We start from the raw sequence: 138,498 nt of genomic DNA, 5'->3' as shown, positions 1-138,498 counted from the left end.
ACATTGTGAAAATAATTTTTGAAGTTTTCTATTTGAATACTGCAATGTAACAGAGGTGACAATGGAGTTAGATCCGAATGTAAGCGTTTAATAAAGAGCATAGACAGACAGGTGTGGTAAAACAACAGCAAAAAGAGTAATTCAACAACAGGCAAAGGTCAGGGCAGGCAGCAAACAATTAAAAACCAGAAGGATAATCCAAGACAAAAACACAAGTTGAGGCAAGGAAACATATAAGAGACAATGAAACATAAAGGTTAGTTTGAAAGAGAGTGCATTCTTTAAATATCAATCTAATTTCAGACAGCTGTAAACTGATGATTGGATCTGATGAGTCCATGCAAAGGATTATGGGAAATAGGGTCAATTGGGTGAAATGCAATTGTCTTCTAGCTGAGCTAGCGATTGTAACAAATATGTGTTAAAACATCATTTATTTCTGAAATGCATCATTACTCCAGTTTTCAGTGTCACATGACCCTTTTGAAATCATGCTGCTTTGCTGCTCCAGGAACATACATTTTTTTAAGGACTCTTGGATGAATAGGATCAAAATAACAGCATTTATTTGAAACAGAAGTTTTTTGTAACCATTTGTCACAATTGCTTTTGTTATTTGTTATTTTTGTATTGAAAAAACAACAATTCAACAATTCTCAAAAAAAAAAAAATAATTCTAAGAGCTGTGAGAAAAATAGTATAAATTGTGAGATTATAAAAGGAATTGGTAAAATGGGCTTCATGGTCACTTTTGATCAATCAATTTAATGCAACTTTGTTAAATAAATGTTTTCTAATATATATATATATATATTATTGACCCCAATCTTTTGAATAATACTATATAAAATGAATGAATAGCACAAAAATGCTAATTATAAGGAATAATAAACTACCACTACTAATCATTACAACACACACACTTACACAGTGATCTGACCAGACACACACTCACACTCACACACAGAGGAATGTGCAATAACATGCCAATGATTCGGGCCACGGGAGTTCATTGGAAATGAGCGGCGCTCCAGAGAGATCCTTGTGGCCGCCCACTTCTTACATCACCATGCCACTCTCATCACACTCACTCATGCTCTCAGCTGCCCCTCTGTGACATCATTTCCTGCCCCAGCTGGGTATGTGTGGTGACATCAACCTACACCAGAACTCACTGAGAGCTTTGGATCAGGCTTTTATGGAATAAACAGAGGACATGCACAAAGGTTGTGGGAAATGCAACATGAACCCAGGGAAGGAGACTGAACGATCCAGCTGTAAGATTAAAAACGTCTCTCTGCTTCTCGTGTCAATGTCATTTTACAGACTCCCAACATAAAGTCTACAATACATTTCAGATTCATATCATCAGTTCCTGTCTCTTGAGTATAGTTGTGACTGGTTAGTCTCATCTGCTGGCAGATGCTGGAACTACAACATCTGGACACAAAAAGCCAGCTTCTCCATTCACATCTATTCAATAAAATATCAAATAAACTGCGTGAATTACTCACTAGCAAAAAAACAAATCACTAAAAATACTGAGCTATGATGTCAAAAGCAACACACTGAAAATTATAAGATCATTTCATACTCAGGGTTTTGGGGATTTATATGCATATATGTACAATATCTTTCAAAGGTTTGGTGTTTGTAAGGTTTTATACAATTTAAAACAAAGTGTTTTCTATTTGAAAATATGTTAAAATGTAATGATGCAAAACTGATTTCATGATGCATTTAATGTCTCAGTATTCCTTAATGAATAGAAAGTTGAAAAGAGCAGCATTTCAGTGAAACCTAAGTGCTTTACTGCACTTTTGATCAATTTAATGCATCCTTCAATAATTTCTAAAAAAATAAATAAATAACACAATCCACTGACTGTATAAGAGAAAGTTTGAATAAGGGACTTAAGAGGCTGAAGTCTCCATCTTTCCTTTCAAAACAGATATTTATCTTTCATATTTAGACTCACTATACTTTGAGACGTCTTCTATAACACATTCTCATCTCAAGCGTGTTATGCAGCTCAGATAAACTAGCTGCCTCTTGATAGAACACAATTACCATCCAAGGCAGACAAGTCGGCCACTTCTCCCGAAGTTAGTAAACTTCACAATTTCCCTATTGTTCCACGGCATGAAAATAACTCCCTAACAGCCATACGTTTTCATTCTCCTGCCTCTGCGGAGGACTCGAAAATGAGACTTTATGTTTCATACACACCGCATCTCAGTGGCTTCAATAATCCTGCAAATGAAATCGATTCTCTCTCTCCCTCTCACCAATTCAGATCCCAGCTGGGTTTCCCATATGTGGCCGTAATGAGGAACGGCAAAGTCAATCCCTTATATCGGCATCCCTGCTAAAGCTCGGCCTCAGCAGAACATCCAATCCTTCTGTAATTACCCATAATGCAAACAGACGCACTGTGTCAGCCCCGTTTTTTTTTTTTTTTTTTTTTTTAATAACGCTGTCTGTATTTCCATAAATATTGACGCATGGATTTAATGCAGTTCATTATATGCTTCTCAGAGGTGTGCTGTGCTATTCAGAAAAGAAAAGAAGTAGTGGATCCAAACAGTGCAGAAAGTAAACACGTTTGTTGCTCGTATGCGTAAATTATTTGTTTCATCTCAAATCTTAAGTGTAAATCTCAAGATATAGTCAATAATGATTTTCCCAGAATACCAACAACAATTTAAATTGTTCATGCTGCTCTTTTGCTTTCTGAATTGGAAAAGAAACTGATTTTCACCACAATTATCTGCGAGGGCTGCCTCACTTTTCCCAGAAATGGCTCGTTTCATGTGTATTCTGCCAGTTGTGATCAACTTTTATGCCGGCCGACCCTTAGTAAAGCTTCTCTATAGGTTTGCATGGAAAGCATTTCCTACTGGTTCATGATCTCATTTCCTGTGTTTTCAGCAAGTGCATGTGGTCAAGCACTCGGAAACATGTTTTTTAAAAATATATATATACATATATTGGTGTGAATTAGCTTCTGATCTTTAGTATTAAGTGTTTTAATGCAAATATAAATTGAAATATAGTTTCTGTTTTCCTGGTGGTTAAAATATAATCTTAAAAACAACAAATTACCTCTTTTTGCTTTCATTTACAATGCAGACATTTGCATACAATACATAGGATTAGTGGAGGTGTTACTATATTTGATTAAAATAAAAATTTTAAATATAGAAATCCAGTTTGTTGAATGGTTAGTTAAACTAAAGTTTTTTCATGATGTCAAATGTTCCATAACATTACTTTTTTCAGACTAGAGGAAAGAATACATCCAAAACACACTTAGGGTTAGGGTTAGGGGTTATAATAAGTGATTATTTGTTACACTATATCTTTTATGTCTTTAGATTTTAATTATAATTCGAATTTTAAAGGTCATTTTCTCAAAATGAAGCATTACTTACACAGAACTAGTTTTAGTCATATATTCTATAAATATTTATGTTTTTCATCATATCAAATGTCAGATTGAAATGTCATTTTATTCCTAAAAAACACATTGAAAATGTATTTTCTCTGTCAGTTGGCAGTCTTTTCTGTTTGATGGAGTGATAAAAAGACCTTTAGCTAACAAAATGAAACAAGAATCAGTTGCACTTTATTTTAATTTGTCCTTACAGTGTAATTATAAATTTACTGTAAGTATTGGGTAAATATTAATCAACTTCATGTTCAAGGTTAGGGTTAGGTTTAGGATTAGGGTTACTTGAATGTAATTATGCATAATTAATTGTTATTGTAATAGTAATTGCATGTAACATGTGTAACAAGGATAAAGTGTTGACCAAGAATTTTGATTCTGGCTTTATCCAATGTTCAAATTTCTGTTCTGGAAATGTATGCAAATGAGAAAAAAAATTATATTAAAACTAATAACTCATCTAATGCTGGCATCATTATTTGTTGTAAATAAAAGCTAAATAAACTATTTTGAAAACGGCACATAAAAAGTAAATAAGGTGAGGTGTGGGTCAGCAGGGGTCTCAGATTTTTGTTATCTCTATGATCATCCTCACCAGTCATCTCGAGACGTTCTGTCCTTGCAAAATGCCTAAATGGCCTGGACCTGGATTGTGTACAGAGAGGAAAAATCAATTATTCGACCCCCTGTACATTTCACAGTGCATTTTTAACATGATGGGGTGAATTAAAGACCACTCTATATGCATTTCCCATGATGACCGGCACACTAACTGCCCCCTTTTCCCTTTCTAGTGCTTAGGATGCTGCTAAAGTGCTTCTCGGTGACAGGGTGAACATTCCCTGTCCACTGCAGCCGGCCTCCTGACAGCCAGCATGTGACAGCCCTAATGGAAGCTGATTACTGAGAGGCATCTATTAATTTAGCCCTAATCACAACAAAGAGAGGCAGCACTTAACAGCTGTGAAATGGCAGCCGCTGTTCGGAAATGAAGCCTGGGGAAAAGGCAGAGGACATTGGTGCCATTATTACCTGCCGCTATTGTGCTGATCGTCAACCCGGCTTAGCCATCTGTAACTCTATAGGCTACATTTGCCATCCACTTTACTTGGGAGCTCTCAGTAAGCGGTGGGAAGGAAAGAACATAAAGGCGATTGGTTTGCACGCAGAGTGCTGGAGAGATTGTGATCCAGGTGAGAAGCTGACAGTAACAGGTTTAATCTCTCCAGCTTTATTTGTAGAAGAGGAGGGATTGCCGCTCTGACCCAATTGCGAGTGGTTGACTTACTATCCATTTGTTTGAGAACAAAGTGTCTGGATGACCTTTGCCTAGTGAGGATGAGGAGAAGAAAATACTGTTAACAAGCATATGCCAAGCCTTCTCTGCACATGCTCTATATATGAGTTTGTACAGAGAGGACAGCAACAGATTAAACCATCTTAAAGAGACACACTGACAAAAAAAAAAAATTATTGAATTTACAATTTTTTTTAAGTAAGTGGTTGATATCGATTGATTTTAGCTACATTTAAATAAATTTAGTTGACTAACTTTCAATTTTTTTTTTAAAATGTAGCTAAAAATAAATTGTTTGCAACCACTTACCTTAAAGTGTAAGTGTTTACACTTGTTTAATTGTTTAATTCATGATGTTGATAACAAAGAATGGAAAATATTTTAATTCAAAAGTATTCATAAAAGTAGCCCGAATAAATTGCCAAATGTGTAATTCAATAAATTATGTCTATGTAATTTGGAATCAGTAATGTACCACAATTTGTTAGGTTTGTAACATATTAAATGTGAATATTATCCTGAACGTCTTTTGTGTGTTGCTGAGGAAAACAAATTTATCTTAAAAATTAATTTTCTTTCAACTGCCAAGTGATAAAAACACTAAACCGTGAACCTCCGCATGCAGGACCTGCAAGAAAGCACCGAAGAACATCAAGCCAAGTTTGAGGTTATTAGCATGGTGCGATGTTTGTTGTGCCAACTTCGCCTGTACTCCAGCCTTTCCCTAAAGGATTCTTACACAATTACAGATCACAGGACATCTCTGCCGCTGTGTTCGTCGCTGTTAGAGTGGCTAATAGGTTTTACGGGGCCTTGGGGAGCCCACTTGTGCCAGCTATTGTGGAAGTCATGAGTTATATGATCTTACAATTATAAATATACACAAGGCGGATTTCCCTTTCTCCTAATTATCTTCCTATTGTGTGCGGCTTGGCCAAGGAGGGGCACTGATGCCATAAGCTGGAGAAAGAGACAGACAGAGAGAGAGAGAGAGAGAGAGAGAGAGAGAGAGAGAGAAAGAGAGAAAGAGAGAGAGAGACATCCATAGCCAGATTTGGCTTGTTGACAGCGGTTTCCAGCCAGAGCACAGTTACCTTTTATTACAGTCATAATTAGAAACTCGCGCTGCCAGCATCATGAAAAAAGGCTTTTGAAGTCATACGCTCACAGGGTGTCGGGTGGAACCAACCGGAGGCCCAGAAAGTGCTCACTTAACGGAGGGAGGCAGAGCTCTGGGCTGCCGTAATATGACAAACAAGCCAGAACATTCCGTTTGGCGTCATATGAATTAATCAGTCAAACAGCGGTGGACATGTTGGGCTTACAGACATTTGATTCATTCCTGGGGACTGATGAGGCCCGTGATTAAATTAGGGAGCTTCTTAAGCAGCACGTCTGAAGGGGGCAACAGAGAGGTTTTTGAAAGAGTTCAATGCAGGCTGACGGGCAGATCGTCTGGAGGGGCTCAGACCCTCATTAACTACCTAATTACTGACACACACACAACAGCTGCATCTGCTTGACCAGCACACATATGTGTGCATGAAGGAAAATGCAGAGGTGTTGCCTGTCTATATTTGAATGTCGTCTGGTCATGCGTTTAAAGGGATAGTTCACACATAAATGAAAAATCTGTCATCATTTACTCATCCGCAAGTTGTTCCAAACCTGTATGAATTTTGTTTCTTCTGTTGAAGAGAAAAGAAGATATGTTTGCCTTGTTGTCAGAGGCTTTTTACACCAACTCTTCCCACCGTAGTGCATGTGGTTTGGCTTGTCAGCATAAAAAAGATGATTGTCAAGCATAAGCTCTAGTGGTGTAGATGGCAAAGTGCATGCCTTAATCATTTTTGATGCGATCGACCCGTCATGTCACATTGAAAAGGCGTTTATTTTCAATAAAAATGAAGGAAATAATAGAAAAGTTGAAAAGAAAATATCAGGATGGTCAGGGTAGGTGTAAGGAGGGATTTATTGTCCCAATGAGGTGGAACCCATTAATGAGGGTGAGTGATTGATGAAAGAATTTTCATTTTTGGGTGAACTATCCCTTTAATGCACACTAAATCCACACTCAAAATTGCCTTGTCCAAATATCCACATTCCCGGTCTTGGCCACTTGAGACACGTGCGTGCACAAATAATTGCAAAAGACTGTCCAGATCTTAAAAACGCCAAAGCAAAGTGCCCTTAACGCACACTACATCCACACTATCTCGAATGTTGCTCTGGAGCAGTATTCAAGGCCTAGTCTATCCCATCATGCATCATGTTATGGAAATAAATCCCAAGACTTTTTGCCAAGATCGCGGGATGTCACGGAAACCTTTCTAGTGTAAGTTAAATATTAATAATAATTAGATATTATCTTATCATTTGGTAGTAAAACAAAGTGCTACACATTTTATTGGTGCAAAGGTGAGTGTCCTATATTTATTTTGTACATCATTTGCAACTGCTTTTTATCACTTTTTTATCAAGTGTGTCCCATCTGGTAACCAAAAGTTAAACACACATTTGAAGTCTTCATCCTCACTTGAACACTTCATCCAAATACAGGAAATACATCATAGAAGTCAAGTGATCAAGTGTAAAGACCGCAAGTGTTGGTTTTTGGACAAGGCAAATGCTTTGTAGCAGTATTTGAGGCTAAGCGTATCCCATCATGCATCATGTTCTGGAAATAAAATGTGAGATTTTTACAAAGGCCTCACACGATTTTTCTCGAAAGAAAAACCTTTCCATCATCAAATAGTAATAATAATTAGATATCACATAATTTGGTAGTAAAACAAACAAATTTGCAGGCTTTATTGGTGCATTTATTTTATGATGTATGGATTTTTTTTTTTGCACCTGTTTTTTAGAAGCAGTTACAGTTGCTGCTTATGGTCAGTGAAAGTGACGTGACAATCAGCCAAGTATGGTGACCCATACTCAGAATATGTGCTCTGCATTTAACCCATCCAAAGTGCACACACACAGCAGTGAACACACACACACACACACACTGTGAACAAACACACGGAGCAATGGGCAACCATTTATGCTGCTCAGTAAGTTAAACCAAACTCTAAACCTATTTGGAAATTAATTGACATGAACAATTCCTTAGATCACATGAGCTGTTTAGAAAGGTATGCTGTACTTTACTTTAATTGATCAAACTGTTAATTAAATAATAATAATAATAATAATAATAATAATAAAAGATTAAGTATCAGTTAATGAAGTAACCTGAAATCCCCATGGATGTTATAATATTTTTGTGCACAGTAAGAGAATTCCCCTTGTGTTCTTAAAAAGTCTTAAATGTAGTTGTATCAAATTTAAGGCCGTAAGACAAAACTGTTAATTATGATTTCAAGAGTTCTTAAATTTGGGGATGGAAAGACCAGAATTGCGATATAGCTTAATGTGACTATTAAACACTATGGTTTCATTTTTGCATGTATTAAAGGTGCTTTTTTGAAGCTTTGATTGTGTTTACAGTGTGCAATATAACGTGTTCATGTTTCGCGTGTGAAAAAACACAGTATTTTTCTCACAATTCACCTATCTGTATACCGCTGTTTTCACTGTCATAAAAATGGGCTGATGACTTCCTTGTTGTATAAAGTCCTTCCTTCAGAAATACAAAACGAGTTGTGATTGTGCCAGCCAGTCCTGTGTTGTGATTCGACAGCAGCTGAGCACACACTGCCCTCCTGGAAACGCGATTGGGCTAGTTTTGAGAAGCAAGTGGGCAGGATTTGTTTTGACCTGCCAATCCTGATCTGAATCATAGACAGTAAAAGAATGCACGTGCTGGAGATGTACTTATAATCACAGGAGCGTTTTTACTAACGAGATGCGCATGAAAATCGCATTCGTTTTTTTTGGACAGCCCTAACATCTAGTTAACAAAGCTAAACAGCATTGCCCTTTGTTTAATAAGTTACCCTTTTGTTTAAACTGTTAAACGCACCAACTTAAATAATAAAATACACTTACCGGTTGTGGTCCATAGACAACGCCTTCTCCAGACAAAGAGGGAACTGCTCCATCTTTCAAGAATAATCTTTGTTCGAATCCGGCATTAAACTGATTGAGATTGAGGAAGTTGTTCTCAGCAAAATGTGCTGCACATAGTTTTACATGTGGTTTATAATTTTCAGGAACCGAGTTAAACATAAATTGTAACCAGTAATCTCCAAGTACAGCGTCCCTGGGAAGCCCAAACAAAGATGATTGGACTCCGAGATGAAAATAACAATAACAGCGTTTTGACGACATGGTGACAAACACAAACACAGCTCTTCCATTTCTCTGTCGGAGGGCAACAAGACCACGCCCCCTTTTTGTGTATTCATGTGGGCGGAGGCTAGTCAAAAAACTGTTTTAGTGATGTCATTACTGCAGGAACTAGAAGGATGTAGTCCAAACGGGTCGTTTTTTTGTAGGCGAATTCTGTTAAATAAAATATCTCACTTGGCATTGAACTTTGAGCTTTAGAATTTTACAGATATTATTTATACTCTAACAACAACATTACACACTAACTAAAGTTTAAAACATGGGATCACGGAGAACGGGACCTTTAAATGATTAATGCATTTTACATTTAGCAGACACTTTTATTCAAAGCAGCTTATAGTGCATTCAGGCTATTCTTTTTTTTTTTTTTTTTTTTTTTACCAATATGCATGTTCAGTGGGAATTGAACCCACAACCTTTTGCACTCATAACACAATGCTCTACCAATGAACCACAGGAACATGAGGGAACAAGATCGATGCTTTGTATTCTGCCATTGCAGGGGAAAAAAGTTGTATTTCTGCCATTCCAAAAGCATTGCTTGCTGTCAGAGAATAAATATCTATTTTCAATAAGCCTGCTGTTTTTGTTCAGACCAATGTGAAAATTGACCCATATTTTTACTCTGCAAATACGCACAGCTGTAAATGTGAACTGGTGGATCGATAAGAAAATAATGCATTATAAAAATCTAAACAGTAAAATGTATTTATGTTATTTAATCAATATAATAATTTACTGATAATAATTGTTTAAATTAGTATAATAATTAACAAATTTTACTCATGCATTTTCTTAAAATTGACTTAAAGGTTGAAATGTGAAATGTATTATTTTGTAAAACTTTTTGTTTTTGTTTTTTTGATGTTGCTATAGACATTGCCCTACTCTGGTATTAATTTTATTTGTGCAGGATTTTAAAAATATTGAACACTAAAATCCTGCAGAAACCCTGAGTAAACCAATTTGAACTTTTACATCTTGATTAACCAGGATTACTATTTTTAGCTAAAACTATTAAAAGCTTTTTGTTGTTGTTAATTAAATAAAGCTGAAATAAAATATTAACATTACATGAAAACTACAGCAAAATGAGAAATGTTGCCTTTGCAACTAACTAAAATAAGATTCATTTAAAATACTAAAATTACTAAATGAAAATAATTAAAATCTAAAACTGGGAGAAAAACAAAACAAAATGAAAATAAAAATAGAAAATAGTACTATAAATCACTCTAACACTGACTCTGAGTAACACAGTAATAATATCCTGAATTATCTGAAGAGATCCCTTGGGAAACACTTCCCCTACTAATCACTGACCCTGATGTAAACACAAGTAATATGTTTCGTTACCCAACATAAATCAATGAATGAGAAAAGTGATCTTGGTTTAAATATTAGATGCTCTCAGTCCAAAGGGCAAGTTCATTATTCAGCTCATTTACATTAATTATGCCTTCTTCATTCAGCACTGGGCTAAATTATGATTCTAAACATCATTGCTGTCATTTTTGAATATTTTTACCTGACCGTATCTAATTTTGTAACATCAGGGATCAATATTGACCAAAAATAAAATTACAACCCTTAACAATGTCAATAGTTTTATTATATATTTAATGAAGCAAAGGATGATTTGTGAATATGTCATAATAAGAGCATATATGATAACAATAAATATCAATAATAACCAATAATGCTATTATAATCCTTAAATATTAAATAAATAATGAGAATAAATTCACAATATAAATATTAATAGTTAAATATGACATAATAATTGACTTAAATGTTTGGGGTGATAAAGCTTGTGTACACACTATCTATTTACAATGCCACTCTTGCAGATCTGCATACAAACACACTTTTGCCATCTATAATTGAACTCCAATTTAAATAATAATTAATGTGATGATTTTTGCAGTTCGAGGGCCTTTAGCAGCCATCACACACACTTATGCTCACAAACACACACACCTCCATGTGACACTTCAAGCTCACTTGAGCGACCAATAAGCCACTTAAGCCTGGTTTCCATGGCAACCTCACACAGGCTTTTAACAGGCTGTTGCTTTGCCATCCGTGTCTACTGTATTAATGAGATAATTACACGAGAATACATCCCTACTGCTGTTTAGAAACACTGGATAACAATTCCTATTTACATAAGTTAATTACAACAAACTGAGAAGTCAATGCCTCAGTTTGTTTGTGCCTTTGTAAAGCGTTCAACCTGAGTGAAGCCAAGAATCCTGAATATCGAATAGCTGTTACATTTAATGCATGCTCTGATAAAGAAGTGTTAAGCATCTAAATGGTATATTTGCTCTTTAGAATTGTCATTGAAATGTTGCTTTTTTTATAATTATAAAATTAAGAGTTTACCGACAACAGATTAATGGCCGCTGCGATAAAATTTTACCTCAGACAAACTTCTGGTAGTGTCAGAAGATTTGGCGCACAGTCCTGCAGTGTAAATTCTCCTACGACGAATGTCAAACTGTTTTTGTTTTTGAATTTCTTCTAAGCGCATAACCTCCGGCACTCTCATTCTCTCCTCAATGAATTAATATGATACGTTGCCTTTGTTATCATAGACACGAATTGTGCCGCTGTTTTCATGTGGGTGTGTAGTGCTACTTGCACTATTCTTCTTAAATATGCCGGTATTTCAGCCATTCATAGACTTTTAATGACAGCCAACTTCTTATGTTTTCTTAGTTGTGTATTTATAGATGTCTGCTGTATGTTTCGTTGTCAGGTATTGAATGTCAACCTCCTGTGCTACGTGTGCTCCTTACTTCCTGTGTTTAAAGATTGTGAAAACTCCACATTTCCTCACTCCTCATTCCTTCATAGTAGGCATGCGTTACAGAATACCGGACAAAATACAGTTAGTTGTGTGTTTCCCAACGTTTTTTTTGTTTTCCATGTTTTTTACAGTGTTTGTTTTCTGTTTTCCCCATGTTTCTATGGATCCATTAACCTGGAAGTTCCCTTGCCTGAAAGGACCTTTTCCTACTGTCAGGAACCTGCCCTGACAGTCTTGTACTGTCTTTGTTCAATGTGTCTTTGTTTATTTAGTGCCTGAGCACATGAGGTGTTTCTCAATGTCAAGGAAGGATCCTCGGAAGCCAGTATTTCAAGGATGCTACGTCATCGACATCCGTCGAAGGACTGTTCCAATGCTGAGGATCCTCGAATTTCAACCAAGGACTGAGTCCTTCGTTCGAAGAATATCCCATACACAGGAAAGGATGCATATGTGTATCCTTCGCTCTCTAACGATCTAACGTTAGTTCAAAAATGTCAAACGTTAACGTACTCAGATTGTTATCACCTGTTAATGTCGCTGTATGCTTCTTATTGTGCTCTCTTTCCTCTTGTAGCTGCTGGTTCGTTTTGGCTGTATGTTTGCCTATCGTATGTTTTGCAGTTTCGAGATTTTCTAGTCAAATCTAGTTTTTGTTTTTTTGGACTTTCCTGTTGAGCCCAGCTGCTTGTTTCTCCAAGAGCTATTTTTTTCCCTAGGTCTTCTCTTTTAGTTCCTTTTTAGTTTAAGCTTATTTTCACCTATTATCCAAGAGTTATCCTTCTAGTCTTTTGCTAAATTCAAGTTTCTAGTCTAGTTTAGTTTTTTTCCCCTCAGCATTTACCTGTAGGGCCTGACCTTTTATTTATTAGTTTTTCGGTATTTATTTATTTACTTGTTTAATATTTCCTGTTTTTTTGGGAAGGAGTTTCTTGTTCCCTGTATTGTTTGTGTTGTATAGTGTGCTAGTTGTTTTGTCCGGTCTTGTGGTGTCTTTGTCTGTTGTGTTCTCCCCCTCCAGCCCTGCCTGGCCATCTGTGGTTCCCTGACTGCTGGTTCCCTCACCCTTGCAGCTGTATCGGTTCTGGGCAAGTGATCTTCAAGCTGCAATTCTCTGCTCCTTTGTGTCCTGCCTGGTCATCTACATTCTGTCTGGTCTGGCCAACTCCTCAGTAGTGGTCCTAGCTGCTGCCTCCCTATGCTGGTTCCAGTGGTCACCCTCAGCTATCCAGTCATTGCCCCAAGTATCCCCTCCTGTTGGACTTTCACTGCACGTGCCCTTCTGTGCCTTGTTTTTGTCAATAAACCCTTGTACTTTGTCATTCTGCAATTGGGTCTTTCCTTCCAGCTCTTGACACCTACTAGAGTATGTGGTAATGGTGTTTGATGACACTACGCTGAACTCACTGTTCTGGATCGGGGCAAATTACTATCGACCATCCAGACACCACTGGACCGAGCTGTAGGGAAGCAATCATGCAGTGTCTGGAGAGTGTCTAGCCCTGATCCTTAATGGCCTTAGAGCCCAGCTAACCATCTCCACACTACCTGGGGCTTAAGTCTGAGCTCACTGCTGATGGAGAGCCATAGCACGTTGCGACTGTTGTGACCATTGCAAGACAGAGCTGAGGATCACCACAGAGCTGAGGATCACCACAGAGCCTGACCCTCACAGATTGTCAGACCACATGCGAGAGCCGGCTACAATGCCCGCCATGAGGGTGAAAGCCGTGGACCAAGAGAGTGGAGAGGAGCTCTGTCCCCTATACCATGGCTGAGGGTGAGCTGAAAAGGGATTTGGGAGAATGCAAAGTGGAGGAAGACTTAATTGACTGCCACCCTTTCCTTCTTCATCCATTGGTGTACTCTGTCCCTCCGGTTCCTGATTTTAGCTCAGAGAAAGTTCCTGTTCCCATGTCTAGCCCAGAGAAAGTTCCTCTTCCCACGTCCTTCCTAGTCCCAAGTTGACCATCCGTCGCTTGGGAGTCCACTCCTCCATCTGTACCTTGTCCCTCCATCCGACAGGCTCTGTCAGGCTCCTACATCCGTTTGACTCCTCCTCGGTCCTCTGTCACTCTGGCTCCACTGAGGCCTTTTGGATCCCTGCCTCGGTCGCCGGAGCCATTTGCTCCACCTTGTCCCTCCGGATCCTCCTCATTGCCGTGACTCATCGGCTCTCAGTCTCCACCTCTGGTTCCTCTGCCACCTGCTCCGCCGCCATTGGTCGCCCCCCTGGAGTCGTTAGCCTTTTCTTTTCCATCTTCTAATTGTATTTATTGTATTCCTCCCTCATTAGTTGTGTATTTATAGATGTCTACAAAAATGTTTCCCTGACCGGTACTGAATGTCAACCCCCTGTGTTACACGTACTCCTTCCTTCCTGTGATTAAAGATTGTTTCGTGTGAAAACTCCTATGTCTCCTTACTCCTTCACTCCTTGTTTATTCACAGTAGGCAAGTGTGACTTATTATTATCAGTGTTCAAACTATCCTTCTTGATATTTGTGCGGAAACTGTAATACATTAGGTTAATAAACATTAACTAACATTTACACTACAAACATTAATACTTTTAGTCAACAATGATGCATTACATTGAACAAAAGTAAAGACATTTATGATGTTATGAAAGATGTCAAATAAATGCTCATGATACTTTTTGAAATGAAAAAAATCCTGAATTTTTTTTTTTGTCATCACAAAAATAAATAGCATTTTAATATATAGATACTTACTGTGATAATTATGACTCATAGTAATTTTTATATCATATGTAACAATTGTAAATGATCAAATAAATGCAGCCCTGGCAAAAACAAAAATATAAAAGTATAAAAATAAAAACTCTACTATAGAATCCAGAATATCACATAGAATTTAAACCACATAGCAAAGAGCTAAAATCACGCTTTTGGATCACTGAAATTCATAAATGGATTTATGAAACACTGGTGTTTATCATATGAAGTAATTTTTGCATGATCTCATGTGCCTTATTGCTTTGTTAGAATAAGTGTTTTTTTTTTAATTGCATTATTATTCATTATTTTCCTTAAATATACCTTCTCTACTATATGTTCTATAACTTTTTCAATCAGATAAACAGAAACAGACCCCTTCTACAGAGCAGGTCTTGGCCAGGGGGTTGAGGAACCTTCCCATGATGCCCCCATGCTGTGCACCCAAGCACTGCATCCACGGTGGTGAGAGACGCTCCCCTGCTAAGTTTGAAAAGACCAATTTTCAGCTAATATGGAGGTCGTGACAGTGGCATAAAGGGCCTGGTAGGACATTATAGTGGCGGAATTGTAAATATTGGTTAGAGACAGACACAAATGGAGGGACAGGCTGTGGGAAATTTCCATACAGCGTACTGCGGCACCACTGGTGGCCCACTGTGGCGGAATAGATTTTCCATTCTACTGTGTCACATTAGATTTTCAGAGGTGCTGGGTGGCAGGTACATATCATTAGTAACACTTTAGCGTGGTAATGAACCTTTTTATTTATCCTCTTCTTTCCTCATGAATGCATAAGGAGTCTCTCTGCGGCTCTACCCTGGAGAGAGAGCGACAGAGAGAGACAAACAGCACTCATGGACTTCTGAAAGACTGCGTATAGTGACCAGGAGACACTGAATACTGCAGGAAAACAACTGAAGAGCTGCTAAAACATACAAATAAATAAAATATATACACACTACATGTCATAACACACATCTTGGCCTTAGCACAAACACTGCAAAAAGTATTGTTTCATCAACCGAAGATATCAGGAGAAATGTAGCATTACATCACTTGTTCATCAGTGGATCCTCTGCAGTGAAAAAGTGGAAAAAGTCTCATTGCCTGAACACGGAGAGAAATATATATATATATATATATATATATATATATATATATATATATATATATATATATATATATATATATATATATATAAATCCACAAAAATCCACACATAGAGATGTGAAAAAAAAAAAAAAAACGGGATGGACTCTGAACCAGATGAACATGGAAAGTTATATGAACGTTATTCTACATGGAACCATCTATGTCAATAAAAAATCCTTAATTTTTAAGAGTGTAGGGTCCTTTTTGATTTCTGCTTGGTAATCTATAATTTTAAAGTTAACAACCACTGCAGCAATTTCACGAGCTTCAGATCCAGTAGAAATACCCTCAAAACAACCCAGCCACAAGCAATCAACTGACCTCATTGTTGTGGGCAGATCACGAGCTAAATGCCCCCTGACAGAACTCAGTTGGGCTCCATGTGGCTTTAAACGTGTGAATAGATCTCCTGCCTCAGCATATCTGGAGAAACAGGCATATCACAGCCGTTACATGAGTCAGTCTGCCAACAACTCACCATTTACACACACACACACACACACACTTGTTTGTTTTTGTGAAAAGTGAGGACATCCCATAGGCATAATGGTTTTTATAATGTAGAAACTGTATATTCTATCGCCCTTCACCAACCATACCCCTAACCCTAACCCTCAGGAAACTTTGTGCATTTTTACTTTCTCAAAAAAACCTCATTCTGTATGATTTATAAGCGTTTTGAAAAATGGGGTTATGTCCTCATAAGTCACCCTCTCTTTGTAAAACCTGTGTCATACCCATGTCATTATACAGAGTTGTGTCCTGATGTGTCACAAAAACATGCCCACACACACTCACTCAACACTCATATTTTACAAATTAAAATTAAAATTAAAATAACAATGTATATAATAATAAACATGAAAGAAATGTATATACTAGTCTTAGTCAGAGGATCATATCATTTGCACAAGGTTTTAGTCAGAATGCATAGACTTTTTTTATTTTTTATTTTTTTGTCATACTGAGGTTTGTTCCTCTGCTGTGGCTCTCAAGGGCCCATCAGTTGCTCTCTCCTGTCCTGATGTTAGCCTCATGGAGATCAGCACCCCTCACCCTCCATCCTCAGCTGTGAGGGCACTGGAGCGGCTCCGACTGCTCTTCTTCGTCCGGTCAGGGCCTCCCGGTCACCCCGACGTCCTGCCTGTTCATTTCCCTTTCATCTTCAGTGTGAAATTGTTGCCAGTGCAGCGCTGACCCCAGGCATTAAGAGGTCAGCTATTGAAATCTGATGTGCACCTCTGGATGACAGAATCTCCTTCATGAGAAAAGAGAAAAGAGGAGAGACGAGGGAGGGAGCAGACCGGGATTTAATGAGCCCGCTGTCCACATCACTGTCGGAGCTTTAGTCAATTTTGTCCAAGCATGTGATAAGGAAGAGGGGGAGAGAAGATAGAAACAGCTCCTGGAGATTCACCAACTGAGCAGTGAATGAACAAGCAATCTTGTGTATATGTATATTTATATGGCAAATAAAAATACATACTCGAAAAATACAAAAGCTCTAAAGATAAATTCAATAATATATATATATATATATATATATATATATATATATATATATATATATATATATATATATATTTTTTTTTTATACTGGCCAGAATATTAGGCTACAGCTATGAAATCAAATTTTTATTTCTGTATTGTGAAACTTGATGTGATTAGTTACAGGACATGAAAATTAAAGGGTCATTATATTTTAGCCAATGTCAGTGGGTTATTTCATTATTTATTGTGTTTTCTTTTTATTCCATGCAAGGAGTTTTGTTGGAATTTAGGTAGGATTTAAGAGATTCTGCATTGATTATCAACTTAAAGGGTTAGTTCACCCAATAATCAAAATTAACTCGCCTTAAATGTTGTTCCAAACCCGTAAGACCTCCATTTATCTTGGGAACACAGTTTAAGATATTTTAGATTTAGTCAGAGAGCTCTCAGTCCCTCCATTGAAACTGTGTGTACGGTCTACTGTCCATGTCCAGAAACAGTTCAAAACAAAGCAGTTATATCCGGTTCGCGAACGAATCTGGCTCGGCTCGGTGTTCATCTTCAGTTCTCTCTTCACAGCAGTTCAGTCAATGTACTGTTTGAGTAAATGAATTACTCCGGGATATTGGTTTGTTTAAACTCAGAGGGAGTGTCAGTCACATTAAAAAAAGTTAACAGTTTAAGTCATTTGTGGATTAATGCGTATTGGAGACGCGAACAGTTTAAAACGATTCCGTTCGATTTGGTGGACTGTTTCAAAAAGATCCGGTTACATCGAATGATTCGTTCGCGAACCGGATTATCACAAACTGCTTTGTTTTGAACCGTCTCACAACAGACACAGAAGAGAAGACAATACTGAATAAAGTCGTAGTTTTTGCTATTTTTGGACCAAACTGTATTTTCGATGCTTTCGACGTCAGACCCTCTGATGTCACATGGACTACTTTGATGATGTTCATTACTACTTTTGTTTACCATGAAATACATTAAGTCATTTAAGTTTGAAACCACTGGAGTGTGTGGTGACAGACATTTTCCAGGTGAACTATTCCTATAAACCATGAAGATGATGTTCTCCATCCACCCTATTTCCTGTGAATGTGCTAGACTTCTCATTCATTAGCTGCTAGCAGAAGCCTAGCACATTCAACTGGCCATGCCCAATTTTACTATGTTAAAGATAAGGTGGATACAACTTCATAAAGCACATTATGTTTTATGTATAACATATTGTGTTCATTCTGAAAACAAAAAAACGAACCTAAGATAAACAAATCATACATGCTAACAAATAAAAGAAAAAATAAGAGAAAGAAAACGAGGCAGCAAGAATGACTAAAGTTATTGTGATTTTGGCCCCAACCTCGAGCGTACAGAAACTTATCTGCTGTCATCTGAAAGAACCTCTAAAGTTCCAAATCCAGAGAAAAGTCTGGCTCTCCTCCACAATTATTTATTTTCAAAAGGCTGTCCCTAATCACAAATAAATAAGTGTTCATACAGAAACGTTGAGAGAGAATGAGATATCGGGAGGAGAGAGCGTCTATCATAGCAGCAGATAACTGCTAGATATGATTGCCTTGATAAGAAATCATAATTTGGCTTTTAGAGATAGCCACAGGGGTTGCAGAGACTGTTTCAGTGTGTGTGCGTTTGCCTTCCTTCACTTCTACACATTTTATCTTCCCCGTTGAAGAGCTTTTTATCTCTGATGATTTTCTCCTCTTTTTTTATGTGTTTTTTTCTCCGCCTGAAGGTAAGATCAAATACCCACAGAAGCCAAGAGTGGCATGTTTTAAAGCGATGGACAAAATACAAATATTTGAAAATGTATTTCATGGCAATTATGTCAAGTTTCATGGCCCTGGCGCTGCACTGAGCCACAGCCTGGATGCCTTAATTTGTATAGAAATTGTAATCATTTGTTCATTTCAAGGTGAAAATTGCATTTTTTGTATTTAAATTCTATCCTGCGTGATAGGCTATTATCTAGAAAAATTGTCTCTGTGTATTGCGCTCTATGCCCAGGCGTTATGGCTGTTAGCAGGCCTCTTACGTTCAGAAGAGGCTTATGTTTGAATCCCAAACAAAACCCTGGTTTGTTCTACCATACGGGCCTCCTCTGTCTAAGCTCATTTGCATTTTAGTTATTAATATTAATTAGTCTGGGAGCCAAGCAAGCGCTGATTTTTATATGTAAATCGAACCTGGCTTCACAGTAGCCTTATCGCGGCGAACCATCTCTCAGATTCCCAACTTCAGTGGCTCTTTATTCTGGTGCTAACCGCTTATCTACAGAGGAGAGAGGTGTGTGAGTGAAGAACAGAATGGGAAGAATAAACAATTCTGACGTGAATACACCAACACGTGAAGTGGAGAACTTCTTAAGGCTCTGTTTTAGAAGTTGAAGATGCACTCGACTTCACCGAGGGGAAGACGTAAGACCACGGCTGGTCTCCCGAAGACTTATCCTGCGATGACAATGACACATTGAAAACGAATCGACTTGAAATATCTTAATTCGACTTGCTTTTGCAAATTTAAGGCCTTACATAAAAATGCAATATTGGAAGATGTTCTTTAGGAGATCTCCCGCTGCCAAAGATGAGACTGAAATCCCAGCTTACAGAGGCCTCTGTCTGTGCAAAGCCGGAGTCAAAGTAGGCCATCAGACGGGCCGCGGCGCAGGTACATTATGTATCGCAGAATAATTACAGGATTTAGAGAATTACGGGTCTCCGTAAGTGCTTTCACTGTGACAGCCATGACAGTCGGAAACAGCGCGGCTCTCTTAAGACACATAAGCCTCAGAGAAGAACACCTCCAGTGTAATCTGCCAGGATCAGGTCCTCTGTGCCTCTTTAAACCCTCATTTTCTTACATATATATGTAGATATAAAGAGACACGCACGGCCAAGATGGTGTTCACATGAAATCATGCTGATTTGTTGTTTTGTTTTTATCCTATAGGGAACGATCACAAATTAGATCTCTTTGGTATCGCATAATTGCTTCACATAAAGAGTGATGGTATAAATGCAGAGCATACGGAGAGTTTCAGAAAAGATCTCAAGCTGTGCTTAGATTTGTCAAGATGAAGGATAAAAATATTGCCCTGATTTAATCAAAAATAACTGAAACAACTATTTGCATTACATTGTACTCAACTAATTTGTCACCAATTCAAAGCAGTGCAGATAATCTGTTGCACAAAGAGAACGTTGATCAAGCTCCAATTAATGTTAATGTTAAAAGCAACTCAAATACGTTGAAAGAATTAGCTATAATAGCTATACATGTTATTCTAAATAAACAAATTATGACAAATCACTAACACCAGCACAATTACCCTCCCAGCAAACTCTTGACCTAAGATCAAGCTTCACTATTCACCATAGTAGTAACCGCAACTAACTTTTCAAAATCCCAATTTGACTTTTGAACATATTAAAAAGTCTCAGTCTCCATCAAGCTTACTTGAAAACATAAAAAAGCACATAATTTCCAATCCAGTTCCATGCAAAGCATGCTGGGACCTAGAAATACCAATTTATCAACATCTGTTTTGCATTCACTCATTAGATAGACACCAAAAGGGTCCATATTTGTACATTAAATGTACAAATTAATATATAAAGTGTATATATTAGTGCCTAAAATGTAGTGTTGAAAAAGGTACCACCCAAGTGACAGCTTTTCTTCCTTTTTCTTTTTTTTTTTTTTGAGTGTAACCAACAGTAAAATACTTCTTTGCATTGCCTTTAGTTTTTTTTTTTAATCAAGGTTATTATATTCTAATAGACAAGAACTCAAACAAGTTTCTGTTTAAAGACAACTGAGGAATGGAATTTAGTAAAGTCTGAAATCAAGTGTGTGAAAGAGAATTTATTACTATCTAAGAAAATACGTGAAGTCTATGAGCCAAGAGTAAACTTTGAAATATTTTACAGCTTCTTTTTTTTCTGTGGAGTGTCTTGAAGTCTCAAAGTGGGGCAATGATGGCTATCATTAAACTATCCTTTACTCTGTTTGTTGGCTCTCGCAGGACCAGGTCCATCAACCTCCTCATTCTCCATGCCTGTCCGGTCCTGCTTCCTCACCGCTAGCTCTCTTAAATGAGATCTGAATCTATCAGCCCTCCTCTCGCGCGGCCAGCTCAGTCTATGCAGATGCCCCTCGCCGTGAGGCCTGCCTCCTGGGAGATAGGAGTCCACCGGCATCCTCCTCTCCGCAGCTCAAGAGTTTCATTTCCATCCCTCTGATCTAAACAAGCCCATTACCGGCAGGACACAAGCCCGGGCCCCTGGAGAAAGCTTGCGGCTAAGCCACCGTGGCTCATAGCCACCTTCAATGGCCATACGTCTGGTGTAGGGACCACATATACGGCCCTGCACTTTATCAGAAGCTCTCCAGAGAAGCGAGGGGAATTGGCTCTTGTGGGTCTCGTCGAATCCTCCTCCTGTAGTCAATCAATTACGGGATCAAAAGGCGAGAGAGAAGAGGGTAACAAAGACGAGGACACACGGTTGACTGGGCGGTGCCTTGTGGAGGCAGAGAGCTGGAAAGAGCAGTGACGGAGGTGGAGGCCGAGGATCGGACAGCCAGAACATGTGCTTTAGCTTAATCCAGAAGAGACTTGAAACATCTCGCACATGCTTCGGAGAGAGGTTGACGATAAAAACACAAAGCATGTAGGATAAAGAGCACATTGTGAAATATAAAGACCTTAGCGCAATCATATAAGGCTGTCAAGAGGATAAAATACCGGCTCACCCTATAGGTTTATGCTCTGCAAAGCCAAATGAATCACAGAGGATTGATGTTCTAGAAGGTGCTTCAGAGATATGGTAATCCATATGATTTCTGCCACTACAAATACTAGGAATATGGTTTTACAACAAGGATAATAAATGATTAAAATGATTGGTTGCTAAGAGTATGAAACTATCAAAAGTTGCCTCATGTCTCACGGCAAGTCATCATTTCTGCAATCTTTGTTTTATTTTCTTCATGTTTTATTTTATGGACGTTTTGGTTTGCACCCACATGCAGGAGTGAGAGTAAAGTATTATAGAATCAAGAATCTGTACTTGCTGACTTAGTAAATGGCCACAAAGAAAAACTGGGCATCACACACTTTTCAAGTCGTTCTGAACACAAGAATCAAAAGGAGACACACAACACATGACTTAAATTGTGATTCTAAATTTGAAAAACTGCTTAATATGCACAACGTGATTTTCTGTAAAATCTGTAAAAACTCTGATTGTCCCAATTTTTTTTCAGTGTTTTTGGCTCATTGACAACTAGTTGGCTGACAACTAGTGTCAACGTATTCACTTTGCAATTTGGGGCAAAAATCTGTGCGAAAGCTGTGTAGTATTCTTGCTTCAGGTTAATGGTTAGAGATAAATAGTAGCAAAAAATGTACAAATATATCTGAAACCCTACTATTATATGCAACAATATTTGAATGTACAATGTTTTTTATGCTTTTTTTTGTCAACGTGTTAACAGCAAACTTTATTGGACTTAACTATGATCTCTTGAGTCTTGTGCAGATCACAAAATGAACGAGAGAGTACATCCAGCCAGTTCATAAAGCCCTTTAGTGCGCTTCACGACGGGCTGCCAATAAGATTGTCAGACTTTATTCTGTGACAACAAATGGTATAGCAAGTCCAAATAACAAGTCCTAGTTATTTAACAAACATAAAACTTGCCAGCAATAGAGCCCACTGCAGTTACCGGATGAGCCTGTATCATGAGTTTTTACTGGTTATTATTGGGGAATAAAATACCTCAGAATGTAGAGACTGACCAATCAGAATCTAGTATTCCACAGAGCTATGTAATAAATTGATTGTAGAATTTGGATATGCACAAATATATGTGCTTTATAAGTACTAATAAATGGCCAATATGCTTGTAATATGCATGCTAATATCTGACCCTGGACCACAAAACCAGTCACAAGGGTATATTTTTTGAAATTGGGTTTTATACATAATCTGCAATAAGCTTTCCAAAACGTGTAATTTTGACCGATACAATGTACACTGTTAGACTTTACAAGGGTTTTTTACAGTAACTTACTGGCAACACTGTTGCCAGTAAGTTACTGTATTTGAGATTTACAGTACAGGTACCGCATTTTAGTTTTACAGTAACTACATGTTACTGTAATCATGTTTTACAGTAACTATATGTTACTGTAATCATATAATACAGTATTATTACCATTACTGTAAAAACACCTTGGTTAACAGTACATTAATCCTAATCAATCATTAATTCTTACTAAATTAAAATTACACTTTTATAATTTTTATCCTACACAAGTCCTGACATTTAGTCCAAAAAGACACAATTATTATGAAACATGAAATCTTTATTTAAAGCATTGCAAATACTTTAACTTGAAAAATGTAAATGTGTGAAAGTTCATTTTAAAACTTTCTCAATTCATATCTTATTTAAAAAAAAAAAAAAAAAAAATAGAGCATGAATTTATATGTATAAAAGCAATTAGAGTACATTCAATGGCAAAAACACTGCAGAAAATCACATTTACAAAACAAAGTATCTGGACTATGCATAAAGAACTGTCGTTAAAGATACAATGCTGGGACAGTGCAACATTTTTTTGTCCTTTGTCTGTATACTGGATTTAACATTTACATCCATTAACAAGGAATAAATTAAAGAATTGACAAAATAACATATTATTGAATGTGCATTAAAGTATTAAATTCATAGGAAAATACATGAGAAATATGTCACTTAAAAATACTGTAAATTTGGTGTAAAATACTCATATACTTGACTAAAACCTAAATGTCCAAAGCCAATAAATTGTGAAAGTAGATAAGTACTCAAGTTTTTCATCTTCTTTGGAAGTCAATAAACCTGGCACATTTGATGACTTGAAACAACCAGGAATATTCTTCATTATGTCAAGGAATCTGTCAGAAGTCCCTCTAGGTAAGAATGACAAAGTTAGTCATAAAATGTGCACATTTACACAGATAGAATTTAATTTTAAAAATCCTAAAAATGAATCCTATTACATTTCATCATATGGTTAAACAGTATTTTATACACTTGGTTAACACTTTGAGGTAAACCAACAAAACAAATGCTGTTTAATCCAGTCCTGCAATGCCATCATGAAGATTGTTGAAACTATTTTAGGGAGGTGGTGATTCAATGCTATGAATATTTTGAAGAATGTTCTTTGTAGTGATGCTGAACCTGATTCCATATTACAGAGAGGTGTTTTGGTTATTTAGCTTAACAGAATAGATAATTAAATAGAAAACTGTCAGTACATAATAGAAGCAGCACAAACTACATCCTCCAAAATCATCATATTACTGAATCACCTCAATTCAATTTAATCAAAAACAACATTGTAACCATTATTGCAGGATGAATTAAAAGTAAACTGCATTAGTATCCTCAAATTGAAAAGTGTCTGTATACAGTAGATGTCCTGTTAAGAAGCATCTCACCTAGTCTGAGTTTCTCCACTCAAACTCCATTAGGTGGCGAAGAAAGGATGACACTGTTGTTGATTACTGTTGTCTTTCTCTTCACAACTTCCCCTGTCTTCCGACTCACTCCGGTTTTGGCGGTGCATTTTGTTCCCTCCTCTGGGTTTATCCTCAAGAAAAACCTTTAAGTAAGACACAATGAATGTAAGAAAAAAAAAACATCAAATTCTTAATATAAATAAAATTTAAAGGAAAATTAATTTTACTATACAATTGAAGTACAAAAGAATCTTAAAAACAGGCTTAAATATTTTTTGAGTCTGTGTGCTGTATTTCTTAAGCCATGAGCAAAAAAAGGCATTTTAGATTTCTTATCCCTCAGTGCCTTTGCTTTAAATGTTTTTGGTAACACTTTGGAATAATGGTTCTTCATTAAAGAGATAGTTCACCCAAAAAATTAACTCTGTCATCATTTATTTCATTTTGGGGCACCATTTACTTCCATTGTTTTTTCCCTACTATGGAAGTGAATTGTGCATCAAAACTGTTTGGTTAAAAACATTATTCAAAATATAATATTTTGCGTTCAGCGGAACAAATACATTTGGTTTAGAACAACTTGAGGGCTACTAAATGATGACTGAATTTTTATTTTTATTGAGTGCACTGCCTTTTCTAGGTAAATGCAGGAAGTAAAGCAGGACAAATGAGTAGTTCTACAGTATCACTACAGCTACTACCAATAACTTACATGGAAAAAAGAATAACTAATCAGTACATAATTTTAAATGTAGGACTGGGATATTTTTATTAGGTAATCAATAATTACTGAATGAGATTGGCCTCATTAAATACTAATAATTATGAAATACCTTTCTACTAAGTTAATTACTAATCACAACATTAACCTTTGTCTGAGACAAAACCACTGGTCCATATTCAGTGTAAAAAAAAGAAAAGTGATAACGTCTAAGACACAGTAAGGTTGTGATTAGTAATTAACTTAGTAAAAAGGTATTTCATAATTATTAGTATTTAATGAGGCCCATCTCATTCAGTAATTATTGATTACCTAATAAAAAATATCCCAGTCCTACTTTACTATTACTTACTGGTTAGTAAATCTTGTTTCCATATTAGTTATTAATCCTGCATAGTTACGTAAAATGACAGGCCATCATTCTAAAGTGTTTTCATAAATTATATTTATCTGCCAAAACAATCCAAAAATGTTGTTTGTCCAGGACTTAAATTCCTCAAGATAATTTTATCTTCTGGAATTTTTTATTTTGTAGTTTATTTTGGCAGATGAAATATAATGGTAACTTACCTGGCTAGTTACAGCTACAAGAAAGTAAAAACCTATATAATTTGGGGATTTAGTTAAACAGACAACTAAACATGTTAAACTTTGATTTAACAGAACAAAACAAAGTGTGGAGAAATGAAGATGTACTTACTGTTTTATGAGTTCCAGTGTTGCACAGGCAGTCTCCCCTTGTATTCAATGTTGAAAACGTAGAAGATGAAGAATACAGAAAGGCATCTGCTCATCCCAGGTGCTCATCCAAAACATAGGCCACCTTTCCCTCAATACTTACCGTCCACTTTGTGGAAGAGAAAAATTGTGACCTAAAAAAAAAAAAAAAATTACAAATGCTTAAAAGGCAAATACTCATTGAAGTACACTAACATTGCACAAAACCTTCTCTTACCAAGCATTATGAGTCTTGGTGTGGCTGGAAGGCTCATGTCTTTCTCGATGGATGCCTTTATTGTAGCTGTTTTTAAAACACAAAAAGACCTATTATTACTACATGTTTAAAATGCAGCTTAAAAATAACATTTCATAGACTAGGCTTAATTCGCCTTAAATGAAAGATTTACTTTGCTCGAAAAAAAAAACATCTGGTTTTTAATCCTAATTCAATACACTCGTCTTTTCTTTTCTTTTTTTTAACGTTAACTTTACCTCAGTTTTTAGCCCCAATGCTGAAAAGAAACCGTTAAGGGAATCCAGAACCGGGAGCTCTGGCCTCTGCACTGCGCTGCTAGTTCCTAATCAAATTCTTAAAGCACACTGTCGACCCAAATGTCAAAAATGAGGAAAAATATAAAAACACCGTTTAAATGGAAAAAAAAAACACGATGCTATTACTCAACTAAGTTAGAGGGCAACGTTATTTACTAACTAACTTCGTCTTAATGTAACGTTAAGCTTAACTGTGCTCGATAAAAAAATGCTTTTAATCGGTAATTCAATAAACCCACAAAGTCTTTTTTTTAAATAAAACGTTTGGTTTACCTCAGTTTTTAGCCCCGATGCTGACAAGAAACCGTTAAAGTCTCCAGGTCTTGGACTTGCGACTGCACTCACTGCTAGTTCCTAATCTAGTTCGTAAAGCACCCAGTCGACCCAGATGTCAAAAATGACAAAAAACGACAGTTTAAATAAAATAAAATATATATAAAAAAACTATGCTATTTCGCAACTGTGTTAGGCAAACGTCAATTTACTAACTCCGTTTTAATAAGCTGCTATTCTCGATGAAAAAAATCATGATTTTAATCAACTTCCCTGCTAAAACATGACGTAACTGTTCCGTGTTGTTAGCGGGGTTAATTCAATAAATTCAACTCACAACGTTTTTTTTTATATATATAAAACGTTAGGTTTACCTCATTTTTAGTGCCAATGCTGACAAATGTTAACCTATAAAATTGGGGTGCGGACAACCGCGGGCACACGCAGCATAGACAGTAAAAGAACACACATATTTACCTTGCTTGTTTGCTGTTCTTCCTCTTCCTTACTCACGGGGATGAAAAAATCTTCACAAGGTGTCTGTCCTTGGACGCAGCTCTTATTATGTTCTCCGGCATCGTCAGCTGATCACTCATCTCGGGCAAAACTTCAACCCTGCAATTTATGGTTCCTAATCTAAATCGTAAAGCAAATCCTGACGATCCAAATAGCGCCAAATAGTCCGTTGTGGTAAATACAGTATTATACTTTATTTTTTAAAAATACAGCAAATCACTGTATTTGGTGTTTAATGTCACAGAAAATTCCCATGATGCAAAGGGAATTACAGTTATAAACTGTAAAGAGAATTTACAGTATTATACTGGTTGATAAATGGTAAATAACTGTAGAAATTACAGAAAAGTCTAACAGTGTACTGTTGGCTGTTGCAACAAATATACCCATGCTACTTATGACTGGTTTTGTGGTCCATGGTTACATATGCAACTAGTTAATAGTAAGAATTGGTCTCTATACTGAACTGTTATCAATATTTCCAAAAAATTTACATATGATACTCCTCTACAAATAAGACTATGAAAGCTGCTTACTAGGTTTTAGAGAGGATCTATAGCTATGATACGAAACTCTGACTGTGTGGTGATGAATAAAGATTCATAGTTAATCAAAAAGTGACAATGGTTGCATTGAGTTATCATCAGCATGATCAGCTGAAATCAGCTACAGCATGTGTAGAATGTCCAGGCTGTCATGTTGGGACAACAACAGCTGGATTTGGTATCATGTGGTTTGGAATTTCCGGCCATGCCACCAGCATACCAGCAGTTCCTGTGTGACAGCGTCTGCCACATGAGTCCAGACCAAAGAAGACAGACAGTGAGGAGGAATGGCAGAATGTGAATGACTTGCCACAACTGTACATACTGCACTGTGTGTTAAACTAACTCACATTCTGCAGTGTATTCACATGCAACTCTTTTCACCAATTCAACAGTACACCCTCAAAAATTAAGGTTCTATATTGACATTAACATTATTAACATTATTAATTTTTTTTAAAGAACTGTTCACTGAAAGGTTCTTTGTGAAACCAACATGTTTTTTTTTTTCTTTTAGCCCTTTTGGCATCTTTATTTTCAAGAATGTAGATACAGACTGATTAAAATAGATGATTTATAGAATAAAATTTATAAAAAATATTATACTGATAAAAAAAATGCCAGTTGTTGTGAGCCTATACAAGGAGCTAAAGCGGATGAGCATAAGTAAAAATAAATAAATAATAATAAATAAATAATGAAAGAAAAAATTTGCAATAATTTTATTCTTCTTGAAAAAAAGAAGAAAGAAATATGTTACAATTTATACAAATTATTTGGATGGTACAGGTCATTGGGGCCAAGGTTTTATGATCTACTAAGGTTTTTGGGAAACACATGCCAGGAAGTTTCAGTGTTAACATTTCTTCGAGTTATTCATTTTGAGTTTCATGAGTAATATTCATAGCCACACTTGGATCAATTTCTCTCTATTAACAAACCATTAATTATGTGCCTCAGCAAACTCCTTATTTGATGCTTATTAATAGTTAGTAGGTAGTTATTAAATTTAGTTATTGGGCAGGATTAGGGATGTAGAATATGGTCATCCAAAATATGTGCTTTACAAGTACTAATAAAGAACATGTTTACAATAGGCATGCTAATAAGCAATACTTATAGTGAGAATTGGTCCCTATACTAAAATTTTTGCAGACTCATACCGGGACAAGACTAAAAACCTAGTATATAAATGTTTTTAGGAATGTTTTACATCTTGTCTCATTTCGAAGTTCTCATCAGGCCTCACCAACCTTTTCCATACTCTACCATAATGCATATAATAAGGCACTAAAAATGGCCACAAATATAATCTAGAACCGCTTTCGTAGTCAAGCCTATCATAATTTTGTCAAACCAAATTCAGTACGTAAAAGACAAACTCTGGAAAGGGTTTTAGTTTTAGATCTTTAATTGATAACATTTACGCCAGTGTTACAGTAAAGACACCAACAGGCTGAAGGTAGTAAATACCAAATACAAGGTTCCCACTAAAGCTACTACTTCATACAGCAGAATAAATTATACCATGATAACGTACACACATGCTGAAAGGAAATGGGAGAAAAGTATAAACACAAATCTAATGAAAGCAGTTGCCCAGTTTGACGTCCCAGAGGGGCATGGTAATATTAATATTTTTTATATCCAAATGTTGATTAACAAAGATGTTAGCCGTGGATGTTCTATGCTAGAAGTCTTTTCATTGCTCATTTGATAAAGATATCGACAGTTGAAAGGGAAGTGGGCGGAGTTTGTGTCACGTGGTTTCTTGAAGAGTTATTTTTCCCCTTAAATGCACCCAATAAAACGTTCATGAGGAATACATTGAGTCAGAAGCAGCCAGTCAGCACCAAACACTGCTGTGTTTCCCACAGTCCGTTACATGAGCCATCGGTCACCTCCAAATATTATTAATGTCAATATTTCATCTTCGTTATGGATCCACAGATTTGAAGCTGGGAATCATAAGCAAACGATTCACCTTCCAGTCAGTTTTAAGTGCGACTGTCTTTTACCAAGAGCTTCTCACGTTGAATCCTAAGAAAATGATATATAATAACTATCGAAAACAAAGAAACAAAAGCAGTGAATATTAACACAAAATTACAATATAAGACTTACACATATCCCCTGCTTCATCTACCACACAACACCTTTTCTGTTTTAGTATAAAACATATTCTTTATAAACAAACAATAAACGATCTGCTTCATCTACTGTACAGTTCCATTTATGTGTCAAAATGTCACCTGTGAGTGCTACACAAATATCGTCGAAATATCACATCTTTTTTGTACAAACTTGTGAATGCATGGGATTTTAATTACAGGAGACCTGGTGTGTGTATTTGTATTAGTTTATAACATAACAAAAGAGAAAACGAAATGGGAACGTAAGAAAGCAGTTGAGATGGATTGGTCACTGTAATCTGGAATGTGGAATGTTGTCAAAATTATCATAAAGTGTCAAAAGTATAGGGTCAGTTAGATTTTTTTTTTTTTTAAATAAATGTATTACTTTATTCAGCAAAGATTCAACAAATTGATTAAAATGTACAGTCAAGACATTTATAACATTATGAAAATGCTATGTTTTGAACTTTCTGTTCATCAAAGAAACTAAAATGATCATGGTTTCCACGAAATAATAATTAGAAATGTTTGAAATGAGCAGAAATCAGTATTATTATAATTATTTCTAATGGATCACGTGACAATGAAGACTGGTGAAATGATGCTGAAAATTCAGCTTTGCATCACAAGAATAAATTACATTTTTAAATATATTCAAATTGAAAATGCTTTTTTAAATTGTAATAATATTTCCTGTTTTTACTTTATTTTTGATCAAAGGTACCGTTTTCAAAAAATATTTATTATACTGATCCCAAACTTTTAAACACTGTAGTACTTGGTCTAAAATTAACTTGTGCATTTGAAACGTTACTTAACAAATTGTACAATCTAAATAGAATGTTAAATGTTTGCATTGCTTAACTCAAAATCATAATATACATGTGTCAAACTATTCATTTTTGTCTAGTTTGAGGGGAAAGTGTTGCTTCACTCTAGAAAATTAACGAATACAATTTAGAAAAAAACGTTATAAATCCAGTTTCCTGACATGTCGTTTTCTTTCTCCCAGATGATTGCTTAAAACAAAACTGGCATTTGAGCGAGGGGAAAAATCACTGGTCCTTTAAAAGCACAGCTAATTCCCAGCAGAAATCCAGACTTCCCACAGAGTAGTCAAGTTTGCATGGAATGTCAAGTGAAATATGAAGTCAGAGAAGGTCAAATCGCTCAGGAACATTACAGCTGTAAGGAGAAAAACACTCGATCCCCTGTTCTTTTTTAGCCCACTGCTAGCAATTCACATAAAAAACTCCGGGGTTTGAATTAGTAAAAAATGCTACGTGTGGATCTTGAAACAGCGAAACTAAACAATAGATACGATAATCATAATTACAACAACTGTAAGGGCAAATGTAATAACAATATCAATAGAAAACAAGCAAGATTATCCATAGTAATGACACTGAGATTCATACACGACTATGCACAGTGAGGTGAAAGTACGTTTTGGAAATGGCTCGGAATGCGTTCTTGCGTCCGTTGACGTGCCTGCAGCCGTTGCATGGTCCTCTTGTCTGAATTAGAGGTACAAGACAAGCCCAGAATTACGAGAAGGTCACGTCAAACGGAATGGCAAGAGTTTCTTGTCTTGAGAATCAGAGTGAAAGCCTCTCACACCAGTGCTGGCGGATGCACTGAAGAGCTCCAGCTGGTCGGAGGAGGTGTTTGTGCATCTGTGAGCGTGTGAAGGTGTGTTTGTAGTGATCGGACTCAGTAAGCCTGTCCCGTCTCCACCTGCAGGAGTCCCAGCACCGCCGAATGGTCGGCCAGCTTCATCCTTCTCTGAGTCGACAGACCCACGTTCTTGGCCAGATAGTCCACAGCGGCTGTAGGGAACGACACACAAACACGTTTCATGAGTAGGCATTCCCCGTAAGAGCAACCTCACACCAGTTTATGCATTAATAAAACACCACTAGCAAACAGAAGGCCTTCAGTTTGATTAGTTCAAATGGTTTCAATGAACCCGTTCAAAAATAGATTCAAATGTACATACATTGGACTTTTACTGATGCTGGACCACTCCAGGCCAAGACAGTGTGTGGTCTTTTTAGATACAGATGTATTTACTGTATATAAAATAGAGACACAATTATGATCTATCTATCTATCTATCTATCTATCTATCTATCTATCTATCTATCTATCTATCTATCTATCTATCTATCTATCTATCTATCTATATTATGTATCTGTATTCAACAAATGGCACATATAAAGATTAATAAAATATATTACAAACTAAAATGGGCATTTAGTCAATCAAGGGCCAGAGAGATGGGAACGCCTGGGGTCATTCATTCAGCTCTCTGTGTGTGTGTGCCAGTCTTTATTACTCTGAGCGTTTGAGATTTCATGCTTCATACTCGGCTCAATTTCAGCAGCTCTCTCGTCTGACTCATTAAACAGATCAGTCCTCTCAATCTCACTCATAATTAACCCGACATTCGCTCGTCAGATCTCTTCAATCAACCCTCCTGCACCTTCTGATGGACCCGACACAACTTCACACACACACACACACACACACACACACACACACACACACGTTTACCTACACATCTCACCGCAGACATACCGCAGACCTCTAAAGAGCTCGTTATAATGTCTACAGACTAACCCAAACCTCAAAACGTGCATTTTTGCATAAAAAAGAAAAGATTTTGAATCATTTTAGTAAATATTTGAAGACATCCTCAAAGGGAGTTTTGATTTAGATAACCTATGGGGAACAATTTTATCCCCAAACTAAAGTTTGGACAAAATATCTCAAGGTGTTTAAGACATATATATCACAAAACACGTGTGTAGATAGAAACCACTGACTTCTGTGACAACATCAGCCTCTGATTATGTTAATTCAATCAGGCAAACAATCAGTCAATTCTTTCCTGCCCTGAAGCTTGTGTGTATGTGTGCATGTGTGTGTGTGTGTGAGAGAGAGAGAGAAAGAGAGAGAGGTGACTAAGAGGGCATTAGGACCCTCGGGGTGTAAAAGTGGGCTTTGAAGTGTCCGTTTCCCATTTGAGTGCTGGGGTCTTTATCAGGAGCATGTGTCTGCCCTGCTCTGATGGGCAGAGGGGTCAGAGAGACGGGCACTTCTCACCCTCAGAGAGGAAACACATGCTAACTGTCAATACTAACAGGGCATTAGTGTGAATAAACTGTAGTGGTTTGCTACTGAAAAGATCAACACATGCTGTACTTGCTCAATAAGGATGCATATATTTGATTAAAAATACAGTAATAACAGTAACATTTTGAAATATTATAAACATTTCAAATAGCTGTTTTCTGTGTGAATATACACTGAACAAAATTGTAAAAGCAACGCTTTTGTTTTTGCCCCCATTTTTCATGAGCTGAACTCAAAGATCTAAGACTTTTTTTATGTACACAAAAGGCCTATTTCTCTCAAATATTGTTCACAAATCGGTCTAAATCAAAATAATCCATCCACCTCACAGGTGTGGCATATCAAGATACTGATTAGACAGCATGAGTATTGCACAGGTGTGCCTTAGGCTGGCCACAATAAAAGGTCACTCCAAAATTTTATCACACAGCACAATGCCACAGATGTCTCAAGTTTTGGCCAACTTTAGCCATCTCCAAAGGTGTTTCAGTGAATTTGGCAGTAGATCTAACCAGCCTCACAACCACAGACCACGTGTAACCACACCAGCCCAGGACCTCCACATCCAGATGTGTTGCATCACGTGAGGCAAATGGTGCTCACACCAGATACTGACTGGTTTTCGGATGCAGTTTAGAGTGGCCTTTTATTGTGGCCGGCCTAAGACACACCTGTGCAATAATCATGCTGTCTAGTCAGCATCTTGATATGCCACACCTGTGAGGTGGATGGAATTTCTCGGCAAAGGAGAAGTGCTGACTAACACAGATTTAGACAGATTTGTGAACAATATTTGAGAGAAATAGGCCTTTTGTGTACATAGAAAAAGTCTTAGATCATTGAGTTCAGCTCATGAAAAATGGGGGCAAAAAAAAGTGTTTAAAATTTTGTTCAGTGCATTTAAAAATTGTAATATATTCCCGTAATGCAAAGATGAATTTTCAGCATCATTACTTTAGTCTTCAGTGTCACATGATCCTTCAGAAATAATTTAATATGCTGATTTGAAATCGTAATAATATATATTGTTTCATAGTATTTTTGATTAAATAAATGCACCCTTGGCAAGACTTACCGACAGATTTTCAACAGCAGAGACATACAGACACACAGAGCATATAATGGCGGAGAAGTACGTACTCTGGCCGTACTGGCTGTACTGGTATCCAGCAGTGACGGGGTCCACGCTGTAGCTGGTGGCGCTGTATGTGGGAGGACAATAGGACTGAGAGGAGGCCAGACTGTCCACACTCTTGATGGGGTCTGAACGCTGGCTGCAGCTCGCTGAGATGGGGTTAGATGCCTCCAGACTGCCGTGGAGAGGAGAGATGGAGAAATCGTGCTGAGCCTGGGACTGGACGGCACTGGGGTTACTCAAAATACTCATCACCTAGAGAGACACAAAGACGGAAGCCGGTGTTTAGTAAGGAATAACCAGCTTGCATGTAAAATGACCAATAAAGGAAAACCTGCTTTTTATGCAACTTTGATGGCAAAATATAAAGTTGCCTTTAGTTTCTCAAACAAAAAGACATTGTGCATTGTATTTGCTAAATGAAATCCAGTACTTGTTTCTTACTATTTGTGGGTGCTGATTTCAGAATATAGTGCTTGTTTTGCTTAAGCATGTCATAGTTTCTCACTAAATATGATGCTTTTTGTTGCATTTTTGTTTTCTATAACCATTTATCTATAACCATTTCTACTGCGAACAAGTCTTGTTTTTTAGATTTGATGCTTTTGATTTTTGCATGTGTTTAAGAGTGGCAAATACTTTACCAAATACTTTAACTTTGCAGATATTTAATGCTCTGAGTTATCAAATGGTACAATGGCAAGAGTTCCTCTCACAAGACAGGCAATTCTCACAGTCCAAAAAAAATACAAAGGGAAGGTACAGAGAGTGAATTGGTGCCAGGCACAGAGCACAGCCAGCATCCTAGAGTGATTAGCAGCATCCAAAAAGAGTGATACAGCAAAAGAAAGAGACGGGGAGAACAGCCAGACCCATCAGACCCCAGCGGCAGTGCCAAACAGACCCCTGCTCCAAGGCCTCCAGCACAACAAGCACCGAGGGAGAAGATAACCCCGCCCCCAGGTCCCAGAAACACCCCCATGCTCATGAATAATAATGAGCAGCGACCCTAACAGAGCCAAGTACGTGATCTCCCATCCCTAACACATAGGCCGCGCTCTTAAACTAATATTAATGTGAGCACAAGCTGCTTGTTCATCTGTTTGTTTGTTGAAAAAAAAAGAATGGTTAATATGTGCATTGTTTGTGGTATTTGCAAACAACTCAATTAATGACTGTTCTAATATTTTCTAACCACCGCTAATTTTGCAATAAAATTCATATTTGTGTCGTGTATGACCTACTATATTCATCAAATTCATCCCACAATGCAACGCAATGCAATTGACCCTCCATTCCTACTATGAGGAATGAAACAGAGCACATATACTGTATAAAGCATCAGACACACACACACACACACACACACACACACACACACACACACACATATATATATATATATATATATATATATATATATATATATATATTTGTGTGACCAAGTATCACATAATAACACCTAATTTAAATAATAATAATAATAATAATAGCCTAATAAAAATTCATTTAACTATATATATATATATATTTAAAAAATAGTTTGCTACATACACTAGCAATGCAAATAGGTCACCTTCGACTACGTGTTTCTAGCTTAGATATATATTTAAAAAATAGTTTGCTACATACACTAGCAATGCAAATAGGTCACCTTCGACTACGTGTTTCTAGCTTAGAAAAATAAACAACAGGGAGCATGAGGTCTGGTGAAAAGGTCAAAAAACAGGTAAACCGATTAAGAAAGGAATAAGAGTGAAAGAAGAAATAGTGTTTGGGGATGGAGAAGAGTTTTCCAGGAAGCCCCACACATGGTCTTCCCTCTCAGCCTACAGAAAGCATCCTTCCCAGCATCAGGTTCACGTTGCGTCTCGATACGCTACGCTGCCCTTTGACTCCCTTTGGCTGCTAAACCAATTAGAGCATCCAGAGCTGCTTAAACACACACAGACGTGACACACACAAACTCATACGTGTGAGTTTAAACACAGTTCACATGGCGACATCAGCACACCGCCAAAACAACGAGAGGCGCGCACGAGCGCACGGGGAAAATTAATCACATTATGATTAATATTCCCTAAATGTCTCGCAGGAAATATGGAGCACTTGAGGCGCATCAGACACATAAGGCTGGTTAGCGTTTCCTCATGCTAATTCTATCAGTATGGAAGCCCGTTCTGCACGCATGTGACATGCATCCGCATAAGAGGGAGATTCATTGCCGTGTCTTTATAAGAGACACATGTGATGTGGCCATATGGTTGGAAGATTCATACGTTTCCTGATTATAGCAGATTATGCGAATGGAAAGCACAAGTAGCCCTTGTTGGTGGCCACACGAGGGGGCCGTGGGGTGGGATGGGGGCGGACGGCAGCTGCAGGGGTGGGAGAGATGTAGTCATTGGTTAATTGAAGCTTGATTACACCGCTTCCTTCTTTATATGCACATTAAATTAAAGCGGCAGACAATCAGGACTGACTCCTCTATCAGCGCTTCTAATTATAAAGCGCCAAATTCCAGCAGCGTTGACCTCCTTTAGAAAGTGAGTGAAGGGAAATCTCTAGACCTTTGCTGGAAAGACCGGACTGTTATTTTCTAATGTTACACTCCTGGTTTCTTCAAAATGAATCCCTGCTCTAATACAAGTAGTATCTCCAATAAATGGCTCATTATATAAATGGGGGAACATTTTAAACACTCAAGTACAATTACTATTGGTTTCTAATTGCTAGAATAGAATAGAATAGAATAGAATCATTATACACAGGCACAATGAAACTACACTTCAAGAATAATTTTTTGAAGAATGTCGATGACCAAACAGTAAACAGTAGTCACTGACTTCCATAGAATGAAAAAAAAAAAAAAAATGAAAAGGGCTACCGTCAACTGTTTGGTCACCAACATTCTTCAAAATATCTTTGTGTGTGTGTGTGTGTGTGTGTGTGTGTGTTCAGCAGAAGAACAGAATAACTTAAGGGCGAGTAAATGAATTTAATTTTTTTGGGTGAACTGTACCTTATAGTTATGGTCAAATTTTAAACTCTTGCCCCCAGTTTCACAGACAAGGCTTAAGATAGCGCCAGATTAAATGCATGTCTTAGCAGTTTTAAGTGAAAGAAACTTGCATATATCTTAATATATATCAATGCCATTGTTTTGTCTCAAGATGCAAAGGCTAGTTTATAAAAGTTACTTAAATGTTCTGAGCTATGACCTAAACTTATGGCCTAATACCAAACCTTGGATTCATACAAGCAGTTTGCAATGACTTATTTCATATTGGATGTGTTTATTAAACTGACCAACTGCGGTTGTGTTGTTCTGTGTTCAACAGCATAGTTAGACATTGTTCGGGGGAATCGTGACCTTCACGCACCTTGACCAAAAGTGGCGTAACCATTGAACTTCGCCGCAGGGGAAAGATTAAGCTCAGCTGAGATTGTATTACAAATCTACCCACCCAGAACATTAACGCAGCTAAATAAACAAAAATCAATATCATTCAGACTATTAATCTGATACGGGTGTGTGTGACATATCTGCGCAAAACAAGCACCTCCGGCGAACGTCGGCTGATAATACAGTTCACAAACTAAATAACCCTTCATTTCACAAACTTGAATTCTCGTTCCTCCCCATGTAAGCTATACATTTCTTTCCTTTGTTTCGACTATATCTTCTGCAGTGCTTTTCTCGTTTGTTGTGCGTCGTGTGTGCGGTAGATAATGGAAGTCAGTGCTCCAGTGTTTAAAGGACACAGCCCAGAGGCAATGCCTTCCTCTCTCCAAGTAGATTACTCCATAAATAATAATAAAAAACTAATTAATTCTCCAACTTCTGAGACCCTCCAGCCTGAGGCTGCGCAAACCCAGAATTGTAAATTGATACAATGTGCATCCTTTCAGATAAACAAATAGTGCATGTGCAACACACTAAAAGGGATTCTTTCATACCACTCTAATTTCCTTAACAGTCAATTTATATATTTTTGTCTGCTTAAATATACGACGAGTCCTTTCGTGTTTAGTCAAGCTCTGGAGAAATGGCTTGACAACTGCAGAGCTAAAAGGAATCTGTCGGTTGCAGATGACATTTCAAGAGGCGGTTTCCCATAAGCCAAACATAAAGGTTGTGCTACAACTGCATGTGCACTCAATTTTACGTGTTCACTAGAAGAAGAAGAAGAAAAAAGAAGTAGTACTGGAAACAACTGTATTGGAACAATTGGAATTGCGAACAACTCAATCTTCCTCTATATTAAGCATTCAAAATATTGCTATAGTATTACTGTGCAAATTATAAATGATCGTAATCTGACACAAATCACTGCCACTTTCACTCACCGTGGACCAATGGACTTTCATAACCTTTCCGGTTGTTTTATCATTACTGGATAAGAAATATTAAAAGTCATTTCACAGAGACTGCACTCAATATAATATTCTGGTCAATAGGGCTATGATAGTTAACTAAAACAAAAACTAAAATGACAATTTTATTTAAATGTAAAAAAAAAATCAATTAAAACTTAAATGCATTATATTCCTTATTTATTATTTTTTTGAATAAATGAAACATTTAGATGAATAAAATAAAAGGAAAAATGTCTTATTTTAATTTAGATTAACTTAAACTCAAATTTGTATAACTAAAATGAGACTTTATGTATATAAACAAAAACTAATAAAAAACAAAAACGAAAAACACCTATAGCTGGTTCAAAAAAAAAAAAAAAAAAAAAAAAAAAAAAAATATATATATATATATATATATATATATATATATATATACACACACACACTAAAGCAAAAAAAAAAAAAAAAAAAAAAAAAAAAATATATATATATACACACACACACTAAAGCAGTGGTTTTCAACCTGTGGGCCTAGATTGTTTTGCAGGTGGGCCGCGAATTGCTTTTAAAAGAAATAATAATATTGTTCATATATGTAAAAATGTCTGAGTCATAACATAATAACATCATCTCATATAATTAAATAAAAAACAATGAATATTAAACTGTAACTATGCTTCCACTATTCAAGCTCGCTGATTGGTTTAAAAATAAACCGGCAATTTATCTTAGGTATTTTTGCTGCATATGCAACAGAACAACAGCAGTTGTGCCAAGCGGTGCCATGCAGCCTGAGTTATTTTCTGTTCATTGCCAGTTCATTCAATAAAGACAGTTAACAATCTAGCTTCTGAGTACTAAGTTATTAACCCAACAATAGCAGGGTCAGTAAATTTTGTTGCAGTGGGCCGCGCAAACATATGTGTTTGGTTGTGTGGGCCGCGAGTTGAAAAAGGTTGGGAACCACTGCACTAAAGTATATTAAACTAAATGGTCTCTACTTCTATCCTCCTTTTAGTACATGAACTGAATGTTTTATTGTTATTATTGATGTAGTTTCATTTTTTCTTTCTTCACAAATTTAGCAAAACCAAACTATATCTAAACCTACACATACATATTCACCAGAATAATTTCCACAACATCCAACAATAACTAAAAGTACATAAAAATACATATACAACAACTTTTCATCTCTATCTAGATGCTTGAAGTTGTTCATTATTACAAACAATGCTTTTTTCAAGGAATTGTCAGAACATCAAAACAAATATTGCATCTACTTCGACCAATGTCTATTTATACCACAGAGCTAAAAACAGATATACAACATTTCAAAATGAAACAAACTACATTTACTAAAGATAAATAAAGAACGCAGTGAAATGCAGGGATGGCAGACAGATAGAGAGGATGCGAGGAGGAGGTTTGTGTGCGGAGAGAGTGAGACGGGGGGCTTTTAAGAGTACAAAGACTCCAGTGGCAGCCCTGAGTTTGCCTTCAGGCCAGCCTGCCAACAGAGCAGATAGCACAGGCCTCTGCACCCTCGCCAGGCTCTCGGCCAACACACACACTACTCTTAATCTAGCCCAGAGTGGATTAGACAGTTCCTCTCACCACTAACTCCCCCCTACCCTAATGCCCTCCAGTGCAACCTTCAAGTTTAGTGCAGGTCAGGAGGGCAGACGGAGGGGAATCAGCGCACTCAGTGTGTGTGAGTTATCTGAGAGCCACAGAATATCCTCTCTTCTCTTCACTGATCAGCGGGGCTGATAGTCGCCTCTACTAGAAATTATGAGTGCTTTTTCACACTCCTGCTGACAATTGTTCGTCTGTGTTTCAAAGGACAGTCCTGGGGCCAAGATTACGGCAAATAACACTTGCTGTAATTTATCAACCCCTTCGCCTTACGCCCATTCGGGATTACAGTAGAGTAACGTTAAATAGAGAATCCTGAAAGAACTGCAGCAATCAATGTAGAAAAATTATGAAAAATACTTCATTTGATATTGTAACAGTTGAGGTCAAAAGTTTACACCCCCCTTTCAGAATCTGAAATTTTTTTCTCTAATTATTTTACCAAAATAAGAGGGGTCATACAAAATTCATGTTATTGTTTATTTGGTACTGACCTGAATAAAATAGTTCACATTAAAGTGGTTTACACATAGTCCATTCTTAATACTGTGTTTTTACCTGAATGATCCACAGTGTTTTTTTTGTGTTTTTTTTTTAGTCATAGTTGTTCACGTTTGTCCTATGTTTGTCCTGAAGAGTAAAACTGCCTGCTGTTCTTCAGCAAAATCATTCAGGTCCCACAAATTCTTTGGTTTTCTAGCATTTTTGTGTATTCAAATTGTCATGATCCTGCCCTCGTGTCCTTGATTTTTCCTAGTCTTGAGGCAGGATCATGACAGACCCTTGTTTTGTGTACAAGCGCATGGCCTTGTCTTTGGGCCATGTGCTTGTGTTGTCTCGTTCCCTTGCCCCGCCCCCCTTGTTAACCTAGTCGTGTCTTGATTGTCCCATCTGTGCCACCTGTCGTGTCTTGATTGTTTCCCCTATTTAGCTTTCCTAGTGTGCTCTGTCTTGCGTCGGTTCATTGTCATTGAGATTTGTACCTGTGATTGTGATTGTTCCACTCTGTGATTGTTCCTTAAGAAGTGTTTGTATTACCGTGAGTGTTTGTTTGTAGTTAGTATTTAGAGTCCTTGTTTATCTTGTTAGTCCAGTCCTGTTTTAGTTATTTAGTCTTTACCTTGCTCCGTGTTTTCCCCCTCGTGGGTTTTGTTTTCCCCTTTTTGTAATAAACCCTTTGTTTGAGAATCCCTGTCTGCACCTGAGTTCCTCCCTTACCAATACCTGACAGAATGAACCGACCACAAAGGAACTCAGCAGACAGGAGGCAATGCTGGATGGCATCAGCCAGCCAGCGAGATTGTTTTGAGGGCTCTCGCCTTGTGGTGTTCCGGGGGACCAGGGGAGGTCGTTCCGGAGCGAGCGGGCGAGAGGAGGAGCCCCAGAGGTCCCCACCTACCCAGCTGCCCACGGTCCCAGAGGGTCGTGTCCTGGCCGTGGCAACCCTGGGGGATCAGGCAAGTCCCCCCCAGAGTCCTGAGGCACCTCCCACTACCTTCAGTCTCCCCAACAAGCGAGGGAGACGGTTTTCATGGGAGTCGGCTTCAGAGTCTTCGGCGTCCGAGTCTGCCCTGTCCGAGACCAAACTCCCCCAACCCGCCTCTGACCCAGCTGTAGCCTCTGCACCGCGCCCGAGGAGGAAGAGGAAGAAGAAGGGGCCTGCCGGTCCTGTGACCCTGTCTCCTCCCGAGCCAGCAGCGGTGAGCGTGCCTGAGCCAGCAGCGGTGAGCGCTGGCGTGCCCGTGCCAGCAGCGGAGAGAACTGGCGTGCCCGTGCCAGCAGCGGAGAGAGCTGGCGTGCCCGAGCCAGCAGCGGTGGGCGTGCCCGAGCCAGCAGCGGTGGGCGTGCCCGAGCCAGCAGCGGTGGGCGTGCCCGAGCCAGCAGCGGTGAGCGTGCCCGAGCCAGCAGCGGTGAGCGTGCCCGAGCCAGCAAAGAAGAGAGCTGCAGTCGTGAGAGCGGAGGAGAGAGCCGCGGCCGACTCTGCAGCAAAGACTCTTGTACAGTCTGTCTCATCTCGTAAGGAGATGCCAATTGTCTTGGCTGCTAAAGCCTTTTCTGATTATTTGTCCCGTCTTGTCCAAATTTTAGAAGTCCCCGTCAGTCCTGTTTTGTCCCCTGACCCTGTCCCCAGAAGTCCTAAGTGTCCAGCCGTTGTCTCCCCGTGTCCTGTTGATGTGTCCCCGTGTCCTGTTGATGTGTCCCCGTGTCCTGTTGATGTGTCCCCGTGTCCTGTTGATGTGTCCCCGTGTCCTGTTGATGTGTCCCCGAGTCCTGTTGATGTGGCCCCGAGTCCTGTTGATGTTGCCCCGTGTCCCGTAGGTGTCCCGTGTCCTGTTGTCCCCCCGTGTCCAGTAGATGTTGTTCCCCCGTGCCCAGCTGTCGTCTCCCCGCGTCCTGTAAGTCTTGCCCCGCGTCCCGTAAGTGTTGCCCCGCGTCCCTTGTCTGCTCCTGTCATGTCCCCTGTCAGTTGTCCTGAGACCCCTCCCCGCCCCTCACCACCCAGACCTGCCCGTACCCCCCGTCGTCAGCCTTTGTCCTGTCCTCCTAAGATTCCTACCCCTCCCACCCGCCCTGGTCTGTCCCCCATGAACTTTGTGGTCCCGCCCCCTCCCCTTCCCTGTTTGTTTTTTTTTGATTTGTCACCCCAACCCTGCTGTTGTGTATTCATGTTTGCCATTGTTATTATTTGTCATGTCCTGTTGGTTTGTGTCTGTGTCCCAGTCTGTCATGTCAGTCATGTCCCGTGTTTGATGTTCCCTTGAGGAGCGTCTGGAAGCCGCTCCTTAAGGGAGGGGTTCTGTCATGATCCTGCCCTCGTGTCCTTGATTTTTCCTAGTCTTGAGGCAGGATCATGACAGACCCTTGTTTTGTGTACAAGCGCATGGCCTTGTCTTTGGGCCATGTGCTTGTGTTGTCTCGTTCCCTTGCCCCGCCCCCCTTGTTAACCTAGTCGTGTCTTGATTGTCCCATCTGTGCCACCTGTCGTGTCTTGATTGTTTCCCCTATTTAGCTTTCCTAGTGTGCTCTGTCTTGCGTCGGTTCATTGTCATTGAGATTTGTACCTGTGATTGTGATTGTTCCACTCTGTGATTGTTCCTTAAGAAGTGTTTGTATTACCGTGAGTGTTTGTTTGTAGTTAGTATTTAGAGTCCTTGTTTATCTTGTTAGTCCAGTCCTGTTTTAGTTATTTAGTCTTTACCTTGCTCCGTGTTTTCCCCCTCGTGGGTTTTGTTTTCCCCTTTTTGTAATAAACCCTTTGTTTGAGAATCCCTGTCTGCACCTGAGTTCCTCCCTTACCAATACCTGACACAAATCCTTTCCAACAATGACCACATTATTTTGAAATCCATCTTTTCAGACTGAAGACCACTGAGGGACTCAGATGCAACTATTACTAAAGGTTCAAACGCTCACTGATGCTCAGAAGGACAAACCATGCATTAAGAGCTAGGGGCTGCAAACTTTTGGAGTTCAAGATCAGGGTAAATTTAACTTGTTTTGTCTTCAGGGAAACATGTAACTATCTTCTGTAGACTTTGAAGAGCAGTACTAAATTAATAAATAAGAAAAATGTACACATCTTCAATTTGTTCAAAAGTTTTCACCCCCCACTCTTAATGCATCGCTTATATGTATATGTGTATATATCAAATGTATATATTAAATATTTCTAATAATCCACACAAATTGGCTGGTAATCAGATGCTTTTTAAACAGGACTATGGATTAAGCGCTCTCCTCCACTTCCCATAGTGGTGCTCATCTGAGACAAAATGACTATTTAAAAATAACAGTGGTTGCATAAATTCAATTAGAGGCTTTTGGTCACGGTGGAAGGGGAGCGCGGGCCAATTAACCAGCCTGGGAGCTTCAGCCAGCCTGACTGCTGACACAGAACAGATGACGGGGGCCGCTCGCTGTGTCACAGCTGTAATTGGCCAAAGCACATTAATCAAAACTGAAAAGAGGCTTCCGAATAGAAAAGAGAAGGAGCGACGAGGAAGAGAAAAGGGCGATAGAAATGGGGGGGGTTAGGGTGGAAGTGAAATGAGTAAATGGACAGAGACGCAGAAAGATAGACAGAGATAGGTGAGAAAATGATGGGGAAGAATATAAATGGACCACTTATGAGGACACTGAGGAGCGATGCATTCTAGTGTTTGCACTGCAGAAGCAGCTCTGTTCCAAATTACAGTGCAGCTGCCAAATAGAGTTCCTTATAAGACAGCAGAACCACAATGGAACAGAATAATTGACTGATTTTAAATCCTTACATTGACTCACAACTGATTTTGCACAAACATTTTTCAAATATACACAAAAAAAAAAAAAAAAAAAAAAAACTTTCTGCCTTTCTTGTTCAAAATATCAATGTGTTACTTGCTGTTTATTATTATGAAATTGACTAGCAATTTCTGAATGAAATTCGTGAATGGCAATCTTTATTTTCAGTGTACTTTGAAGGTTTAAATTTGGTGCATTTTTTGAGTTTTCTTTTCTCTTTGGAGTGTCATAAGCTGTTTGTGAATAGATAAGATCCCTAAAGTTGCAAAGACTAAAGTCTCAAACCCAAAGAGAAATTCTTTATAAAAGTTTAGACTCGTCCACGCCCTTCTAAAACACCTTGTTTAAACACGCCCCCAAACATTTCTAAACAATACCATATTTTTAATATTTAGCAAAAATGACTTTCATATATAATGAAATATTGTGAGTTTAATCAGAGTGACCTGTTTTATTGAACTCACCTTGATCATTTTCCCCACAGTGCATGCTGGGATTGCTACCTATGACGCCTTCTTATGCTGTTTAGGTAGGGAGCTCACTAGGCTGGAGCAGAGCTAGTTTAACGCAGGGCAGTAGGTGTTCTGGAGGAGAAGGGAGCGTGTGATAATCGTGCTCAATTACATTCTGATTGACACTGACAGAATCTGGGCACTGACATACAGGACACAGATGAGAGCCATTATCAGCCACTGAAACAAGCTGTCACTCTTTAGAGGATGTTTACTGTACTAAATAGTGTGCATATGCCCTCTACCTCTCTCCCGTGGTCAGTCATACCTCACATCAGCAAAAACACACTGACAGCTGTGGACAAACGCTTCTCCGAAGGGCTTCTAATGTAGGCATGCACGATATAGTGGCAAACAAATCATACCAGCCTGGATTAAGTTTTAAACTTTGTGTTGAAATCTAAGGAATAGATTAAATAAGCTGAAAATGGAAGCATACAAAGCCAGAACTCAGTTAACACACAATTATCTATTGTACATTATAATGTCAGTCAAATTAGAAAGGATATTTAGTCTAATATATATATATATATATATATATATATATATATATATATATATATATATATATATATATATATATATATATATATATCTAATATATATATATATATATATATATATATATATATATATATATATATTTAATTAAATATATATATATATAATTATTTTTTATCACTAATAGTATATATTATTTATTATTAGTGATAAACAGGTGATTTCGTTTTGTAGAATATTCTCTGTTGGTCAGTGAAATTCACATTTGTTTGTATTAGCCATCAGATTTCCTTCTTAAATATTTCCACAGATCTTGGCCGCAGTCTGTCAGCTAGACGAAGGTTAATATGCTTTTTGTTTGGGAGCATTTGAACAATGTGTGGAGGCACAATCGTCTATTCTCCTCCACTGATATGCTTGAGTGAATATGGAACGGATTCAGCCACCAGGAACAAGCCAAACTCAAACCACACACACACACACAGCAAAGCTCCTCTCACTTTGCACTGGTGCCTCAACTGAGAGAGAGAGAGAGAGAGAGAGAGAGAGGGCGGAGGTTTGTTTGCTAAAATCAGCAGGGGATCAGCACAGTGAAAAATGTCAGGTCAAATTGTTCTTGACAGAGTTAATATCTGCACCTCACAGCAATAATTACATGTAAATAAACAGCGAAATAGTGCTCAGCTGGAGTCTAAGAGGAAGAAACTGCTTGTGTGAGATAGCCAGCTGAGACTCAGTTTTACAGAAAGTGAACGAATGAGAGAGAAAAACAGAGAAACTCAACTTCACTAAGACAAACATCACTAGTATTATTGCTTATATTCAGAGTTATTGATTTTAACAAACCCCAAATACTAATAACAAACCATTTAAAGCCTACTGTTTCATATTTGATACATTTCTAAGGCCTCTTTTTTTTAAATCATGTTCAAATGTGAGCATCAGTCAGGTGATCATCAGGCTTTTGAGGGAATTAATTGTTCATCTCTCAGTCATCATTTATATGTTCTTAAACTATCTTTGGTCATAAAACTAAGCATTCAAATATTATTTTACTAAGACATATTGTTGAGAGATTTAGAGTCATAACTAATATTATTTTTTTTATGTAATTAATCTTATTGATTTACATTTCATCTTACTTTTTTATCCATATAAATATCAGCATTTGCACCAAAACCATATTTTGCACAATATGGGTCTCTGAATAGTATGATATCCATATGAGATCTCAATATACAATACCATATGAACCATAAAAGCCTGATGTATTGAATGTGAAACTGAACAAAAACACATCTTTTCTCAAAAAAGTTCAATAAATTTTTCCATTTTGAACACTTGAGTATTGTTTCATATGTCAGGCTGTTTGTGCTTCATGCACGAATAATACCAATTCGGCAATATACGGCAATTCGTAAATTTTTCGCAAGGTGGCTTATTCGTACGAATTCGTACGACCACACTCGTACAAATTCATATGATTGTTGCCAAATCGTACGTATTTTACGAGTTGCACAATTCGTATGAATTTGTACGAATGACCTACACCTAACACAGCCCCTAAACCTAACCGTCACTGGGGTTTAGACAAATCGTATAAAATCGTACGAGTGAGGTCGTACGAGTGAGGTCGTACAAATTCGTACGAATAAGCCACCTCGTAAAATACGTACGAATTGGCCGTGAGATAGCGTTGATAATACTGCTTCCCAAATCACTTTACTTAAGCACACTGACAAATTTTATCTGGTGGATGATACATTTGTGAAAATAAATTGCATTGTGTGGGTGAGACCAGAAGAATGCTGCATATGAGACGAAGAAGACAGCTGTCCCATGATGCTGCGGCTCAGCCAGAGTGGCTCAGACAGCAGACAGCAGGTTGCTGGTGTTTGGCTGTGGATATGTGTGTGGTTGGGGCTTTGAGTTTGGTAAAGTTAGAGCAGCGCTGCTCATTGTAGTATTAATCATGACGGTGCACCTGTCAGAGTGGCATGTGGAACTAACAGGACACACATTTCACAAAGACGACATCCAAAAAGCCAACAGCTACCAAAGAGGCTTATCGATGACCCCACCATGACCCTGCAAACCCTTAACCTGTGAACTCATGATTATGAGGGCCTAGGTTACCTGGAAAAAAAATCCCCTCACCTGCTTATAGGTGTTAAAAACCAACTTTTACTACACTGACGATAAATTGTAGTGACGGCAATCAAAAAGAAAGCGAAAATACCTCTGAACTTGATACACCTAAGCATTTGTCATAAAACTTGACTTGTAGCAATAAAAGTATTGAAACACGATCCAATAACCACAAACAAACAGACATTCACACGATACTGTCTTAACATTCAACATCACTGCATCAATAAAAGACACTAATGCATGCTATTCAAAAGCCTAAGTGTGATTTCATGTCTGTAAGTCATTGCATTAAATATCAAATGATGCTGAAGGATGTCTTCTCTTCACTGTAACATCCCTTTTCTTCATCCTTTTTCCACGGTGTCTTTAAATCAGCTGTGTTTTGGTGATTTGTAGTGGATGAGTGAAGTCAGTTTTCCTCCATAGTTCATCACAATATGATTTAAGAACCACATCTGTCATTTTAGCATTGCAAACTAAACATAAAATACACGTCTTATGATATTTGCTCTAATGCAATGGAATTTTTCATAAATAATGTTTTAATTGTATAGCTACATTTGGACACATCAAATCAGACACACTAAATATGTCAGTGCATTAAATATCAAAATACGCAGCAGTCATTTTTGCACAGTGTCTTTGAGTCAGCTGTGTTTTGGTGATTTTACTGGATGTGTATCTTGTTCACCTATTTAGTTTTCAAGACTACTTCTGTTGTTTTACCATTTCAAACAGAAAATTTTTTTTAAATAAAAGGCAGTTTATATATAATGCAAAGACACTCAAATCACATAATGATGTAATTGCATTAAATATCAAAACATGCATCTTTCATGTTCATTAATGCCACTTTATTTTCACATCTTTGAATTGTCTGCAGATTTTTATTAGGTGTATTAACTATCAAACAAACATTGTCATTCTCAACACTACATCTTTTTATTTTAGCATTTCAAACCAAGCTAATTTTAAAATAAAAGCCACTTGGTTTGATGATATTTTATCTAATGTATTTACATTAATATATTCAAGTGTGACTTTCTCACCATATGAGAAAAAAAAATGAACTAATAAATAAGTTTTAATAGAAAAGTTCAATTACACTACATAAAATTGAACAGATTTGGTCTCCGGTAAAACAATAAATAAGTCGTCCAGCATGCTGTGGCCTCTAAAAGTAATTGACATACAAGATAGGATCGGTGAGGGTGCACTTATACGTGGCTATACACTCCCCATTCTCCATATTATAGGCATTTCCAGTTGCGTGGGACACACGGCATATGAATTGGTCTCAGTCGTTCCCTCCTTTAAATCCCTATCTTCTAGGATTTGCTGAAATTTATATTGGCTGCCTCTGCAAGATAAATGTAAATCGCATTCCCTTATATTTGCCATTTATCAGGATGCGCCAGCTCACTTTCGGCAGGGGAAAATATCTCTCACCCGCATACAAACAGCCTTGCATTTAAATAGCATTTTTATTGTCCGCCGTAGCCTTTCATCTGAATGGCGGGAAAAGCATCTTCCTCTCCAGGGGAAGGAGAGGGAGGGCAGAAGAGAGAGCAGCCTTAAAGGAAAAAGTGCAGCAAAATAAATAAATTAAACTCTTTTTCTTTGAGATGAGAGAGGATGTAGGCATTGGACTCAACGGGTGACTGCTGGGCACCCAAAGATGGAGTTTAGAGAAGACAGACAGGCGTGGAGCATCCATGACCTGATCTTATGAGACTGACCACCTCTGCAAACACCCGACAGTCGCTTGTGTGTGTTGCATCATACAAAGCCTTCTTTCTGAACTACAATCTTTGAATTAGATCCCAATACTGAACCTTTATACTTACAAAGAAAAAAAGAAAATGTAAAACTCACTCCATTGCTCTGCTGTTTATGCTCTGAGTGGTTTCTTGAAGTCTCCATGATATTCAGATCCTACCTTCAGTGTAATCTAATAGATTCTTACTGTCCACCAAGCTAAAGTTGTAAGTCTGTCTGAATGATTAGGAAAGTAACAACACACCTATCCTCAACAAGACAATGTTTTGAGCATCAGTCATGTTTGAAAGTTTGGAAATGTTCTTGAAAGAAGAAGAATAGCATTTTTGATTTATTTTATTATTATTATTTTTTTTACAGTGCATAAAAATTTAAATTACAGCCAAAACGAGTGTCCAAGAAAAGGTTTAGAACATATTAGCCTTCAGACAGTCACAATCACTTTCCATTGTCATCAGGAGAAAGACAAAACATACACACTCGAACCGTAAACCTTATACCAAAACTACAGTTTATTTTATATTTATTTATTTATTTTTTGCTCGTGGCGACGATTTTGGCTGTCTGATGTTCTTGGCAGCTGCCAAGCAGGTCTTGTTTTTTTTTTTTTTTTTTTTTTGAAAGCTTCTTATAGGTCTTTTCCATTACTGCCAAATATAAACAGTATCTGTTTTAATATGGCTTCTAATTATTAAGTGTCAATTCCCCCTCTCGCGGCGCGAGCGCACGGGGTACGGATAAATGCCGCGCGCTCATCCGCTTTGATTCGTTCGTCGGGAGAGCTTGCCAGCTGACACGGTGCCCAGTCTGCGGCTTAATGCACAAGTTTTTAATAATGTGTGGGACTACACGAGTCTCCGCGGCTCATTGATATTCACGTGCCTAATGTCATGTCAAAACTGCGAGGCGAGGGAGAAGGCAAGAGAAGCGAGCACTTGGAATTTCTGAGGTAGGTGTCTTTCCTTTTTAGTCGACGCCAGCACAGGGTTCTTAAACGTAATTCATCCCCTTTTTTCAGGGGAGGACTAATGGAAGAGGGAGAGGGTTGAAGCTTCTCCGCGCTTATCTCTGTCTGACAGTCGCGAGCCGCGCTTGGCGAGGGCTGCTGTTCGCGCGCTCTGCTGTGCGGTACGGTGCAGGCGAGGAGGCCCGGGGACAGGGATCAAAGGCAGGCTCGGGTGAGCGCCGCTTTTCTCTCTGATCCCTCCGGTGGCGAGACCCAACTCCGCTCGTGCGCTGCCTTGCGCTCTCATCCATTTGTCCGTCCGTGAGCAGAGCCTCATTCCACAGCACAAACACACTCACATTTACTCACACACATTTTACTACGTTTTAATAATTTAAACAACAACAACAACAACAACAACTATATATATATATATATATATATATATATATATATATATATATATATATATATATATATATATATATATTTGTCACTTTGTTTTATTAAATTGTATTAATATATGTAATCACATTTAAATGATTATTTTTCTATAATTTTCATAATTACAGCTGTCTGTGGCTCTGCAGAGGCATGTTGTTTTCCTCTCTCTCCCAGCAGGTGTCCCTGTCAGGCCGAGCAGTGGAATCCACCTCAGAGCTCTCTGCCAAGCAACACATTTCCCAGGACCACTCTTAAAAACCCATTTAGAGAGGCATAATAGCCAGCGTGAGCACCTGACATCACGTTCAGTCTCTGTCCTTGCTGTTCTCCATCTGTCCTTATCTGCGGACAAACAGGAAACTTCTGCCTTCTATTCTCTAGATTACATCAATTAGAGATGTTCTGCTTGGTTACAGGACATTGAGACATTGATACTAGCTATATCGGTATGGATATTTGAAGGGTCATCGGGACAAAATATATAATTATGTAACTTATAAACAGAGCTGGAGAATGTTTGTCTATTGGAAACTTGTTCTCCAGCAGTCTTTCCCAACAAAAAATGTCTTCTATCCAAAGGAAAGAAAGGAAAAAGAGTGTTTTCCCTGATATCTCCCAGAGTATGTGTCCTTATCCATCACCTGCTGTGCGACAAAATGAAATGGGGCGATACGACTCGCCTCAACCCAAAAACATACCTACAGACCAGACAAGCAATGCCTAATAGACCCCATCTGACACTGCATCACTCCCAGACCAGCCTAAACTTATAATCAAGGACTACAACAACAACAACTGCTGGTGGATGGCTTTTCTACTGGCCTGTAATGGGAAAATGCACTCTGTCTGGATGGGTTACACCAACACCTGTGCTGAGATCAGCAGGAGTCCATTACCAGCCACCACAGCCCATTTACAGCCAATCGCCACATTTTGGTCAATCTTTACCAGCAACTGGTAGCCCATCAACAGCAGACGTAAGGAGAAATAGGTCTTTCGTCCGAACACATGCGCCTATCTCCTCCAGACAGGTGTTGTCTGTGAACTTCCAATATAAAGGAGTTATCTTTGATCTAAAAAATAAAAAACACATTTTTTGCCCATGTCACAGGAGGCAAGGTGACATCTGATGTTTGACTGTAACAGATCCACTTTTTTCTTGCTGGACAGATGGGTTTCTTTTACCAAACAACTGCAAATAAAATGGCAAAATGATAAAAGACACAAAAAGTTACATCTATTTTATAAACAGAGAGAGTGGGAGGTCCCACAAAAAAAAAAAAAAAAAAAAAGGAAATTAAAATATATAAAAAAATGTAAAAGTGTTGAAAATATTATAATTTATGCTACTATTTTCCTTTAACAAGTTATATTAAAATTAATATAAAAAAAAAGATTATGGTATTAATGGAAAATAGTACACACGCACACACACATACAGTATATATATATATGTATATATATGTATGTATGTATGTATATATGTATATATATATATATATATATATATATATATATATATATATATATATATATATATATATGTATATATATATATATATATATATATATATATATATATGTATATGTATATATATATATATATATATATATATATATATATATATATATATATGTATATATATATATATATGTATATATATATATATATATATATATATATATATATATATATATATATATATGTATATATATATATATATATATATGTATATATATATATATATATATATATATATATATATATATATATGTATATATATATATATATATATATATATGTATATATATATATATATATATATATATATATGTATATGTATATATATATATATATATATATATATATATATATATATATATATACATATATATATATATATATATATATATATATATATACATATATATATATATGTATATATATATATATATATATGTATATATATATATATATATATATATGTATATATATATATATATATATATATATATATATATATATATATATATATATATTTAGTAACACACCCAGGTACAATGCGCAATGCTTTTTAAACATTACTGAAATGTATTTTCACAATTTTTTTGGCTGTAGGTTAAAAAAAAAAAAATCATTAAATTATTCTTTCTTTTGTAAAGAAATTCATATGTATGCCCAACTGAACTATCATAACTCTCAAACTATCAAAACAAGAAATGAAACTTAAAAGTGGCATTATATAGAAATCTAATGCTAAAAAAAATTGAAATCATTTTTTTTTCTCCATTTAAAGCCTGCAGACCTGATACATGGCATTAGACAAAAAAAACATTCATTATTTATAAGGAGAAAGTGTTTAGGCGCAGCTGAGAAGGAAGCAAGAGGCAGCGTCTCTCCAGTGTTAAATGCTCCCATTAATAGAAAAAGACCTCCATGTCTGCTGGTATTTACGGAGGTTTGGAGCGAAGGCATTAGTGCTCAAAGCCCCTGTGCCACGATTAACAATCTCTCTCACTGTAAGACGCCCATGTTATCCTTCCGACGTTGTAGTTACGAGGGGAAAAGCTCTTTTTTGTCACCAAATCCTTAATTCTTTCTTCTCTGGAAAAAAAGATGGTAATACTGAGAATGTTTCTCAATCTGCTTTGAGAGAGCAGGGGAGAGAAAAGGAAACCCCCAATAAAACGCGTGTGAACCAAAGGGTAATTGTGGACAAATGCAGCATTGAAATTCATTTTCAACTCTTTACACACCATTTCAATCTTATTTTATGCTTGTTAGCCACATCTTGTTGGTGAGGGTCGGCGAGACTGCCCAGTATTGATGGATAATTGTGTATAATTCACTCCTTACATGCGATTAACATCAGTACGCATGATTTTTTTAATGGTGGGTATTTAAGATGGAGCCATTTCTGGAGAAAGTCAACCTAAATGCTCATTAATGTGGACCAATGAGGATAACTGGGAAAACACATCCACAGCAACACAAATCCAAACAGCACACGCAGACAAGAAATAATCACAGAAACCTAATAATCCTACTCACTTTCATGTACACACATAAATATTCACTGACAAAATTTCCCCAACACAAAAATATATAGATTTAAATGTGTACACAGTCTAAATCAACCTTAAGATCAACATGGACATGACAGTATTTAATCTATTTTTCGGAAAAATGCCCTCCAATAGCTATATACTGTAGATATTCAGAAGATCCGTCAATTCCAAAATACAAAATCAAGTTCCATATTACTGCACTTTTCTTCCTTATTATCTGCTTTTACTCTGGAATACATCACATTATGAAAGTAAAGTGAAAGCCGTTTCATTTTAATGGTTGCTGATATACTGTAAATATCAATACAGTATATGGTTTGGGAATGATTACAATGTTTTCGAGCTATGAAAAATAAGCAAACTAAGAAAAATAATTATTTTCCATAATAGTTTCCACACAAGCAGCGGATGCTAGCTTGCCTCGACAAGGCTCTTGATCTGTGAACCATGCTGCCGTTCATTCAGTGCACCATTCATCGTTCTCACTTTAGAAAGAGGCCTCTGCACTAACCTGTGGCGAAAGGCCGTTGCTCACGGGATTCATGTGGTTGCTTGAAGCTGACGGGCTCATAAAAGTCTCTGAATAGCTGGAGAAGGAGTGGCGGTTGGATGAGAGGCAGTAGGCAGAGCTACTGTCAGCTGAGAGTCCACCCTGGTGCATGGAAGAAGGAGGCAGAGGCTGCGGCCGGTGCAGCGTACTGCTGCCATCTGAAACACAAACACAGAGACGGTGAAACCTAATCGCATCAGTCTATCACTAAGTATCCAAATGCTTTTAATAGAGTAATACACTTTAGATTATAAGAGTTTTGGAAGCACTTTACGTAAAGCCTTATCTATAATGCATGTTAAAAGTATTTTTAATGCATTAATTATGTCTTTCAATGCACCTTAGAATGAACTGTACAATCTCATGAATCATTGTAGTCACAGTTATACATTATAACACTTACAAGATCTAGTGTAATACAACACACATTATGATAATTACAATGCATTATACACTTTAATGAAACCTTATAATGCATAATACCTAAAGTCTTTAAGTAAAGTGTTATCAGAGTTTTCCCTCAACAAATTCAGATTTTATTGCTTATTGATACTTGTTGTAGTAGATTATGGCTATGCATTAAAATTTGCTTTATAAGTACTATTAAACAGTTAATATGCTCGTATATGTATGGTAATAAGCAACTTATTAATAGTGAATGGTGTTCCCTAATCTAAAGTGTTACTGATACCGGGAACGTTTTGGATCTGGTACTGTGGTAACACCATATTGTTTTGGATATGCACCATGATGTTGCAAAGAATGTGGTTAATGTTTATGATCATCTGACACCATTGTACCACTTCAGCAGTACTGCATTTTTTAAGCACTTTTAATTTTTTTATAATAATAATAACTCATCTTATTTATTTATTGCAGGGTTATACACTGTCGTTCTAAACATTAAAGATGGTCATATCGTATTTTATGTTTTTGAAAGTCTATTATGTTTACTAAGGCTACATTTATTTGATCAAAAGTGCAGTAAAAAAAAAAATTATACTGGGAAAAATTATTACAATTTAACTCATTTTAACCCCTTAACTGTCACCCACGTTTTTGAAGATAGGCTTTAATGTGCATGATACAAACCAAAATGTGTATAATTCATGACTGAAAATATTTTGTAACATGATATTGATGTACCATTTACATGGTAATGCAATTTCTGATTTTAAAATGGTTTTTAAAGAATGAATTTTGAAATTTTAAGTTTTCAGTTGATATATAACTTCTGATGATTTCTAAAATGTGATAGAGAAAAAGGCAATGAAGAAGTCTTTTTTTAAGCAAAGGTCAAAACTCCTGTCCTGTGCACTCTCGTCAAAAATTGATCTATTATTATTATTAAAATTGAATAATATTATTTATTATTTTCCTACATAATTTAAAAAAAAAAAAACATTGGTAAAATATATATTTGGGAGTCTTAGACCTTTCCAAAGATGTATAGTTTGTCAAGATTAGATTAGATTAGATTTGATTGTAATATAGTGAAGTAAACATAGGTGTCCCGTAATCGGGACGGGGTGACAGTAAAGGGGTTTTAATATGCTGATTTGATGCTTATTATGAAAAACAGTTGTGCTGCTTAATATTTTTTTTTGTGGAAACTGTGATACACCTTTTGTTAGGATACTTTGATGAATAGAAAGTTCAGAGAAACAGTGTATATTTGAAATCAAATTCATTGTAAATGACTTTACTGTCACTTTGATCAATTTAATGCATCCTTGCTAAAAGAAAAACAAAAAGAAAAACCTTTGGAATGGTAGTGTTCTTCTATAGAGGTTCATGGGTTACTGTACCTTGCGAGAGAGTGGTGCTGGGATACGTTGACTCTGGAAGCTGATAGGTAGATAAGGTTGGCATGCCAGCTGGAGGAAACCCTCCAGGCAACAAGTGGTTGAATGCTGCCAGCTGATTTGCTCCTGCCTGTTTGCGCCATCTTGCTCTTCGGTTGCTAAACCAGACCTAATAAAAGATGGAAATAAAATGTTATTTTTATTTAAATTTTATTATTTAAAAGGAGACTGACAATTGAGCAGAGACAAATATCCCTTTCTAAGCGTGATTTCATTCACATACACATGCAGTTGAAAGCGCTCAGCAGTCTTCCAGACAGGTTCATGGGCATGTGTGTGGCAGAGAGTGTGTCCTCATGGGAAACTGCCTTTTAGCACATGTTGAGGTCCCTGTTGTTCTAGTTAAGTGGCTAAAGCTGTGATCTGTTTAAATAGGCCGCTCTGGGCTGCCATCAGAGACGAGAGGTCGTAAACAGGTCAGAGGTAGCCCACACATCTCCACAGACATCTCCTCCACATCTTGAGTATGTTTATCTACCTGTCGGACACTTTAAAGAGAGTCTAGAGGACTTTTACTGGAGCGGTGTTGTCTGATACACATGGACACGTACACACAAAGACATCTGTCACATCTTTAACATACTACTTCCAACCCGATCTCACGGCAATTCGTACATTTTTCACAAGTTGGCTTATTCGTACGAATTCGTACGACCACACTCGTACAAATTCATACGATTGTTGCCAAATCGTATGTATTTTACGAGTTGCACAATTCGTATGAATTTGTACGAATTACCTACACCTAACCCCGCCCCTAAACCTATCCGTCACTGGGGTTTAGACAAATCTTATAAAATCGTACGAGTGAGGTCGTACAAATTCGTACGAATAAGCCACCTCGTAAAATACATACGAATTGGTCGCGAGATAGCGTTGACTAATTCATATCAAGCTACAAAACTTGCATGAAATGTTTGGCTTTTGTAGCTTGTCAAAGACTAAGATATGAGATATATATTTTTAAACAAACTAAGGACCTATATTATTAAAACAGCAGGCTTTCCACCATTAGAAGCACTAAAATGACAAAAGAAAGAAACATGCTGTGTCTACATAATTGAAATGCATTTGTTCATTGTTTTTTTTTTTTCAGTGTTAAAATACTTTTTTACTTTAGTCAGACCAAAATAAATGGCCATTCAAACCAGACTGACTTCAGACAGTCGTCTTAAAAATAATACAATTTGCACATTTTAAATGGAGGCATCTCTTCCATCAAAACATGAATATAATTAGCGTCTCTGAAAGCAGCCCGCTCTATTTCACAGGAACAAGACCGGAGCCCTGTGTATGTGAAAGGTTGGAGGACATTGATCTCTGCCATGCACTGGGAATTCATCCGCGTTTAATACACTGTCAGGGCAGTTCATCTAGCGTTGTGTTTAAAACGGGCCGGTCTATTGTGCATCCAGATGAAAGGTGGGGACAAAGGCCTCTCAATTCACCAGACTGAAAAGTGTCCACAAAGAGTGGGCGTCCCTTTTTAAATGTGCCTTTAAGAGCTCCACTTTCATGGTACGCACACAAGGACACACTCTATTCTGATGCAACGACACCGTAGACATGATCTACAAAACACACACACACACATACACACACTCGCTGGCTCTTTCTTACAAAGCGTTGCTTACATTGTCCATGTGCAAAACTGTCAGGCCACTAACAGCTAGCATCTCTTTCAGATGACTTCAATGGCTAACCAGCGTTTGATGCGACTAAAGATGACTCTTACCCATCTGTCAAGCGTCGGGTTCCAATCGCTCTTTCTTGCGCTTTCGGAAAGTGAAACCCCCACCTGACTGTCATCCTCTCAAAGGGTTTAGGAGGAGGGGCTTTGCCCCCTCTGCCCATCCTGAGCCTAAACCTGGTGTCGTAGACAGTGAAAAGGATGGCCTAGTATCCTGAAGGAGCTCAGGAAATGCATGTGCTGGGATTCGAACGGATCTTCTACTAGGAATCATGCAAACAGGTTATGAAGAATAGAAGAACGCTGATCTCCTTTCTCCACAAACTAAAAAGTGTCCCTCTCCACTGTGCCTCCTGACCTTTGACCTCTGAACCCTGCTCTCCACTCCTTCATCCTTTCACCCTGATGGCCTCTACCTTCTTTCTTCTGCCGAAACATACTTCTGTGACATCAGCGAGGAACATTACATAGTTCATAGCACTGGCTGGCATTCACTGAAGACACTACAGGAAAAACTTAACAGTTTAATTCCTATCAGTATTCTCAGGGTTTTTACTGAATGGTGTGTTCAGAAAATAAACTATTATCGCTTTAAATACTGGCTTGTTTCTTCTCTGGCTTTTTGTTCAATCTCTCATCCTCAACGCATGAACTAATCTCTGCACATGCATTACAACACAATCTGTAAGATGCATAATGCTATGACAATTCATAAAGAGATTTGGGATACATTATTGCCAGAGAGCTGCCTGCATCCCTGTGGTCTGAGCAGTTACCACGCAGCCAGCAGATCTTGTGGCTTTACCATGTGCTCGGTGAAGACTCCCGTCTGCCTTAATCACACCGGCAGCCAGTGAAGCATATCTGTCTAAGTGAATTTGCTGCTTTTGAAAGCAACGTGGCGTCACAGAGGTGCACGAGTTAACTCTATTAAGTTAAACATTAAGCACAATATGCCTAAATAAATACAGTTCTGTTTCATAGCACAGAGGGATGTGTCATCATAGTGCCTTGCTGAGATTATGTGTGTGTGAGTCTGTTTTCTGGGTTAGCTTGGTTAATGTTTGAGCATGCATTTGAATACATTAGCACTTTTTTTTACATTACATTTTAGCTGTAAAGCAGACAAAAGTGTCATTATTTAGCTCAGTTTAGTTCAAGTTTTGTTCTTATCTGATAGTATAAGTGTTAAATCGATAAAATATTGCATATTGTTTTAGTTCAGTTTAATAACACTGTTAGCGCTGCAAAGTTCACCAATTGTGAAACAAATTCTATTCAGCTGTACAACAGCTCTACAGAAGACAATAGTCTCATTATTCAGTTCAATTTGGTTCATTTTCATCTGATAATATCACTGATTATTAATTGTCTTTTAAACACCAATGTCAGTTAAAGTCAATAGGATGCAATATTGCTTCTTATTTTGATACTGCAGATGTAAGTCAGGTTGAAATGGAAAGTGAATGATCATTTTTGAATGCACTACCTCATTTTAAATCAATCAAAGTTCAATAATTAGCTTCGGCACACCTTCAGTTGTAAAGTGTGTGAGAGACTGTGTGTGTTTGTCTGATCATATGTGCATTTGTATCAATCATTACGGACTATAAACCAAAAGTTGGCGCAACGCCTGGACTCAAAGCTGTCCCTTTGTCCAATGCAGCAATCTATGGAGATTTATGTGTACAACACACACCTGTCATGGAGAAACGCAATAAACCTGTGTGCACATGCACAATGTTTCTAATTCCTGTCTTTTACAGGAGATTCCTTGCACCGCAAGTCCCTTGTTTGTGAGAGCGCTGTGTGCAGTCAATAAGTCATTGCAAACAGTCGCCCGTAAATCCAAGATAGTGTTGGACACAGCAACAGTCTCCACTGAAACCTGTTTCTTCTTAAGGCAAATGTTATTAAGGGATGCTTTTAAAAGGTTTCAGGCCATTCACCTCATGTTTCAAAGGAATAAACATTAAACAAGGGCGACATCTGTTTTCATACATACAAATATGATTTAACCAACTTCAGTCTAACAAGCAATGCGTTGACTGCATCAAACAATCATTTTTTTCTCTTTCTTCTGTAGCCCGCTTGAATTCTCTCACTCTCTTTCTCCCCGTCTGGCGCTATGCTAATTAACATTAACGCGAATTGCAAAAAGGAGACTGGGATTACTTAGATAAGAATCAACAAACACAAAGCGGCTAAAAGAAAGTCATTTAAATTCTAATAATGCGAAACTGTTAGAACATTCTCACTGATGCATTGCAACAATTTTGCTCTCTACAGTCTTCATAAATCCTATTTATTCTTTTATGGTGCACAAGCTAAGACTCTCAGAAACAGAGTTGCCTGTTGGGCTGGATGGGATTTTATTTTTTATTTTTTTCTCGCATTTTTCTGGTCTCAGGGTGCAAGGAATTGATGAAATATTATATGGAATATTGCCACAGAAATAGCTGGCGTATAAAGTACCCTAGTGAAAGATAAATATACTGAAATGTATTTGAAATACATTTATTTCATGCTACATATACTATAAATTGTACTTTCAGCTAAATCAGAGCAATTATCTGTCTACTTAATGCACTTTAATTGTGTGGAAATATTGCTGAAGTCCAACTAAATATACACTGAATTATATTTGATTTTGCTAAAGTGGAATTATTGCAAGTGTACAAGTACATTTTAAATATAGTACTATTTTACTGGGGTATATATTATAAAAACTGCAGAGAAACCATAAAGGGACAACATCAAAATATAATATCTTTGCAAACTGCATTAATAGTCAAATCATCATGTCTTCCTGTCAATTTATTTTTGATAAATCTATTCTGTGCACTTTATATGTGAAATATCTTCTGCCATATTATGACCTACACATCCTCCCCTTTTTTAGTCAGCTAGCACAACAATGTTAAACATTAAAACACACAACTCACAGGTACAGAAAAGCTAACTTCCTGCCAAATTGATATCTACTCTTCATAAAAGAAGAGAAAATATTTCCACCTTATTAGACTCTGCTAACTATAATAGCTGCATTCAAAAATGCAAACTCCTTGTGAAAGACAGTCTATGTCAGAAAGGAGGAACACGAGCCAACGGCGCGGCTCTCTTATGACTGCTAACTGAAGTGGAGCCGCCATAACCTCTTAAAAACTTCAGAATGAATAAGAACAGAATGCAATTTACCCATCGTGGATGATTTATAGCAACCACCAGCCTTTCTGCCACTGTCCACTTTGTTTTTAGCACCGGTTGAAATCTCTCCCCTTGTTTCACCTAGCTAACACTTAGAACAGTCTGCAAACATCTCTCGTTCCACTAATAGTCTGACTGGTGGCTCGACGTTCTCAGATGTCACATGGCATTTATGTGGTACTCATTCACCTCGTGGATGTAAAACAGCAGGACTTTGAAGCCACAGGGAGAAAGACTCTGCTAGGCGACATATCCCTGTCACAACCCTTTAACATAGTGGCTACCATCCAACTAAAATGAAACTGGTCTGTGTGCGATATGGATTGTGGTAACTGATTTGTCCAATAGAACTGCAGTGGATCTGAGGAACGCTGAGGCAACTGGATGTGCTTAAGTCTTGGTGAAGATGATTAGGATGGAGATCAACAAAAATGTTAGCTAAAACTCATTGCCCCAAGACTGCAGAAGGAGGGCTGTCTAACACGCTCTGGAGTTGATGATCCAGGGGTGGAGAGGCCCCTCTTTTGGCCCCTGTCTCACCCCAGTGCCCTCTTCTCCACACCACACTAAAGTGACATCTGCCGGATGAGTCTGCACAGCTGTGGTGGAGCAGGTCACCAACCAGGCCAAAGGTCTGGTCTCGTTCTTGCCTGGTAGGAATCTCTATACAGAAATCTGCCGACATCCCCAAAGCCAGACCAGTGGGAACTTCTGTGAAACACCCTTAATGGTAACTGCATGAAGAAGACCTGCATTCCTTCTATGAAACAGCATGTCATATTTTATTAGAACACTCGAAAAAGTCTCTGCCAAAGCAGCTGCCATAAATTGGCATGTATGAGCCCTAGAATGTCTTGTTGGTTCTTGTGCCAAACTCTGACACCTCGTTGAATTAGTGTTTTTGGGTGGGTTAAATGCATTATCAAATACCCTTTTATGTCAGTCCAATAGGAGGTCAAAGTATGAGCTACGATGAACTGCACTTTTATGAGTAAATCTATGTAAGTACTATACCAGACTGACTCCTTTAACAGTTAAAAAAGTCAATGGCAAAACCACACATGAAATCCACATTTTGGTGTAGTGGGGTGCTGCTTTGGGGAGGAGAAGAACTTTCACAATAGACTTTACAGAGAAATGCCACAATCCCCCCTTAACACTAAACCAAGCAGAGAATAACATTGAAGACCCATGGCCAGTATTTACTGTGCTTAACCAGACTCACTTTTTTTTAAGGGTGACCTTTTTGGAAGATTCAGTTTGAGTTGACCTTTGGAGACTTTCAAAGTGTTCCAGAATTAGATTATGAGAAAAACTGCATTAACAAATTATATCCAAGACTCAAATACCTCAGCTTTTCACATGATATCTCTTTAGCCCTATTATGCGAGAGGGGGGAGATGTGTCCTTTTGGTTATTCTGCCTTGTTCAAAGTTTTCTTTGGGTCCTATCTCTTGTCATTTACATCAGTAACCAAAAATACACCAAGCACCCCCGGGGAATTCTTGCAGGCCAAGAAATGCACAATTGACCTACAAATGTGGCTTATCGGTTGCCGAAACGTGCTGGAACAGAAGACACTTGTGTTTGACGGGCAAGTTATTTTTCACTGACCAATTAGAGGTGTTTTTTCACACCCTTGGTCTTATGTCCATTATTATCACAGCTAATATGGATGGTAGAGTTCTAGTTGTTTAACTCTGGGCTTTCCCTTTCTAAACCCCCAAGACACTTATATCTTTTGTGATGCTGTTTAAGCAATAATGAATGTTTTTACATACACCAGAGCTTACCAGACATAAACCTACAATCAATGCAAGTCGGTTCCCTAAATACATCATGTGTGAAATATTGCGCGAAAACAAGCATAGCATATATCTCTCAAAATTCTCCCAAGAGTGAGGAAGCAACCATTTAGCCACATCTTCTTCCTTGAATGCTCAGAAACAGACAAAGACATATGTTAAATCAGTTGTCCTGCTGATGAGTATGTTCCGGTAAGGAGCCCAAGCTAGGTACAGTGCGGGATCTACAGACGGCGAAGTGAGGATGAGAGTTTGGAGAGACCTAGACCCCATACCCCCACCTTGCCGAATCTTTTACAAGTGCTTGATTGATTAATGTTGTTGTCAGTGAAGAGAGTCCCCAGAGAGAACCAGAGGGATCCTTTCTGATATGTAGAGGGATTTACAAGTAGCGGCCAGCTTTCAAGTGCTGGGAAGCGATCGCCGGCCAAGAGAAGAGATGAGAAATCCATCAGGAATGCATTTTGTCTGTTCTTCTTTCTTCCCTTCTCTTTCCCCCCCATCCTTCTTTTAGTCTCACACTAGCTCAGAGTGCAGCTGCTGCTATAATTCTACTGTATTTGCTTTGCGATGTTACATAAAACTACAGGGTTCACAAACTGTCAGGAAGCGTCCCGAAGACTAGGGGTGAAAGCAATAAGGCAGGGCTCCAACTGTCATCTGACCAAGAGTGATGTACTCCCGGAGGGGAGGGGAGGTCAAACAATTAGTCTACGCTGAGTAAATAAATATAACAAACACCATCTAGGCATCTAGATGACAAGAGAAGAAATAACTCCAACAGGACGTCTAAAAGCCAATGAGATACTAATTCAAGGTCAATTGCAATTGCGAAACCATGCAGGAGAAGCAGTATCTGTGCAAATGAGCGTATCCCACCTGTACACGAGCCTCTGTCAGTTTAGTCCTCTGTGCAAGCTCCTCTCTAGTGTAGATGTCAGGGTAGTGCGTCCTCTCAAAGGCCTTCTCGAGCTCTTCCAGCTGCTCCGCTGTGAAGGTGGTACGGCTGCGTCTCTGTTTCCTTTTCAGGGGCAGGTCTGGCTCCGACTCCACATCCGAGCCATCATCTGTACGGTTACCTGCGTACACAGTTTGGAAATAAGTCTTTGAGAGGCTTTGAACATCAGCACCAAGTCTCGGATGCTTTACAAAATGGCAAGTTATTTTTAAAAATTCAATATGTACAGCAATTGAAAATTTCAGCTGTCACCAATACGGCGACACACCGCGAATTTGTCAACGGAAAATGTTCCTGAAAGCCGAGACCAGCTATCACGGCAATATTAATGCTTCCGTTATCTCAACGTGTCAATGGAGCCCTAGATACCATTTTATTGGGTCTTATTCATATGTGAGAAGTCTTCAGATACATAATCCTGCCACTGAGCCCTGGAGAGGCCTGGGGGACGTAACTGTGAGGGTTAGGTTAATCTACACCAGACACCTTGCTCTAGCACGTCCGCCTTATTCTCTCTGTAGCGGCCTGGGGCTAGCTCCTAAGAGCAAGTGTTTGAAATAAGAATGTATGAGACTTCTGGGCCATTGAATCCCTCTCTTTGTGTTTCAAGCTAGTGTTCAAAATATATTACAACATATCTTACATTACTTTTTTTCAGGCACACAGTCAAAGACAAGTGCAGATCGCAGTTGGCAGTTTGCATTTTAGCCAGAGGAGCATTTCCCTGGCACAAAGACAAACACTACTACAACCGAGCCAAGAGGAGTGTTTGTAAGGAGAGATATGGAGTGTGTTAAGATATATTACTGAAATACATTACCATGATAATTGATTCTAAAATTGCATCATACTTTTTTTGTGAGCCACCTCTGTATATCTATTCATGGCAGCAGAAAGCTCGTGAAAGGTCCTGTCACAAAAATCACACTTTCACATTTGCTTTCTTAAAACACATGAGTGCTAACAAGCAGGGTAGCTTGAGTCTTGCTCCAGGCCCTCTGGTCTTGCATCATCCATGGGGGAAAGACAGAAAGAAGGGCTCCGAGCTCCTTCCCCCGCAACGCCACAGCTGCCACGATGGAGACAAATCTCCTTTGAGCCATCGTGCGCACTCTCTGCCCACTGCTGATCAGCAGGTTCCTGCACCTTGGACCACTTCACACAAGTTTTCCTGCATCTCCATTTTCTTCTGCCAGACCGGAGCCTGATCATCTCTCTCAAACTCCCATCTGCCATTCCTCTTCTACGGCTTATAGGCTGCCAGGAAAAGAGTTTACAAAAAGGCTTGTGGGAGTGTGCTAGTGTGTGTATGAGCGTGCAAATATGTCCGTGCGTATCAGCGAATGTATTCTTCTTGGTGCATGTGCAAGTATGCATGTGCACTTGAAACTGACAATAGGGGAAAAACAAATCCCCAGCGTAATGCAACTAGCAACAAGAAAAGGAACCAAACTGCAGGCGTGCAAGTGTGTTTCTGCATGCTTGCATATCCATACATGCATTCTTTTTCTTTAAATATATATAAAGAACCCAACTCTGGGTGAGTAACTATGTTGGGTATCAACAAATGCATTCTTCTTGGTGCATGTGGAAGTTCGTAGAAAAAGACAAAGAAAAACACCTATATATTGTTTTTAAACCAGGTAACTGCATAGCAAGCTATGGTCTGGTGTATTTACACATACGTTCTTCTAGGTATGTTTCAATTATGGTGGCTTGTCAAAATATGCCAGTTGTCATTAAAAAGACCCAAAATCTGGGCATACTTGCATATCAGCAAATGCATTATTTTTTGTTGCATGTGGAAGTACATGGAAATTACAAAACAAACTAGGGCCTTATTTATTCACACATTCATTCCTCTTGGTGCATGTGCAAGTATTTGGTGCAACTACATCAACAATAGAAGAAACACTCCCTTCCGCAATGCAACTGCTTCAAGACGCACCGAACTGCTACAGTCTCCAGACCAGCTCTGGAGTTTAATTAAACATGGAATTAACGGATTATATGGAGACTATCATTACAGTCCACTCGAGCAGTCTTCACAGAATGTCTTTTTGTCTCCCCAAGCTCTGGCTCAATGATTCTCAATGGATTACATGCGACCGCAGGACATGAGTGCGCATTCATTAAATCAATTCCTCCATCTTCCCCCTTTTAATAAAGATTGATTTTTTTTTACAACATTGCCTGGCACTTCAGCGCACAAACAGAATCTTGAATATATAAAGTGGAATATGTACATATCCTGGATTTCCCTTTGTTGGTTTTCATGAGGATGTGCCAGAGCGATTTGTTGCTAACACACCATGACAACACTTGAGACTCACGCAGTGGTCTACGGATCACTTTCCAAAGTCACCTCGGCATCCTGAGGGGGAGGGAAAGACGTGCCGCTGTGATTTTTGTTTCATTGCACAGTTTCGCCACATGATTTATGAGGCAAGATTCTGTCAGCGTATCCTGCCCTTATGTCTCTTTGTTTTTTTTCTGTCCACACGTTTGATGCATCAAAGCCTTTTCACTTATAATTACAAATGTACTGCAACCATATCAAATCCCACCACACGTCTTTTGTACTGAAATATTTTACCAAACACACGTAATCAGTGGGCAAACTCAGAAACAAAACTCAAGTTGTTGTTGTCATTTCACAAGCTCTAGCTCAGCCATCATGCAAGCCCAAGGCTGAAGGTCAACAGGCCCCCTGACAACAGCAAAGGATTATGGTAATGAAACAGATGCTGGCAGAGATAGAGCAGTGAGAGGGGCATGATACAGACCTCGTCTCTGTCCCAAAGAGTTCCACTGATTGGGATCCTAGCTTCTATCAGGAGACAGAAGCCCCAAAATGGTTTAGATAGGTTATGGCAGACATGTAATATGCTACAAACACACAATGTTAGCTGCTAATGAGAACGAGGAGAAGCTGTCTAAAAGGCTAAAAGTATACAAAACTTTAAACTCTTGTATAACTATCATAACTAAATTATTGCAATTACTCTCATTCCTTGTTTAAAAAAGCACTACATTTAACTACAGTAATCAGGGGACCAAAAAAGCAGGAGTTAATTTGCACTTTAAACACTCAAGAAGATGTGAGGTCAATTCACAAGAACTCTTCCCTGTCTTAAAACAATAAGGGACATCCTGACTAATCCGCCTCACAATAACCAAGCTGTAATTCTATTTGCGGGTTCTGGGGATATTGATAAAGTCCTCTCCTCACTTATCAGCCAATTAAAGCCTAATTATGTTCCATTCATTCTGTGCTACAGCCTGAATGTTTTTCCTCCGGGGCACAACGTGATTTTAAACAAAGTGTTGACTTTGTGCCGAGTATTTCATTTGCAGCAAAATCAGGTGCATTCAGAAGGTTCTGAGAAATTTTAGATCGTGTTTCATTTAAAAACCAAACCCGTATGAAGCAGAAGGCTAGAAGCAGATAAACCGTTACGTGTAGGTTCTCTGCTTCTTGGCTACATGAATCACTAAAGCCAAATCTCATCCATTTAGGGCCCATTATCTGCAACAGTTAAGCCAACATACACATTTAGCTCAATTTAGCAGTCATTTACGTTAGCTTACATTGGCTTAAAGGGATAGTTCACCGCAGAATGAAGATTCTTTCATCATTTACGCATCCTCATGATGCTTCACATTTGTACGACTTACTTTCTTCTGTGAAACACAGATATTTTAAAGAACGCTGAGTTCCAAACCACATTAGACCCTATTGACCTTCACTGTACGGAAAAAAATCTCTATTTTAGAAATATCCTCTTTTGTGTTCGAAATGTGACCATATAACTAAATTCATTGCTAGTTAACTGTTCCGAAATGACCCTGTGTATTAAAATTTCCTATTTTAAGCAGCTTGCATGCCACTGAAGAACCATTTTGGGGTTCTTAAAGAATATTTCAGTGAAAAGTTCAGTTCAGTGAAAAGAACATTTTGATAATAAGATTTTACATTGTAAACTACATTTTGTCCAAATGAAAGGTTCTATTGATGTTAATAGTTCTTGATAGAACCATAAACTCCAATAAAGAACTTTTATTTATTTTTTTACATAATTTTAACAACATAGTAATTTATGATGTCTCTTTTCTTCTCTAAGGGCCTTAATCAAAGTATGTTGAGTATGTTAACGAAGTCAATTGTCTAAATAAAAAAATATATAAAAATCATTGGTCTGCTTAAAAAGAGAGATTACACTAACAAAAAAGTACCATGGTACTTTAGTCATTTGGTAGCAAGGCGGATACCATCACTGTACCATGCTATACACCACCGTTTTTTTTTTTTTGTTGTTGTCTGTAGAACACATTCAAGAAACAGTGAATAACTGCTTAAAATCCCAGCTAAAAACTGTTTCTTTGTTCGACTGATCTATCTTTATCGTTTTAATTACATCACCCAACAGCATCAAAAGTGATTAGCACAGCTCGTCTGAAAATAGAGTTTCAATATATCATTACCAAACCTAAAAGGATGTCAAAGATCCTTAAAAAAAAAAAAAGAAAAGACAATTGAAAAGCACGATTGAGCCAGAATTCAAAGTGCAGCTTTTGACATCATCAGAATCCCAGGAATTAGTCAGGGATGGCGGATAATAAAAAGCCTCCATGACACAGTGAGAAGGAGGTAGAGGCGTCTCCAACCTCATCTGCTAAGATTGCCTTTGAATCAGTATTAGCTCAACACTATGGCAAAATTCAGTGGAGCCTTTTTTTTAATACCGTAACCAATGTCCTCAATATCAGCTGTACCTTGCAAACTACCCAAGACAGAGTGACAAAAACAGACAGGGCTTTTTGCAGTGCGGTATTAGCTCATAATGGCTCATTTTGAAAAGCATATTAGTTCCAGCATAATTACAATCAAGTCTTACGCTTGCTATTTTACAGGCATTCAATAGGACCAGCCTCGGAGCTGCAAATGACACCAGTTGAGTGTAACTGACAACCCATCTTTCCCTCTTTTTTTTTTCTTCAGCATCTTCCTAAACCCCCCTCTTTCCCACAGGACAAAAATAACAGCGTCCTTGCTTAATTTTGTTTACATGTTTATTTTGTACATGCCTTTGTGAGAGTCACTAGAGCAATTATACTTTTTGTCACTCTTGAAGGAGGAGAGGGGAATCATAATGCCGAACAGCCCGTAATGAACGGGTTTTCGCCGCGCGATCTGATTTGATATCTCTGACATCCATCTGCCTCTCTTTGCTATCTCTTTGGCTCACGGCCTGAATATAAAACTCAGCGTGTTTCCTCAGGTCTGTTTAGGGATTGAACCTTTGATACTGCTGTGCCTACGGTGGGAGAGGGAGGTGGAGGATTGTGGGGTTTACAGCAAGATCAAATAAATGACAGAAAAATTTGCATTGTTGAAGATAGAGCTGAATGTACTTTTCCGGTCCTGCCCCCACAGGGTTAAGCCATTCTGACGAAATGTTCAAACAAAAAAAGTCCATGAAAAGGCTAAGATTACCAATTACATATGCTTATATATACTTAACTATGATGCAATATTGCATGTTGACCATAAAAAGAATATCTGGAGCAAGGTTGCTCAGTTATCTTACATTACTCCTAAAATTTCCTTAAAAATATGAATAAAATCAAGGCTAGTTACATACATGAAAAGTTTAGTGCCGTAAACTGAAAGTGAAAAGCAGCTCATTTCATTTAGCCTCAACAAAATGAATGAGAAATCTTCATTCTGAGATCTCTGACCTTTGATTAGAGACCATGGCATGACAGAAAATTTGAGCAAATGTTGAGATCTCTTCTGAAATGCCAATTACAGGAGACCTTTCTTCATGAGAAACTGGAGATGTTGTCAAAAGTCTACGTTTGTTGCTTTCCTGCAGATGACACTAGAAGGAAGCAATGCTCATCAGATACATTTACATGCACTTCCAGCCAGACTAAAGCAATAAAGTCTTTGAAAATGTCATGTAAATGCATTAGTCTGACTGAAATCAGTGCAAGTCTACCGGCAGACCTAGATAATGTGGTCCGGCCTCATCCAGCCTATAAACACCAGCACACTTGCTTCAAATATGACTACTCAAAAACTATTGCTCTATTGAATTATTGAGTCGAAATACTTAAAACCATGCCGTAAAAAAAATATATATATATATATATAAAAGTATATATTCATGCAAAGCAACTAATGGAAGTCAACAATTCCGTTTAGTTGAACGTTCTCTTGTGTCTCATTGCCATTGTCAAAAGCAGTCTTGCAGGATCGTTCCTCTTTCGCTTCCCCTTTCACAACATTCGGGATAAAAATCACATCCTTTAGAAATGACGAGAGTCGGCGGGGAGAAAGACGAGCCCAAAGAAAACAGACGAAAGGAATAAAGAGCAAAAGGAGGGGAGGGTCTATAATCTTTGGCTCCCACAACAAACAATTAGACCTTTTTTTCTTTTAAGAAAAGGTTGAAAAAAGCGGTTTAAGAGAGGGGCAGAAGAAGCAGCGAAGGCGTTGGTCTTTTATGGCTCTTGTCATGTGCGTGAAGGCACAGGGCGGCGATAGGAACACACGCCTAAAATCCAACAACAGGCCGGGCCCCGGGCCTCTTTGCGCTTTCAGGCTGCATAGACGCTGCACCTCAGGGGGCCATTAGAGCCTGAATAGGGCCCTGACAACCCCGCGTAGATCAGTGGGGTATCGATAAATGCTGACATATTGACTCCCTATGCCCCAGCACCAGGGGACAGGCGTGCCGAGATATGAGAGCGTGAAGGACTTGAATGGCAGTATTTTATACATAAACATTGATACAAATATAAAGTTGTGTTCAAAAGTCTGATCGAAACAAAAACTGCAACCCCTTTTATATGTTTTTCCCCGTTTCAGTTCATATTATCCCAGTATAACAATTTCAGTGGAGTCCAATGATAATTATTAATAAACTTTAGATTACATTTGATTAGTGACTTAGAAATACCAGAGCATTTTTTAAATTTTACGTGACAATTGTTATTTTTTTGCTTGTTCTACAAATGTCCAAAAAGTACATTTCTGCATCGTAAACAATGATTTTTTAAATTTTGCATAAAACAAAAAACGTTTCAGTGTTTGAATTGTTTTGTTACTTGCCAATCCTTTGTAATTACTAGTTGTAATTGTTTACTGTGTAGGTTTAAATAAAAAGTCTCAGCTTTGTTGACCCCCTTAAAAATGGAGAATAAATTAATGCAATTATTGCATGAGGTTAATGTTAAAAAATTAAAAATAAATAAAAAGAGGAAGCCATTTATCACTCCAGACACATGCATCGTCCATGCAGGAATATTTTGAAAAGAACTGAATTCCTGTCACCATAGGGAGGGGGAGAAATGAGAAATGGAGGATGCCTCCCCGAGCCGTTTTCTTGAGGGTCACCCTTCCTACCTCTGTTTCGAGGGAGTGGGGCTTAGTTTTCTACAACCTTCCTTTTTTGCCAAAATGGGATTTCGTTTCCTGGGGTTGGTTCCCTGCTAATTATGGTCACAGCTAAAGTAATGAAATTAAGAAGAACCACAAAGCAAAAGGGGAACCCAAGGGGTCCGTGCCAATAGTGCAGAAGCCCCTTCAGGAGGCTTGAAAGGAAAAAGCAATGCAGGAAATCAAATATTAACTCTGAGCTCTGAGAAGCACCTGTTTATTTTATCCAGAATGTAAAAGGATGGAGTTTAGGAAGGAGACGGAATGCACTCAAGGATTGAGATATGTGCCTGAAGGACAGCTCTAGAGTCAAGGCATATAATTCTTTCTTCATAAAGTGGTTATAGTACAGACAAAACTCTGGAAGGGGACATCACCATACTTTTTGGGCAGTATTCTGGAAAAACAATGCTAATATCCAAACCAATTGTTGGTTTATCCTTATCAGAAGATGCTATTTGTGGCTTATCAGAGTACCAGATGGTACAAAACTGGCATGGGTGACCCATAGCTTGCTCTTTCAGTTGCGTTTCATCCAAAAATAAAGGTTCCAAAACAGAGTTTTCCAAAGAGTCATAAGAGAACCATTTTCAACAGTTCTTAAAAGAACCAGTTTTACTTCACATGGAGAACATTAAAAAAATCTAAAGAACCCTTTTCCACTATAAAAAGGCTTTTGTGAATTGAAGAAGTTCCATGGGTGTTAAAGGTTGTTCATGGATATATCAATCCCAGTGAAGAACCTTTTTAAAAGACCCTAAAACTTTCTATAAAATGAGACAATAATTGTAAAAGTACAGAGTTTAGAAGAATTGAATGAGAAATGTTAATACTGACACAGTGGATAGTACACGAAATTCCCAAGACGTTCTTCAGGACATGAGAAGGTCTTTAATATTTCCTGTTTTCTGAGTTTACATCAGCTCGCAGTCACAGCAGCTGATGGTAAAGTCAGAGATCAGCACTCTATATTGTATCTTCGGACTATAAGGGTATTTCAAAATGAGAGTGTACATTCCCCCAGGGAGGGTCTGACAGGGGACGCCTTAAATAAACCCATTAGTTAAAAATGGAAGGCTTGGCTTTTTTTCCTTTGAAGTTACAGGGACTGCTCGCTTTCCATCGCTCGCAGTCTCTCTAAGCTCACCGGTCAACACCGGCATTTCTTTTTTTTTACTTGCTGGAAAGACGAAACACATTTCTGATTTGCAACACTCAGTGAACGTGTTTATTGTCTTTCAGTACAGCCTTAAAAATGAGAGGCCATACACGAAAATAATGAAGAATCCATTTGCAAAGCAGGTCAAAAGCATAAAATGGGCGATGTTATGGCCGTAAGTAGCATGGGCTAATGGTGATTTTAAAGCAGTGGAGCATGGTGTGAATGGTTCTAATTCATCAGCTCTCTGACTGGGCACACAGCTCTAAACTTAATTAGTGTTGCACATTATGTGGGGCATTTTCTCCATTGTAATAAAATTAGTGAGAATGCTTGCTGTACTTTCTAACACGCCTTGGTGTAACGGGGGATGACAATAATCCGGCAGTGTCTGTGCCAGCTGTCAAAAACTTTGACATCTATTGCAGGCGGGAAAAACGCAGGGGGGGAATGTAGACATTTTTTTGACATTTAGCTCTATTATGATCCTGTGTTTTCTTCTAACATGGGCTGTGAAGAAAATAGAAACTCTTGTAATACAGAATAACCATTTCCCCCCAATGTTATGTCTGCCACTGAACGTGGCATGCATTTCAAGTGAATCCCTTCTGAATTATCAGTCAAGAAATCATAACGTGCCAAATGTTTCCCTAAGCAACGGTTAAATATAAATAGACCACAAATATAATAGACCACACAGACCTTAGGAGACACCGGATCCAATCAAAACAAAGCCAAACAAGCCAATCTTTAAATATGCGGCTTTGTTTATAAGAGTAAAAATATATGATGTTGACAGATGAATGGGTGAAATGTTCTAGTTTCATTTTTTTTTTTTTTTTTTTTTTTTTACCAATTTACAAAAGCAGTACTATTCAGAGAAGAATTTTCAGGACGTTCATTCATAAAATGCCAGACATTGAAAATCACACTGATATATCTGTGGCACATTAACTGAATATTAATGAATTGCATGCCACATATTTACAATTTGCTTACAATCCCAACTCTACTTCTTATACAGATTGAGTAAAATTGACCATATCTTCACTGGTGATTCTAAATTTATAGAATTTAGCACATTGAAACTTGATGCAATGAGTGAAGTTATAAGGTCTATGCCAATAAGCAGTGACCTTTTGAAACGTTAATCTGAAACATCAAATTAAACATTAATAAATAATTAAGACAATTACAAAACAAAGAATTGTTAAAAATAATAATAATAATAATAATTATATATATATATATATATATATATATATATATATATATATATATATATATATATATATATATATATATATATATATATATATATATATATAATATTTTTCTTATCATGTGAAAACTAAGATGTAATAAATGGGTTCATCTATTTCACCTGTGTAAAAACAAATATTTAAAGCTTATTCTCATATGCAACAAGAAGCATTTTTTTTTTTCAAAGGAAGACAGTTCAATCAAAATCCTCACTTTGGACGATGTGCTTCACATAAAACCCTGGAGGAAACAAGAGACACTTTTCCTTTCTATTTGTTTTCCGAGAGCTATCCTGAGTGTGTGACAAGAAAGGAGTCTAAAACTACCAATTAAACCAAAATTGCCTTCTCTCTAGGAAAAACAAAGCCCCATGGGAACTACTATAGAGCGCTGAGCACTCTTGTCTTTTCCAATGGCACGGTCAAGATCTACCAGACGAGCACAGATAGAAAGATAGATAAATGACTTTTGGAAACCTTGTTTTTCTTGTCAACACAAGCACTTACATGAGAATGCAACCCTGATGTCAACTCATTCCTTTACCAATATCTCGTCCTGCCTTTGAGTAAAACCTCTGTCAAATGAAAGCAAAGACTTGCGGACACCTATGATTACACAATTTGTCCAATCTCAAAGTTTTCAAAATGACCTGTGCTGCAGACAAAGGCATTAGAGTAGGGTGAACACACAATAGAAGAGAAAAAAATATATGAGATCTCAGTTGTTTAGCGTAGACAGCAATGAGATAATGTGGAAACCTTTACTTCAGTATGAATCTTCAGTATGAACTCATTTGTTAATGAGTCAATGATCTGAGTTTCTATTCACCATAACTTTATAGCTCTCTTACTGTATGTCAGCAATGGACTTTGTGTATATTTGCAACTTAAAAGGCTTCTGAGCTCAAACTATGAAAAAAAGAAACAATTTATTCATTTTACATGAGTCATAAATACACATGCAGCACGCAGAATGCATTCAAAAATAAAATAAAATAAAATAAATACAACACCTCTTTTTTGTGCCCAAATTGGATTGCCAATACCTATAATATATCAAGAAAAACATCTCTCAGAAGAATGAAAAAATAAAAATAAAAAAAAACAATACAAAAGAAAACCTGGGTACTTGAGATCCATCATGGCTTAGCCTAGAAAACTAACACATTATTGATCTTTTCTTGGGTTTCTTTCTCCGCTGTTTGTTTAGAGAAGCTTCATCCCCTCTAATAGCTCCCTCAAAGCATAATCTCCCTCCTCCCCTTCACAACCTCTTCATGGTCCTCTTTTCATGGCATCTCATACAGTTAAAGTTAGCCACCTCGCTGCGGTGAGGCTCCGAGAGCCAATTGTGTTGCTAATGTTGACACCTACCAGAGCGGAGCCGAGTAAGGGCTGTTTGTGCTCGCTGCAGCCTGATGCAGATCACATCCAAAAACTGGGATCTTTTCAAGATGATTACAAGTACTTTATGGGCACCAATCATACACTTTAACTTTACTGTTTAATAGAGAAACAAGATGAACAAGGAAGGGAAGATGGCTGTTTTATATCCATATATTATACTGCAGGCTTGCAAACATGTAATATTACTAAATGCAACTAAACAGTTTTTCAAAATCAATATACAGCAAGGTACAGAAATCTACTGGTTTCATTTAAACCTATGCATATATATACATAATGTAACAAAGAACATTTTACTAAAGTCTTTAATCAAATAAGCAAATGAGTGACGTGACTTTGTATATATGGTCTGAAGATGCTCTTTCTTTGAAGAACATCTCAAACATAATTTATCAGATTTTGTCATGATGTGCATACTGACAGAGCACACACTGAGATATTATATAAACATTAAAAAAATGTACAATTACGTTAGAAAATCATGCAGAATGGATGCATTTTCATTAGTATTCTAAGACTAGTGGACTTCACCTCACGTGCAACTTTCTTTGTAGTGTCATGTTCATTCACAGACGGTTTGCGCACCATATCTACAAAACATCAGAATCACTTATAGTACAGTTGAAGAATTTGTATTTATGTGCTAATTTTTTCTAAGAACATGGGCATCAGGTTTTGTCATAATAAATACTAAGAAAGTCTGCAATATAAACATGCGTAAATGCAATGCAAACATATACATAACAAAATGCATAATTTAAATAGATGCATTTCCACTAGTTGTGAAAATGCATATATTTTATATGCATTCTAATAGATTCAAACCTATTTTGTTCATTCAAATCATACATCCATGATATTAAACAGCTTTCCTAAGTAAACTTAAAGGTAGCACAGCAGGAATTCCCAAAGGGATGGAAGCAAAATCAGCTCTCCTTGGCTCTGAATGTGGCGTTTCCATCTTAGTGTGCTGGAGTGGGGATTCACCCCCAGCCCTACAGATGTACATTAATGCAGACAACACACTGAGCCCGTCTCTTCCCCAAGCCCTCTTCACTAAACAGGCTGCTGTCCAGCCCCATCGTGTCAGTTTGAAGCCCCCATTCAAAAGTATTCATGCATCTGCCTTTCAGGCACAATGGCTGCTAGTTTATAAACTGTCTGCCTGCGAGCCCAAAGGCTTTAGTCCACATTGTTTTCATACCCTTAATAAACTTTTTGAAGGAGTTCATCAACTGACCTGAATAGCCTGCGCATTGAATCTCGAGACAGAAAATAACAGAGTTCTTTTTTCTTCTGCTCTTTTCTTTCTTTTTTTCCTTTTTGGGAGCAGTTTCTCTAACAATGGATAAAGAAGGCTGCTAGACTTCAGAGGAGTCTTAGGCCCAACACAAGAAAAAAAAAAAGGCAGCATTCAATTAAAGGAACAAAATGCTCCCTCCATAAAGGGGAAGGAGACAATTGATTTCTCCTCCATTCAAAAGTGAGAGGATGATCTGAGCATCACTTCATATCTTATTCCAGAAGAGAAAAACACACATTCAAACGCAAACAAAGTGTAAGACTGCAAACAGACAGTAAATATGATCACAATGCACAAAGAGCCATCATTACAAATCAACTATTTGGATAGCGATCATTTCAAACGTCATTAGCATAAAATATAAAAAATGTTGCATAAACCACCACCTGCTTCAAGCATTCATGGCTCCGTTGATATTACGCTTGAGGAATCGGTATTTATTTGTTCATTTTTCGAAGTGCTTCTTGTGACACCCGTTAGACAGGCAGGACAAATTCCAAAGAGGCAATAAATTTCAGTATTGGCTATAAGCCATTAATCCATTCTCATACCTTTAAAATGTGTGGAAAACTTAAAGGTCTTAAATGGATGTCTTCTCTAATGAATTTCATCCCCAATTAGAACGGATCGCCACAGTCCAAGCTGCGTCTCGCCTTTTCGCCTGTGGGGTCCGGAACGACTCCAGAAAAATGCACAAACTTGCCAAATGAACAGGGCGCACACCAATGAGATGCAATGCGCAAAAAAAAAAAAAAAAAAAAACGGAAAAAAAACGCATGCTGTCTGCTCCGCTTTTCGTCTTCATATTGTATTTATTATTAATAATAATAATATTTATTGTAAAATATTATTAATAATATAATTAAATAAATGTAATGTATATATTCAGAAAGTTCAACATAGGCTAAACTTATTAGATTTGAATATCTAATTGTTTATACAAAAACAACAAATAGTAATAATAATACAGGAGAGTGAAAAAAAAAAAAACTCAAATACATAATCGTTTGTGTCTGTGAGGTTCAACGCGTTCGTTTCTATCTCTGAAAGCCCGGTAAAGTATAAAAACAAACACTAAAATATGTTACTAATGAACAGATAACAACAACAACAACAACAACAACAACAATAATAATAATAATAATAAATTGGAGTAGTTACAATTATAATTGCTGTTATTTCCCCTATGTTTTCTTTTCGTTTGGTTAACATTCCATAATTGTATTTGTGTTGCTTCTGCTTCATTTAAACCTAGCTTTTAATGATTAGGCACTCAATAGGCTACTAGTAATTATCTTCATCTTCGATCAGGGCGATCTGAGTTTGGGATGCAGGATTGTATAAATTCAGCATATCACTTGTTGCTGAGATGACTTTCTCAGAGGTGATTCTCAGCTCTCGAAGCTGTGCTCACTGAAGCGCAGTGACCTGGCCGAGTGTGAGAGGGGTTACCGCATCCCGGGATCCTCCATTGTTCCTTAAAAGCCACTTGAACGGATCTCTAAAACATCGACCACCGCGAGCGAAACGCTCCATTAGTTAAATCCACACTCCCGCGCTGAAAAAGAGTGCATAAGGATTGAAGACAAATGCGTAAAGTAGCAAAATATGAACAATTCAGGCTACAAATAATTAATAAACAATTACTGCGACCTTTTATATTCTCGAAAGCAGAAATGTACATAGTTATATTAAATATTTGGATAATCATCCTAAAAATAACCTGCATTTCACCGATGTGCTCATACGGTTCATAAATGATACTAATCCAGCAGGCATGTCCTCTTTAAAAAAAAAAAATTGGCATAAACACCTCTGTTTTTATTGACATAAATAAAAAAAATTTTTACACAGCACTTAATAATGTTGCGCACTGATTTTGGAACACAAAACTAATGTGTGTTTTGAAGCAGAAGCCGTCTGTAATATTCGTGTGTTATTGACTACGAATCAGATGCAAGAAATTTAAATATTGTAGCAAATAAAAGCACGGATTTGAAGGGTTCGCTTGTTCAAAAGACAGCGAAATTGCGCGCTGTGTTTTGGATGCATTTTCAGCCCCCTTCCCCAAACACACACACACACACACACACAGAGTTTAATGAGGCCTGTGTCACAGCTTGTGTGTGTCAAGTGTGACCCGCCCTCACAAATCAAATGGCTAAAACGGAAATGGCAATGTACATGTCAGAATCAATTGTGTATTTAAGTCCCCATTATAAACATTAACCAGATAGGAACGCACCAAATACAATATCCACTGCTCGCATGGGGAGAGAATTACGCACAAAGATACATATTGTGTGATTCATGTATTACGTTTGGGTCCCAAAACCCTTGAAATGTTGAAAATTGAAATCCTCTCTGGTTATTAGCTGAAGCAGATGATAAAACTGCGTTTATGTGCGTAAAAGTCTTCTGCGCACTCGGTTAACAGCTGGGGAGTGAAAACCGCACTATTACAAGAATTCTCGCCGATTTAAGAGAATGATATTCTCCATAACATCTGTGCAGAGATTTGCACTGTCCCAGATGGCAAACCGCATTTAATGAGCAGTCGAGCAGTAAAATGAAGTCGCTTTGTACTGCAGTCGTCTCAAGTGTTTCTGATAAGCAAAAGACATGCACGGATCAAAGATCATAAGCTTCTCAATTTCCCTTAACTGCCTGAGCCCTCATTCACATCATCCTTACCCGTTTTGGTTATTTTTTTAAACCTCTCTGAAACACATCAAAACTCACATCTTAGTTCACAGGTCATCCTCGGTCTAATAACGAGTGTAAATAGTCTAGAATCCCCGTATGGAGACCAATTAAGCATTACAGCTGAGTCAATGAAAGCCACATTAATATACCAGCCAAAATGTTTGCATTTTTATCATTGCTTATATATGCTGGATGACGAATATTGCTCACTTCGTCACCTAGCTTTCAATTTGAAGTCGTGCCATGGGGTTTTTTAACAGTTACTATCAAGCTACCAGAGCTTCAAGAAAATGGTTTTACGCAAAATAAAAATACATAATCATATGATTATTTTACAGGGTGAAAAGTATAATTGCTATTATGAGAATAAGTAATTTTATAAAGAAAGAAAGAAAGAAAGAAAGAAAGAAAGAAAGAAAGAAAGAAAGAAAGAAAGAAAGAAAGAAAGAAAGAAAGAAAAAGTTCATGGATTGGGGGGGAGGTCGGTTTAAAATGAAAGTAAGTTGTTCTGGCATTGGGGAGAAAAAATGTCACCATCACTGATGCTTGAATGCAAATCATGGCAAATGTAATCTTGTTTGGTAAATTTGATTGGTTCTAGGAATTAGAACTGCCTTTATCTGGATTTTAGGCAACTAGCACTGCAATGGCGAATGGTCGCATGCTTTTATAATCACTAGCTTCAGTGTAATATTATTATGAGCATATTTATGCTCAGTTTAAATACAGGAAAAACAAACAAACAAATATATATCAGTTGTTGTTACCGTAGTGTTGATTTATGTATTAAACCCTGGACTCTATACACTAAAGAAAATCCCTCGCCAGTCAAATTCTCGAGTTGCGTTGAGACAGGGTGACGGGAGAGAAGAGGTTAATCCGTGTTTAATGCAGTGATGATCCACACTCTGATGGTTATGTTATCTCTGCCCAACATTTGGGTCTCCCACAATTTCAGCCAGCCAAAATAGCTGCAAGAAAGTGCAGATGGAGTCACTCTCGACGCCCGAGGAGAAAAAAAATAATATTAATAGCTAAATAACTTCCCCTTACTTTCACTTAATCTTCCTCTCTCTCTCTCTATGTATGTGTGTGCCCCTTTAACATATTCTATTCCAGATGGATTTGTTTAAAATGTCTCCCTGTACTTCTCTTTCAGTGCGGTTTAAGGTCCGAAAGTATCTGCTTTATTTTCATATAGATATGAAGCAACAGAGAAAATGCCCTGCTGGTGCGCGTCTAAGAAACTGCCATTTTTATTTATTTAATTTATTTTATTCTCTCTTCTAAATATCACCGAGTCTGCTCACATCAGTCTCTCCCGCGGGTTTTTATCACTATTATCCCATAACAACACTCTTAAACCCCTGCCTGAAGTCTGTTTGATTAGTCTGGAAAGCTCAGGTAATCCACAGATCTGCTGAAGTGTCCAGTGCCACTCTCACAAATGGACACGTGGTCGCGTTTAACTGATGCTCCAGACAAAAAGAGCACCAGGTGAGCTGTCAGACGCGGGACTGGAGCCCATTAAAGACTAATTAAGTTTGGCAGGTTTGTGCTAACTCTGCTGTCGCTCATCATATTTGTAATTTTTTTAAATAGGATGGCAGGTGCACACGATTATTATTGTAATGGCCACCAAACCAAACGTGGAAGTCACAGTTAAGGCTATTAAGGTACACGGAGATCTAGGGAGCACAGACAACGTTTATGTCGTTTGTTTCCAAAACCTTTACCACTGTGTTATGTAAAATAAACAAATAAATAAATAATCTACCAGATTCTAACTGCGTAAACATGCCACGCCAATAAATAAATACATTTTATTTTGTATATATATATATATATATATATATATATATATATATATATATATATATATATATATATATATATATATATATATATATATATATATATATATAAATGTATTTTGTATATACCCAAAAGTTTACAAAATATGAACATAAATAAGGCTAAAAATATGAACACAAATACAAATTTAATATTATATTTATTTGATCAATTACATATATATTTTTTGTATATGAAGCATATAATATAATATGATATAATATAATATAATATAATAATTAAGAAAAAAGTCAACTAAAAAACGGAGATATGACTTCATAATAACTAAATATATGTAAGTAATTTAACATGTAATTAACACATTAAATAAATGAATGAATGAATAAATAAATAAATAAATAAATAAATAAGGAGTTTTGTATGCCAAAACAAGTTAATAAAAATCTGAGGTGAACTAGTTAGTAATCAGTTTAACACCTTATAAAACAAGCAATAAAAAACGGATGTGTTTAGCATACCCTAAATAAATAAATATCATGTAAAATAAACTCAAATCTTATGAATTTACGCCCTGGGCGAGTCTCTGTGAGCCGTTTAGAGATGAAAGTGAAAAGAAATAAAGGGGCTCAGTTTAATCAGGGCTTAAAAGCCCTTCTACATTAAGTTTGTGCGCGAAACCCCGCGCGAGAGCTGCTGGAGGATCAGTGTGTTTCTTACCGGTGCCTCCGAGCTATTACACTCCTCAGCAACACAGACGCCCATTCAACACACAGCAGCTCTAATAAGTCTTAACATTATTAAATGTTATCCGGATGGTAAACTTAAAGAATCCCTTCAAAGAATTTAACAGTGGATTCAGTGTTGTGCAGGAGATGAGACACTATAAATGACAGATTTATGGAATAATTAACCTAAAGATGACGCACTCACAACATTCCCAACAAATTAACGACCACAACCAGTGGACAGCAACAAAGAGATTGTTTTCCTTGCATTCGTTTAATAACGAATATCAGTTTTGGCCTGTGTATAAATTCACATAAAACTAATTTTGAGAGATGTCATCTGAGCGTATAACTTTGGCATTGTTTACAAGAGAAAAAAAAAAATAGGCTACTATAGATATTTGATTTATCCATCGCAAAATAATATTATCATTATATACCAATTATATTAAAGAAACCCAGTCTAAATATCTGTAAATGTAAAAGCTTTACTTTGTCTTAAACCAACTGCGCCGTTACGCGCAACTAAACCCGCACAAAACCCGCCGTTTTGCACCATGAAATGTTGAGCTTACAATTGTAAACTCTCCTTCATATTACAAAACTATCTACCAGCAGGGAGCACTGAATAATTTATCTGCCTTTCTTTTTTTTCCTTTGTAGAAAGTTTTCCCCTCTTTTCTGGGGTCTTTGAATGGGGGTCACCGGTCCAGTCACTCTTTTTGCTGCCCGGCTCCAGAGCCGTTCTCTTTTGTATTTCAGACTAAAGGTTACAAAGGCTTAAACGAGATTGTTCATAAAAACGTTTAGAAAAAGGCAAAAAACTTATAGTAACCCGTTATAAATCTAAAATAAAAAATAAACCGCGTACAATTGAACGAATATAATATGACCGTTTCGAATTATAATAATATATTTTGAATTATAATAGTAGGTTATAATGCATACTTACAGACTTTTAAATATTATTGAAATGTAATAAATATATGGCCTAAATATAAATATTTATATTTATAATAATACATAATATTATTGCTATTGTTATCCAATTCAATTCAAATATTTTCAAATGATCATTTTCAGTTCACAATATTGGGAAGATCATATAATAATAATAATAATAATAATAATAATAATAATAATAATAATTCGTTATAAATGTTGCCAAAACAAGTCACCTCCACGGGGTCCAAGTGTCTGGTATAATGCAGCTGCTTAAACTGACATGGTTTCTCAAATGGGTCAAACTGTCAGTTGTCGTTTAGGGGGTCGTTAAAACGCGATGGAAATGGAATGTGCCACACAAATTAATTTACCCGGCTAAATACCTGACGTCAGGGCTCACATAAATAATTGAGTAAGTACTGAACATCTTGCAGCATGAATAATGAGAGCTATTTGTACCATTTTTTTTTCCAAGGGGGCGCCCAGATTCCCTCTGGCGAGAATGAAGGACTGCAGCATCTGTCCCCTTTCAAATAACTGCCTAATGAAATATCAATTGCAACAACAGCAGCAATTACAGCACCAGTCCATCACGATCTGTCAGTACAACTGATCAACACCTCAAAAACATATATTTGAGTTATAATGCACAACTTTTACGCACCACATTTCCTCGCATCTATTCGCTCACAATGAGAATTTTAACGGCCTCTGACCTTTATCACCGAGAATCCCATCGATGCTGTGCTTGGTTTTCTTTTCTCCGTCTTCATCTTTCTTATCACACTCGTCATCGTCATCTTTCTTGCCAAAACGAGCTCTCAAAACCCGACTAATGGAGCTAACTGTAAAGAGAGATAATAATCACTGTAACGCCAAATATAACAATCACAACAATGCACACTACAAATAGTGTTTTCATTTATAGAATGAAGTTGTATTAAAAACGAATATACAGATTTATTATTATTATTATTATTATTATTAAATAGATGCAATGAAGCGCGTAACGGCCTCTTTATGTCAATAAGAATGAAATGGTGCTTACCGGAAGAGGCCTCACCTGAAGGAACCGTGCCTCTGTCACACACCCCGTCCTTCAGCAACTTATCCCGGATTTCCCAGCTGAACATCCCTGGATTCTCGCGTTTGTATTCCTCGATTCTCTTCTCAACGTCGGGTGTTGCAACTTGCTGCAGCGTAGAACCAAAAATGTGGATAAAAAAAAAAAACGCATTATGTTTACTAGCAATTCCAGGCATATTTATAATTAAAATATATTTAATAATTTAAAATAATTGTTTATGAACCCCCATTACGATTTGTTACCTACATATAAACATGTCTTAGGCCTATATTTCGACATCGTCTACTCACCCTCGGTTTACTTCCACCTATCGCTCCCGGACGAATGGAACCGGTCTCCTGGTAGCGACAGAGGATTTTGGACACGCAGCCGTGTGAAACCCGCAGCTGTCTGGAGATCACACAGGGTCGGATGCCGTGATGGGCCATTTCCACTATTTTGTGTCGAATATGATTTGGCAGTGGCCTTCCGTTGATGAAAACTCCGCCGAGCTGGTTCACTCGACCTTGACCCAGAGGCGTTGAGACTGTGCAAAAACATGCAGCACCAAAAAAGAAAGTTTGAACAAAGGGAACAACATATCAGATGAAATTGCGACACTTTATAACATCCATTTCAACTATGCGATTATATATGGATTTACGCGTTGGATTTATGCAAAAATAGTACATAATGTAAAGTAGATTTTACTTGTGAGTAATTTAATGTCATTGAGTTTTGAATGTGAGATCCTGCAAAGTACAGGATTTATCAAAAAAAAAGAGAAAAAAAAAAAACATCTACATGCTGTCATCTTGATTAATCACATCAGATAATATTAGACTATTTGTCACGTGATATTTAGAAAAGATTTTGAAACGATCCATGTCGAAGGTTTCTGTTAATTGGAAGATACGAATAATGATTAATCAAAGCCTGGAGGAGAATTAATCCAAAAATCGCATCCTCACACATTTTCTTTCCTGAAAGAATCCTTCTGTGCTATCAGTCTATCTGATGTGTAACGAGAGGATGTAACACTTGAGGACACTAATTGCCATTCAAGAGGCACTTTAAACCTCGATTATTCCCAGTCATGCAACACAAATATTAGTGTGATGCTTTGAGCCGGCTCTCAGCTGTGCGTTTTATATCCCTTCACTGCTGCGAGATACTTCAGCAAATCCCACAGATTGCAGGATTCGTGGGTTTTGTAGGGTTCTGTCAAAATGCTCTCAAGCACGAACTCACTCGATCCAGGAAAGAGTTTCCCTTTTAATGCGCTAGCGGCGCACGCAAATAACACGCGCAGAGCATTTTACTCAGAACTCTGCAAGATGACAAGATTATGAAAGAAGGTTCAATGTCAATTATTTTAAATAACTAATTTCATAAGTACAATCTTTTTTTTTTTTTCTCTGTCTTATAAATTAGATAATACTTAATTTCATTCAGGCCGATAATTTCGTTCTTTCGTTCAGTAATGCTTGAAAGTGTGTTTGACATAACTTATCCAAATGATGATTATTGTTATTATTATTATTATTATTATTATTATTATTATTATTATTTATTATTTTAAAATTACAATTACAAATATGTAATAAAATTGTGTTTTTATTTAAGAACTCGAATAAGCCGAAGAAATGTTTCCGTACCTTCTAACGGGAATCCGGTTCGTGGGTAGTTCTGGCCTGGTGCTGGCCGCATCATTCGAGGAACTGTTCCTGGTAAAGTAGCCATTCCAGCTACCCCCACACAATGTAATCGCTCACTAATAAATTAAAGAAACCAATCACACAGAAAGCTCCAGAGTTGTTTGCGGCTTGGAAACTGTAAAAGGTCCCCCCAAAAATGTAAAAAGAAATCCAAACACACACCAGTGGACAATGCCGACTGTGCAGCTGAAAAAAGTTCTTACAGTGGATACAAAAAACCAATAGCAGGATTAGCAGAGGAAAGCATGGAATGTGCACTGAAGCAACTGTGAGTAAATATTAGTGAGAGGTTCTGCTAGTTTTGATTACAGCTTCTGTTTGCTGCCTGAGAGGAGTTTAAGTGGCCAACTTTGGCGCACATACTGGGAGGAGGAAGCGCGCGTAACGATAGGCTCTCCAGCACTCTTTTATTCATCACGGAGAGAAAGGGTAATGCCCAAGACCTGCCGTCCAATCGGGGGGAACTTTACAGAAAACACACATACACCACCCTCCCACTTTCTCTCTAAGTCAACACAGGAAATGTTACAAAGAGTTTTCATTCATCTGTCATTTAAACTGAAACGTCAGTTTGATGCTTTGGACTCTCTAATTTCTCTCTCAAACATATAATATAATATAATATAATATAATATAATATAATATAATATAATATAATATAATATAATATAATATAATATAATATAATATGCATTGTTGTTGTTAATTAAAATAATCTATGCCAATTCAGCAGGATATCAGTGACCCTTCTGCCGAAATAGGTTTGTGGTCATTTGCAAAAGGATTGTAATCCTGTATTTCAATTTGAACTTGTACATATTTCATAGTTTAATATATGTTGTAGATTTGTGGTGTGGCATCCCTTCGAGTGATTTTTGTGTGTGAATTGAGAAACACGACATACTCATCAATTGACAGTGCTGTGTCATTCAAAACTATCAAGGATCTGAATATCATGCTGTTTTTGTGTGCGGAAAGAACAGGAACAAGAACGTGTCCAAAACAGCGCACCTGCCTAAGAGAGGATGATCAAAAAAAGAAAAAAAGAAAAAAAGTCTTAAACATCGATATATTCAATGTGGAAATTAATCAAGACAACGTGACAGAGTTTGATACAAAATGCATAGTATCATTAATAATAATAATAATAATGCGTCAGAAATAACGGTTCTTTTTTCTGTTTTAGAAATTTAGACTCAACAACAAATCCACTTCCTAGAAAGAATAACTTTTACCTGTATAGAGTTCTCGAGTTGACTGTATAATTCTATATAGATTTAATGTTTCAAAAGGTACTTCAGATCAGGGTTTTTGTTTTTGTTTCTAGCCCATGTAAAACACCAGGACAGATGTTTTCTAAATAACATGAGCTTAGCGTTCTTTATGGTCGGAAAACCCCTGTGATTCTAATTAAACTTAATTTTAAGAGTTAAAGTGGCTTCACCATTTTTTTTTTCGTGAGACACCGCACATGTAAGTGCACATATGATCAAAATCCTCCAGATTCTTTAGGGTTGGCTGCGCGTGTGTTCAGCTCTGTGGGACCGCCGCACTCTGAGATTGTGTGGAAATTGCCGTGGCGAACACTCCTGGTGGAAAGCAATTTCACAAATAATTTTTACAACAATTAGGGAGTGTGGCGGGGTGAAATGGCGATTTCACATGCAGATGCGCCGTATAGGGAAAGACCTGGTGCCGGGAGCGGAGCTCTGACCCCGAGTCTCCGGGTCTGGAGAGCTGCGCTCAGGTCAGCACACTAACAACTATCAGCAACAATAAAACAATCATTTAGGAATTTTTATTATTATTATTTATTTATTATTATATATTTTTTTTTTACAGATTACTGTACTAGGCTACTTACTGCACTTATATCTTCCTGCATTTACTTTTTATTTTTATTTTTTGGTAAAGGCAATAATAGATCATAAAGCGAAATATGATACTAAATAGGTTTTTGGGGGGGGGGGGAGTAATGTTTTACACCGCTATTCAGAACTAGTATTAGTTCGATTTGGAATCTTGTTAGAAAAAGTAAAAGCAATGATATGCCGGCAAAAATGATCCGCAGATTTCTTTTAAGTGATGTCATGGATAATGTTATGAAAACACGAACTTTCAGGTTAATATCCGGTTGAGTTGAGCGTAGATAATTTAGAGGTAACCCTGGAGTCGATTATTTAAAGATTATACTATTATAGTTTTATATCTCTGTTATTTATTTAAACACATAAGATGTCTAAAATTGTTCGTTAAAAGTTTACAAAACTGTATTATGATTTTTGTCTAGGCTGTAATCTGAACATTTCAAAAACAGCGTTATCTAAAGAGTGGACAAATTGGCCCAAGAAGCTTAATATCACTTAAAGTGGAAAAATAATTAAAAATATACCCAAAGAATCCAAAATAACACACACACACACATGCTGCACACGCAAAAACAATTTATATATATATATATATATATATATATATATATATATAAATACAATAATAATATATATATATACACATACACACACACACACGCACGCACGCACGCACACACACACGCACACACACACACACACACACACACACACACACATATATATATATATATATATATATATATATATATATATATATATATATATATACACACACAGAGCATGCAACTCATGAAAAACAAATGTAACGTATAGCCACTTGAACTAACTAAATCATCGAAATAACGCTTTTAAACAATTGTGGATTATTTATGCATCATGTATTTAATCGAGCTGAAATAGAGCAAAGGCGCGATCTTCTCTCAAGTGAAGAGAAATTCACCATGATGTGCAGATGAATGTATGTCCACTAGCAGGCGATATAGGTTAACTATGTCTCAAAACATGGTGCAAATCGATTTTGACATCCTGCATGCATGGAAACATTTCATAAGAACAACACATCAAGAATCATATCTGAAACAGTTTTTGTGGTCCTTTTCTTAACTCCAGGAGTCTTCTGTCATTGTTAAAGTTGAATAACTTGTGCTGGATCTGTTGATAGACACTGGACGAGCTCCAGACCTTGCTGCCAGGTTTGAGAAGCACTGGGGAACCCGGTACACAACCGCAGCCTGTTAGGCCTCTTCCTTTCTCCTTCACGCTGTCCACACTCCCCACGGACTCTTGTTAACTTGCTAAGGCATGCTCACATCTGCTGAGAATTATCACAATGTGTTATTGCTTCCCAAGCAGAATTATTTTATCAGACGAAGAGAGTGAAAGTATGCTAAGAGTAGTAGACAGGGTTGCTGCTTGTTTGACTTACAGTTTCTCTCTCTGTGAGGAATGAGACACATTAAATGCAAAAAGATCACACACATGAGGAATTTATTCAACTTTTCACAGAAGCAAGATTGAGCTGACAGCTATAACAAAAAACTAAATCAAGAACTCCAACTCCAAAGTTTCAAACAAAACTACTTCTACTAGTTATACTTTTAATTTAATGCTTTAAATATACAAATAATATGCATGTTGACTAGGGTGATTATGGTTAACAAAGAGAACAAAAACTACAGAAAAATAAGAAAAACATAACAAACGGTATACATATATATAATATATAGATCCTTTTATCCAAAGTGACTTCAATTTATTCCATTTATTTTAGATTTCAGTTTTTGAGAATCGAACCCATAACCCTGGCTAGCAGCAGGATCTACCGTTTGGCTAATTTATTGATAAGTCTTTCAGATTTTATAAACCTTTTTATTCATACACCATGAACTCCAGGTTTGATCGCTCAGAAAAGTATTGCAAACTTCTCGGTGAAAGGTGAAAGCAACAACAAAAAAAGCAAAGCCATGTGTGTTGCAACGTGCTTCGTGTTCACATTGTTTTGGAGTTCCACCTCTCCCATGTGCCGTTTTGAAAAGTAGATGTTGCAATTCCTAAGCAAACAGAGTTTATATTGAAGGCACAAGTATATACTAACATGCGTAAAAGCGCATGCATCTAGTTGGAGAACCCCACCCCCACCCATGACAGGCTTTAGAGGAGGCGCAGTAGGAGGCCCGCTGGATTGCAGAGATGGATTGGAGTGGTGGAGAAGAACCCCTCGTGTTTGAGGGGACTCCTTAAGGATCACAGGAATGTGGGGGCTGATCAAGGAAAGCTGCAGACGTCTTAGACACTTATTGGTAAACAGCAGTTGAAAAGATAGTCCTCTACAGTGCCAAAATGCCTTATCACCTAAAAGCAGACATTTCACCTGTCTTTGTCATTTAAATACAAAGATATTTTAAATGAATCTTGCTTTAATATGTATAAATCTATATGGAATGTCAGGGTGCTTCTTTAGACTGTGATTAAAATGAGCAACGGAAAAGTAGCACATATTTGCTATAAGTGATTATAGAAAATCACCAGCAGAGTCCAATATAGCTTAAATAAGCAATGCCATGCACTAATAATCATTCATATGTGCAAAAACATGATTGACCTATTGGCCCACAGCAACATTACACTCTATCAAAAGTAACTTCTATTATACGTGTCAAATAGCAAAACAATCCAGCTTGGAAGCTTCATTTTAACCTTACTATATATATATATATATATATATATATATATATATATATATATATATATATATATATATATATATATATATACATATATATATATATATATATACACATATATATATGAGTAGTTGGAGCAATAAAGCCAATTCCTTTACAGCCCACTGGATGGTGGTGTTGAGTTGTTTTTTGGAGAGGTCAGCTGGGTCACCTTCTGCATGCATTAAGGTAGTAAAATAAGGATGGCGGGATTGCAGAAAATTATCAGGAAATTCCGGATGTAAGACTATGTTTTATTTATTTTAAATTTAACAACAATTTACTTTCAAATGCACCAAAAGTGCTGATGAAGGCTCAGCTCAACTTTTTTTTTGTTTTGTTTTTTTGAACAAGTTCAAGTTGCATTGTTCAAAATACCTGTAGTAGCACAGCAGAGCATACCTGTTTACATTTAATTAAGGTGGACTAGATTAGACTGTAATACAAATAATTGAGTTTTCCAAGTGCCTAGAACACTTATGACAGATATTCATGAACGTGTTGGTCAGCTTGTTTTCCTTTTGGGACATAATTTTAAGTTGGAAAAAGGTATTGAGATAATATTTCATTGTGAGGCTTCTGGTGATTCCCACCCCTAATTAACATGGACTAAAATCAACCCAAGAGCATTTTTTCCATTGCAACATGCTCATGAATATTTTTAACTTAAAGGGATAGTTCACCCAAAAATTTAAAGAGCCGGTAAGATGAAAATTCTAAGCTTCCTATCACTGTTTATAAGTCCTGTACATTAGGTTTAAATCCATCCAAGGTTAAAAAATCATTGTCATTTTGTCAAAATATAATTTTAAAATTACCTCAATTCTCAGAGATCCCCAAACGGTTCGCGCGAAGCTGTTCAAAAGATTCAGTTTCCTTAAACCCCACTGTAACGATAAAAACTCCATACTCATCGGGAAGAAGGAGGCGGGAACCGGTGCACAATCAAAACATAATTTTAAATAATTAATTCAAATTCAAAATAAACACAAAACAAATAAAAGCCAAAACATAAAATAATGTCCCAGGCCTGGTCCTCTCTCGTCCTTCACTATAGTCGATCCAGTTTTATATCCTTCCATCTCCTACGTGGGACTCGATACTGGCGGTGGGGCGCAGGTGTAGCTCATCTCCAATCACTACACCTGGCCTCACTCCTCGTTCCCACACCTCTCGGCCCCGCCCCACTCGCCACACCCACCTTTCGGTAGCATACTGTGTTCTTATTGGTCAACTAACATAAGCAGTTTTGATTGGTTGTTCCGCACACACCTCCACGGTAAACTATGCGTTAGCATCTGTTTGGGATGAATTAGGTCTTATTCCTCTCACCGCGAAGCAAACAGTAAAATAAAAAACTTGAACAGTCTCACTGCTTTTTCTTCTGTGTGGGTGTATTCAAGCCACGCTCTTCAGTTTGAATCTGATTAGTGCGCTCAGGGGGCGTGGTCACATAACGAAGGGAGACATGAAAAACAGACATCGCATTGTTTTCATATGGATAACTTTATCACAGAATATCTGTTTTCGGCGGGACTTGTTTAGTTTTAAAGTAGACATGTCAAGCTTTCTATAGATATCTCTCTCATGTCTCTTCGTTGAGTATTCACGGAGTTACACTTCATTTTAATGACGTGTTGGTACATGACGATCAGCGCAGACAGGCTGCAGACAGCACACATACTGATAAGACGCTCGGGAGAAAACAGACACATAACTTCATAATCATACTTTGCGTTGTGATTCGGAGATGCTCGTTGTTCTAAATAAAGTTGGTAATGAATCATCTTTTATGGCCAAACGCTTTGAAAATCCCGCTGTACTCACCGAGATTAGAAAAGCAGTCAACAGTGAAAAAGGGATTTGTTGTACTACTCTGGTATTGTGGTGAAAATGAATTTTAGCCATTGGTTCTTCTGATTTTCATTCTTTGGCAGTGAAAATAAAACAAACTTGCCTTTACAATTAAAAACACACCGTCTCCTCGACATGATGCTATCACACCAACCAAAGCGTCTGTGTGGGGGTGGGGCAGGTCAGAGTTCCGTTTCTCCCAACACGGTAGGCGGAGATTATTATGCAAAGTGCTCCTAGTGACGTACATAGAGATGGGCAAAAGATTTGAAATCTATAACGACTTGTTTCAGCGATTCAGAGTCGACTCCTTACTTTAGAAGCCAATAACTTTATAAATTGTGTACTTTTTGGTTTAATTATGTGCACATTGTTTACACTGATGAACAGCTACATCATACACTGTAATACAGGTAATTTTTGATTTCCCATCTGTGTGGCTCTTTAAAATTTGATGTTTATCTGCTTACCCCCAGAGCATCCAAGATATAGGTGAATTTGTTTCTTCAGTAGAACACAAACAAAGATTTTTAACACAAACCATTGCAGACTTTCAGTCATATAATGGAAGTGGATGGGAATCATGGCTTTGAGAGTCAAAAAAACAAAAAATCTTGTGACGATACATTGATGTGTAAAGACACAAAACGATCGGTCTGTGCAAGAAACTGTACAGTATTTATATTGTGTTTTACCCCTGATTTTCACCGCAATGTCCAAACTGTCCTGAGCACGTCCATATCATTAGATATATCGGCCAGTCCTACTGCGAACACATCTGAAAAGTCAGGCAGCCACACCAGACCAAAACGTCCACAAGGTAAAAAAATTAATAAATGAATTACTGATTTTTGTTAGGATATACATAATGTTGTTGTAAGATTAATATGGCATGCAAATTTGACAAATATTTGTAACAGTAAAGATTTAGCTAAGCTTGAGGTAACCATATGTGGACAGTGGGACTTAGCATGGATGAAAATGTAAAAGTGTTAGCAAAAAATGTAACTGTGAATGCATGTGTGTTAAATAACTTGGAATGGAAGAGGTACCTCAGCACACGTTACCACTGAAGATGGGAAAATTTGTGTTGTAAAGTGGTATGACAACAAGTCGGTATTGATGCTGTCTGTTGTTCATGATTCACAGCCTGAAGACATCTGCCAGCGATGGGACAAGAAACAGAAACAATATGTGTCTATCAGACAACCAAGTATTGTTCGTGAATACAACAATAAGATGGGTGGGTTGACCTCACAGACAGGATGATCAGCTACTATGGAATAAGTGTCCATACCAAAAAGTGGACACTTCGGATGCTCATGCACTTCACAGATGCTGCTTTAGCCAACAGCTGGCTACTTTACTTCCATGACCACACAATACGTGGCACACCAAGAGAGAGCAGAAAAACACACTATGAAGGAAGTGCCCCACATCTCAGTCCGCAGAAGGGCTAATCCACATCTTCCAGAGGTGGTCAACCTGAAAAAGGCAGCATGCTGCAGAGTGACAGGCTGTTCTGGGAAAACTCGAGTCTGAGGTTTAACATGCAAGGTGTTCTTGTGCTTGCAAGCTGCACGCAACTGCTACACAGTCTTTCACAGCAGTTAAGTGTGATCAACTGTTCCCACAGATAAAAAGGACATTCCTAGTTCCTAGAGTAGTTTAAGTTTTCCATATCCATGTTCAACAGTTGAAACAGTTATATATGCAACAGTAACAATGAAAAATGTTCAGGCAAAGTACCCAGGCTATAAATAAAATATATTTGCACTTTGTTACATAATGGTGTCTTGTTGTTTTATGTGACTACAGACCAAGTGTCCACATATTTGGACATCTTTTTTATTTTTATTATTATTATTTTATTTTTAAGAGCTACATGTTCAAGGATAATATCTGGTTATTGTATTGGTTGGTTCCTTCTAACCCCAAATAGTTAGAAGTAATCTAAAATTCAAGCCAACCTAAAGTTTGGGTCTTACGAGGCTAGACAGAGTGTCAATGGTATATTTGAGAGATAGATGGTGGTAATGTGGCAGTTATGAATTCTGTTCAACATATATTCCAGGGCAAATAGGAAAGCTCTTATATATATATATATATATATATATATATATATATATATATATATATATATATATATATATATATATACAGTCATGCCCAAAAATATGTACACCCTTGGTCAATACAATCAAAGAAGGCTTTGAAAATTAATCTGCATTGTTAATCCTTTTGATCTTTTGTTAAAAAAAAAAAAAAATCACAAAAATCTAACCTTTCATTGGATAATAAGAATTTACAATGGGGGGAAATATCATTATTAAATAAATGTTTTTCTCCAATACACATTGGCCACAATTAAGGACACCCTTAGAAATTCTTATGAGTAAAATAACTCTGAAGTATATTCCCATTCATATTCACAATTTTGAGTACTCCAGGGTCATCCATCTCAATGAGAAAAACCAAAGAATATATTTCTGATGTGCAGCAAAAGATAATTGAGCTTCACAAATTAGTTAAGTGGCTATTAGAAAAATTCCCATTTCCACCATAATAAGGGCAATAATTAAGAATGTACAATCAACAGAAAATGTTACGAAACTGCCCGGAAGAGGACGTGTGTCTATATTGTCCTAATGCACAATGAGGAGGTCAGTTTGAGTGGCTAAAGACTCTCCAAGGGTCACAGCTGGAGAATTGCAGAAAATAGTTGAGTCTCGGGTCAAAAAAAAACAAAAAAAAAAACAAAAAAAAAATTAGTCAAACAGCACCTACATCACCACATGTTGTTTAGGAGGATTTCAAGAAAAATTCTTTATATTTAATATATATATATATATATATTATTATATTATAATATAATATATTTATATTATGATAAATTACATACCAGCTGATTCAAGTGCTATTTCAATACAGCAATCTAAGACCCATAAACTTATATAAAGTTGGTTTTTAAGGTTACAAAATGTATTGTAGCAGGCAAATCCTCAGTAAAGGAGTCATTGCTCTGCCCAGAACACCATGGAAATTGATATCAAGATCTATTGACCCAAATTAAGATCCTGCTGGGTTCCTGATTACCACTTTTGACATCCTTGTGATGGGATAAAATTGCAATTTTCTTAAAAAATGAACCCATTCTACTCAGTTTTTTCAAATAATCAGACAGCACTGTCTTGTCAGATACATAAACATCTGAGATTTGAAATTTTAACATGGAAAGTTTTATGATTTTGAAATTAGGAAAGGTATGAGTAAGAAAAAATTACATTTAATTGCACCCTATATCTAGGTTATTACTAAACAAATTGTGACATGATAAAGTAGAAATATATGAGCATTTTACAAGCATTTTATGAATATACTAAAATATATTTGAAATAAATTTATTTCATGCTATTTAAGTATACTACAAAACATTTACATATACTTAATAAAATACAAATCCACACATATAGATGTTCTTTTCATCATTTTATCAAGGTAGATTATTCGTCATTTAAATTTGACGAATGCCTCAGATTTGTGTATGTTTTCGAAAACACATCCTTGGTTTTCAACAAAACCGTTTTTCTGATCTCATAGAAACATCAGACGAACAGACAGGCTCAGGCCGGATCCTCTTGGGTTCTGCAGACAGGAGCTGACCTCTTGAACTTGCCGCTCAAACTGGGTCTGGACCAGGCACGTGCACAGGTAGGGCTCAACCTGTGCAGAGCACATGCCCATTTTGCCCTTACACTCCGAAGTGCCCTTTTTTTGGTGGTATTTTTTATAATATTAATTTTTTTATCAATGCTATTGGTCACCCTTTACGTCTGTCTGTCTGTTTTACAAATATTTAGCAAATGAAAGTTCTTAAAATGAGTTTGTATAAATCTTATTCAATCCTCAAGCTGTCAGTAAGCTAATAACTCCGCCCCCTCTATATTCATTGAATCAACTGAAGTTCAACAGCAGCCGCACAGTAGACAACAGCTGAGCTGAACAAAGTTTTGCGAAGGGTAAATAAATATCTTGTTGTTTGAATAAGTACTACTAAACGCTATGTCTATAAAGGCTCATATTGTATTTATTTGATGTCTGACTGACTCACTGACATGTGGGACGTCGCCTGAGAGAGGGCTAGCATTTGCCATCTAGTCATAGCCAATATACAGCCAACACTTAAATAGCCTGTGCATACAGTAGCATTTCATCTTTTATAAAATGCGATTTTGGCCAAATGCATTTGCGCTGTTTCGTACTGGAACTTACACAAAGCGACGAGTGATCCTCGTCACCTAGATAACGTATATTTCTAAGAAATTTCTTCTTTGATTTATGATTGCTGATACACTTAATTTATTAACATTTAGGCTAATCATGTTATGGTATACTCTCCGCTCATCCTCACATGTATAAAATGTAGTAAAACATGGTTTTACTACAGTAATGTAGTAGTAACTAAAAAAAAATTACAGAACATCACTGTGAAATCTTTATATTTTATCATGCAGAATGTAATTCATGATTCATTCCAAGTCTTCATTTATTTGATCCAAAATACAGCCAAAACAGTAATATTGTGTAATATTTGTACAATTTTAAATAACTGTTTTCTATTTGAATATATTTTAAAATCTAATTTATTTTTGTGATCAAAGCTGAATTTTCAGCATGATAACTCCAGTTCAGTACTCTTCAGTGTCACGTGATCCTTCAGAACTGCTTTTCACTGCAACTGTACTTTTTACACTATTTTTATTTATTTATTCATTGCTGGCTTATTTTAGGGAAAGTGTAGTGAATAAGAGACCTTCAAGAGACCAACATCCCTGGTCCACCACAGTATCAATTTTTTGCCAGGTAGGCAGATACATGTTGGATATGTTATAGTAACGGTATGGCTATAGTTTCTTATAATCTGGAATTGAGTTGGACATAATTACTTAAATTATGTTTCAAAAAAGTTAGTCAAAAATACTTGACTCATTGCTCACCTTCCCCTCTTCTCAATGTCATTCATAATCATGTTAACCAAATAATACAAATGAGCTTATAAAACCAAACAGAATATCTAAAATAGAGAATATATATAATTGATAAAAAAAGGGAGGGGGGTGCCCTTTTTCAGTTTCAGCACATGCCCCTCAAAAGGTCTGTGCACGGCCCTGGTCTGGACACTCCGGTGAGTGATCAGGATGAGACCCAGCAGGGAGGTCACAGTGAGTTGAGTATCCTTCTTAAACGTAAAGGTGAGAGCTCTTGTCTTTAATGAAGTGTGACTATCCTATGCTGGCCTGACTGCCTCTCTCAGATAAAGGCACATTGTGAAGAGGAGCGGAGAGTTTATCTAATTTGCACCCCACCCCAAAAAAAGCCTTTTACATCCATAAAGCCCTTTGAAGTCAAAGATAATTATTTGTTTCCATCACCTTCCAGGACAAATCTATATATATGAAACCACTTACACTGATCTGATCGTGGCGTCTCTGGAATCTTTCTTCTGTTTATAATTTGAACATTTATGGATGTCACATTCGCATGCAAATTGCTTGATAAATGCTATTTACTTAAGTTTATATGAAGATAAATGTACAGTTACATCAAGAAAAATCGTAAAGTTACAAATCTCAAGATTTTTAAGGATGTTTTAGTAGTCTTATAGCTTTTTTCAATTTAATAATTCACTTTAAGTTGTAATAAATCTAAATGATTGACACTGATTTGTTAAAGGTTTTTTTTCATTTACTAAAGTTTATATTAAGATAAAAGAAATCTTTATATACAGAACAGACAGTGACCTAAAGAAAAACAGTGCTTCGAAGTCAAACTTGTAATGTTACAGAACTATTTCAGTGATGTTACCCCTTGGTACGAATAATAGAGCAGCAATCTTAGAAATAGATCTAAACGGTTTGACACTGGTTTCATAAACTAAAAGAGAATGATTTGTTTCCATCATCCTCCAGGACAAATCTACACTTGGATCCACTTTCACTGATCTAAATGTGCCGTCTCCTGAATTTTTTGTTTTTTTATATATATAGAATTAAAAGTGAACGTAAGCGTTTAGAGTGAAGCGAAACTGGACGGATTCCAGTGAAACCATTCACAAGCCCATAACTGATAAAACAGATAATTTGATCCCTGACATGTGAGGACAGAACTTCACCCTGCATGAGATAACAAATCACACACTTAAAAGAGTCAGATCTACAAACAGACAATGGATGCAGGTGCGTATCAGTTAACAGTTTTATATCAGTAGTATATATCATTTCTTATCAGTTGTACTCACAAGTTTCCCAACTTTTTATTCTTTTAGGAGACATCAAAGCAAAGATCATATTGCTGTCACAATAGGTTCTTATAGTGACTTCACGTCCTACTGGGCAGTTCCTTTTTATAAGTGGAGAAACATTTATTATACAATGTCACATCATTGGGTATAGGCTACCAAATGCACATATTATATTACCTTTGCATCAAAAAAAAAAAAAAAAACTATTCCTCAACTATAACGAGTTCAGCTTCTGAGAAATATGAAATTTGGAAAGGGAAAATATCCTGCAATTGTAAATATTTTAAATCAACTGTATACATGTATGCAGACATGAATACATGGATATCAGTTTCAAAATCATTCTGATGTTAAACTGACTTTTAATAAGATGAATCATGAAAAGGGAGCTAGTCTACGTTCGAGAGGAAATTCACCAAAAGTTAAACGAGGTCACAACCGATCTAAAAGCTACAACTAACAGAGTGAGTGAGGCCGAGGCTCGGGTAGTCGATGTTGAAGAGTGGTCCGTGGACTTTAGAGATGCTTTGAGCCAGTCACTACAAGCTCAGGAAAGTCTGCAGTCAAAGCTAATGGACTTGGAAGCACGATCAAGGATTTATATAAGGAACCAAATACAACCAGCTCACTGGAAATAAATTCATTTTTAGAATCACTTGACTTTCCTTCCATAGGCGAAGTACAAAATAATGCCCTAATGGCAGGGATCACAATGAAGAAATAGGGAAACCAATTTCTAGATTAAAAGTTAATAAAGAACCTGGAACAGATGGCTTTCCAACTGAGTGGTATAAGGCTTTAAAAGATCAATTAGTCCCTATACTTTTTGATTGTTTTAACTATGCACTTAAAGGTGATGAACCTCCAAGAACAAGGAGCGAGGTGTATAGTGTATTTAGGCCAATTTCTGAACTAAATATGGACTAAAAAAAGACTGGAAGATATAATACCAGAATTTGTAGATTCAGACCAGACAGGATTTGTACTTTACAGAAGAGAGACACAAGATAATATAAGGCGGGTGCTGCATGGAATTGATTGCATCACTAAAGAAAACATCAGAGCAGTAGAAATTAGTTTAGACACCGAAAAGGCATTTGACTCGGTTCACTGGGAGTACCTGTATTTGGCATTGAGAAGATTTGGTTTTAAAGATGAATTCATTAGATGCATTAAAACATTGTATTCATCACCAAAGACTAGAAAAGGATTAATGGGCATCTCACTCAGAGTATTAATCACTTTATTTATTGAGCCCATTGCACAGCCAGTAAGAGACGAAAAGGAGATAAAAGGAATTAGGGTCTTTACTCAGGATATAAATTAAATGTTAAAAAAACACAAATCTTAAGCTATAACTACACCCTTCAGAATGACATGCTGAGTAGGTTTACATTTATTTTGGAACTCATCAAGTTTTAAGTACTTGGGTATTATAATAACAATTAAAATAAATTATTTTATAGTAATTTTGGTCCAACAAGTATACTTGAACTTACTATACTATGAAAAGTAAATCAGATATAGATAGGTTGTCTCAGCTACCTTTAGAGATTAGAGGTTTTTATTGTATCCTTAACTGTTGGGTGGAGTAGATCACTGCCATGTTTTCAAAGCTGCCCAGCTAAGATCTTTAACATGCTGTTGTAATCCAAAATACATAGCTAAGTGGAAGGATTTGGAGATCTCACAGCTTGCTATACCACTGCAATCAATGCTTGGTAGCAAAATCTTATATTAACAGTATTCTAAAAGTTTAAATCAATGGACTAAAGTTACCTTGAGAATCTGGTTTAAAGAATGCAAATCAACATTACTTGTCAGACAGTCTAGTCTACTAAAATGGGTTGCTTTTGACCCTAACTTTAAACCAGCAAGAGCTGATGGGAGGTTTCAGCTCTGGTATAGGCTTGGCATCCCCTCTTTTAGTTCAGTTTCATCAAAGGGAGAGTTAGTTTTCAGGAGATTTCTGATACATATGGTCTTAAAAGTTAGGACTTATTTTAAAAAAGAGAGAAGATACAAGGAGAAGCATGACACCAATTGAATTGATCTGTTCATTGATATGTATAAAAATAACAAGAAACTTGTCTCAAAACTATATCTAGCTATTCAGTCAATTAAGTAATATTTAACAAATAAGGATAGATTAAAATTGACATTTCGTCCCCTTGGAATTATAAGGTTCTATCTGCATTCCGAGTAGTTTTGAGATATTGAGGTTCAAAATTGTTGTGTTCCATTCGACTGTGTAGAAAGAACCTTATTGTTTTTAAATAAAATGTTCCATAATGTACACAACATTAAAAAAATATATCACATAATGTAAATATGTTGACACAGAATAAGAATATGTGAATAACTCAATTTTGACAAAAATGTCAGATAGAACCTTATAATTCCAAGGGGACGATTAAGATTTATGCATTTAGCAGATGATTTTATCCAAAGTGATTAAAAAAATGTTTTTTTCTTCTTCTTCTTCTTCTTTTTTTATTTATCAGGATGTGGAAATGGATGTGGGAATGGATGTGGGAATACCAAAATGCGATAAAGAATCCAGTCTAAGTATCTCAAGTGGAGACTGGCTGAATATCTTTTTTTGTACAGGCTACTTCTACCAGCTCGGGTAATGTGAAAGCTGTAACAAGAAAGTGGCTACAATTAGAACGTCCAACAAAGACTGAATGGCTGGACATTTTGAACAGTGTCCAAAATATGGAGAGAATGACATTCACATTAAAATTAAGGATGGATAACTACTTACAGTATTGGGAAAAATGGATTGTGTTTATGATTGTTTGACATGATTATTGTCTGAGTATATCAAATGAGAGATACTTCCATCAATATGTTTATTTAAGAATGTATAAGTGACAAAATTACTTTTCTGTTGTTTAGATGTGATTGTATACTTCTCTCTCTCTTTCTAAAAGATACAAAATAAAAATAAAGTAAAAAAAAAACTTTTATTATTTATTCATTTATTTAAACAGGCTTCCAAAGTTTTGCGTGACCTTCTTAAGCATCAGTAAATGTTTATACCTTTTGTAAGTTATGAGAGTCCCTCATTTAAAATAATTATAATTTAACATAGAATTTCAACATTAAAAGGTTGCAAGGGAAATGTGAAAATGACATGTGAGTGTCACACAATATTATTTCCTTAAAATTATTGAGAAATGCAAGGTGTCTTCACTGAATGGCATTTTATAAAGTAGGCTATTGCGTTCCATAATATTAAGCTTGTGAGCGTAAGGCACAAGTTAACACGAGCCCAACCCATTGCAATATAACAGAAAAATTTTAATTAAACAAGTCACCAGATAACATGGAAACCAGTTCAACCGTGACACAGGCACATATGTGCATGCACTTAAAGAGCACGTGATATGAGCACAGTATAATGGATGACAGGACAGGAAGGTTAGTTTTTACTGACATATGGGTTGCATCCGAAAACTGAAAAATGCTGCCTTCGGAGGACACATTACAAGGAGGAAGGCATCAAGGCACGTCCGAATTCAGTGTTAGCTTCAGTTCCTGTCTCCTGGGATGCCTTCATCAGGCCAATTTTTGAAGGCAGCATAGATGTATCTTTCGCTGCCTTTGATATCCCAAATAAAGATGGCATCTGAAAGTAGCGGCCAGTGGCCAGTTTGTGAGTAAATGCATGTTTTTGATCAACGTTTTCCACTTTTGATGTCATTTCTAGTGAGAAATTGATATTGCAGTAATGACATATCACCAAAGCTCTCTATATTTTGCTGTAGATCATTAAACCATTACATTACAAAATCATGTGGTGCCTTCATGAAAAAAATGCTGCCTACAAAAGTCATTGCCTGATACGGCAGCGAGGCAGCAAGTCACCTGCCTAAGTTTTCGGATGCAACCATGGCCATCACAACCATAGACATAAATGAGCCATTGCTGCGATAAGTCAATGCGTCCGCCATGTTTGTGAGGGCAAGACTGACTTAAAATCAATGGAAGTAAACAGGGGAGCTGCATTTTCCTTTTGCATTTTCTTGATAAAAACACATTAACGTTCAGATTTATCAACAGATTTCAGAGGTTTGTGGTCTGCGTGCAGTTAAAAATAACTCTCCTTCCAGTTACTTAGTTAGGTTTGGAAAATATTCATTTTCTTTAAAATTGTGAATGCTCACACTTGTTGATTTCGTTGATTTTTTCAGTTTACAATTCAAATGTTAATGTAGTATAACAGTGACATATCAATGTAATGTAATTTGGATGTACATTAAATTAAATTAAGTTGTTTCATTGCTTACTCTGTCTTCAGCCCCAACATTTTAGCTTTTCTTGTGCTTCAGGTCAAATCACAGCTCATTCCCTTTGAAATACTGGAAGAAAATCGAAATAATGCATCTTTAAACACTAATAATTTACTATCACTGAGAAAATTGAATACAACCATTGAATTAAAATCAAAATAGTGACACACTGGTTGTCTGCTTCTTATTTAGATAGCAATCTATATCCTAGATAATCTCCACAACAAACAATAACAAATGCAACTGATAAGCCTTTATGCTTCCTGCAAAAGTACAGTTAGAGTCATAAAATATTATGCTCTGATAAAGTTCACAGTAAAAAAAAAAAAAAAAAAGAAAAAATTAAGTAAAAGTGATATTTAATATTAAAAAGTACATGTAGTACAACTTGTAGTAAATTGATTAATATAAAATGCGAGTACAACTGCACAATAATATAAGTGATTTGTTAGATTTATAATAGCACAAATTATATGTATAATAAAAATAAATAAATATATGACAATAGATGAATAATAGCAAGTAGAATATGTAATATCAAGGGTGGAATATTACAGAATAGACAATAATGAAGAATAAATTAATAGTAAATTATAAAGTAAAATAAATAATCGTGAAATGTACATTTTTATAATATTGATTGTGTAATAATTATTAAACAAATTAAGACACAACTAATGACAATGCAAAAAAAAAAAAAAAAAAACGTGGACATGAATTCCAAATTGTGTTTAATTGATGAGCTCCTTGTTTATAATATATACATGTACATGCACACACGCACACACACACACACATTTATAAATTTATACATATACATACATACATACATAAATTATATATATATATATATATATATACATATATATATATTTCAGTTTTCAGTTCTAACTAATAAAGATTAATTCCCCACCGCTTCCCTCAAGATTATCATATATTTTAAATTAATCAATGAGTAAAATAATGTAAAAATGTGACAATGTTTGACATTTTATTCTAAAATGCACATTACACACACATGTAGAAAACACAAATTTTGAAACAGTTGTTTGTTTTTCCACATACATGTATGTTAATGCATAGGCAGGGATGGGCAGCATTTCAGACACATGTATTTAAAATATGTATTTGAATTACAAAATACTATTTTGAATTTTTATTTTAAAGCCTTTGGAAAAAATCAAATGTAATTTGTATTTAAATACATTTAAGATGAGTATTTTTGTATTTTCAAAATACTCAAAATACTTTGAGACAGGCAACCTCTTTATCGGGGTGCTGTTTTCATCCGTCAACTAGTCAAGTAAAAGTCTCCAACTAGTTCAGACCAGACACACCCTCCCCCCAAACCCCAACCCCAACCCCAACATCCATGCACGTGAGCCACTTTTATGCTTGACGTGCTCTCTGTTGAATAATTCTGTGAAACGACAGATAAAGAAGTACAAAAGTAGAAGTACTCTGAGTAATTGTTCTCCAAACCACCAAAAAGCAGCGATTAGAGGAAGTAGTTTGCAGAATAATTTGTCAAACACATCTTATACTGTCTGTCAAACACTCGTCTAGTGAGAAGTTTGTGAATAAATTGACTTTTTTTCACATGTAAACTGATTAGGTTGTGGGTTAAAAAGTTGCTAATTCAAGTCCAAGCCGAATGTAAATTGTGCACAAAAAAGAAAAACATCATATCTGGCTCTTTAGCAGCAACGACAAATTTCAAAGTTCATTTAAAGAGGATACACCCTGAAGCACTTCAGGACTATGAACAACCCAAGCAGGATTTCACAGCCTCAGCAGCAAAGAAAAAGACTCCAGCCAACACCAAATACAAGCAGAGCAAGTTGTTTGCAGGGTCCTCAGTCACAGAGGTTTCACAAAAAAGATTAGATGAGCTGATTGTTTGGTGATAGTGATACAACATAATAAAAGTAAAAAATATATATATTTTTTATTTTATTTTTTTGTAGTTTTTTTAATTTCCTACAGGGCAGGGGAAGGGAAGAGGTATATACAATTAAAACGAAAGTTTCTAAGCAGTTGCACACATCTAAATGCTTTTTGGCATTCAGAATAAGCCCAGATAGATTTCAGCCTAATAGGTATACCAGCACTGAATCTTCAATTTCACATGTATTTTGTGTATTTTCAAAATACAAAATACTGTATTTGTATATAAATACATTTTCCTACACATTATTTTGTATTTGTATTTAAATACATTTTTCCACACAGTATTTTGTATTTTAAATACATTTGCATGCATTTACGCCCATCTCTGTGCATAGGAATATTTGGTGTGCGATTTTGTGCAGTTTATGTTGTAGAACAAAATGTCAAAGTATAGTTATGTTTAACACAGACCAGAGAATGAGATGCTCCCCCAGTAAAAAAAAAAAAAAAAAAAAAAAAAAAAAATTATATTATATTAATCAAAATTAATAATCATTAAAATACTCACTAAAGAGTCCCTGTGTTTAGGCTATTTACATTATGCACTACACTACATGCACTACATTATCAGCATTAAACAGTCTTTGTAAATAATTTTAAACTCAGTCTATAGTATTGTGATTGACTGAAGAAACTGTTTATATTTAAGTAATAATAATTAATAATTGCTTAAATTTATATAGTTCTTTTCTGGGCACTCAAAGTGCTTAACATAGAACAGGGAATCTCCTCAACCACCACCAGTGTGCAGCATCCACCTCGAAATATTTGACAATATCAACAGAAACATTTAATAAGGTAATTATTTAAATTATATTGTTATAAAAAATTACCCTTACAAAGGGTAGGAGGAAGTATATTCCGGGAAAAGAGAGAGAGAGTGTTTTGAATATGACCAGGGTCATTCTGTCCATTCATTCGGGGCTGGTGGAGGTGATGGAGGTGATCAGTTTGAGACACTGCTGAAGTGGTATTGAAGCCCAGGTTTCTTTGACAGTGGCCTTCAGCTCATCTGCATTGTTTGGTCTCTTATTTATCATTTTCCTCTTGACAATAGTCCATAGATTCTCTCTGGGGTTCATGTCTGGTGAGTTTGCTGGCAAGTCAAGCACACCAATACCAGGGTCATTTAACCAACTTTTGGTGCTTTTGGCAGTGTGGGCAGGTGTCAAATCCTGCTGGAAAATGAAATCAGCATCATCAAAAAGCTGGTCTGCAGAAGGAAGTATGAAGTATTCCAAAATGTATTGGTAACGGGTGCAGTGACTTTGGTTTTGAAAAAACGCACTCCATTACCATCTGGACTTCTCACCGCCTTAATCATCCCTCTGGAGTGTTCCCTTATCATCGTCCTTGTGTGTCTTTGTAACATTATCTCATCTTCTCATTAAATACGTTAACTCGCTAATGTTTCCAGACTGTCCTTTCACCAGCCGTCACAGAACGATCTCACCAACATGGAAGCAGCGAGCACCAATACCCTCACCGACTTCATGCACCACAGTGGTCAACGCATGGATTAGCAGCAGGAGAGCATTTCTAACACCGGACGTGCTATCCGAGCGCTGGTGGCACAGGTGTCAGAGCTCACCCAGCGGATCCATCAGCTCAAGTCTCCCACTGCGCCCATCGAACCACCTGTGCCGTCCGTTCCCCCGGGGATTCCCCAGGATCACTTACGGCCAGAGCTGCAACTTCCGGCAACGGAGAACTACGCTGGTGAGCCTACTTTTTGTAGAACATTCCTTAACAAATGCTCGATGCATTTTGCTCTGCAGCCCCACACATTCGCTACGGAAGAATCCAAAGTAGCGTTCACGCTCACACTTCTTTCTGGCAAGGCTGCCTTATGGGGAATGGCGGTGTGGGAAAATCAACATCCGTGTTGTGCCTCGTTCCACCTCCTATCAGATGAAATGAAGAGAGTCTTCGACCGGGCCACAACCGGCAGGGAGGCCGCCCATCGCCTCTCGGAAGTTGGCAAGGACATTCATCTGTCACCAAGTATTCCATCGGGTTCTGTACGCTGGCGGTCGCGTGCCAGTGGAACGAGGCGGCGCAGTGGTATAGATTCCTGCATGGGTTATCCGACCATGTTCAGCAGGAGATCTACCTCCTCGAGCTGCCCCCTACTCTCAACGAACTCATAGACCTGGCGTTGCGGGTGGAGGCCAGGTTTAATCGCCTGGGCCGCCAACACAGTCCTTCCAGACCTCCATTCTCTCCTGGTAGGGGGCGCTTGAGTCGAGAGAACACGGTTGGTTCTGTCGACGATCACGAGCCCATGCAGGTGGGTCGAGCTCGGCTGTCCCGGAGGGAGAGGGAACGGTGGAGGTCCCAAGGACTATGTTTATACTGTGGAGGCTCTGACCATAACAACTACTCATGCCCGGTTAAAGGACCCAGCCCGGTAGTAAACCTGAGGCTACTATCGGGGGGGATCTCCGCTGAGAAGTCCTCACCAACATCATCGACCCTCCTTCCGGTGAAACTGCGGTGGAGAAATCAACATCACGAGTGTCACGCCCTTCTGGACTCCGGAGCCGAAGGTAACTTCATGGATTCTTCACTGGCACATCACTTGAACATTCCTGTCCTTCCTGTGTCTCTCCCCATCCATGTCACCGCACTCAACGGCCAGGAACTGCCTCACGTCACCCACCATACTGAACACATCACACTCATCACATCTGACAACCATCAAGAAACTGTATCCTTTTTCCTAATGGACTCCCCTGTTGCTCCCATTGTATTAGGTCACCCCTGGTTGTCCAAACATAATCCACGAGTGGAATGGGGTTCTATCCTGTCACATTGTGGAGTTAAAGATGTCATGTGTCTTGTCTGGTTTCTGCTTGTCCTGTTGTTCCTGTTTCTGTCTTTCATAAGAAGACCATGGCTTTGCCAAACATGCCCGTTGAGTATCTGGACCTGAAGGAAGTGTTAAGTAAGTCCCGGGCTGCTTCTCTTCCTCCACATCGTCCCTACGACTGTGCCATAGACTTAGTGTCAGGTAAATCTCCGCCTAAAGGCAAGTTAGACTCTCTTTCTATTCCTGAGAGGGAGGCCATGGAGAAATATATTTCTGATTCCTTAGCCTCTGGGTTCATCCGTCCTTCCTCTTCTCCAGCGGGGGCGGGGTTCTTTTTTGTGGGTAAGAAGGATGGTTCTCTGCGACCTTGCATTGATCACCGAGAGCTGAACAACATTTCTATTAAGAATACTTATCCGTTACCACTCATGTCTTCAGCTTTCGAGAGGTTGCAGGGAGCATCTGTATTCACAAAATTGGATTTTACGTAACGCTTATCATTTGGTCCGCATCAGGAAGGGGGATGAATGGAAAACTGCCTTTAATACCCCTAGAGGGCACTTTGAATATTTGGTGATGCCGTTCGGGCTCTCCAACTCTCCCGGGGTTTTTCAAGCACTCGTGAATGACGTGTTGAGAGATATGGTAGATCAGTTTATATATGTTTACCTGGATGACATACTGATTTTTTCTTCATCTCTCCAGGAACATGTTCAACACATCAGACGAGTGCTCCAGAGGCTATTAGAGAATGGGCTTTTTGTCAAGGCGGAGAAGTGCGTATTCTATGCACAGTCAGTCCCCTTCCTAGGGTATATCGTGTCATCTGAGGGAATACGAATGGACCCTGACAAAGTAAAGGCTGTGATAGATTGGCCATCTCCAGATTCCCGTAAGGCCCTACAGCGGTTTCTGGGGTTCGCCAACTTCTATCGGCGTTTTATTCATAATTACAGCCAACTAGCCTCACCTCTGACAGCCTTGACCTCCCCCAGTACTCCGTTCAGGTGGTCTGACGCAGCTGAAGCTGCGTTCTCTAACCTGAAGAACCGCTTTGTCGCCCCTGATCCCACACGGCAGTTCGTGGTGGAGGTCGACGCATCAGAGGTGGGGGTAGGAGCAGTGTTGTCCCAAATGTGCTGCTTCAGACGATAAGGTCCACCCTTGCGCTTTTTTCTCTCATCGATTATCTCCTGCCGAACGTAATAATGAAATTGGCAATTGAGAATTGTTGGCGGTCAAATTAGCGTTGGAGGAGTGGCGCCACTGGTTAGAGGGTTCAGGGGTTCCCTTTATTGTTTGTACCGATCATAAGAATTTAGAGTACATTAGAACTGCCGAAAGACTCAATTCCAGGCAGGCTCGGTGGGCACTTTTTTTCGGCCGATTTTGAATTTACCCTATCGTACCGCCCAGGTTCCAAGAATGTTAAACCCGGTTCTTTGTCACGTCTTTTTGATCCCTCCGCCCGTCCCGGTACTCCCGAGTGTATTTTGCCTGAGAAATTAGTAGTCTCAGCACTTGTTTGGGAGGTCGAGTCGAAGGTCAAGACGGCCTTAGAAGGGGTAATGCCTCCGTCCGGTTGCCGACCGAACCGCTTATTTGTGCCGGAGGAGTTAAGGTCCGAAGTTGTCCAGTGGGGTCATTGTTCCAACATGGTTTGTCATCCAGGGATAAGTAGAACTAATGGGTTGGTTAGACAACGCTTCTGGTGGCCATGTATGGCTCGCGAAGTCCACGATTTTGTTTTGGCTTGTTCAGTTTGCGCCAGTGGTAAGTCATCTAACCGACCTCCTGATGGGCTCCTTCAAGCGCTGTCTGTCCCTTCGAAACCCTGGTCACATATCGCTCTAGATTTTGTCACCGCCCTCCCGCCCTCTAATGGCATGACAGTCGTTTTGCAAGTTATTAGGAGCGTCAGTTAGCTTGTCGTCGGGTTATCATCCCCAAAGCAATGGACAATCTGAGCGAGCCAACCAAGATTTAGAGAGGATGTTGAGATGTTTGGTCTCCAAGAATCCTTCTTCCTGGAGTCAACAACTCTCTAAGGTGGAGTACGCCCACAATTCGCTGCCAGTGTCAGCTAGGGGCCTCTCTCCGTTTCAGTGTAGTGTAGGGTACCAGCCACCAGTGTTTTCCAGTCTGGAATCTGAAGTCGCGGTCCCCTCCACTCACACGTTTGTCCAGAGTTGCCACCGCACCTGGACCAGAGCCCGTGAGACTCTGCTCCGGGTGAGGGAGCACACTAAGGCCAAGGCCGATCGCCACCGGTCAAAGCCTCCCATCTACGTCGTGGGTCAAAAAGTGTGTCTTTCTACCAGTAACATTCCATTGCGATCCGTTTCTAATAAACTAGCTCCCAAATTTATCGGCCCGTTCACTATCACCAAAATCATTAGTCCGGTGACAGTTCGCCTCAAACTACCTCCTGCGTATAAGAGGGTACACCCCGCCTTTCATGTGTCCAAAATTAAACCCGTTTTTTTATGCACGTATTAATCCGCCTACTCCGGTTCCCCCGCCACCGCGTCTCGTAGATGGGGAATCGACTTATTCGGTAAATCGCATTCTGGACTCGAGACGGAGGGGACGAGGATTCCATTATCTGGTGGACTGGGAAGGTTACGGTCCGGAGGAGAGGAGTTGGGTACCTGCTAGGGATATATTGGATCACTCCCTTATTGATGAATTCAAAACCGTGATCTCGGGTTGTTTACACTTTGTGGTGAATTCTGTGTGTTCTGCGTCTGCACTGATTAGTTGTGGGCGTCTCCGTAAATTGTATCAGCAACAGCTGCCCCTCATTACCCATCTCCTATATAATGGCTTGTCTCACGTCTTGTGTTTGTGAGATAGTTGTTTCATGTCGTTGTGTTTACCCCCGTCTGGCTTCTGTGTAGTTTGTGTTGGATGTCTGTGTTTCCCCAGAAACTCATCCACTCTCCACACGATCACTCAGCCACGGACACTTACCTTCGGCTCTGTTCCCCGCAGTTCCTGTGCCACTCTCTACTGCTGCCTCACGCCGTCAACCCCGGACCCCTCACCTGCACTCCATTACCATCTGGACTTTTCACCGCCTTAATCATCGCTCTGGAGTGTTCCCTTATCATCGTCCTTGTGTGTCTTTGTAACATTATCTCATCTTCTCATTAAATACGTTAACTTGCTATTGTTTCCAGACTGTCCTTTCACCAGCCGACACACACTGGACTTCAAGCAACTTTGGCTATGAGCTTCTCCACCCTTCTATCAGACTCTAGAACCTTGGTTTCCAAATAAAATACAAAACTTGCTCTTACTTGAAAAGAGGACTTTGGACCACTGGGCAACAGTCCAGTTCTTCTTCTCCTTAGCCCAGGTAAGACGCCTCTGACGTTGTCTGTGGTTAAGGAGTGGCATAACAAGAGGAATACGACAACTGTAGCCAAATTCCTTGACACGTCTGTGTGTGGTGGCTCTTGATGCTTTGACCCTAGCTTCAGTCCATTCCTTGCGAAGTTCACTCAAATTCTTGAATCGATTTTGCTTAACAATCCTCATGAGGCTGCGGTTCTCTCAGTTGGTTGTGCATCTTTTTCTTCCACACTTTCTCCTTTCACTCAACTTACTGTTAACATGCTTGGATACCATACTCTGTGAACAGCCAGCTTTTTTGGCAATGAATGAGCTCGGTCTCCTGTTCTTCTCATCCAGTTGATTTCAGTGAGAGGACATTATGATGCTCCTATACCAACAATTTAGGACAGTCCGTTTCTCAAAGTCGCATTTTAACCCTCTTGGCGCCACGGTCGAGTTTACTCGACAAGATGCGGAACTGAATAAAACGGCCAATTTTGTCAAATAGGGTGTCAAATTTCATGCAACACCCCCTGCACCAGACAGCAGACATATAATAATTAATCTCTGATTCAAAAAAACGTCATGCTCCTATACAAAATCTTCGAGCTAGAGCGCATTGAATCTGTGCGGAAAAAAAAAGCGGAGCTAGTGTGAGAGTGAGCCATTTTATCTGACCAATATTGCAGCGTCAGCGAGTATTGGCATTAGATTATTATTATGATCATTATTATTATTATCTAATGGCATCAATAAAGCTTAAATAAAGCCGCAATGAGGTGTTGGGACTTCTATTCGCGGACACTGATTCTGAAGGGGAATCTGCATTCAGAAGATGACGGTGATACTGGAAGTGAAAGTATAGCCCTACACCAAGCATAAACGGTGAATCCTTTACCCAATGTAAATGGTCCTTTGCCAAATGTCAGAGGTGTGAACAATGTTTGCAGGGGTCGGAGTCTTCGTCGCAAAATTAGCAGGCGTGTTATTGCGGGGACGAGACGGGAGATTTTTTTCGCACTAGACTAGACATGTATATTTGTCTTCTGACCGCACCTCTCCGCGATCGCGGTGACACTATTGTAGTGGAGACTTTGTCTAATGCCTCTGGGTATGTTAGACGAGGTCGAAGTATTCATAGGACAGTTAGGAGGCAAGGTGGGGAGTCGCAATGACACTGACAGTAGTCCGAGCTGTACACATTCGGCGCGTGCGCGAGGCAGATCTGGCCGAGCTGCTCATAACAGAAGCAGAGGCGATGTGACACGGGGCATAGCTTTTGAACTAAACAGGTCTTGTGTACTTGTGTTTGTGTGTCATATGAATAATATATATGTGCCCCATACATGGAATCAGAGTGCCTGCTGAATGTAGTAAATTGAAAATCCCAACTGCTACATGCGTTGAGTTTGTTTCTACCATTTATTAGTAATGATTTACACAGTTTGTTTACTACTTACTATTTACCTGAGCATTCAGTATTGTGCAATATAGCACACAGAAGGTGAGGGACATTTTTTGGGGGGAAAGAAGTGCTGCATTTAATTATTTAAACATGTGACTTTTCATGAAAATTCTATAATTCATGATATATGACGTCATAATATGCAAATTAGATGGGAAAATGTAATCCCTACATAAACATTGGGTCATCCTTAATATTTTTCTAATTGACAGAAAGTCTCTATCTTTTATACATTTTAAGATATAGCTTTTTGAAATTAAGATGTCAAAATTGAACGTCTTAGGAAAAAACCTCTGGCGCCTAAAGGGTTAATTGTTACTCTGACACAAATTCCTGCGCAAGCGATGCAACTAAGAAAGCAGTACTAATGATTGTTGAAAATGTTTTTTTTTTTTCTGTTAAATGGGTCACATTGAATATATTTTGTCAGGGAATCGGTTGCAATGAGCTTGTGTTTCATTGTAAAGCAGACACAATTAAGTATTTCTGGTGGTTGTGGTGGTACTGGTATCAACATTTGTGGTAAAACTGCTGCCTAAAACTCACATTTTTATGTCCTGGATGTCAGATTTTAACGTTTAAGACAACCAGCTTCAGAAAGTTTTTGTGTTTTCTCAACTTTAGATTTTTTACAGTGCAGCTTCAGAACTTTAGGTTTTACTCAACCAGTTTTAAGTTCCGCACTCCAATATGATCAAATTAATTTATTAAATGGTACTCAGTACAACGACATTGGTCCTCAAAAAGCAATCTTTAAATGGACATAACCTCAACCTTTTTATTTATATAAAGTCCAAAATAATGCGCAACAATAACAACAGGTCCAGTCAAAAATGTATTGGCCAAAGTCTTTTACAGCTGTCCTTCATATCTATCACAAGCAATATAAAATTCATTGCAATGGCAGTAAAAGTGCATGCATAGCAACAAAGAGGCCAATTTCCTTCCAAGTGTCAGATAATCCACAGAATCTAACTCAGACTCTGTTGCCTCATCCCAGTAAGGCATAGAACTACTTTCCCCTTCAAGAAGATACCGGTCAGTTTCATAAGGATGGCTGTCTCCAGGAAATAATTGGGCAGTTTGTGGCTCACTGTCTTTTGGTTCTGCATTTTGAATAATGATATTTGCTCTAAAGTCTGTAATGGAAAAGCTGCAATATTTTTGAGCTCTGTGACCACAGAGTCATGAAATCAGATGTGTTTTAAAATCACACTGGCTAAAAGGTCACCTTATAGTTTCATGATGTGGCTCCTTATGTGTTTGGAGTAATCAGGTGTTTTACAAATTTCCTTAAAGTCACACAATTCACAATTAAATGTTAAGGGACTCTCACTTGAATATAAGTGCCTGTGTGGTCTTGAAAGGTGAGACTTTCAAGTTCGGTTTCTTCCCTGGTAGTGGCGCAATCGGTAATGTTTCAAAAGGACCTCCTGAGCAGGGTGTTCAAACTCAGCATTTCTTGCACTGCATCACCATAATAAAAAATAAATAAATAAATAATAACAATACAGTGGTAGAACTAATATCTTTGGGCAATAAAAGATTGGTTTTTGTTTGTTTGTTTTTTCTACCACAAGGGATACATGAATTGATTGCTGGAGAACAATATAAAAGAAAAACTTAAAATACTATCCTAAAGCAAGCAAGCTGGTTTAAAAAAAAATTAAAAAAAATAAAAACGCACACACACACACACACAACTACAATGATTTTAAGCTTTAAAATAGCTCTTAAATGATTATAATTTTTAAAACAAAGATAAATACAGATACATATTACTCGGGTCTGTTGTGAGTGCGTTCACGACACTGCTGACGTATGACACTGCTGATGTGCTTTGTTCCAATAACAAAGATAACAAATAAATCAGCAGCATCACTGCAGTGTTGTGAACGTGCTCACAAGAGACCCGGAAGAGAAGACAATGCTGAATAAAGTCTCAAGTGTTTTTGGACCAAAATGTATTTTCTATGCTTCAACAAATTCTAATTGATCCTCTGAAATGACCAAGATGGCGGCGCGAACACATCGCGAGGCTCAGCGTCTCTCCAGTTTTTGCAATTTTGCAGTATTATTCCTGCTCATCTCGGGTCTGTTCGTACTGAACAGCTTTGCTTTAACATCATACACCCGACAGGAGCTTTTGGATATCGGTGAGGACTTTACCAGCAGTTTTATCACCAATCTTCGACTCATCCCTGAGATCGCTAGAACAACCGAGGCTTCGCACTCTACCCGGCCGGGCGGAAGTGCTCGCAGGCGGCGTCGAGATCGTAAACAAAGGTGGGGGAAGCGCGGAGGTCTAAGAGCCAAGCTAAAGCTAACACCGCTCCGGCTCTCTTTACCCAGCATTTTCCTCGCTAATGTGCGGTCACTGGTGAACAAAATGGATGAGTTACGACTCCGCATCACCCACAGTAAGAGACTTATGGACTGCAATGTCATGGTTTTCACAGAAACATGGCTACACAGCGACGTACCCAACAATGCTATTGAGCTAGCAGGATGCTACACGCTCCGGGCAGATAGAACGGCAGATGACTCCGGCAAGACAAGAGGTGGTGGATTGTGCATTTATGTCAACAAAGCTTGGTGTACGAACACTGTCATTGTTGGGAGACACTGCTCAGCTAACCTAGAGTTTCTCATGGTTAAATGTAGACCTTTTTATCTGCCACGGGAGTTCACTTCCACCATAATAACCGCAGTCTATATTGCACCGGATGCTAATGCCAAGCTTGCTTTGAACGAACTTCATGCAGCCATTAGTAAACGACAGACTGCTCACCCAGAGGCTGCTTTTATTGTCGCGGGTGATTTTAATCACTGCAAATTAAAAACAGTACTCCCCAAATTTCACCAGCATGTTTCCTGCCACACCAGAGGAGACAAAACTTTGGATCATGTTTATACAAATATCAATGGAGCTTACATCGCGAGCCCCCTCCCCCACCTCGGACAGTCTGATCACCTTTCTTTGTTTCTCACCCCTAAGTTGGAGTATGTTTGCTTCACAGGCTGCCTGTGGCTCTCACACGGACATTGATATCTTCACCTCCTCTGTACTGGATCACATCAACTCCACCATTGACAGTGTAACAACAGAAAAACAGATAACAACATACCCTAATCAGAAGCCATGGATGAACAAGGAGGTTCGACTTCTGCTGAAAGACCGCAACGCTGCTTTCAGGTCAGATGACGCTCAGGCCTACAGTAAATCCAGGGCTAACCTGAAAAGGGGCATCAAAAAGGCCAAGTACTGCTACAAGCTGAAGGTAGAGGAACACTTTTCCAACTCTGACCCCCGACGCATGTGGCAGGGCATCCAGATCATCAGTGACTACAAGTCAAGCAACTCCACACCAACAGTCACGGACGTCTCCTTCCTTAACGAGCTAAATGACTTTTATGCTCGCTTCAACAGCGACAGCAAGGAGACGGCCACCAAAATCTCACCCTCAGCAGACCACCAACCCCTTAAACTCACCCCCTCAGATGTCCACACTGTACTGAGCCAGATCAACGCACGCAAGGCTGCTGGCCCGGATGGCATTCCTGGACGTTTGCTTAGGGCATGTGCAGAGCAGCTTGCAGGGGTCTTCACAGACATTTTCAACCTGTCCCTCACCCAAGCAACTGTGCCAACATGTTTTAAGTCCACATCCATTGTGCCAGTACCGAAACACTCCTCCCCAACGTGCCTGAATGACTATCGCCCCGTAGCACTCACACCCATCATTATGAAGTGCTTCGAGTGACTGGTCCTAGCACACCTCAAAGACTGCCTCCCACCCACACTGGACCCACACCAATTTGCCTACCGCAGAAATAGGAGCACAGAGGATGCAGTATGCACAGTGCTGCACTCTGCACTCACACACCTGGACAATAACAACACGTATGTTAGGATGTTGTTTGTTGACTTCAGTTCAGCATTTAACACCGTCATTCCCTCCAAGCTGACCACAAAACTTGGAGACCTGGACATCAACACCTCCCTCTGCAACTGGATTATGGACTTTCTGACCAACAGGCCTGAAACACCCAACACCCACTCCACCACCATCACACTTAATACTGGCGTACCACAGGGCTGTGTGCTGAGCCCATTCCTCTACTCCCTTTACACCCACGACTGCAAGCCTGTGCATGGATCCAACTCCATCATTAAGTTTGCAGATGACACCACGGTGATTGGCCTCATCAGTGACAACGATGAGACTGCCTACAGGGAAGAGGTACAGCACTTGGCCACATGGTGCGCTGACAATAACCTGCTCCTTAACACCAATAAGACCAAGGAGCTCATTGTGGACTTCAGGAAGAAGAATGGAAGCACGCATCACCCCATCCACATTAACGGGCTGGCTGTAGAACGTGTTTCCAGCTTCAAGTTCCTGGGAACCACCATCTCGGAGGAACTGTCCTGGGCCACAAACACCTCCAGCCTGGTCAAGAAGGCTCACCAGCGCCTTTTCTTCCTCAGGACACTGAAGAAGAACCAGCTGTCTTCATCCATCCTGGTGAACTTCTACCGGTGTGCGATCGAGAGCATCCTGACCAGTTGCATCACAGTCTGGTATGGGAACTGCTCAGTGGCTGACCGCAAGGCACTGCAGAGGGTGGTGAAAACTGCCCAGCGCATCACAGGGACACCACTTCTGCTCTTGAGGACATCCAGAGGAAACTCTGTCTACGTCGAGCTCGCAGCATTCTCAAGGACTCCTCTCACCCTGACCACGGACTGTTTAACCTCCTCCCCTCCGGGAGGCGTTTCAGGAGCCTCCGAACAAGGACCACAAGATTCAGGAACAGCTTTTTCCCTAAAGCTGTCTCCTTGCTGAACTCTTCCGTCTGACACCCCTCAACACCCCCCACACCACACATAGACTCCTCCCCCTCTTCAATACTCTGATTTATTTATTTATTCACAACAAGCAAAAAACAGTAACTTGTTATAACTTGCACTACTGTCTGTTCATCCAGGAACACTGTATAATCCATTTGCACATTGTAATATTTTCTATGCACTTTACTGTCCATTGCAATACTGTAAATTATGTTCATAGTTCTGCCTATAGTGTACATACACTTTTACATAGCCCATCTGTATAGTATGTTCATAGTACACCTATCTGTATATCATGCTTATAGTATTTAATATCTGTAAATTATGTCCATAATACTTACCTGTATAGTTATTGTACATATTATAGACCTTTATTCTGTACTTACTGCTTATTGCACTTCTGTTTAGATGCTAACTGCATTTCGTTGCCTTGTACCTACATGTGCAGTGACAATAAAGTTGAATCTAATCTAATCTAATGATGTCACATGGACTACTTTGATTATGTTTTTATTACCTTTCTGGAAATGGACAGTATACAGTACATACATTTTTAATGGAGGGACAAAAAGCTCTCAGACTAAATCTAAAATATCTTAACTCTGTTCCAAAGATGAATGGAGGTCTCATGCATTTGGAACGACATGAGGGTGAGTCATTAAAGACATAATTCAAATTTTTGAGAGAACTAACTCTTAAGGCAGGGGAATCGTGCAAAAAAAAAAAAAAAAAAAAAAAAAAAACACAGAATTTTGCGCCGCGTCAACAAATCAGGAGCTTACTCTTGTAGTGACGTGATAACGATGTAGCGAGCGCCCAATAGGACGAAGACTGACCAACATGGAACCACCTAAGCAGTTGTACAGAAGCAAATATTGTGAACAAATACAATTCAGATCTTACTGTAAATTGATAACATTACATATAGACAAAACAAAATAAAATAAAAAAACTAAAATAAACATGTGATCACATTCAATGGACACCGCTTGAGCCAACTTGAAGTCCATGTCTGTAAAAAAACACATATTTTGAAAAAATAAGTCAAATTTTATCATAACTTATTATAAAAAGAATAGCACCTACCAGAGCGATTACATTACTCAATTACATTAATTGTTCAAACACGGCATACAATCCAATCTTTGGGGGCTGAGGAGTGTTTGTTTACACCTGCGGCAAGAAGCCAACACGTACTATACTCAAAGTTCCTGGTAAAGGGCTATGCCAGCGCCCCATCCTCGTTGGACAAAGACAAGAGACACTCAACTAACCAGGGTCTCGCCCAGATAGTGGTGATGCTGCTGTTGTTGGGGGATATCAAGTTGAATCCGGGACCACATCCCAGGCTGTCTACTAATATGGATCCTATTGTTAGCCACACAGCACAACATCTCCAGTTAGCTCCACCCATCTGTGGATCTACAAGTGAACTAACAAACTTAGCCTCCCAGCTGATTAATCCAGGGTTGAGGTTTGGTTTTGGGTCTGCGGCCTCGTTGTCCACATTCTCCGGGGCTCCTCAATGTGGCAGAGACGGTGCTTCGGATGACACATCGTACCGGAAACACAACATCATCCCGGTCGTCAATGGGGATGTAACAGAGGCCACTGGCAGTCTAGCAGCTCGTGGATCGGGATCTTACAACGTTGCTGTTTTGTCGTCTCCTATCTCCGGTGCCCACCATCAAAATGGTACTGGGAATATCTCCTGGAGTAGTGAAGACCATGACAATAAGCACATGACAGCATCTTCGAACAGCAAAGCAGTGGATGGCCTGATATCGGAGGATAAGGGCACAGACTTTAAATCAACTTTTAGAAAGAAAGGTTTAAATTTTCTACATCTTAATGTTAGAAGTCTACTACCAAAAATTGAGGAAATAAGACAATTGGTGAAACAATTAAAGATCGGGGTTATCTGTTGGAAAGTTGGTTAGATGAAACTATAAGTGATGAGGAAATCGCCATTAATAATTACTGTATAGTTAGGAAGGACCGGAATAGAAAGGGGGGCGGAGTCTGTGTATATGTTCATTCAGATGTGGCTTTTAACTGTAGAGATGACATTGCTAGTGATTTAGAGATTGTTTGGATGGACATATGTTTACCAAAAACAAATCCCATTTTATTGGGGGCTTGCTACAGACCGCCAGGCCATTCAACTTTTTATGACAAGTTAGAACAAGTTCTCTTGAGACTATCAAATAAAGAGAGCTCTGAGATGATTTTAATTGGGGATATGAACACAAATGTGGCAGGCAGTGCCCATCCTTACGGCAAAATACTGGAGGACCTGTGTCACTGTTTTGGTCTTGAACAGCTGGTAAAACAGTCCATGAGAATAAGTAAGACTTGTGAGAGTACTATAGATCTGATCTTAGTATCAGACAAAACTAAAATATCTCAAAGTGGTACTATTACTTATGGTATAAGTGACCATAATATAATTTTTTGCACAAGAAAAATTAGTAAAAACATTTTTTACTCTCACAAGACTGTACTATCCAGATCATTTAAACATTATTCCCAGGAAACTTTCAGGATGCTGGTTGATGAGGTGGACTGGTCCCCTGTTGTAAATTGTTCACGTATTAATATAGCATGGCCACAATTTAAAGATATATTTTTAAAAACCATCAATAAAGTGACCCCTCTTAGACAGATCAGAGTCTAACAGCGTTCTAGTGCATGGTTTGACAAAGGTATACATGATGCTAATAAAACCAGGGAAAAAGCACTTAAAAATTTTCATAGAACTAAAAATCATGCTGATTTTATTTTATATAAACAAGCAAGAAATAAGACTCAGGAACTTATTAGAAATGCTAAATCAACCCATTATAAGAATGATATGTAAAATAATAAAGATAACTCAAAAAAGTTATGGAAGACTTTAAAGGAATTGGGGGCGGCTAAGACAAATACTATGAAACCAAGAAGCACAGGACTAACAATTAAGGGTGTTCTAAATTTCAATATGAAAGAGGTTGCTAATTATTTTAATATTTATTTCACTTCTATAGCAGAACATTCAACATTCCTATGGGTTTTTTAATATTGATAGGGTGAAATCATTCTACAATAAACTTGGAGCATTGCCAAACTCATTTTCCTTACGGAAGGTTGAGGTAGGGGAGATGGAAAAAAGCTATTACAGTTAGACTGCTCTAAGGGCCCTGGGTTAGATGGGTTATCTCCTCGGTTTTTACGAGATACTGCTGCCCAAATAGCCCCATACATCTCACATATTTTTAACCTGTCTGTTGAAACTGGTGTTTTCCCGAATTACCTTAAGAGGGCCAAGGTAGTCCCCCTTTTTAAAAAGGGAAATAGCCAGGATCCTGGTAACTACAGACCAGTCTCTATTTTATGCAAAATATAAAAAAATATTTGAAAGGTTGGTCAATGAGCAATTTAATGAATACATGAATAAAAACAACTTAATGTTTAAATTCCAATCCGGATTCAGGAAGTCACAATCTACCGAATCATGCCTACTCTATTTATCCGACATCATACACAGGGAAATAGATAATGGAAATCTCTGCGGAATGGTGTTATTGGATCTTCAAAAGGCATTTGATACGGTGAACCATGACAGACTGATAGTATGGAGCCAAAAGAGTATCAATAAAGATAAATGCACACACTACATTCACATATGCACACACATAATCCATAAATACACACACAGGATACACAAATGTGCACAAAATTCACAAATGCACACACAAAATTTAAAAAGCACAGAAGATTCACAAATGCATACAAAATTCAGAAATGCACACAAAATTCAGAAATACACACACAATTCAAAAATGCAAACAACATTTACAAATGCACTCAAGATTCACAAATGCACAGGACAAGATTCAGAAATGTATTTCTGATGCACACACACATGTATCTTGATTTACAAACTGCTTGCGTTCTGTGAACTTCACTGCATTTGTGTGTGAATTTTGAGACTCCCTTGCCTTTACACACAAATGTCTTTATTTAAACATGGAATGATCTGCAACCAATCAGATATCTCCCTTGTTGTATAAAGGGCTCCATTACTTTGTATGTTACATTATGGCCCCGTATAAACAGTTTTTGTAAAAAATAGGCTAACGATTGTGTCATAACCACTCGGCTCTCTGTCGCATTACCGTACAGACAGGTGGAGAAGCTCGTAGGCAATTAACTTAATATGGCGTACTGGCGTTACATTTTAAAATACTATACAAAATAACTAATCAGAAAACTTACTCCTGCTCACTCACGACAAAGAACTCCACACTCAAGCTCGCCGTCTCTGCAAGATTAACGATGGCAGTTTGCACGCACAGCCACTTAGATTTACATCTGTCAGACAGGTTGCTGACGTCGTCAAGCTTCGTTTGAGTCTGCGCGTCAGAAACGGAAGTGCTAAAAAACGCTAAAACTGGGCTTCATATTTCTCAATTGAATTCCAATGGGGTCGCTGTGTTCATTTCTTTTACTGTCTATGAGATCAATGCACACTCCAAGTGCTAATATTGCCCACAACCCATTGCGTGTGGGAGGGAGGAACTTTGCGATGGCTTTGCGGTGATGTAAACATGGCAGCCAGATGCAGCAGTGGAAAAAAAAAAAACGCTGAGAAAAAAAGATGGGAATAGTAAATACAATTTTATTGGACATAAAGAATGAATGAAACGTTAACAGTTGTGGTGTGCATAACTAGGCAACCACGTTGTCGTTCATGTTGCATGACGTCATCGAAGTATGTCCCAGAACGTGCATACTCTTTTGCTACGCACTCAAAAGTATGTACTTTTTCCTCACAAAAAAAGTACATTGTCAAAGCCACAGTCACAGATTGCTCACTAATGTTTTCTTCCTTAGATGCCGAAGTGGGGACCAAATAATCAAAGGAGACTACAGTGACCGTCGAATCACTGGACGCTACGCAGTGATCCGGGGTCCTGTGGGCAAGGACACAGGTTAGTGTAACACAAAGGTGAGTATACATTACGTCGGGCTAGCAAGAGCTCAGGAGACAAGTACGAGGAGACTGTTCCTGTTGGAGGCTTTACGGGTAACTGAGGTAGGGGTGAGTGCTTTTATAGTGTCATTAATTGGCTCTGTGATGCGGGACAGGTGTGGCTGGTTAATAATCAGGGGACTGTGAGCGTTGATGATTGGTGGAGACCAGGCTTGCCAGATCCCTGACAAATAATAATAATAATAATAATTAAAATTAAAATTAAAATTAAAATAACAATTATTATTATCATTATTATTATTGTTTATGTTTGAAAATGGGCAAACGAAAATTAAACTAGATTTTTTGTAGGCCTATTGTTGTTCATGGGTAAACAAATGGGCTTATGCGTTAATATTTGTTTCATATATGTAAGCAGCTTTGATACCTTCGTCTGATCATATATTAATTATGTGTTAGTGATTATATATTATTATACTACGGGTCCATTGAATGCTTTAATCTGATTTGCTGACGAACATTCTGAGGTGTGCAATTATTTTCAGGGAAATCCATGGTGAATGTAGTTCCAGGCAGCACTCCTGTACGCATCACTTTGCATAGTTAACTGTAATAATGGTCACGCAGTTTGCACAAAATGGTGTTGTGAGCACTGCCCTGGCGATTTTATACATTAGCCTATATAGTTTGTCGCGGGCTGAAGAATCACACGACAGGCTGCAGTGAAAGTTTAAAGGCCCGGAGGGTGTGTTTATTGTTGGTTGTGACCTTGAGGGTGCCAGAAGTGTCCGGTGCTTGTCCTCGGTGCTGCGTGATCCTGTTCGCATTAACTGGCTGTCTTCTGGAGAACTTTCTCACCCGTGTCTTCTCGGGTGCAGCTTTTGTAGTCCTCTCTTCAGCGTCTTCAGCTGGGACCGATCAGCCAGTGTTGATTGTGTGCAGGTGGATTTCTTCCGTTGCCAGGGCGACGCTGATAGGTGCCTGGGACACGGCTCACACTCCCCCCTGGCAGCCCTTACGAAAATTAACCATGGTTTTACTACAAATAAAACCAAAAACCCATGGTCACTGTAGTTAAACCATGGTTACCACAAATTAACCATGGTTTTGCTATATTAACCATAGTTTAACCATGGTATTTGTAGTAAATCTGTGGTTTTACAAATGGCAGTCAATACGCCAAAAAACCATGGGTTACTACAGTTTTACTATAATAAAACCATGTTTTTTTTTTTTTTGTAAGGGAGGGGGGAGGGGGTTCACACCTGATAGACCTGCGAAAGCTGTCCACAGGCGGGAGAGTCCATCCGCATTGGCGTTGGCGGTTCCAGCTCGATGTCGCACGTCGAAATGGAAGTCCTGGAGCGCCAGGAACCACTGCATCACCCAGGCATCGGTATCTTTAGCCCGGGCCATCCTTTGCAAAGGGGCGTGATCGGTGATGAGGGTGAACTTCCGTCCCAGTAGATAGTACTTCAGCTCCAGGACTGCCCACTTGACGGCCAGCGCCTCCTTCCTCACCGCCGCGTACCATTGTTCCATTGTGGACAGCTTTCGGCTGATGTAGACCATCGGGTGTTCCTCACCGTCTTGTACTTGGGACAGCACGGCTCCCAACCCGGTGTCGGATGCGTCCGTCTGCAACAAGAAGGGACAGTTAAAGTCGGGAGCGCGCAATACCGGCTCAGATGTGAGCGCCGCTTTTATCCTCTTGAACGCCTTTTCTTCCTTGGTTCCCCACCTCACTTTCTTCGGCTGTCCCTTCTTGGTGAGGTCTGTCAGGGCAGTCGCTATGGAGGAAAAGTTAGGTATGAAGCACCTATAGTACCCAGCCAATCCCAAAAGGCACGTAGCTGCTTCTTTGAGATGGGCCTTGGGGCTGAGAGAATGGCTGCCACCGTCCAGTCCACCCGGAAACTGAGGTATTTCGCTTCAGGTAGGGCAAGGTGGCATTTCTTGGGATTGGCGGTGAGCCCTGCCCGCCAAAGTTCAAGAAGCACCCTCCGGAGCCGCTCCAGATGTTCCTCCCAGGTCTCTGAGTGGATGACGACATCATCGATGTAGGCCGCTGCATAAGCCTGATGGGGTCTCAGCATGATGTCCATCATCCATTGAAAGGTGGCTGGAGCCCCGTGCAGCCCGAAGGGGAGAACCCGGTACTGCCAGTGGACACTGGGGGTGGAGAAGGCGGTCTTTGCTTTGGTGGATTCTTTTAACGGTACCTGCCAGTAGCCTTTGGTGAGGTCAAGCGTGGAAATGAATTCCTAACTTCAGCATCTCCTGAACCTCCCCTTCGACTGAGTGTCGCCGGGCCTCCGGGATTCGGTAGGGTTGCTGTCGCACGATGGTCCCTGGAGGTGTGCGCACGTCATGCTGAAGTATACGGGTTCGCCTGGGACGTGGGGAGAACACATCAGAGAATGGACCGACCAGATGTTGGAGCTCTGTCCTCTGGGCGGCCGACAGTTGGGGGCTGATGTCAACAACCATGGGAGAGGTGGCGGCGAGCGCGGCGACCTGAGTCCTCGTTCCCTCCCAGCGCTTCAGGAGATTCATGTGGTATAGTTGACTTTCCTTCCTTCGTCCAAGTTGGCGTACTCTGTAAGTCACGGGCCCACCTTTCTCCGTGACGATATACGGCCTTGCCATTTAGGATGTACTCACACTAGGCACAGTTGCCATGAACCAGACCCGAGTACGATTGTCCCCCCTCCCCACTCCCCCTCTGGCCTGCACTCACATATAGGGTTTCAGCATTCGTGCCGGAGCACGCTTACGTCATTATGGTGCGACGGTTTCGGGATTAACAGGAAGAGCGGCGCTCTATGAACACAATGGAGTGCATCGCTCTGTTTTCTTTGTGGATAATTTTGTGTCGTTTGGTCCACAGCCCTCTCACAGCCTGTTGTTAAACAGATGTGTTGCCTTAGTTGCGCAAAAATTTTCACGTAATCGTGCTGCTCGTTTTAGGATGTTTGCAAGGTACCAGCTGAAGTGCAGCAAGGACTTTGCAGTTTTTTAGTTTTTATGCGTTTTCCACCTCTGCCGTAGACCAAAGCGACCCTTTCCCTGCCATGTTGGTTTTGGAGCGTTGCAAAACCGTGACGCAACGTGTCCTTTTCCGTGCTCCGGCACGGTTAGCGCTCACACTGCATGCGAACCGTGCCCGAGTCCAACTGAACCGTGCCCTGGCCCACCTTTTCCAAGCGGGCCAGGGCCGGGTAATCGAGCCGCGCCCGGGCACGATTCGGAGCACTCACACTAGTCAAACGAACCGCGCTTTGGTGGTCAAACGCACTCGGGCACGGTTCAAACTGGCTAGTGTGAGTACACCCTTAGCGAGGAATTTACATGCTGCCGTGGGGACGAGGACCAAAACGTAATCACCTGGCTGGAACTCCCTTGGTTGGGCCGCCCGGTCGTATCGTCGACGTTGGGCTTCTTGGGCTGCTGTCAGGTCGATCCTTTCCCTCATCTCCCTCAAGGCAGCATTTGGTCCCAATTGCGTCAGTCGTCCGCAGCTGGGGGAGGGGTATGGGAAGGGGTATGTACAAGAAAGTACACACTGACCTAACAGACATCAATTTATAAAACAAGATTACTTAGAATTATAATTTCACAACTCTCAAAATGTTACTTTTGTCTTTACAGGTCTTTCTTTTTACTATCCTGATTGCAGTTTAATTTATAATTACTGTAACTGTCCTGTTAAAACTGTATTTTTTTCTAACTAGTTTTCTAACTAGAAAAACTGTCTTGATTGAATGTGTAAACGATAAAATGCGTAAACTCAGACTTTTATGAAATAAACTAAACTCTTACCCATGCTTCCCGTTCTTCATTCGCCATGCTGGATTACTGATGTAAAGGCTTAATTTCCGTTCTAATTAATCCATATTGCGCAAAAGGTGCGCAGAATCGTGCTCCTTGAATGCACTCTCAGTGGGTTATGATATGATTGGTTGAATGGTAAGCTCGCATATGATTGGCTATAGAGTACGACAGACCCACGTGGGAAGACAGCTCTGCCAGGAAAGTCTCAAAAACACACATAAATCCGAGTGGATTCGTAGTAAATGACGATTTGTACATTTTAAACATTCAAAGGTTTTTGTGCACAGTTGTATATCTACAAATTGGGGTTTTGCATTTGTGAAATGTATTTTATAAATATATAATTTTATTTTGCGAATGTGAATTGCTTTTTGTGAATATATATTTTTTTCACGCATGTGAATTTTTTTATGTGTACGTAAATTAGGTTTCATGCATGTGAAATTGTCTATCATTTGTGAATCGTGTTTTTTGCGTGAATTATGTTTGAGACTAATCTGCTTCCATAGAGCTGGGAAACTTTCAAGGATCACCCAAAGCACAACTGGTGCTAACATTTTAGGTTCCCCCTCTGTAAAAATCACATTCTGCATTGCGTTATCAACGTTGATTCACTTTGCAAAATCCACATCTAACTCAATGTTAATCCAACATCTACAGAAACGACCATAATTCACCCTTGAAGAAGATAAGATGGTGAAACAATGTCGCAATTTCAACGATGAATCAATGCTGAAACGCTGGCTGGGGTGTGTGTGTGTGTGTGTGTCTCAGTCGCTTTCTAATAACTTCATTAAAAGGTTTTGGAACTAGCAAAAGAGGCATTGGGTGAGATGCAAAGAAATAATCCTACTCAAAATAGCGATTTAAAAGGGTCATATGATGCGATTTAAATTTTTCCTTTCTCTTTGGAGTGTTACAAGCTCTTGGTGCATAATGAAGATCTGTAAATTTGCAAAGACTAAAGTCTCAAATCCAAAGAGATATTCTTTATCAAAGCCAGGACTCTGTCAGCGGTTCTCAATTCCAGTCCTTGCGACCCCCTGCTCTGAACATTTTGGTATGTCTCTCTTTGTTAACACACCTGGTTCAGATAATCCAGCCTGACCTCACAATCAAAACGTACATATTTAGACGTAAATTAAAACGGTCCAATACGTCATTTACGTATTATCTGGACATAATTACAGGTTCGATACGTATCGATATTTACGTAAAAACAACCTCAAATACGTACAGATAGAACGTGTTCTCAGAACAGTCAGTCATCCACAAAAATATGCTCATGAAGCTGCTTTTCAATGCGTATCTGATTAATTTGTTTAATATTTATGTATATTTCCCCTTTTTATATATATTTTTTGATAAATGTAAGATCCCTATACCCCACCCGAACCTAAACCTACCCATTTTATACAGAATGTTAAAATAATAAAACATAATAAAACACAATTTTAGCAAAAATATAACATTAAAACGATATTTTGAGCCACTAACGTTAATCCTACACCTACCCCTAAACCTACCCATAACCATTTCTTAAAACTACATAACGTTACTGTTATAAATAAACAAATAACGTTAACAGACAAACAAACGTAACGTTAATCATTTATTTTTTGCAAAAATATCAAAAGTGGTACCACAAGTAGTACAAATGATAATGAGTTCCAGTCACAGTCCTCTATAGGGAGGTAATAGTTTTTATAGGGTACAGAGCAGAATTTAATTTATTAATCCGTGAAATTATGTATCTTTCATCTCTCCGTTAAGGTGCACTGGCGCAGTACTCAAATGTCATAAACTTTTTTTTTTTTTTTTTTTTTGAAATGCTAAGAGCATACAAAATCAATGTCAGGGGTAAAAACAATTGCGAGTACAGCTACAGATTATATAATAAGAAGAATATAATGCAAATGACATAATGAGACAGTTTTAAGGGCTTTGGAATTGCTAGATGTACTGAGAGTTTCCAGTTAGGATTTAAGTTCCTTATAGAAAATAAAAAAATAGGGCTTAACATCCTGAAATTTACATTTATGTCTAAAAAATTTTGCTAGAAAAATAAAAAGGTTTATCAGAAAATATTGGTCCTATACATTTTTATCAAATTTGTGCTGACCAAATAAAACATCTTTGTATAACAAAGAAAAACTCTGTGATGAAAATGTGTTAACAAAGATACAAAAATTCTTCCAGAACAGACTCGTATATGTGCATTCCCAGAAGAGATGTGAAATGGATTCGTGTTCAGCACCACAAAAAGAACATAAAGTGTCAATATCAGGAAACATATTTTTTAGGTAAAGCTTCACAGGATAGAAAAGATGAAGTAATTTATAAGACACATCCTTAACCTTATTGGTTATTAAGAATTTAGATGACAAAGTCCACACTTTCTTCCATGGAAAATCGACAAATTGGCCATTCCAGTACGACACAATGTATGGGAGAGAGGCAATCTCATTTTGAAATAGCTGTCTAATTTTCCTATTCCGACTACAAGAGTTAGATAAAAAACAAATATTTTCAATCGTTGTATCAAAAGGATGTTTGGGAAATTTGGGATCTAGCTGAATCTCTGAGAAGAGTTATTGCTCCATAAGGGATGGCATCCATTACAATAGCAAACTCTCGTGGAGTAACAGGTATATTGTACTTGTTCAAAAACTCTGAATATGAATACAGGTATCCATTAGTATTGATTAATTGAGAAACCAAAATAAAATTATTTTTAACCCAGTTTGGGAAAAACAACGACTTATTTTTATAGATAATATCACAATTATTCCAAATAAAGTACCAGTGAGGACTAAAATTGTGTTTATAAATTAGGTGCCAGGCCAAAAGCGCTTGTTTATGAAAATTAGACAATTTAAGGGGCAATTTGGCGATGTTTTAGTTACATAGCAATAGAAAAGGGAGACCACCCACCTTAGAGAAAACAAGATTAGGAAGAGTATTCCAGAATGAATCAGGATTAATTAAATACTGCTTTAACCAATTTATCTTGAAAGTACAAATGTCATAAACTGAAACACAACATGTCTCAATCTGTGACGAAATGGATGAGGACCAATCAGCGTTCGATATCAGTGCCGTAAACCATGTCGTAACGTGGCGCACTGGCGCTATTTTCAAATTCTAATCATAACGAGCACGAGCTTTGACTGACGGACGCTGTTGCTGAGAATGAAGATGAAGATCGATTGATAAAAGGCTGAATTTGGATATGTTCCTTGCAAACATCTGGATTCTAAAGATATGCAGTACAGCAAACAAATAAAATGGATGTGATTTGTAATTGTATGCTGTGCTTTTGTGTATCTATGGTTTGCAGCATGCACAGAAATGTTATTTCCTATTAAGTAGACGAGTAAATTGAATAAAAACATGTATTGATATGACAATTAAGTATAACAGATTTAAATTATTAAAACCACGATTTTAATATTAATAGGGCTTGGGCGTCGTGACGTCATTACTTGGCGTGGCCGCCACGTTGAATGCTTCCTTTACTGCCACTCGGACTACTGCGCAGTGTTTAGACATACTCCCTCTCATCCGTGTGTCGTAATTTGATTAATTAAAAATCTATTTTAACCATTTTCAACCGTTGCTGTATTGTGGGGTGTAATAGCGCAACACATAATAGCCATGGGGAAAATAAAATGAAAATGGATTAACTTTACATCGCTTTCCTGCTTGGAGGCGCGACTTCGGAGACCATAACATCTGAATATTAATTTATATAGCTTAAGTCAACATTGAAAATATGGGAAATTTCTCGAGTTACTCATCCAAAATACGGGAAATGTCAACATTCATCTTTTTGTTGCTATCCCTCTGCTGACAGCAAAAACTGCTGCATTAACTAACGTTAAGCGATTTGTGAAGCTAGGTCTCATGTGATTGGCGTGAAATCGTGCTCTCACAACAACAACGCTATCTTAAAAAGCCCAACATCACGCTAAGGTTGCTTTCAAGTAAGCAAAACGATGCTTTGAAAACAGCTGTTTCGCTGGAAGGGCAAGGAGTAGCAACAGGACAACAACACAGAGACTTGACAGGTCTGATGGAGGGGCTAAGGGGATATTTTACAGGAAAATACTAAAACGGGAAGACAGTGGGAAAACAGCTCAAATACGTGAGAACCCCAGAAAAACAGGAGGGTTGACAGCTACTAACTACACTTTTGAAACACATTGTTAAAAGTCCATGTGTGAATGGTTGTTAGCACTAACGGTTACTAAACTAGCAGCTAGGTAACATTAGAGCGCAGCTTACCGGATTACTGTATACTGTTTTGCCGCTGTTCTGTTTCTATGATTTGCAGCTCCTGAACCCATCCATTTGTGAACTGTACATGAGACTTGACTTGTAGCTTCGGAACTATTCTGAAGTGTAGGCGCTCACAAAACAAACAAGGTAGCCGAAGATATCTGTAATGCAAACGTGCGGCAAAAAGTCTCCGTCGGTACTCCACTATTTGTTGGGAATTTCATATGGATCCAAACCGTTAATAGAGCCGATTTTGTCCACATACCGGTCCCAGGCATCCCTATTTAGCATATCCCTATAAATCCCACAACCTTTTCGCGATATTGACATCTTTTTTTCTTTCTACCAACTCTGCTCTTCTCGTTCAACTGGCTGTATGTTTACATTCGCGAAGCTGGCAACATGGCCGCCATGTCCCAGAATGCAACTTGGCGCCCAAGCCCTATACATGGGAATTCATATACATTCACACTTTTTTTTAGCTGCTAACATGTAAGTATTTGTACGTTTTACTGCTATAAATACGTCTAAATTGTACGTTTCTATGTGCATGAAAACGTAAGTAAATGTACGTGTGGTAGAACCACATTTAACGTAAAAATACACACGTATTATCATGGGATCACGTTGGATAATCAGTTCATTAGAAGTGAGCTCCGTGTATAAACTGTGTTCCTATTGACATAGTCTCTACACAGTGTTCATTGCTCCCTATACCCCCTGAGTAGGGGAAATCTGTTGATGTTTACCTGGCTTCGGAACATTTATTCATTGGACATTCGGATTTGCGCTGCGCAATGTCTTCACCCATGGACAAGTGTGACACCACATACCTTGCAAAGTCCAAACTACTGAGGAAGCAAGTCTGAAATTTGTGTACTTTGTATTGAGAAACACGCAGAACTATGTCACCAGATTATTTGCATTATATTCATGGTACTTTAGACTGTGGTGGAAACGCAGAAAGCAACAGGTCTGGTGGGAAAATAGTTCCTGGGAATAAAAGTTCCTGGTACAATTGTTCCAGATAATTTTGGTTTAAGCATGGCATTTTGTGGTACAGTTTAAAGGTGTGTTTTTTTTTTTTCATGGTTTACTTGCCATTTCAGTGGAAGTGCCCTTTGTTTATATTTAATATATATGACTAAGGATATTATATTTTATAGGTGTGCTGTTACATTACTAAGCCAACTAACTGCCTCCTTTGTGCAAACAATAAAACAGGTGTAAACATCTGTGTCCCAAGAACTATCTATGCACAAGCTCATATAAATGTATGTTTATTTTCTGTATTTTAAATGGTGCAAAATAGCTTCTGTTCCTAGTTTAACTTTAGAACATGGAGTCAAGTTGTCTTTATTACACTATTTTAGCAATTCTTGAAATATTGGATGCCCTGGGGGTAAGCAGATAAATATTTTTGGGTGAACTATCCCTTTAATTAAACATAATTACTAACTTTATATAGATGGATAACTTAATAGATGGTAAATCAGTTCCCAAAGTAATAACTACACAAAACATAATGGTAACACTTTATTTCACTTTATTTTAGTTTCTTAACTAGTTACTTATTAGCATACATATTACTCGAATATTAGCCATTTATTAGTATTAATTAAGCAATGTTAATGCCTTATTCTACATGACCTTATTCTACATCCCTACCCAATACCTAAACTTAACAACTATCTTACTAGCTATTAATAAGCAGCAAATTAGGAATTTATTAAGGGGAAAGTCATTGTTAATAGTTAAAAATTGTTCATTATTCTAAAGTGTTACTAAGTAATATATGGTTTTCTAAGTAGTAAACAATGGCTAAAAGGTGTTTACTTCATTCAGTACATTCAGTTAATTAATTACTAGACCATTTACGTCATGAATGTGGATCCTAAATAACAGCTAACAAATTAATCATTAATTACTTTATTCTTAACTGTTTCATAATTCTGGACCCTTCTAATAAAGTTTTACTAAAATACAAAGTTTCAGATGATACACAAATGAAAGGAGAAAGCTTATTTTCCCCTTGGATTTATTGCAAGATGTCCTACTGAGAATTTCCAAGGTATAACAGGTGAAGGTCATATATCTGTTCAGGCATTTCAAAACCACATGCACTCCCAATCAGCGTTGTTTACTCAAGGCGTGAACATACTTTTTTTTTAGCCCATACCTAAAGACATTTATTGCCTGCAGGGAACACGCCCATATCTTAATCAGGTTGATGTTGAAATGTAAAAGAAGAAAAATTGATGGGAGGTTCATTTGGCTGACTATTTTCATACAAATTGTAATGGAAAAAGAAATCACTGAAAGATATATTTTATAAATATTTAATCCTTTTAAACACTCTTATCTTAAAGAAACAATTTCAACATGTATTTTTGGAAAAATAATTACTTTTTTACCTCAGTGCTGTTGGTATTTATTGCATTCGTGAGACTTGGAGCAAAATCAGGTAAGTTTCAAAAGCCTTCTGTTCTTTAGTTTTAAACTAAATTGGTTAAAAAAAACAGTAATTACAGACTGCAGCCAATGGAAATGCTTCTCTACTGTGAATTCAACTCCTCAAAGAAAATATAGTTAAAAGTAGATTGCTTCAGTTCAGTTCTGTACAATGAATCATGATTTTTTGCCAAAAATATTTTGCCAATCAATTTAATAGAATTGATAACAGAAAAGAAAATAACAAAACAAAACAAAAAAAGTAAAAAAAAATATTGAAAAAAGTATCATTATCTACCACACTTGAAAAACCAGATATACACACGAGATATGCACAAAATGCATATACTGTACACACTAATGGTGATACATGTTGTCAGAACTGTAAAACCGATGAATGTATTTTGATTGAATTACTATGTTAGCCCATTTCTGCCACATAAGAAAAAAATTTATGTCCTAAAGCAAAACTGTGACTTACTAAGTTGAAAATGTAACAAGTCATAATTATAAAATTATTTACATTTATGCATTCGGCAGATGCTTTTATCCAAAGCATATTACAGTGCATTCAGGCTATACATTTTTTTTTTTTATCAGTACATGTGTTTCCTGGGATTGAACCCACAACCTATTGGGATGTTAAAGGTCTACCACTGAGCCACAGGAACATTAAATTAGTAAATTAGTGTTGATTTTTACAAAGCTCATCGTACTGAAAAGCGAGGTGTGCTCTGATTGGCCAGTTATTGAGTGCATTGTGATTGGCTCGTATTTTGTGTATATATATATATATATATATATATATATATATATAGAGAGAGAGAGAGAGAGAGAGAGAGAGAGAGAGAGAGAGAGAGGGAGAGAGAGGCACGTGTCAAGGATGCACTTTGTCACCAATGCTGTTTATTTTGCCGTTAGAACTTTTAGCAGTCGCAGTTAGAAGCAATCCTATCAAAAAAGGCATCAAAATTGAAAATCGAGAACATCGAATAGCTCTTTATGAAGATGACACTATTCTTTTTCTTACAAGACCTGACAGATCTAATCCTGCATTGCTTAAAGTAATTGATAGATTCTGAAAATTTTCTGGTTATACAATTACATTACACTAAATCATCAATATATTTTTTTAAATATTCAAGAAAGACATAAACCACCATTAAAACTCCCTTTTTGAAATTCAGTAAATGGTTTTAATTACTTAGGTGTAATGATTACCCCAACAACTGACAAACTTATCCCTGCTAATTATAATCCAGTCATAACAAAAGTTAATGAATCCTTAGACAGATGGTCTTCCCTACCAGTTTCCTTGATAGGTTGTATAATCATTATAAATATTAATATTATCCCCAAATTCCTGTATCTATTTCGTTCTATTCCACTCTTACCTCCGTTAGTCTAGAAAAACAGATGGGCAAGATTCCGCCTAACACTACTCTATACCTACCATATAACAAAGGGGGTCTACGTCTACCTGATTTGCAGTTGTACAATTGGTCTGCCCAATTGGATAATGCCACCTACTGGTTCTCTTCGCAACCGCAATTACCCTGGGTAGAAAAAAAATTAAAGGTCGCAGAAAATATGAACATCGCTTTGTATTTATACTCTGACTCATACAAGTCATACAATCTGAAAAAGGACATTAAAAATTATATTTGTTATATATATATATATTTAAATAGTTTAGAATGAAACAGAACGTTTACTGGGAGAAGTCCAGTCTCTCTCATTTTTACCCTATTTGGGGAAACAAGGACTTTGATCCAGGAAAAAATTATCACTGTTTTAAACAATGGGCATTAAAAGGTATTCAAAAGATTGGGGACCTATTCAAGGGAGGTACGCTTATGCCTTTCATTAAACTCAGGGATGAATTTGGAATTCCTACGACAAACTTTTTCAAATACTTACAAGTTTGCAACTACATCAGAGTCAAACAACATTCAGTGTCTAGACTGTTGTTAACAGAATTAGAAAACGTTGAGTACAAACAAAATTACACTGCTTTATTATAAATGTGTTAATAGCTCTAAAGAATAATCTAAATCTAAGAGAATTGCTTGGAGTAGAAATTTTCAGTACACATTTTCAGATTCAGAATGGAGTGTGTCAAAGCCCAGAATTTGTCAATAAATACTAGATTTAAACGGCTTCAATACAACTGGATAATACGCACTTACATCACACTTGAAAAAAAGGAACAAATTCAACATTTGGGCGGTGTTATGCAAATATTCACACATCACAGGAAAAACAGTTTTTTTTGACAGTGGCCTTCAGCTCATCTGCATTGTTTGGTCTCTTATTTTTCATTTTCCTCTTGACAATAGTCCATAGATTCTCTCTGGGGTTCAGGTCTGGTGAGTTTGCTGGCCAGTCACCATGGTCATTTAACCAACTTTTGGTGCTTTTGGCAGTGTGGGCAGGTGATAAATCCTGCTGGAAAATGAAATCAGCAGCTTCAAAAAGCTGGTCAGCAGAAGGAAGCATGAAGGGCTCCAAAATATCTTGGTAAATGGGTGCAGTGAAAACATAATGGAAAACATAATGGACCAACACCAGCAGATGACATTGCACCCCAAATCATCACAGACTGTGGAAACTTAACAATGGCCTTCAAGTAACTTGGGCTATGAGCTTCTCCACCCTTCACCCAGACTCTAGGACCTTGGTTTCCAAATGAAACACAAAACTTGCTTTCATCTGAAAAGAGGAATTTGGACCACTGAGCAACAGTCCAGTTCATCTTCTCCTTGGCCCAGTTCAGACGCCTCTGCAGTGTTGTTGGTTCAGCAAATTCCTTGACACATCTGTGTATGGTGGTTCTTGATGCCTTGACCCCAGCCTCAGTCCATTCCTTGTGAAGTTCACTCAAATTCTTGAATCAGTTTTGCTTGACATTCATCATAAGTCTGCAGTTCTCTCTGTTGGATGTGCAACTTTTTCTTCCACACTTTTTCCTTCCACTCAAATTTATGTTAAAATGCTTGGATACAGAAATTGTGGACAGCCAGCATCTTTGTGAATTAATGTTTTGTGGCTTACCCTTAGGGTGTCAATGATTGTCTTCTGGATAACGATCAGCAGTCTTCCCCATGATTGTGTAGCATAGTGAACCAAACTGAGAGACCATGAAGGCTCAGGAAACCTTTGCAGGTGTTTTGATTTGATTAGCTGATTGGCATGTCACCATATTCACATTTTTTGAGTGAATTGTTGGGTTTTAGTTAAATGTGAGCAAAAATCATCACAATTAAAAGAAAAAATGATTTAAACAACTTCAGCCTGTGTGCATTGAATTTATTTAATGCACAAGTTTCACAATTTGAGGTGAATTACTGAAATAAATTAGCTTTTCCACGACATTCTAATTTATTGAGATGCACCTGTATTTTCCTGTGTGTAGAGGCCAAACTCAAAACAGGCAGTACTAATGGGGAGAGCCTGCAAGTCACCTACTCATTTAACCGATGCTAAAGCAAGTAGCAGTGTGGTTTTCAATGGCATGGTTTTCAAGTCTGCAGACTGTAGTAAAAGGGGGAGTCATTGAGGGCTCTCAGGACCGTGGGCAGGCCCCATACAGACACTGTGGGGGGACTGGGGCGGATTGAGTCTCCTGGCATTTTGAACCAGCGGCCCTTGTCCAACAGGGGAGAAAGCTCTGAAACCGAAAGCTGGTTACTTCAGAAGGGGGCCACCAGAAGGACCCTATGTCTGTGTACCCTAACTTGTCTGATTACCCGAGGGATCAGAATGATCGGGAGGAAAGCATACAGGAAGAGGTTAGGCCAATGGGCCAACACGTCCTCGCTCTTCGAAAAATAAGTTGGGCAATGAGAGTTGTCTTTTGAGGCAAAGAGGTTGACCTCTGCCCTGCCAAAGATCTTCCGAATTCTCTGAACCATTTGTGGGTGGAGCATCCACTTCTCAACATTGCTCCGAAATAGCTTTAGTTTTGGAGGTGGTCCTGCACTGGTGGGATGTTGCCCCTTCCTTTTCCTTTTTTGCAAATTAAGAAACGCTGCAAATCCTCACAACACATGCATTAACGAAATGCACTGCATATCCTCACAACACATGCAAATAGCATGGAAATGTTTCAAGGAGACCCCAAAAAGTGTCGGACACCTCTGGGATTTGCTTATTGTGCAGTGGCTACTGGTCAGTGGAGTTGTTGGTGAGATGAAAGGTGAGGTTTTTTTTTTTTTTTTAAACACCCCGATTGCACGATTTCTTTATCTTTTGGATATTATTAGCCTAAATAAGCTGAATAATTACATGATTAAATGTAAAACGCTACCTAAGATGGTTAACTTTAATATTTTCAGCTAAATATAATTTCAAGGTTAATGAAAATAAATATGCAATGCTTCATTAATTGTTTCTTAATGTGCATGTGCTGTGATGATTTGCAGCACGTTTCGTTATGTGCATGTGTTGTGAAGATTTGCAGCGCATTTTGTTATATGCATGTGTTGTGATGATTTGCAGTGCGTTTTGTTATATGCATGTGCCGTGATGATTTGCAACACTTGTGTTGTCAAACTGATGAAGATGTTTTCTTCATTTGCTGTTGTATTTTCAATTTGCATGTGTTTTCTTAAATTGCAGCATGTTGAGCTCTCTCGGCCACGGTATATGAACCATTCATAAACAACTGCCTCATCGGATGAATCATCCGTTTGAACTAATCGTTTATTGATCAAAATTAAGAATTTAAAATGAAAGATGAAGCATATATAAAAAGGGGAAATGCCCTTTATAAAGGTAAAAATATGCATATTTAAATATGTCAAAGCTGATTGAACTCTGATGGGAATATTGCTTTATAATCATTTATACACAACACAATGGTCACAATGTCAAGCCCTGACACATTTTTTTATGTATTCATTTTTACAGCCTATATCTTTGTTACATTTTGTGTATTTTTAAAAGGCATGAACTTTATAAAATAGTCAAATATAAGCAACTCACAACTCCAACAAGTTTAAACAAATAATAATAAAAAATAATATAAAACTAGGTCTACTCAAAATGCTATATTCTGTTGTATGTAACCATACATTTTTAGACAAGACAAGGACCTGCTTATAATAAAAAAGGGTTATGCAACTCCTCACATTAGTAGAGCAGTAGTCGACGTTTTGCGACAGAGTGGAATATTCTTAAAACAATGTAACAATGGTTAGGTACTTATCAAATGGCAACTAAATTAAATTGGCCTTGCGTCAATGAAGCATGCTAAGGCGATGCTCTGGTAGGATGTTCTTTAATGTGGAAAAAGAGTTCTCACAGAATACCATGTTTTCACCAAAGGTCAAAGCATGTTTGAGTGCCATCATCACACTTGGCATTGCTTCAAGAGGTTTCTGAAAGTGTTGTAGAACTTTTTCATTGTCCATTTACCCCTGTGGGCTGGAAATGAATCCTTCATTTGCATGCTTAAGAACTGGTGATCCACTGTGTATTCAGATTCCAGAATAGGTGTATTAGTAATGTCCAGTAAAGGTTTCACTTCGGACACATACAACAAAGTAGAATCCTCTGGATCCAGAGATCTGAGCGCAGTCATCAGCACACAATTGCATTCCCCAAAGCGTTAATTTCCCAACAAACTGCATCGATATAACTGAAATACATCGTACA

At 38.1% G+C, this 138,498-nt stretch overlaps 1 protein-coding gene and 1 long non-coding RNA gene across 4 annotated transcripts; both read right to left on the bottom strand.

Annotated features, from left to right (window-relative positions):
* Positions 1-24,795: 24,795 nt before the first annotated feature.
* On the bottom strand, positions 24,796-27,806 carry LOC113110894 (uncharacterized). 2 transcript variants are annotated; one of them, XR_003293219.1, is made up of 5 exons: positions 27,048-27,120; positions 26,715-26,822; positions 26,458-26,523; positions 26,203-26,374; positions 24,796-24,924 (listed from the first exon to the last, which is right to left on the bottom strand). It is a non-coding gene; the product is annotated as an uncharacterized LOC113110894 (long non-coding RNA). The 2 variants fall into 2 exon arrangements; XR_003293218.1 differs by lacking the exons at positions 26,715-26,822; positions 27,048-27,120 and adding an exon at positions 27,525-27,806.
* Positions 27,807-29,501: 1,695 nt separating this feature from the next.
* On the bottom strand, positions 29,502-86,198 carry pax7a (paired box 7a). Of its 2 annotated transcripts, none has more exons than XM_026275167.1 (9): positions 85,772-86,198; positions 84,425-84,660; positions 84,096-84,240; positions 83,764-83,892; positions 64,200-64,399; positions 56,562-56,727; positions 54,715-54,911; positions 34,523-34,772; positions 29,502-32,072 (listed from the first exon to the last, which is right to left on the bottom strand). In XM_026275167.1, the coding sequence occupies exons 1-9, from the start codon at positions 85,854-85,856 to the stop codon at positions 31,957-31,959; spliced, it is 1,524 nt and encodes a 507-aa protein (XP_026130952.1). In that variant the 5' UTR covers positions 85,857-86,198; the 3' UTR covers positions 29,502-31,956. The 2 variants fall into 2 exon arrangements, with proteins under 2 accessions (XP_026130952.1, XP_026130953.1); XM_026275168.1 differs by having other exon boundaries at positions 84,111-84,240.
* Between the last annotated feature and the right edge of the window lie 52,300 nt (positions 86,199-138,498).

The sequence above is a fragment of the Carassius auratus genome, chromosome 11 (assembly GCF_003368295.1).
Source record: "Carassius auratus strain Wakin chromosome 11, ASM336829v1, whole genome shotgun sequence".
In the NCBI taxonomy this organism is placed as follows: Eukaryota; Metazoa; Chordata; class Actinopteri; order Cypriniformes; family Cyprinidae; genus Carassius; species Carassius auratus.
Note: the sequence above shows the minus strand (reverse complement) of the source record. Positions and strands in the feature narration are given on the sequence as shown.

What these genes read in the sequence shown, in the direction of transcription:
- pax7a (XM_026275167.1), bottom strand. Translation starts at nt 85,856, where the DNA reads ATGGCTACTTTACCAGGAACAGTTCCTCGAATGATGCGGCCAGCACCA. An exon ending in TGACAGAGGCTCGTGTACAG is followed by an intron (nt 56,728 to 64,199) that starts GTGGGATACGCT and finishes ATCTTTTATTAG; the next exon opens with GTCTGGTTTAGCAACCGAAG. An exon ending in CAGCACCACTCTCTCGCAAG is followed by an intron (nt 54,912 to 56,561) that starts GTACAGTAACCC and finishes TTTGTGTTTCAG; the next exon opens with ATGGCAGCAGTACGCTGCAC.